At 41.5% G+C, this 144,179-nt stretch overlaps 1 protein-coding gene across 1 annotated transcript; it reads right to left on the bottom strand.

Moving 5' to 3' along the window:
- Window positions 1-49,113: 49,113 nt before the first annotated feature.
- On the bottom strand, window positions 49,114-139,752 carry LOC126416809 (uncharacterized). The gene is made up of 4 exons (XM_050084690.1): window positions 139,294-139,752; window positions 92,754-93,976; window positions 60,995-61,231; window positions 49,114-50,080 (listed from the first exon to the last, which is right to left on the bottom strand). Exons 2-4 carry the CDS (start codon window positions 93,918-93,920, stop codon window positions 49,733-49,735), a joined length of 1,752 nt encoding a protein of 583 aa, XP_049940647.1. The 5' UTR covers window positions 93,921-93,976; window positions 139,294-139,752; the 3' UTR covers window positions 49,114-49,732.
- Between the last annotated feature and the right edge of the window lie 4,427 nt (window positions 139,753-144,179).

Below are 144,179 nucleotides of genomic sequence, written 5' to 3'. Positions count from 1 at the left end.
ATACCCCATTACATGAAAATTTTAATCATCCACCTTTCCACAGTCAATCTTTACATTTAATTTGTTCATAAAGTAATTCCTCAAATTCCATTTAAAAGTAAGTCAGGTATCACTAAAACTTCATGCTCTACCTCATACTCCTCAGTCACAAGTGTCAGGTAAATGTGTCTAACATTTTGTCATTTTTTTCTTTAAATTCTCAAAATAACTTCCAATTAAGTGCAGATTTCACTCCCAGCATCCAGTAAAATAGTTTCTTTTAGGCCAAGAATGTTAATCATTATTACATGTTGACCCTTCTCACATAATTCTCTTTCATTTTCCTCCTTTACTTGCCCGCGAAAGGCAAAGGTCCCGAGTTCGAGTCTTGGTCGGGCACACAGTTTTAATCTGCCAGGAAGTTTCATATCAGCGCACACTGCACTGCAGAGTGAAAATCTCATTCTGGAAGTCCTTTTCAGTTTCCCCAGCCATCCAGTCAGACATCATTAAACTATTAATTTCTGCATAGGTATTTATACTCTTTTATTTTAATCCTGTTTTATTTCATCTCCTCTTTCCTTATTTTCAACATAATTCCTCCACTGATCTTCTTATACTTTCAACATACCTCTTCTTATACTTTCAACATACCTGTCCTCTTTATTGCTCAAAAAAGACTGATCTCATTTTCCTGTTCATTATCAGGCACTAGACACAAAGGAATTACTGACATTGACTTTGAGTGGGTATTGACTTAAATCAATGGGGAAAATTGAAAATTTGTGCCAGATTGGGAACTGAACCCATGTCTCCTGCTTGCTAGGAAGATGTGCTAACCACTGCATCATCCACCAGACAGAATGGTCATTGTAGCTACATGGACTATCCAAGCACACCTCCCAGCAGACCCAAATTCTCAACATTTCATCATTTCCTGTAAGTGTTAAAGCCTGTTGTGTATATGCCCTGGAGAGACCACCGAATGTCCTGTTTTAATTGTATATAAATCTGGTGTCTGTTCTTTTGGACATATCTGAAAGAACAGACACCACATATATATTAACTGCTAGACCTTTTCTTTATTTACTGTCTCCTGTCCTTCATTTTGACACCAGTGACAGAATCTACTTGATGATTCTCCCCACTTTTCTCTTAAATAACCAATTCTTCCCCATTATCAAGTGGTTCACTATCCTCACTACTAAATTCTATTTCAGCCTCCTAATTTCCTTTGCCATTGTTCTGTACACTTCATTCAAATCTTCCTATAATTACTTCTCCCATTCCTTCTGAATATTCATTAAGAACATTCCTTAACCCCTTATCTCTTCCACACAAACATTATAGATCATTTTACAGGAGGAAACATCTACACATTCTACTGAAAATATTAACATTACAATTAATACCTACTTCATTTAGATTGCAAATCATTACACTTTAATCCTCATTTTCTCTAGTGCTGGTCACTAATCTGTTTTCTTCATTCCTATCCATCTGCAGACAATCCCTCTCATTAAATATGAAGCCTCTTTCAAGCTTGTAGTATCTGTTTATTTTTCTGTTTTCATCTTTCCTGTTTGGAGATTGAACCTTCTTCAAACAAAACCTTCTTTCTTCTTTATTCCATCGATTACCATTATTAAAGTACCAGAGTTGATGAACTTTATCTTTATTCTCACTGTTTCCAATATAACTGCTTTTTATTTAACTAGTTTTGCTGTTACCTACTGTCTGCGCACACCAGTAATCACAACCAACATCAATTTGGCCCCTCACTATTCTGACATGATGTTTTGATCATCAGATCTATCACAAAATTATCTATTTGTGGTCTTCCAGGCCACCGTACAACTTCCTCCTCTTCCTGCTCCCCTTCCCCTTATCTACTACAATCATTCATACACAAAATTCTTTGTTTCAATTCCTTTGTTTCTTGTTGTTGTTGTCTTCAGTCCAAAGATTGTTTTGATGCAGCTCTCCTTGTTACTCTATCCTATGCAAGTCTCTTCATCTCTAAGTAACAACTGCAACCTACATCCTTCTCAATCTGCTTACTATTCTTCTCTTGGTCTCCTTCAATGAATTTTACTCCCCACACTTCCCTGCAGTAGTAAATTGGAGATCCATTGATGCCTCAGAATGTGTCCTACCAACCGATCCGTCCCTCTAGTCAGGCTGTACCACAAATTTCTCTTCTCCCCAATTGTATTCAGTACCTCCTCATTACTTATGTGATCTACCCATCTGAACTTCCTCATTCTTCTGTTGCACCGTATCTCAAAGGTTCTATTCTCATCTTGTCTAAACTACTTACCATCTATGTTTTGCTCCCATATGTGGCTACACTTCATACAAATACTTTTTGAAAGGACTTCCTGACACTTACATCTATACTGTTCACAAATTTCTCTTCTTCAGAAATGCTTTTCTTGCCATTACCAATCTACATTTTATATCCTCCCTACTTTGACCATCATTAGTTATTTTAGTTCCAAAATAACAAAACTCATCTACTACTCTAAGAGTCTTATTTTCAAATAAAAATCCCTCAGCATCACTTGATTTAATTTGTCTACATTCCATTATCCTCGTTTTGCTTCTGTTCATGTTCGTCTTACATCCTTCTTTCAAGACACTGTCCATTCTGTTCAACTGCTCTTCTAAGTCCTTTTCTGTCTCTGACAGAATTACAATGTCATTGGCAAACCTCAAAGTTTTGATTTCTTCTACCTAGACTTTAATTCCTACTCCAAATTTTTCTTTTGTTTCCTTTACTGCTTGCTCAATATACAGATTAAATAATGTTGGGGATAAGCTACAACACTCTCACTCCCTCCCAATCACTGCTTCCCTTTCATGCCCCTTGCCTTGCTTTTTCCTCCCTGCATTTTACCCCACCGCCTTTAGAATTTGAAAGAGAGCAGCCCAGTCAAACTTTTATAAAGCTTCCTCTAAGTTTACAAATAATATATGTAGGTTTAGCTTTCCTTAACCTTTCTCCCATAAGACATCATAGAGTTGCAGTTGCCTCATGTGCTCCTACATTTCACTGGAATCCAAAATGATATCCCCAAGATCATCATCCTCCAGTTTTTCCATTCTGCTGTAAAGGAGTCATGTTAATATTTAGCTACGCCATCCAGAATTATCATCAAAATTTCCATCCCTGTCTCAGTTCCAGCTGTCTACTTGCTCACCTTTTCTTACAAAGGGTTCCAAATTGGAATCTCCCCCCCCCCCCTCCCCCTGGCCCGCACACACTGATATATCCTCTCACATCCTAACATCCTACAGCAGTTTTCTATGTTTTTTCATCAACTAGTTTGCTTGGGGACTGGAATGTCAATATGCTCCAATTTGCTAAACAGACCTCCACAATACACTTTCATTTTTCTTATATCCTTAGGTCTATATGGAGGTACATCTAAAACTCAGAGAGTTCCATCTGTCTACTCTGTGAGTAAAATTTTAAAGAATTTTTCCAAAATTTTTTGCAAAATGCTATACCATACAACAGCTGCGGTAACCTAACTACACGTCTTGTATTTTGTATCACATTTACAATTAAATAATTCCTCTCATTTTAGTGCTAAATTAGACATTTGCAATTGTCTTCTTTGAAAACTAATTGATATATTCTGTAGATGCACTAGTTTAAAACCTTTCACTGCATAAAAATTTCACAGGCACCCATATTCATCTTCATACCTGCTGATGGTGTAACAACCAAAAACCAGTTTGTGAAATAGTAATTATTGGAGAATATTATGTCAGCATTGTGTGATTTTTCATTTATAACATATAAAACATTTTACCAAGAACCAATAGAAAAGTCATTTAATAAATGTATTAAGGGGAGTTGGAATGCCCTATCTCGCCAATGTTAAATTTGCTAACTTTGTGTACCTTTTTCTTTGGAACTATTATCTTCAGAACTTTGAAATTCTGGCAGAGGTTTTCAGCATATATTGTGAGCCCACTGAACTAGAACCAATGTTTTCTTTTTGTTGGTATAGTATTTATGAATTTTTTACCATTAAGCCATTTTTTATTGGAAAAAGTATAACATAAACTTCCCTAGTTCAGAGAATAAGCCAGTTCTTGTCATGATTCTAGTTCAGTGGCCTCTTTGAACTGTTTTGCAGCATTTCTGAAAATTTGAATGTTGTTGGTTGAGTGGTTTATGAGATAAAGGTACATGTAACACTAAAAATGTCAAATGCCAGAAAATGCGATTAAAGTAATTTATTATGAAAATTCACAAATACCTTTTATTCTATTATCAAAAGTGTCCAGCAGAGTAATCAGGGTCATCTTCTAGTTCTTCTTCTTCACCTAGAAGCTTTCTTCTCCTTGCTGCCCTTGCTTTTTTTGTATTAAATTCAGCTGCATACTGAGCCTTCCTTACTCGCACGCTGTCCAGAAGCTGAAGACCTCTGATGGTGTTGATACCAGGAGCAATGCCGAGCCTTGCCATGACCTTTAGCCTACCCATATGACCATCATTGAATGAAATAACAGCATCACTGACTCCCCATTTCAATGTTTTTATCCCAACAAATACATTCTTAGGTACACGAGTCCAAATGAGGTTGTTGAACGACTCGTTTTGATTCTGGGTACAACCATGAAGACATTTTCGCAGAAGATCAGGATGCCCCAAGTCTCTATATATTGGTTTAATTACTTCCATAACAGCCAATGGAATATAATTTTTATGGTGATAAGGATCCCCAGTAGCTTGAGATTTTCTATAATTGCACCATGACTGAGGACCATCTGGACAAGCAAAATGTTGAGGATTATCATCAGTTGATGATCGATGTAAATATGTGGCCCATACAGCTTGTCTCATTTCCTGCAAATTATTTGCATTATTTCTTATTGCCATACCATAGTATTGTTGTAATTCATTTATAATTTTATCTGACAGGCGACCTCTAATGGTTTTACCATCTGACAAAATTTTGTCCTTCAGATTCTGTTTCAGTTTCCTTAGACGAGTGCCCATTCGTTTCTGAACATGACCGACACATTCTAGTTTAGTTATTGTCTTATTGACATATGGCATGGATTCTGTAACACTTTTGTATGCCTTGGAGTCCCCATCTCCAAGGAATTTTGTGTAAAATACTCCCCGTTCTTTTTCTGATCTGCTAAACATTTTCACAGCAGCGGCAGCCTCCATGCCTCCACTCGTACCTTCATAATTCTTGCTACATATGTGAGCTGCTTCTATCTTACCAGATGCACAATGGTAACAATGTTTAGTGAGCACTTCATAGTCCAAAACTTTACCGCTGTCCACACTAGTAACAGTAGCAACAGCATTTTTGGATGTGTGACCCCTTTTCTGCCAGGTTCCATCAAAAGCAACAGGGATATCTGGGTTTCCTTCATTTATATATTTTGCTTCACTGGCAGCAGCTTTCATTGATAAATCTGCTACAGACTGAACAGCATCTCCTATCACTTCAGTGTAATTGTCAATTTTAGCAGGTGGAGGTGGAAGATTCATTATGGCACAAAATGTTTGAGCAGCAGTATGTCCTTTACCAATTGCTCTCATTGCATACATTAGCCTGATATTACTCTCAAACAAATTGCTACTGCATGTTTTAGAGCTCCAAAAACAGGTCTCATTTTCACAACTGGCACAAACTATAGCAATTTTGCAGGAAAGTCCTATAGATTTTGTTATGTTCATATCAAAAGAACCTCCACAAAGATTACAACACAAACATTTCTTCATAAACTCAGTAAAAACAGGAAAGTCGACTAAAACATATTGTTCATTAGAAGCTTCATCTGTAATTTCACTTGCACAGTTTGATAACTTCTTTTTTGATGCACTGGTGGGCGTGTCTCCTTCACACATCTCAGCTGTACAAACGTCAGAACTTTCACCAGCATCAACAGGTGCTGAAGCAGAATCACTTGAACAAACGTTATTTGTAAATCTATTACCGCGAAACTTTCGCTTTTTAAATAATGATGCACTCCTAGGCATCGTAGAAACTACGCACTCACCACTGAAAGTCAAAACAAGACAGATAACAAACTCCAAATGAGCGACAAACTAAACTCGAGGCTCAAAACAAACACTCACAGATCAAAAACTGAACAATAAACACAGCTAGTCGTAAAAACAATGGTACCTATGGAAGGATCAAAGATTCTACAACTGAAGAGTGAAATCCACAGCCTTCTATATGTAATGTTTTCGGAAATGCGAAGATTTAAATGTGTACAAATCACAAGATGGGTAACTTTGCTGGGCGCACATGTAATTTTGAAAAATTAAATAAAAATACTTCCAATTGGAATTTCTTAACAAATTTTGCACCATTTTAAGCAGAAAATTTCAAATTAAGTTATAAGGTTAAAAACTGAAAATGTGAATTTTTTCCATTTTCCGGCATTCCAACTCCCCTTAACTTGATATTATTAACAAATTTTTATAAATCAGACTGCTAATCACCATGTAGAAAAAAATTTTGAGCTAAACAATAATAATAGAAAAATTAATGGGAAAGAGAGACATTAAAGAGAGAGAGAGAGAGAGAGAGTAACTGGAAATAATGGGAGCAACAATTGTAACAACTGCAATGGGACCTGCTGTCAGATCCTGGGAAACTAATGTTACTCCACTTTGGGGTTGCACTAAGGCACAGGTGAATTACAAGCCACGTGGGAATCATTCAGTACCTATTGCTTTATGCCTATTAAGGTGGGTAAATAACCTAAAGAAGCAATACTCATAAACTCAGTAAGGAGGTGTTTTAGATTGGCCTTGGAAGCAACTAATTATGATAACCAAGAGCTGAAAATAATTTTGAAGTATTGCTAAGGAAATAGATAAAATAGAAAGCTGGTTGGAGGTGTTTTGATTGGCCACTGAAGTTGGGCATTGAAGCAACTAATAAAGATAAACATGAACTGAAAGTAATTTTGAAATTTTAGTTAAGGAAAGATATAAAATAGAAAGATGCAAAAAAGTCTAATGTAAAAGGGTTTGACACACTTAATGTTTGTTAAAGTCCAGTAAATATCAAAGAAATCAGGTGATTGAGGTTCATGGCATTTTGCTCAATAGAGAAAAATAAAGAGATAGTCTGGCAATCACTGCTAGAAAAAGTGAGCAGTGATAGTAATTCTGATATTAAGTCTGGCACAGTTGTAAATGGTTCAGGTGATGATGAAGGAAAAATATTTTAATTTGTATTTAATGATGAGAATAAGTTGTTAAGCAAAGATAATATTGTAGTTATTGAGGATTTTGAGAAAGAAAGAAAAAGAAGAATGACATTTTTAATCTGATAATTTTGAAGTTTATCACCTAACTGTAGAGCAGGAGGCTGGTTCTAGCTGTGAGGAGTACTTTTATTCTAGAAAAAAGTATTATCAAAGATTTGTTGCATGAGGAGAGTGTCATGGATAATATTAACAATCCTTGGCACACTACTGTCAGCATAGAGGTATCCATTAAAAACTTTACTGGATAGTGGTATTTCAAGTGTTACATGAAATTATTAAGAATAATGAGGGAGTAGATTGTGGTTGTCATAATTTTAGTAGGAGTAACATCTAAGATTCCAAAAATTATTGAGCAGGAAGTAGAGTCCAATTTTAGGCCAAATGAGTAAAGAGGGTAAAGAAAGACTGGCTACAAAAATAATGAAAAAACGAACAGCAGAAAAGGATAAAGAGATGTGAAGAGAAAGGGATACCTATAAGTTTTAAAGTTAGTAGCTTTGTGCACATTAAAACAAAGAAGGAATCAAGTAAAGGAGATCAGGATATTTTCACATACGTACCATGGTTTCTCTAAAGTAGCAAGAACACCATATGAATTAGTAAATCCTAGAACAAAAAGGTTGACAGGCCTGAAAACATGTTATAGAATTGAAGCCAGGTGTGTTAGCAAAGCGATGTTCAGTGATCAATAAGCAACAATGTGGAATAGAAGAATAGTTACAAAACTTGATAAGTGTCCAGTTCAGTGACATATGTGATGCTTTGGTACTGAAAAGTGACAGTAAATAAATGAGACAGCAATGGCATGTATTGAAACACAGGTGCAAGGCATTATACATATTAGGATGTAACATATGTTCAGGGTACTGTGATATGTGTAGGAAGCATACTACTCTGAGTTGGCAACCACACACTCCCTACTGGATGAGATTCTATTTCCTTTTTAAATCTCATACTTCCCATCTCTTCTATTCCAGTATTGTGTAATCAACAGAAAGAGGTCAAGTGGTGTAATAGGTATTTGGGTGATTTGAAATTCATAATGGTGCTGACAAGAGTTAACACAAAATTTAAGGATTTCAATGTAGTTAAAATTGATGTATATTTTAAAGGGTTGATATTTAATTAACAATGAAAACAATTTATTTAAGACTGAAAAAGTCAATACAGCATCCATACCTTCTGAATTTTACCATGTTAATAGAGTAGTTTGTCTTTTATGTAATGCGATTTGTGTGTACATTGTTGTTGTTATGGTCCTCAGCCCAGAGACTGGTTTGATGCAGCTCTCCATGCTACTCTATCCTGTGCAAGCTTCATCTTCCAGTACCTACTGCAAACTACATCATTCTGAATCTGCTTAGTGTATTCATCTCTTGGTCTCCCTCTACAATTTTTATCCTCCTTGCTGCCCTCGAATACTAAATTGGTGATCCCCTGATGTCTCAGAACATGTCCTACTAACTGATCCCTTCTTCTGGTCAAGTTGTGCCACAAATTTCTCTTCTCCCCAATTGTATTCAATACCTCCTCATTACTTATGTGATCTACCCATCTAATCTTCCTCATTCTTCTGTAGCACCGTATCTCAAAGCTTCTATTCTCTTCTTATCCAAACGATTTATCATCCATGTTTCACTTCCATCCATGGCTACACTCCATACAAATACTTTCAGAAATGACTTCCTGACATTTAAACCTATACTCAATGTCAACAAATTTCTCTTTTTCAGAAATGCTTTCCTTGCCATTGTCAGTCTACATTTTATATCCTCTCTACTTTGACCATCATTAGTTATTTTGCTCCCCAAATAGCAAAACTCATTTACTACTTTAAGCGTCTCATTTCCTATCTAATCCCCAAAGCATCACCTGATTTAATTTGACTACATTCCATTACCCTCATTTTGCTTTTGTTGATGTTCATCTTATATCCTCCTTTTAAGACACTGTCCATTCCATTCAACTGCTCTTGCAGATCCTTTGCTGTCTCTGACAGAATTACAATGTTATCGGTTAACCTCAAAGTTTTTATTTCTTCTCCATGGATTTTAATTCCTACTCCAAATTTTTCTTTTGTTTCCTTTATGGCCTGCTCAATATACAGATTGAATAGCATCGGGGAGAGGCTATAACCCCGTCTCACTCCCTTTCTAGCCACTGCTTCCCTTTCATGCCCCTCCACTCTTAAAACTGCCATCTAGTTTCTGTACAAATTGTAAATAGCCTTTTGCTCCCTGTATTTTATCCCTGCCATCTTCAGAATTTGAAAGAGAGTATTCCAGTCAACATTGTTAAAAGCTTTCTCTAAGTCTACAAATTCTAGAAACGTAGTTTTGTCTTTCCTTAATCTATCTTCTAAGATGAGTTGTAGGGCCAGTATTTCCTCACGTGTTCCAACATTTCCACAGAATCCCAACTGATCTTCCCTGAGGTCAGCTTCTACCAGTTTTTCCATTTGTCTGTAAAGAATTTGTGTTAGTATTTTGCAGCCGTGAGTTATTAAACTGATAGTTCAGTAATTTTCACATCTGTCAACACCTGCTTTCTTTGGTATTGGAATTATTATATTCTTCTTGAAGTCTGAGGGTATTTCACCTGTCTCATACATCTTGCTCACCAGATGGTAAAGTTTTGTCAGGGCTGGCTCTCCCAAGGCTATCTGTAGTTCTAATGGAATGTTGTCTACTCCCGGGGCCTTATTTTGACTTAGGTCTTTCAGCACTCTGACAAACTCTTCACACAGTATCATATCTCCCATTTCATCTTCATCTACATCCTCTTCCATTTCCATAATATTGTCCTCAAGTACTTCGCCCTTTTATAGACCCTCTATATACTCCTGCCACCTTATTGCTTTCCCTTATTTGCTTGGAACTGGGTTTCCATCTGAGTTCTTGATATTCATACAAGTGGTTCTCTTTTCTCCAAAGGTCTCTTTAATTTTCCTGTAGGCAGTATCTACCTTACTCCTAGAGAGATAAGCCTCTACATCCTCACATTTGTCCTCTAGCCATCCCTGCTTAGCCATTTTGCGCTTCCTGTCGATCTCATTTTTGAGACATTTGTATTCCGTTTTTCTGCTTCATTTACTGCATTTTTATATTTTCTCCTTTCATCAATTAAATTCAATTTATCTTCTGTTACCCATGGATTTCTACTAGCCCTCGTCTTTTTATCTACTTGATCCTCTGCTGCCTTCACTATTTCATCTCACAGAGCTACCCATTCTTCTTCTACTGTATTTCTTGCCCCCATTCTTGTCAATTGTTCCCTAAGACTCTCTGTGAGCCTCTCTGCATCCTCTAGATCTGTCAGTTTATCCAGGTCCCATCTCCTTAAATTCCCACCTTTTTGCAGTTTCTTCAGTTTTAATCTGCAGTTCTTGACCAATAGATCGTGGTCAGAGTCCACATCTGCCCCTGGAAATGTCTTACAATTTAAAATCTGGTTCCTAAATCTCTGTCTTACCATTATATAATTTATCAAAAAATGGTTCAAATGGCTCTGAGCACTATGAGACTTAACATCTATGGTCATCAGTCCCCTAGAGCTTAGAACTACTTAAACCTAACTAACCTAAGGACGTCACACAACACCTAGTCATCACGAGGCAGGGAAAATCCCTGACCCTGTATAATTTATCAGAAACCTTCTAGTGTCTCCAAGCCTCTTCTATGTATACAACCTTCTTTCATGATTCTTGAACCAAGTGTTAGCTACGATTAAGTTATGTTCTGTGCAAAATTCTACCAGACGGCTTCCTCTTTCATTCCTTACCCCCATTCCATATTCACCTACAACATTTCTTTCTGTTCCTTTTCCTACTACTGAATTCCATTCACCCATGACTATTAAATTTCCGTCTCCCTTCACTATCTGAATAATTTCTTTTATCTCATCATTCATTTCATCAATCTCTTCGTCATCTGCAGAGCTAGTTGGCATATAAACTTGTACTACTGTGCTAGGCATGGGCTTCATATCTATCTTGGCTACATTAATGCCTTCACTATGCTGTTTTAGTAGCTTAACCGCATTCCTATTTTTTTATTCATTATTAAGCCTACTCCTGCATTACCCCTATTTGATTTTGTGTTTATAACCCTGTATTCACCTGACCAGAAGTGTTGTTCTCCTGCCACTGAACTTCACTAATTCCCACTATATCCAACTTTGACCCATCCATTTCCCTCTTTAAATTTTCTAACCTACCTGCCCGATTAAGGGATCTGACATTCCACATTCCAATCCATAGAACGCCTGTTTTCTTTCTCCTAATAATGTCCTCCTGAGTAGTCCCTGCTCAGAGATCCAAATGGGGGACTATTTTACCTGTGGAATATTTTACCCAAGAGGATGCCATCATCATTTAACTATACAGTAAAGCTGCATGCCCTCAGGAAAAATTATGGCTGTAGTTTCCCCTTGCTTTCAGCTGTTTGCAGTACCATCACAGCAAGGCTGGTTGTGGTTGCACCTACGGCTATCTGTATTGCTGAGGCACGCAAGTATCCCCACCAATGGCAAGGTCCATGGTTCATGGAGGTTGGGGGTAGGGGGGTGGTGTACATAGTGAAATTACATAAAGGGATAACATGTTGAAGGTGGTGTGCAACAAATCTGATTATTACAAAAGTTTCAAACAGTAAATATAGTACAGAAATGGATTCAGTGATATAACAATAAAATTTTAGAGAGATAAATTCTGGAAGAACCTGAGCCTCAAGTAGGGCCTCATGTATTTCTGTATGTTAATGAACAAAGCAATAACATTGTGTTCCAGTTCAAAGCTGAATATTTTTTGTAAACCTTTAGATAAATAAATCGAAATTTCATTGTACAATTCATGGTAAGAATGTGCAGCAGAACTATAATAAATAATGATAACAACAAAAGAAACATGAAATAACTGAGGTGGTTTGAGCTTATAATTTGAAAGTTGTAAAGTTTACTGTAACGGGTTGTAAGATATGATGTGGGAAGTAATTCTTTAAATATCTTATAGTATTAACCCTGTAGAGAAGATGTAGGTGAGGATGCTCCAAATTAAATAACAGAGATCACAAATATCACAAATCTACACTTTGTTATTACATCAAAGAACATGTGTACACGACAGAAGCTTAGAACGAACTAATTCAATGATTTTTCTGCAGCAGACCCATAGTACAGGTCAGAGAGTTTCTTCATGTTGCATCATGTAATTGCTGCTAGGTTGCCACAACCCAATAACATCAAATTACAAGCAGCATTCACAGAGGAAAAATAAGTGAAAGTGTATGGCAGTGTTAACAGTGTGGTGTTGCTCTACATTTCAAAAACTTTCTACAGGTCTATCACACCAAACATTCATACTAGCTGACGTGTAAAGCTGATATACACTCCTGGAAATGGAAAAAAGAACACATTGACACCGGTGTGTCAGACCCACCACACTTGCCCCGGACACTGCGAGAGGGCTGTACAAGCAATGATCACACGCACGGCACAGCGGACACACCAGGAACCGCGGTGTTGGCCGTCGAATGGCGCTAGCTGCGCAGCATTTGTGCACCGCCGCCGTCAGTGTCAGCCAGTTTGCCGTGGCATACGGAGCTCCATCGCAGTCTTTAACACTGGTAGCATGCCGCGACAGCGTGGACGTGAACCGTATGTGCAGTTGACGGGCTTTGAGCGAGGGCGTATAGTGGGCATGCGGGAGGCGGGGTGGACGTACCGCCGAATTGCTCAACACGTGGGGTGTGAGGTCTCCACAGTACATCGATGTTGTCATCAGTGGTCGGCGGAAGGTGCACGTGCCCGTCGACCTGGGACCGGACCGCAGCGACGCACGGATGCACGCCAAGACCGTAGGATCCTACGCAGTGCCGTAGAGGACCTCACCGCCACTTCCCAGCAAATTAGGGACACTGTTGCTCCTGGGGTATCGGCGAGGACCATTCGCAACCGTCTCCATGAAGCTGGGCTACGGTCCCGCACACCGATAGGCCGTCTTCCGCTCACGCCCCTACATCGTGCAGCCCGCCTCCAGTGGTGTCGCGACAGGCGTGAATGGAGGGACGAATGGAGACGTGTCGTCTTCAGCGATGAGAGTCGCTTCTGCCTTGGTGCCAATGATGGTCGTATGCGTGTTTGGCGCCGTGCAGGTGAGCGCCACAATCAGGACTGCATACGACCGAGGCACACAGGGCCAACACCCGGCATCATGGTGTGGGGAGCGATCTCCTACACTGGCCGTACACCACTGGTGATCGTCGAGGGGACACTGAATAGTGCACGGTACATCCAAACCGTCATCGAACCCATCGTTCTACCATTCCTAGACCGGCAAGGGAACTTGCCGTTCCAACAGGACAATGCACGTCCGCATGTATCCCGTGCCACCCAACGTGCTCTAGAAGGTGTAAGTCAACTACCCTGGCCAGCAAGATCTCCGGATCTGTCCCCCATTGAGCATGTTTGGGACTGGATGATGCGTCGTCTCACGCGGTCTGCACGTCCAGCACGAACGCTGGTCCAACTGAGGCGCCAGGTGGAAATGGCATGGCAAGCCGTTCCACAGGACTACATCCAGCATCTCTACGATCGTCTCCATGGGAGAATAGCAGCCTGCATTGCTGCGAAAGGTGGATATACACTGTACTAGTGCCGACATTGTGCATGCTCTGTTGCCTGTGTCTATGTGCCTGTGGTTCTGTCAGTGTGATCATGTGATGTATCTGACCCCAGGAATGTGTCAATAAAGTTTCCCCTTCCTGGGACAATGAATTCACGGTGTTCTTATTTCAATTTCCAGGAGTGTATATTAAATCTGATTCCACAGTAACCAGTAGGGGATTTAAAAATGATGTCATTGGGTCAGTGATGGATGATAAGGTGTAATGAGGTATCATGGAGTATTTTAAAGTATTGTGTAGCAGCTGCATTGTTTTATGTAGCAAACTGGGGATTTTGAGAAGTAATAAGAAGTAAATAGGTTATCAATGTTTCGTAGCTAGTGACTGATCTATGGAAATGTCACTACAATGTTTGAGGATAAACAAAAAATAATATTGATAAGTAAAGAGACATTGAGTACCATTTACCTGTAACCCTTAACTTGTGAGGAGGGGGTGCTTGCGTTGGGACATAGCTTGTGATGTGAGGTCTACCAGACTGCTTTTCTTTAGTTTTTATATTTACAGAAATCTGATATTTTGATTGTGCAGTGTAGTATTTAGTTACTATCAGCTATTAATAAAATACTATATGTTGGCAAAACACTATGTATGTATGCTTTTTACAATTTGCTGTAATTTAACTTAAAAAATTGAGAGAATATTATTCATATTGGTTCCAACATTTGCACTAAGTGGATTACTAAAGATATTAAGTAATTGATTGTATAGGCTGTTTAGAGATGAATGGGTGCAATTGAACCATTGAAAGCTGGATAAGGGATGATGTACTATGTTCTTTACATGTTTACAATATTGCAAGTATTTATTACCAGTGATGAACAACAGTGATGTTCTGTAAAGCTGAAATTCCTAGTGTACACTGAGGTGACAAAAGAGATGAGATACCTCTTAATATTGTGATAGACCTCCTTTTGCCAAGTGTAGTGCAGCAACTTGACTTGTCATAGACTCAACAAATTGTTGCAAGCCCCCAGAAAAACATTAATCCTTGCTGCATCTATAGTGATTTATAATTGCAAAAGTGTTGCCAATGCATTTCAAGATTTTGTGCATGAACTGACCTGTTGATTATGTTCCATAAATGTTTGATGGGATTCATGTCGGATGACCTGGGTGGCCAAATCATATGCTTGAATTGTCTAGAATGTTCTTCAAGCTAGTCATGAACAGTTGTGTCCTGGTGACATGGTTCATTGTTATTCATAAAAATTTAATCACTGAATGGCTGCAAATGGTCTCCAAGAAGCTGAACATAACCACTTCCAGGAAATGATTGGTTCAGTTGGACCAAAGGAACCAAACAATGCCACAACCAGCTTACACAGTGCCTTGTTGACATCCTGGATCCATGCCTTCATGAGGTCTGCATCACACTCATACCCTGTCATCAGCTCTTACCAACTGAAACCAGCACTGATCTGACCAGGCCATGGTTTACCAGCCATCTAGGTTCCAAGGTTATGGGTCCAGGAGAGGCACTGCAAGTGATGTCATGCTGTTAGCAAAAGCACTTGGATTGGTCATCTGCTACCATAGCCCATCAGCACCAATTTTGCCACACTATGCTATTACATATATTAGTCATACATCCCACATCGTTTACTGTGGTTATTCCATGCAGCGCTTCTTGCATGTCAGCACTGACAACACTATGCAAATGCCACTGCTCTCAATTGTTATGAAAGCCATTAGCTACTGTGTTGTCCATGATTAAAGGCATTGTCTGAAAGCTGATATTCTCAGTACACTCTTGATACTATGGATCTCAGAATACTGAATTGACTAATAATTTCCAAAATGGATCTAGTACCAACTACCATTCAGCATTCAAAGTTTGTTAGTTCCTAACATGTGGTCATAATCATGTCAGAAACCTTTTCACATGAATCACCTGAAACAAATCACACCTCCACCAATGCACTGCCCTTTTACATCTTGTGCACACAGTACTACCTCCATACATGCACACAGCTATCATCTCAGTGTATGTGCTTCACTCTTTATACCTGGTAATCAACAAACAGATTTGTGTTTTTGCATCCTTTGTCTTGAAATAGAAAGTTCACAAGACCAATTTGACTCATTTTTCCCCATAATAAGCCTTACTATGTACATTGCTTACTGCAACATCTTCTCTTTCATCACCAGAAATTTCAGAATCTAAATTATCTTCACATACTTACATATACAAGTCTTTCTCTCACTTGTCAGCATTACTTGTGTAATTTAATCATCATTGTATTAACAGAATTGACTTAGACAAATGCTGCCATGCTTGGGCTCACTTCCAGTCAACATAACATAGCTTGTGAAGTGTGTTGCTCAGACCTCATGTGGTAGTAATAATACTGCACTTCTCACTCAATAACAGCTGGTGCTGAACTGAATTCTCAACAATGGCCAATGATATTAGTGCATAAGATAAACAGAAGTATGGTGCAGTAAACACAAAATAATATGCCAAAATAAAACTTTAGAATTATCAGTTGGCATGGGAGATGACACTTTAGAAGGTAAGGGTTAAGGTAATGTTGCTCTCAAATTATGAAACAGAGTGTTTCCTGTTCATCATATGTGAGGAGAGCAAGTAATAAAAACAGTTTATTTACCAGCAGCAAGGAACTCTGAGAAAGGGAGCTAAAAGTAAAATATATTTTGTAGGAGATCAGCTGTCACAATGAAGCATTGTGTTAATGGAATATCATAGCTAATACTTTCCAAATCAAGATACAGGAAACAGGCCACTGCTGGTTTAAATAAAATTTTCAAACCCCTTCAGCCCAAATTATTCAAGCAAGAATATAATATTGTATAAAATTTTGTCATGACCAATTTCCCTGTTCAAAAATTATTTTGAAATATTATTTGGAATAATATTTGATTGTTAATTAATTTATGTTCTTATGCATGTTGCTTGAGTACTTTCAATGTTATTGCATATGGTTATGCCAGTGCATTTACATGATATGACAGGCAGAACATATTGACAATATTGTAAAATATAGTTTTGTTGAATTAATTTTGTTTGCAATCTAGTTGTTTCATAGAGAGGGTTTTTTTTTATTTTTCTTATAAAAATGCTTCATAGACATCTCCCACTGAAGCTGTAATAGGATGTAAGCTTGTTCTCTCTGATTTTACAATGTAAAGAACATTTCTGCCTGAAAAGGAGGTTAGTGTTCAATTACTTTTTACACTGGAAAGATTCAAAATTATGTCTGTTTTAAAGAAAGTTATGTATTTATATTTTGAGTGGTGCCAGGTATGTATAAGTAAAGGATTAACAGTTTTCTGTGAAATTTATTATGGTTATCCAAGATTTTTTGTGTATTTAGGCCAAATAAGTTTAGGTAATGTATTTGAAAAATTTTCTCAGGATGTTTACTCAATGTAATTAAAAATTTGTAATAATTTATATTTTGACACCTGCATGTTAGCCTGTCTGGCTGTTAGTTTGTTTTGCATTGGAATATTCAGTGTATTACCAACATAATAATGTAGGATGTTTAATCCAACCATTAAAACAATGGAGACACTCCTCATCATCTCATTACTATCATAATTACAAAACCACAATTGCACCTTTTGTGTACACATATTTTTCAACTTTCCCATTCTCTAAATTATTTGTATTCTTATTGTTATAGGTATAATTTCTTCAGTTCCAAACACTGTGACAGAATTATTTCCACTTAAAGTTAATTAGTTCAGAGGATACTATGATTTGAGTTAACATATATTCATTAGGTACTATGCAGAAATATCTAAGAATCCACAACCCACTCAGTTCTATAGACTGATCGATTGTTCCTGACTCAGAGGAAGCAACTATTTCACTTTAAAATTTGATAGTTAAAAATTCATTAATTAATTAAAATCTGATTTGAAGACACTACCAATTATTGCACCATGTAATGCTTGTAAAATTTGTTTTGATAATATTGTAGGTCAAAATTTTCTGAACATTGTGATGTTCTTAGATTTCCCACATTTTGGATTTTAAAGGATATATAATAATTTAAACTTCTGTTAAGTAGATTATAAATGTTGTCTCTATTGGAAGCTGTGGAAAATTTATTGCACATGAAATTATGATAACAAAAAATTGTGCCTTGTGCTTTTGGAAAACACAACTATACAGATCATTTGGTGCATGAAATAGTCACCAAAATTCACTGTTTGGTTTTTCAATTTATCATTTCTTTGTAACTGACACAAAACCATGAAGTTGTGAGTTGGCACCAAAAGGTGAGGCTACAAACATTCAGGACTGAGGGCAGACAAGGCAGTCAGACATAGTATTCACCAGATCACACACTATGTTACTCACAATGATGAAACACTATTTTAGAAAGTGTAAAGTGTGTCGTGTAGTGGTAACACAGAAGTGATTGGGGACTGTGTTACTGTAATGACTATGGAAGTCAAGCAACCAGTACTGAACTATTACCATGGTGTATGTATTTATCCAAGCTTTGAGCATTCCTTAACATGTGTGTGCATTTTGTGACTCTGTTTTGTGAATCGTATTTGGTGTACAGAAGGAATCAAAGGTGAATAGGCAGATGGACAACCAGAACAACTGTGTTTGCAAATAAGACTATAAAAATCAAGTAAAAACTCCATTGGGTGTCTATTCACCTTACCTGACAGTGCATCTAGAGAAGTTGCCATCCATTTGGAGGCAGCCTCTACAGCCAAAGACTTGAGTGGAAAATAGCAGAGCAGGAGAGGAATGTGCTGGCAGATTGGAAGCCAGAAGCTGAGTGAGAAATAGAGAGAAAAAGTAAGGTCTTGGCCACTAACACCCAAGACCCCACTGATTCCTCCCTCACTCCTACTGGTTCAAGACTGCAACTGACAGTCTACATAGGTGTCCCACAATCAGCAATCCACTCCATGAGAACCATGCTTAGGCCAGTAGCATTTGCTAGAACTGTGGCCAGGCTGTGGTTTGTCTTCACACCAACCAATTAAAAGTAAAGAAATTAAGATTTTAAAAATCAAAATTTTAATACAATTTGTCCCTACTTCTTCCAAACAGGTGGCTGCTGCACAACTCTTTGCCCTTCTACAGCAGTGGAGCACTAATTTTTATGAAAGTGGTAACTGACTGCAATTTCCTTCCAACAGGCAATGATATGAAAGAGACCTCATGAGCCAAAGAAGGGTACTTTTCATTACATAATAATCAGGTGTGTTCAGAGGGGCTACTTTACAATTTTTCATCTAAATATTTCAATCTTTTCAGGGTGGTTGTAGTTGCAGAGGAATTTTGCTTGAAGGTCTTGTCTTAAAATAGATTTGGATGGACCAAGCTAATGGCAGAGTACTGTGATATGTGAGTAGTGGCTAGTTGGATGTGCAACCACTGGCTGCTATCACCTCATGAAATGGCAAATGCAGGAGCTACAACTTTCCATCTGGAGGGCATTACTGAGGGATGCAGGGGAGTGTTTAGACTATAAAGAGGGGGTTTGGTTCAAAAGGGGCTCTCATAAAGCTACTCAAATACTTTACCCTCTAATGATTGCCACTAAAGTAATAGGGTGAAACTAACAATTAATGTAACTTAATATAGTTCTAGATCTTATTGTAACAATTAGTGGCAACATGGTTAAATGCCAACTAAACTAGGAAATAACTTTTCATTAATGTCTATGAAAATTTATAATTGGCTATGTCCCCCTCCTTTTTTTAACAGCTTTTGTGATTGTTCACTTAAGCTTCCCACTGGTGGTGTCTCCTGAGATGCAAACTTGCATTTAATTCTTCTAGATAAAGAACAAATTACCCCCAGTATAACAGTAGTTAAGCTACAAACTACATTTTATATGATAGGTACGAGCTTTATATGTAGGGTCAACAATTCCCCATAGTGGAGCTCACTTTAGTCCACATGCAGCAGTGCATTAGAGGCATGCAGTCCTAATGCCTTAAAAGTGGTGCACTCACTGATTGAGATTCACTAGTAGCACTTTACTTTTTGTCTGTGCTTCCAGCCAAGAGTTTCTCAAGTAAATCTTACTTCTAAATATGGAATCTAATAGAGAGTCCACATCATATTCCCCTTGACTGCCCTTCACAGGTTGTAATTCTCTAGTGGCTGAGATTCAAGTATAGCTTGCTTACATGACCTATCGAGTCATCCATATATAGGTGCCATATGGCTGCTTGAAGAAAAACTAGAGCTAATGGGATGAATGCAGCTAGCTAATGTTATTTCAGTATGTATCTTTAATGGTGCCATTCATCAATATGCACAATAGTGTGATTTATACTGATTTGTCCATTTACATGTACAATGAGTTTGTCAAGCAATCTCAGCAGATGGTCATTGATAAGATCAGTTGTCATAAGAGTGCACCTCCAAATGCAGTTCTGCTAGATATAACTGTGGTGAGTGTAAGCTTACATTGAACTCATAGCCCAGGTGAATTGACAGAGTGAAAGTGGGTGGGATGATATCACTGTGGGAGCTGTTAAACAATAGTGGATACCAATCTGGGTAATGTTGTAGGTTTGAAGAACAAGCGTATGATCATAACAGGCTATGGCAATGGTTAACTTTACAAGCACAGAATATGACTGGCTATTACCAACAGCTGTAAGTTCTAGCTCTTGGTCGAGTGGAGACATATTCCCTGCAATAGAGTAAAAATGACTTCATGTCAACCAGTAGACAAACAAAAGTGCAGCTCAGCAAGATACTGACATGTTGAGAGCACAGGGGAGACAGTGCAAGATGGCACCCGACGTAAGGACATCACAATGGCTGTCGAGCAGCTCATAACAGTGCTGAGTAGTTCTAGCATAGTTGTATGTAAAGAACCCTGGATGTGTAGCACATCCAACAATATATCAGAGGTAGCAAATATTGAAATATTGAACAACACATATAATGTGTCAAAGGCAGCAAATAATAAATATCAGTCACCATGCAAAATATGTCACATTAATAGGATATTGATCACCACATCACATATGCACCAGGGAAGGTTTGAACAAAGGTCTCTTGAACAAATCAACTATAGTTAGCTGATTATGCCAACTTGTCTTATGGGTATGGAGATATACAAACAAATCCTCTACCAACTAGTGCTTGGACTTCACAAGCCTCTACAGGTTTTAGTAGAAGGTCACCCAAATGAGGCTTATGGTAATGGTGTGGCATAACAGTTGCTTCATTGGTGCACCATGGTATGTACATATGTATGTATGTATCCGGATCCCACTCCAGCTACTGCCGGGTCTGGGTGCTAATGAGTCCTCTCCATTTGGCACAGTCCTCCCACCACTTTTCTTCCTCCACTTGCTGCTAGGTCACACCTCTCCTTTCCACAGATATTCTCACTCCCATTTTCCACCATGTTCTTGGGCACCCTCGAGGTCTTTTTCCATCCATCTTTAGTTCTTCCATAATTCTGGGAAGTCTCTGCCCACGCATCCTCTTAACATGCCTGTAGCATCTTAATCTCTTTATTTTCTCAATTTCTTCTCTCATACTTTCTTGTTTAAGATCCTTTCTCATCTCTACATTCCTTACTCTGTCCATGCTTGTTTTTCCCTTTGCTCTGAGAAATTTCATTTCCCCTGCTTGCAGTCTGCTCCAGTCCCTTTCTGTCATGGTCCTTGTTTCTCCACCATAGGTGACAATAGGGAAGCAATAACTCTTTTACTTAAGCAGTTTTTCTTTTTCTGAACCTTCCTTATTCCAAATCAGATATTTTATTGTTTGGTAGAAATTGCATGCCTTCTGTAACCTCCTATTAATTTGGTTGGTTATTCTTCCATTACTCGATATTTCACTCCCTAAATAAGTGAAACTGTCTACCACTTAGAGGGGTTCTCCATTCAGAGTAATATTCCTGTTGATCCCTTTATTTCTTCAAAATACCATTACTTCACTCTTATCTTTATTTATTTTTAATCGATAACTTTTCATTATTTCCTTCCATGCATCAAGCTGTAACTGTACATCCACCTCTTTATCACCCCATATTACCATATCATCTGCAAAAATCATCTTTTTGTTTTTTATTTTACTATATGTTTACCTGCCCTATTCATTCCCTCCATCAAAACATTAAAAAGTGCAGGAGACAGAATACTTCCATGTTTAAGTCCTTGTCTTACTTAGAAATATTCATAGTTCCCTAATGGTGTTCTAATTCTACAATTGTATCCTCTGTACATTGTCTTTATTACATTAATTTATCCATCTTCTATACCTATCTTCTTCATCTCTTCCCAGAGTCTTTCCCTGTTAACTGAGTCATATGCCTTTTCTATGTCTATAAAAACCATTATCATCCTTTTGTTATACTCCTAACTTTTTTCCATCAGTTGACAGATAGAAAATATCAGGTCAATCATGCTTCTTCCATTCCTAAACCCTTGCTGTTCATTACTAAGCTCTTTTTCTATCTTTTCGCTTATTCGATTTAGTAAAGTTCTTTTAAAAATCTTGCCTTTATGACTCGTGAGGGTTATTCCTCTGTAGTTTTTACAAAGTCTTTTATTGCCTTTTTTGAAGATTCTTCTCCAATCATCAGGTATTGTACTATTTCTCCATAAACTTGACAGTACTCTATACAGCCACTGCATTTCCACTGGATCTACACCATGGTATTGCATAAAATAGTGAGTTCTTATATGTCATAATGTCTGACAAGGACCTTTCACCAGTGGCGCAGATTTTTTAAGGCAAGCTGGAGAGCAATTGATAGTATGGTTACTCAAAGGAGGCAGTCATTTGTGGAGTGAATGATCTCAGTAGGTCAGGGAAGTTGCATCATGACGTGCATTTAAAAGGGTCCAGCATGTGTCTCATGATTGGATGGCCATCCCAGGTCATGAAATTCTGATACAATAAAGCTGAATGGTCACAGTGTTTAATTGTTACCAAAACTCTATTCTTGAAGTACAGTAGTTTGTGGTTTGGCATTACGTAAAGGTAAATGATAACAAACATTGTGAAAATGCAATATGTTTGGTCCAATGTATGTGACTGTAGCTTGCCATGTTGTATATGTTATTGGCATGTATGTGTATAATGAGAATTGAGACTGGAGTGTGTAGCTGGGACAGAATAGCCATGGTAATCTTTTGAGAGTAATGAGTTGTGCTTTGCCTTGCAGACAGGAATGTGTAACGTTGGCACATTCCATAACACCTGGAGACAGGGTCCATTCACAAGTGCTGTCCACCAGTCTGCATGAGCAGTATCTTAGCATGTGCAGTGAATCAGGTAATACTGATCAATTAAGCTTTAACTGAGACAGCCAGACTTTACATACTACTGTGATAGAAGAGGTTTGGTATGAATAGAAATATAAGTGTTAATGCATTATGCAGATGTGGGCATAATTGCATCATTGTATGTTATACACCACATGTCAGTTTTTCCAGTCGGAGCTCCACCAGATTTATTCCTCTGCTTACAATCAATCAGGCTGTGCACAATCAAGTGTGTCTAAACAGCTAGCACACTTAACACAAGTTTGGAAAATGCAGGATGAAATGTAACAAAATTGTGAGAAGGAAAGTTGCTATTCACCATATAGCAGAGATGTTGACTTGCAGATAGGCACAATAAAAAGACTCTCACAAGAATGCAACTCACACACATGACTGCAGTCTCAGGCAACTGAAACCAAAACAAACTTGTAGCTAATACAGTCTCAATATAGGGCCATCAAGGTTACTATCAGAATCTGACTGTCAAAGTTAGAGACACAGGTTTACTGAGGGTATGTTGTGTACATAAGGGATGCACAATGATGAGACAGAGGACTAGTTGGTGTTGAAATGTGAAATGTGTAAAAGGGTTTAACATGAAAGACTGTAATAGTCATTCCAGTGCAAAGAGTTGGAAAAATAGGCATGGTGGACAGTTGTGTCTTCTCTCTATAGATCATGGGTATGTCCATCAATGTTGATAATAATGACGGGGTTAAAGCCGAAGTGGTGTGAGTCACGTTTTTAAAATTATTGACTTAAGTGCTGCAATACAATTTTGAAATATAGATCTGTTAAATGGAAGAATGGTGTAACTCACAGTTTTGTTCTTACCCCCATAGATGGCGTTAGCAGTTTCACTTGTGAATGAAATGGCCACTTTGTTTACAGGCATTGAGGTGCAAGTCTGACTTACGACATTATTCCTCTAAGTGCTTCTAAGGTGTGCTTTTGTACTGTGTAGTTTACGTGTTTTGGTGGAGATGGATCCTCAATTTGTTGAAGACACAAATAGTGATCCCAGTATATTGCAAAATGCAGGATCTAGTGATGATTATGATCCTTCAGAGAATGAAATGTTTGGTTCTTAAGATAAGTTTAACTCACGTAGTCTATCATTTGGCCAGTTACTTTAGCAACACATTATCATGTCTTTGAAGTTTAACAATGACTGGCCTATAAATGTAATTTCACTGAAAATAATAGCAAACATGGTGTGCGAGCTAAACGATGTAGCATAATTTCTGCAAAACAATTCATAAAAATAATAACAGTCTTGATACACAACCTCAAAACATTGTACCATAAGATTCGGAAGATAATTATGCATGTCTGTTTGGTTGCAGAGGAAGAAGTGGAAATAACACAACATGAATTACCAAATCGAAGTAGAAAGAGGCAAAAAAGGGGTGAGTATGAAGCAGGAAAGAAAGAAAAAAAGAAATTTGGTTCAGGCATATGAAACCAAGGAAGGGAGAAAGGTTCCTGAAAAGACGTTCTCAAACATAAATTGTAACTGCAGATTAAAACGTATAGATAAGATATCAGAAGTGGCACACAGAAGTTCATTCGAAACGTTTTGGAATTTAGGTTCTTTTTCCTGTCAGAGTGCTTTTCTATGTGGGTTAATTAAGCAAATAAGTCCTCAACACAGGCATCCTAGAGATGGGTCAAGACTGCCAAAGTCAACCAGCAATCAATTTTATATCCAAGTTGATGGAACTAGTGTTAAAGTATGCAAAAAATATTTCCTTCAAACATTCCAAATATCAGATGGGCAGATGACCAGAGCTGTACAAAAGTTGAAAATGGGAGAGCAACCATGATCAGACAAACGAGGAAGTGGGATACCCGTGAACAAAATCTCTGATGAAAGAATGGAAGAATGGAAGCATATTTCATCATTCCCCTCATACCAGTCTCATTATACAAGAGCTCAAAATCCAAACAGAAAATATTTATCCCCTGACCTTAATGTACGTCTTACGTATAGCTTATACAGAGAATACTGCAAAGAGAGAAAAATCTTAACTGTTAAAGAGCCCATTTACCGCAGATGTTTCAGTCATGACTTCAACTTGCACTTTCATGCTCCATGTAAAGATACCTGTGTGAAGTGTGACAAGTACAAAATACAGATGTCCACTTTAGAAGATGCAATAGAAAGTAAGAACATGGAAGTACAACACGAACTTCGTATTCGAAAGGCGGAGGCTGCTAGAACATCCATGATATTAGATAAAGAAAAGTCACAGAAAGATAAATTGTATTATGCCTTCACTTTTGACTTGCAGAAAGCTCTACCATTCCCCAAATTGACCACTTCTGTGGCCTATTATAAAAGAAACATGTACTTATACAATCTTGGCTGTCATGAGCTGTCAACTGATATTGGCTTTATGTACACATGGGATGAGACAATGGCCTCATGTGGGTCACAAGAAATGGGTTCTTGCATTCCAAGACATATTACTTGTTGTGTACATAGTTCCATGTAGTCAGTGCGTACACAACTTTCCCACTAGAGTGCACCCCGCTAAGCACACCAGCGCAGGCGCAGCGCTCACCCGTCTCCGCACTACAAGATGGCGTTGTCTTAAAGACGGACCAAATTCTGCTTCCGCCGTTCCACATATTAATATGTAATGCAGCCAATGAGATTGCTGCTAACCTAGAACCTTTTCTCCTCGCGGATCACACTCGCGCAGTGATACCTGAACGCGCGAGCTATTATAACAAGTGTACAGATCTCCGATCAGTCTGTCTGCATTAGTGTGCATTAGTCTGTAGTCAAGTTTCAGTCTGTGCCTAATAAGATTATCATATTCCTGTACATAGCCATGAAGATAAATGAATAGACACTTTGTCAAGTATCAGAGATATGTGAGAATAAGATTAACATACCAAGACCAAAGGAACTTCAGATTGTCAATTGTAAACAGCATCCAGAATCAAATTAAGTAATTTCTATGCTTTTTATTATTTTAATAAATGTGTGTGAAAATTAATCAAGTTCTGTTTAAAGTTGGTCACCGTCAATCTGCTACTCTAAGCGTGCAAGTGGCATTTCTATCGTCTGACCTAATGGCAGAAGATAAACACGCCATGATAAGACCAAGAGACATATTGCTGACACTCGCCTACTTCTTTAGAGCGACAAGTCAAATAATCTGATGGTGTGTGTACTGAAGGTCTTCCAGTACGCACTCCGCATTACTACAAGAGCTTCAGCTTCAAAACATGTTGTCATGTATAGTGACACTTGTACGGGGCAAAATAGGAATTTGAAATTTGCATTGTGTGTCATGAAATAGCTTCACACCAGTGTTAACATCAACATTATGGACCATAAATTTATGGTTAGTGGCCACTCCTATCTCCCTAATGATTCAGATTTTGGATCTATAGAATCCTATGCAAGAGGTAAAACAGTTTATGTTCCTGCTGATTGGTGCTCCATAATCGCAAAATCAAGAAGAAAGAAAGCTTTTATTGTTATGCAAATGTCACGTGAAGACTTCAAGTCTACAAAGAATCTTCAGCAAGCTATTACAAGGAGTAAACAAAATGTCGCTAGAAAACCAGTGTCGTGGCTTAATATGCAGTGGATTCGTTTACTGAAGAACGAACCTTTTATGCTCTATTACAAGGAGACTCTTAATCAGGATTTTCCATTCTCTGCTCTATGTCTAAAGCCAGCCAAACCAGGAAGGCCAGTTTCACTTGGATGTATTGCTATGGAAAACCTATACCATGGACCAAGACCTGTAACCAAGGAAAAGAAAAGGGACATGCTAGATCTTCTACCATACATTCCACCCATCAACCACGCTTACTTCCAGGGACTTACAACAGCTGAAGCAACAGTAGATGCTGCAGGTCCGCTGGATGTTGTTGATACTGAACGTGACTGAACATTGTCATAGCTAAGAAAGGATATTTTGTTTTACTGCTCTTAGTTATTTTGGAAATATATCATTTTTCATTAAAAATACCTTTCAGTTTTATTTAAATTTACTGCAAATACAAGATTGGTTAAAGGCAAGATGGTGTAAGTCATTTGGGCCCTTCAAAAGACACATAATTTTGTATTAAACCGTTTTCAATTATGAACACATTGAAACAATGACACCTTCCTGTGATGTAAAACACAAAAAAAGTGGTATTGATTTCTTGTAGAATTTATTATAATGCTTCTCACAAATCCTCAAAATGCATGAAACATGACTTACACCACTTTGGCTTTAGCCCCCTCTTGTGCAGCCATATGTGAGATGCATGGAACTAGTCCAGCATCCACGCTGTTGTTAAGATAAAAGTCAGCTGTGCACAGTAACAGCATGACAAGATGAGGCTACATCACTGGCAGTCATCTTGACCAGCAATGTATCACCACCTCCTCACTATCTCCACATGCTATTAAATACCCAGCATGGTTCATGCACCTGGCACCTTACGTCAATTTCCCAGACAACAGAGTTATATTTGTTTACATAACACCTCTTCCCAGAAATGCAATGAGAACTGTTGTGAATCACCACAAGGGTAACAATGGGTACAGCATGAATATGTTAATCTTGGTTAAAAGGGCATATGCATCACTAGATGGTGGTAAGAGCATGACACATGTGTGTCCTAACTACAGCAAGTACAACAAATTAATAAGGAGTGAAGGAGGTTAGTTCACATAAATGGCACAATTGTTATCAGGAGTACTTTCTGTCCGATTGGGAGTGTTGTAACCCATCACATTATAGGAGGTTGGAAACCGATCTTGGTATGCATCACACCATATAAATAGATTGCAACAAGAAGCATTTTGTGCCCAGAATGAATTTTCCCTTTGTAGTGGAGTGTGTACTGATATGAAACTTCCTCACAGATTAAAACAGTGCCACACAGGCACTCAAACCTAGTACCTTTGCCTTGTGCAAGCATGTAAACTGAGCTACCCAAACATGATTCATGACCCCTTCCTCACAACTTTGTTTTCGCTAGTACCTTATCTCTTAACTTCAAAACTGCATACAAGTTCTCCTGCAAAACTTGCAGGACTAACACTCCTGGAAGAAAGGATTTTGTGGAGATATGGTTTAGGCACAGGCTGGTGGATTGTTTCCAACAATGACTTTTTACTCTGCAGTGGACTGTATGCTGATATGAAACTTCCTGGCAGATTAAAGCTGTGTTCACTTGCCTACGAAAGGCAAAGATTCTAGCTTTGGATCCCTGTCTGGTATGCAGTTGTAATCTACCAGGAAGTTTCAAGCATTATGTGGTTCTAATTATAACAGTCTTCATGGAATTTCAGTCATGCAAGCCACTGCAAGACATGTATGAAAAGCTCTTTCTTCACCACCTATGTATCTGCAACAAATGAACACAGGTATTCTGATACAGAATGGCAGGAAAGCAATGTAGTGTTGGCGGGCATGTGCAGCCGTATGAAGCAAAACAGGCCATAGAATGGCATGCCAGCTGCTCATCCTTGAAAAGAGAAATCCAGGAAACTGACAGGATTGATACAACAGCAGGCAGCATAATAACAGAGGGTAAGAGCCAGTTCCATTGTAGCACACCAAATACAGAATCTAGCATGGTAATTGGTCACAACAGAATGAGCTGAGAAGTCTTGAATGATTATCATCCAAATTTCAGTCCCTCTGAAGACAAAATGTCAGTATGTTTTGCTGTCATCAAGGAGGATCACAACAGGAATCAGGGAATAAGTGGTTGTTGTGAATGGCCACATCCTGTTAAGTGCAAGTTGCTGATGGAGGGGGTTTAAATTGCTGCTAGTTAAGATAATATAATGCTTCTAGGCAATCAGTCTCAGTGCATAGGGGTGCTTGGAATGTAGGGCATACCTGAGTCTTGATATGGACAGCAGTTTCTTCATCTTTGGTGCTCCTCTAATGGTGCACATTTTATCCCTTGGTAGTTCTACAGACACAGCATGTGGGATTAGCACAGCACCCACAATAGGACTTTAATCTGTCAAAATGGACTATCACTGAACTATTGGCCATATGCATTTCAACATTGATGGGAGGAGTGAAACACATAATCTGATACAGCTCTTCATAGAGTGGAGAGAATTTCTTTGTCTTTCCCTTTTTAATTGTCAGGTTTTGCAACAGTACTCGGTCACCCAACCAATATAGGGGGGGAGTACTGCTCCTTTATTTCTTTTCTACATCTGCCTCTAAATTGCTTTGAAATTACTTTTCTGAACTTTCCTCCAGCTCATTTTAAGTTATTGTGCTAAGCCTTTTACTTCCTTCAGATCAACATTCAGGGGTAGCTTATCTATTCTGAAAGGTGAATGCCCAGTTGACTCAAGGATTCTCTATTGTAAGCAGACAAAATGTATGGACAGCCCCAGTCATTACATGTCTTATTCTCATAATAGGATAACACTTGAACAATTGCCTTGTGGACATGTTCAGTACAGTCAGGTTCTTCACCAGATATTTTGCTAAGGTATGATGGTGACAGTTGTTGTATGTTTCATTCAAAGATCTTTTCACAGATGCACGAATCTCTACTAACTTTTGCTTGTGGTCATTTGTATGTTCTCTTTTGAACCAAGAGTGCAACAGCCTCTGCTTCCTCAGCATTTTCTGAATTTCATTATTAAACCATGTTGGGTCTTTTCCATTCCAAATCCACTTATAGGCATATGACTCTCCAGACCACAATTTTCAGTCTGCTTAAACTTCACTCATAATTCCTCTATGTACATTTTACTGGAACTAAATGATATCATTTCACTGTATAAGTGAGATACTAACAACTGCTTATCTCCTCTTTTTATTGGAAGCACTGTTCTACCCTCCTTGACTGATTTATTAATTTTTGTAACTATAGTTGCTATACTAACATCGTGATTGCTAATCCCTGTTTCTATGTTGATGTTGTCAATAAGGTCTGGCCTATTTGTAGCTACAAGGTCCAAGATATTTCCATTGCCTGTGGGCTGGTGCACTGGTTTCTCAGGATGGTTTTGAGAAAACATATTCAAAAGTACTTTGCATGATTGTCTGTCTGTAATGCCCCTCCCCAATCAAGCCATAGACATCCCATAGTCAGTAGGTAAAAGTTGCCTCCAATTAGTAATGCATGATTTGTGATAGTGGTGAACATTTGTTTTCGTAATAAAAGAGAGTAAAGCAATGAGGATCACCACAATAATTAGTGGAAAACAAGTCACTAGTACCAACACAGTTTTGCAATTAAGTAGAATATGTTCATTGGAGAAATAGAATTTGTTCATTGAAGTAAGTCTCAATATACTTGATATTTTTAAGTGTAGCATGCAGATACACATGAAAATGAATCATATATCAATGTCTTATTATGAAATTTATTTTGTTTAATTTTAGATATGGTGTTGTTGCAGGGCTTACTACTTGATTTCAGTGTGAGCATATTTCCTTGTGGAAAAACGGATATGTTTTGCATGATGCAGGATAAGAATTTCTTATGTTTCTGTATAGGGTTTCTTTAAGGAAAATACCATACCACAGAAAAGTTAGTCATCTCACTGTATAAAGTGTGGTGTCTCTGGCACAGGGTGCCCTATCTTTAACTCTTATTTCTTTGACCTCCTTTTGTCCTATGTCTTCTCTCAGTGCACAACTTGCATTCTGCCATGTTTGTTCTTTCTGTCTCTGTGTTTAATAAATGTATATACAATACTTAGTGTGTGTTATTACTGACTAACCATACATGATAACCACAGTGGTGACCCCATCATCATCATCGTGTGATCATGAATTATTTTGTTCTTGTTTTCATCATTAACAAACTTCGTGTGCCAGCCCACATTGTTCTTACCACAATGGATCTACCAGTGTCTTCCTGTGCTAGTGCCATGCACCCTATTAATTGTGCTTGCAACTATGAGTGGTTAAGTGTACCTAATTCGCGTTTGGTTGAAGTTGAACAATTATTTATGCCCGGCCATGCTGGCGGCCAGATAACCTTAACAGGCTCAACATGGCCACCATCTAGCGTGGCAGCACAACACCGGTCACAACATGGACAGTGCATGCTGCCTAATGACATTATGGACTATCAACCAGTTAAAGACGTTGTGGTTTATCCGTCATCTACGCATTTACCTTCGGGTTGGTTTGACTTGCAGACGACGTTCCAGAACTGTGATTTGAACACTTCTATGCATGGGGTAGCAAATTCTTATATGCCAAGTGTCACAGGAATCCCCCCCCCCCCCCCCCACACGTAGTCTCGGCAATGCCGGTGGCCTTACCCAACCGGTTTCTGTGACCATTGCACTGTGGTTGCACCACGACTGCCTTCCATCCACTGTTGCAATGGCTTGTTGTCTTAGAGTAGCATTCACACTAGAATCAGACCGTGAATGTGAAATGAGTGATAGTTCAGACAAAGAAAATGTAGAATTAGAGGAAGCAGAACAAAGCATAGTAAAAGGTGTATCTGGAAAGCAGAATGAAGTCTTTTCCAAACATAATCCGACAGTAAATACTGAACTGAGAAATAAAGAGCCAACTGATGATACGATACAGTGGCAAAATTTGATTAGAGTCATGAAAGACTTCAAAATCAGAAAACCGAGAGAGCCATCTGACAATACGATACTGGGGCAAGAGTTGATGAGAGTTGTGAAAGAAGTAGAAATCCAAAAATCGAAAAAGCCCCCAGACAATGTGATTTGCCAGTAAATAACATACCTTGGAGCAATATGATGATCGAACAAGATTTTTTGTAGGAGGAACAGGAAAATGCAGAAAGTAGAACAATCAACAAACTATCATCCCAGTCGCAATTTAACGTATTAATCCCAAATTAGTGCTATTTCACAATCTTTCTTTGAACACATTTCCAATAAACCTGGGTTAGTTATAATGTCAGTGAATGGTGTGAAAATTGTTGGAGCAACTGGTGAATCCAGCAAGCCTATTTGAAGACAAGTGTTGGTGAAGTTTGAAATTAATGGATGAAAATTTGAACATGACTTCCTGGTCGTGCCTGAATTAAATTCTGAAGCGATTTTAGGAATTGATTAGTTAGATAAAGAAAAAGTATTCATTGATTGTGGTAGCATGATTGTAAAAATTAATAATAAATCTGGTATTTTGGAAGTTATATATGAGGAAAACGAAATTTCACAGGAACCAAAGTTGATTAATTGATATTAGGATTAGACATAGGAAATGATGGCTTGTCCAATTTATATGAAATATACCATGCGATTAATGATATGAATATAATAGAGGGAAACATTTCACTTGGGAAAAATATATTTAAAAACAAAGATGATGTAACTTACCAAACGAAAGTGTTGGTACATTGATAGACACACAAACAAACACAAACACACACACAAAATTCAAGCTTTCGCAACCAATGGCTGCTTCATCAGGACAGAGGGAAGGAGAGGGAAAGACAAAAGGATGTGGGTTTTAAGGGAGAGGGTAAGGAGTCATTCCAATCCCGGAAAGTAGATTGTCCAGAAAATTTAGATGATCTGTTGCAAAAGTTCCACAACATACAATATTTGACTAGCTTGGACCTTACGAGGGGTTTTGGCAAATCCCATTGCATAAAGAGTATCAAAAGTGTACTGCATTTCTATTTGCGGGAAAATGTTACCAATATATAGTTGTTCCTTTTGGTCTTAATACTTCCGTCTCAGTCTTCATTAGGGCATTAGATTTCATGTAATGGAGGGAACGAAGTGCCAGGTTGACAATATATGTGGACGACTTGTTGATCACCGTGGAAAATCGGAACAACATTGCAAATTGTTAAACAAAGCCCTTTCTGCTCTTCAAGCATGAGGAATGATGTTACTACTAACAAAGGGCGAGTTAGTAAAACAACAAATAAAATTCTTGGGACATATTATTACCACTTCTGGGATTGGAAAGGACCCAAAGAAGTCAAATGCTATTGAAAAATGCCCACCACCTAAGAACTGAAAGCAGTCAAAAGCGTATCTCAGTCTCTGTGGATTTTACTGCAAATTTGCGAAGGAGCAAGTGTTTAATAGTCCTCATTTAAATGGGTTGCTTAAGAAAAATAGTGTATTCATTTGGACAGAGGAATGCCAATGATATTTCAAAAATTTGAAAAATAAATTAATAAGGAACAATATTTTGCATCGCCCTGTTTTTAGTGAACCATTTCATATGAGTACTGATAGCAGTGGATATGGAATCCGCATACAAATTTTCCAACAGAACATGGACACAGTAGAACCAAAATGTAGGACAATGGCTTTCGCTAGTTGAACCCTTACTGAGTATGAAAGAAATTACACCATTCAGAAAAGGAATCTCTAGCTATCATATGGGGTTTGAAAAAGTTTCAAAATTATTTGTGGGGACATAAAACAATTATACATACTGATCACAAAGCACTGTCATTTCTTAAAGACTGCCGCTTATTTACTGGCAGATTAAGTCATTGGGCACTGTGCCTCCAGCAGTTTGACTTCGAAATTTTCTGAATTACAGGAAGCGACAACCATGTAGCAGATACTGTATCCAGACTACCAGAAGGAATAGACAGTGTGCCAGAGGAAAATAATGAAGATGGCACTTTTCATATGAGATTCATCAAAGAGGTTAAAGGGAAAAAGAAGATTGAGCAAGTTTGTAAAAATGTGCAATATTACCAAAATGAAGACAAAGTCTGGAAGTCAGTTAAAGTAAATTTTAATAATACCAAGTATCCTCAAAGTGGTAAATATTATAAGATCTTTAAAGATAGTTCTTAGGAGTGTGAATAGATAGGAGTGGGAAGTATGTTGGCCATCTCAATTTGAGACCACAGTAATTGACTATTTCCACCGCACCTTAGGACACTGTGGTCCGAAAAAGTGTATTGAAAAACTCTCTGATGCAATAGAAATAAATATCAGTGCAACAAAGAAAATAACAGATTGAATTAAATCATGTGATATTTGCCAGAGGGCAAAAGTTACAAATCAAACCAACCAAGGTTATATGCAGAAGAATGTACTGGAAGACACTTTTGACTTATTGTCAGTAGATTTGTATGGGCCTTTCCCAAAACTTCCAAAAATTGTACATTAATTGTAGTGATATTTGAAGTATTCTCGAAATTTATCAAACTCATTCCCATTAAGAAAGCTACAGCAAAATCAGTATTTTGAATACTGATATGTTGATTTCATTATGATAGGAAAGCCAAAGGCAGTAATATCAGACAATGGACCTCAGTTTATTTCAAAAATATGGAAGGAAGGGATGGAACAGAATGGAATCATAGTGAAATATATTTCGGCCTACCATCCTGCAAGTAACCCGGTTACTGGCACCACAATCATAAGGCATGGGCCAGGTTTATTGCAGACTTCAAAAGTGTAATGAATACCCTCCATCATGAAACTACAGGATTTACACCTGAGGAAATTCACTTAATTATAAGAGCAAATGTATAACTGAAGAAACCTTATGATTTCTACCCTATGTAGAACTCCAATTTGAAAGAGAAAAAAGACTGAAGAAGAATGAAAGAAACAGTGGGAGTCCATTCTAAAGGAACTTAAAGTGACCGAATTCAAAGTTGGTGATTTTTTTCTCATAGAAACACCCAAAAAATCCTAGTGAAATAAACCAGGAAATTTCTAATTTCAAATATATTTATAATGGTCCCTTTGAAGTGCAATGAATTCCACACACTAATGCCTATTATCTCATTTATCATTAAGTCAAAGAAGCCATTGGATGTTCATGACATTGTAGATTTAAAACCTTATGCCCACAGAAATGAGTAATGAGGAGCAAAAGTGAAAAAGAGCATATGTGTTTTCTTATTGTCTTCTTCATGATGTTGTATTGACAAGTGTCGTTATGTTTGAAAAACCTTGTTATCAGGCCACCGATGCATGTCTATAAGTTTCAGATTTGGTATAACTTAATGGGATATACATTACATGTAAAATCCAGGCTATGACTTATATAAGGACTGCAGTAATGCAATACTTCAGTATGATTAGAAGGAGTGCCAAATGTGTCCATAGGCAGATAAAGTTTTGATGTTGAAAATAACAAAGGATTGCCAAAACTGTCACTAGGCAGACAAGTGTTGTTGATGAAAATAATTTACGACTGCCAAAGATGTAAATAGGCAGACAAAGGGTGAAAAGTTTATATAGTGTATTGTGTTTTCTTAATGAACTGCATGTGTATTTCCAGCATACAACACATAATTTCTTAATGGTCATACAGTGACAAATTGGTTTAGATTAACCATGTCTAATGAAAACTGTGTATTTAAACAATATGTAAATCTCTGCATATATATTTTTTACAAGATGGACTCATGTATAGAATAGTATATATTTTCTGAATGCAACAGAATTTCAATTTTTTTGTTTTAATACTTGATGAAACAGTGTACTATATGAACAGTTATGTGGAGTATTTGTTGTGTAATGTAATTGCAAAAAATTCTTTTCTATTGCCCAACACAGTTTTTCCCTGTAGGGAAACCTCAATGAAACATGGGGCACGTGTAACACTTATTTCGATTAGTAGTAGGTTTATACTATGTAACTGTGTATCTGTAATTACGATGTGTGTGTTCTTTGTTAGTTAAAGTCCTTGATTTGAGATAGGAAATTTAGAGTGCTGTAATATATATATATATCGGTTCGTCTGTATTTGATATGGCTTACAAAATATATCCAGCGATATATATATATATATATATACACAGTCCATGGTCGCTGTCGCTCTACCTGTCTGAGAATTGTTCACGAACCAGTAATGCATGTTCCATAGATTCACTGCCCCATGGTTTGTGAAACCTGCTTCATCGGTAAACAGGTAGAACTGCAACGCATTCTCTGTTAATGCCCATTGACAGAATTGCACTCGATGATTAAAGTCATCACCATGTAATTGCTGATGTAGCGACACATGAAACGGGTGAAAGCGGTGACGATGCAGTATGCACATGACACTACTTTGACTCAGTCCACCGGCTCTCGCAATGTCCCGTGTACTCATGTGGGGATTCATGGCAACAGCAGCTAACACACCAACTGCACCCGCTTCTCCTGTGACGGGCCTGTTACGGACCCATTTGCGTGCTACGTCCATACCTGTTGCATACAGTTGGCGGTAGATGTTTTGCAATATGCGGCATGTTGGATGCTCTCTGTCTGGGTACCATTCTGCATACACCCTGTAGGCTTCAGCTGCATTTCGTTGACACTCGCCATAGATGAGTATCATCTCCGCCTTTTCAGAGTTTGAATACACCATGGTCACAGTTCCTACAACACTACACTATCACAGACATCTGGTAACATGGCGTACTACAGTTGGTCTGCGTTTGGAGACGAATGCAGAATAACAATAGCAGCAAGCGCTACATGTGGACACTGCGACAGCTAGACCAAACCACAACAGTGCACTGCAGCCACACTCATAAGCATGGTCGTCATCATAAACATGTCCCTGCAGATGCTGCTCGCGAACCGTGGCCCGTGTTTGTTACAACACACAACTGAACATCGGAGGTTTCAAGCGTCAACTTTGGGTTACAATATCTCCGGATGTAATTAACATTTTACAATGCAACAAATGGCACTGATTATGTATTTGTTTATATGTTCAGATGTGCTAACAAAACTAACAGGGTTCCATTTAAAAAAATGTAGGTTTGTGTTAAAAAACATACTTCCGTGCATTTTTTTACGGTTTGTATTAACCAATTACACTAGCCCCTCTCCTCATGTTCAGTCTGTGTAATCGATTTGTCAGTATTTGATGTGGTTTACGAAATATATCCAGTGGTAATGTTAGGTGACTCACCCTGTATATGGAGAAAGCTAAATGATGATTTTAAAATTATGAATTTTCATAATATGTGTACATTTACAAGAAAAACAATGTGTATTGGAAGCTGGTTCATACTTAGGGCAGGCAATTGTATTGTAAAATGTAAGAGATGTAGTGCAGTCCCTCCACAACAGTGGCATGGCGCATTGTAAAAGGTGGTTTTGGCGGTCAAACTGGGTGGCTCCTTGGTGCAAATGGTACGCAGTCAGTGGCTAGCCATTGCATGGTACACATTGACGGTGCCAAGGGAGGCAATTGGAAGCTGCTTTGTATGGAATTTTGCCTCAGATGTGGATTTGGTGTTGCTTGGTGCTCTTGGAAATAAGGAATGGCTCTAATACATTAAAAATCCATTGCCAAGAAGAAATTTTATAGAGCATTCAAACATCAAGAGCCGTGAGTACAGTTAGCCATCATGTCGCTTGCCACCACAACTTTGCCACTGCTCAACTAACTTCATGCGTACAGATATGTATCAGAGCATGGACCAGTTAATTTGTGAGAGTAATTTTAATAATAACCCAAATGCTATATATCTGTGTTTGGAACCATATCTTCTATCCTGATCATGAACCTATGCAGGGTTCCCTCCCAAGTGTTTATGAAACCAAGTATCCTGTTTCAAATGAACTAAAGGGTTCAAAAGTTATTATTTAGTTTTGGCAAATGTGCAAGGATTAGCAAAAGAGAAGTTAAAAACACAAAAGTGAAGTTAGTTAAAATTTTGCTAAAATATTCTGAGTCTAGTGCAAAGTATCGTTTTGCAAATATACAGTGCTAGATTGTGTAAATGTTACTGTCTGAAATACCTGCTTCACAGATGATGATGAAAGAGGCAAATAAGTTAAACTCATTTGAAACTTAAATTAGTCTTGATTACTATCATGAATGATTTTTTAAGTTAACTGAACTCAGTGTTGAATAATTTGTCTTCAAAAGTTAAATATAAACTATTCCAAGTGAAGTTAAGAATTAACATTGGTTGAATTAGTCTTTGCTGCTGTAAAAATAATAGGGCTTGAGTAGGGACACTATACTAGTTTATAGGCACCCATCATATTCTTCATATAATAGAAAGATAATTGGAATATTATTACTACTACAGAAATTTTATATATTTCTATAAATTGATGTATAAATAATGTAATTATAATTTTATTTATCTATGGTAGATGTTGTTAGCCTACTGGCCTACCTGCTGTGCTGGTACCACGCTACCATGCCACCCACAACTGCTGCACGCCTTGTGCCTACCCAAATGATTCCAATGGTCACGTTTAGGCTCCATGTCCTCCCATGTTCTTTCACAGTGCCTACTGTCCAATGCTGCACCTCTCACTTCAGCAACATGATGCCTGTATGCCACAGATATATAATCAGGCTTTCTCATTGACACCAGAGCCGGTGTTAGCATTAACTTGGCCAAGCATGCTGGCGCCACACTTTCACCTGCTCACCTCCCCTTGATCGCTGCCAATCATTCTCCTATTGCAGTCCATGGCTCCATCAAGATGTCACTTTGCCTATCACTGGTCCACACCTTTCCTTGGACTTTCACATTGCCGATGTGGATGAACCTGTGATCAGGTTAAATTTTCTATACCATTACGCACTTTCACCAGATCTGCAGGCCGCCATGCTCTGCCACGCATCTGGTTCTAGTGTTCTGTGCTCAAATGAGTTCAGTACAACTTTGCTCTCTGCCTCCTTGGCTATGCTTTCCTCATGTGCATCCCTGCTCGAGTGCATTACTACACGGCTCTCTGACCTGTCAGACGAGCACTCACAAATCAATGAACTCCGCACCCAGAATGATGCGTTATGCACCCGCATTGCCTGTGTTTCTGCTGAATTGTCAGAAGCACAAAGTAAGATATATCGCCTACCTGCAGAACCACAACGAGGTGACTCAACACTCGTCTCTACTGTGCCTTCTTCCCAATCTGCTCCTGTGTTGAGCATTCCTCCACCTGCTGTTGTTTCCTCACCACTGTGGATGAATCTACAAGATGCATCTCCATGCTGTGCTCCTGTACCGTATCTTCCATCACCGACCACAGCTGATGCACTGCCTATGCCACCCTGGTTCAGCAAGGTCAGTGAACCGACATTGCCTGGAAGCCCTTCCTGACTCCTCTTGCCGACCTCCCTTCGCAAGTGTCAGCCATCAGTAATGGCACTTAACATAGGATTCACACCACAGATGGCCCATCTGTATGTTATAAAGCCAGGAACCTTAACACTTCCAAACTTCTGCACACCAGGGAAATTGTTCAGGATCTGTTGGCTTCGGGCATGCTGTGCCCTTCCAATAGCAACTGGTCTTCACCTATTCATCTTGTTCCTAAAAAGGATGGCACCTTAAGCATGTGTGAGGACTATAGGTCCCTTAATGCTTGCACCATTATTGATAACTACCCAATTCTTCATATTCAGGAATTCTCGCAATTTTTCTCTGTTTTAGATTGTTCCAAGGCATACCATCAAATCCCTATGCATCCACTGGATAAGACAGCCATCATCACACCCTTCAGCCTATTTGAATACTGTTACATGCCTTACAGAGTGAAAAATGCTGCACAGATGTGGCAGCAGTTCATTGATTCCATTTTGCTACCTCTGCCATTTGCTTACACTCACTTAGATGATATACTGATATTTTCCTCCTCTGCTGAGGACTATCCAGTTCACCTCAATGTAGTCCATTCGGCCCTCGCTGCCAACAGTTTGGTGATCAATCTTGATAAATTTCAACTCTGTTCCATATCAGTTACCTTCCTAGGCCATACTGTCTCTGCCAATGGCCTCCGACCAACGAGTTCTTGTGTCAAAACCATACTTGATCTTCCTCTTCCTGAGGATTATGCTCAGCTCCATTGTTTCCTGAGTAAGCAAACTTTCACCACCACCATATTCCTCAAGCAGCCTCCCTCCAAGTGGCCCTCACCAACACCCTCTCTGGCAAAAACACCATAAGGAAACGGAAGTTGGACTGGACCAAACCCATGCTTGATGCCTTTGGTAACCTTAAAACTGCCTTCACCAAAGCCATTACACTCACCCACCCTGATCCTTCCATCTTAAACTGTCATTATGCACATCTCTGAACAATGCTGTAAAATTACATCTCAGTTGCACTTTCATTACAGCTAAATTTCCTTATTTTAATTTTCATTTCCATACCTGAAGAAAAGATTGTGTTGATGTAGATCCCAATGAAATGGTGAGACCAAAGATGAAACTGATGCCTTTTTCCCTCACAGTTTGACATACATTACTTTCATGAGGGTACTAAAGATTTGGGTAGTCACTGGACTGAATGTACTGGTATAGGAGTGTGATAAACTGGTAACAAAATCTCATGAATATTGTGTTTTTCTTTATCAAGGTGAGAGCATTGATATATGAACAGGGGCGGTGGAAAGGGGGGAGGGCTATGGGGGCTATAGCCCCCCCCCCCCTTAATGGAATACCATTTTACACTGGATGAAATGACTCCAGAAATCAGCAAATATATTACTTCAACAGATTCAATCTTTTTTTTTTTAATAATTATGTAGCAATATGGGTTGCAATGCATTTCAAACATGTTTTAACAAAAGAATAAGAGCGGCAAAGAGCTCACTATCTAATCCAATAACCATTTAACTTAAAATGGGCATCTTATTATTTATTAATATACACTGGATGTAAATTAATGTACTACTTATAATAATCAAGAAAGCTAAATATGCTGGAAATGCCTACCTACACTTAAATTTCTAATCCCAGACAAAAACTTGGAATCGCTGGACGTCTAGGTCAAATCGTATTATTTTCCCAGGCATGTACATTCTGTAGGCCCGTTGCAATGCTGGCAACGCCAGCTGGCACGTGCCACCTACTGACCAGTAGATATAAACTACACATGAGTTTTACAGGAATTTGTGAAAGCGCATTATAGAGACGTTCATGTTCAAACGCAGTATGCGTTTGTATTAAGGAATATGAATGTAAGTTAAGTCCATTTTAATACAGCTTAGTGAGTAGAAGGCAAATGATATTTAAAATATTCAGTTGTCTGGCAAGTGGGGCAATGTCATGGTATATATGATCACCAATTATTGGCAGCTTTTCATTGTCTCAATAAAGCATCATCATCATCATCATCATCATCATCATCATCATTTAAGACTGATTATGCCTTTCAGCGTTCAGTCTGGAGCATAGTCCCCCTTATTAAATTCCTCCATGATCCCCTATTCAGTGCTAACATTGGTGCCTCTTCTGATGTTAAACCTATTACTTCAAAATAATTCTTAACCGAATCCAGGTACCTTCTCCTTGGTCTGCCCTGACTCCTCCTACCCTCTACTGCTGAACCCATGAGTCACTTGGGTAACCTTGCTTCTCCCATGCGTGTAACATGACCCCACCATCTAAGCCTGTTTGCCCTGACTGCTACATCTATAGAGTTCATTCCCAGTTTTTCTTTGATTTCCTCATTGTGGACACCCTCCTGCCATTGTTCCCATCTATTAGTACCTGCAATCATCCTAGCTACTTTCATATCCATAACCTCAACCTTGTTGATAAGGTAACCTGAATCCACCCAGCTTTCACTCCCATACAACAAATTGGTCGAAAGCTTGAACGGTGCACAGATAACTTAGTCTTGGTACTGACTTCCTTCTTGCAGAAGAGAGTAGATCTTAGCTGAACGCTCACTGCATTAGCTTTGCTATACTTCGCTTCCAGTTCTTTCACTATGTTGCCATCCTGTGAGAATATGCATCCTAAGTACTTGAAACCGTCCACCTGTTCTAACTTTGTTCCTCCTATTTGGCACTCAATCCATTTATATCTCTTTCCCACTGACATTACTTTCGTTTTGGAGATGCTAATCTTCATACCATTGTCCTTACATTTCTGATCTAGCTCTGAAATATTACTTTTCAAACTTTCAATTGAATCTGCCATCACAACTAAGTCATCCGCATATGCAAGACTGCTTATTTTGTGTTCACATATCTTAATCTCACCCAGCCAGTCTATTGTTTTCAACATATGATCCATAATAATATGAACAACAGTGGAGACAGGTTGCAGCCTTGTCTTAACCCTGAAACTACTCTGAACCATGAACTCAATTTACCATCAACTCTAACTGCTGCCTGACTACCCATGTAAAAACCTTTAATTGCTTGCAAAAGTTTGCCTCCTATTCCATAATCTCGTAGAACAGACAATAACTTCCTTCTAGGAACCCGGTCATATGCCTTTTCTAGATCTATAAAGCATAGATACAATTCCCTGTTCCACTCATAACACTTCTCCATTATTTGCCGTAAGCTAAAGATCTGGTCCTGACAATCTCTAAGAGGCCTAAACCTACACTGATTTTCATCCAATTGGTCCTCAACTACTACTCGCACTTTCCTTTCAACAATACCTGAGAAGATTCTACCCACAACACTGATTAAAGAGATACCTCTGTAGTTGTTACAATCTTTTCTGTTTCCATGTTTAAAGATTGGTGTGATTACTGCTTTTGTCCAATCTGATGGAACCTGTCCCAACTCCCAGGCCATTTCAATTATCCTGTGGAGCCATTTAAGACCTGACATTCCACTTTATTTGATGAGTTCCAACTTAATTTCAGCCACCCAGCTGCTTTATTGCACTGCAACCTATTGACCATTTTCTCCACTTCCTCAAATGTGATCCTATTTCCATCATCATTCCTATTCCATTGCACCTCGAAATCTGAAACATTACTGATCGTATTTTCACCTACATTGAGCAACTCTTCAAAATATTCCCTCAATCTGCCCAAGGAATCCACAGGATTCACCAGCAGTTTTCCTGGCCTGTCCAAAATACTTGTCAACTGCTCAATAAAGAAGTAAGGAAAATACAGGGTGTTCCACATTGATCTTTACAACTTTGATCATAGTTATTTCAGAAACGTGTTAAAAGGTGAGGGTTCATTTATATATACATGAATTAAAGGGCAGCATATGATATTAAATTTTAAAAACCAACCAAAAATTGATATGATGACCAAAAAGTCCGAAAGAGAATGTAAATAAATAACTCAAACCCGGAAACTGAGTGTAAAATTCATATAACTGCTGCAACCGAGTGAAGATACTGAATGGACGAAAAGACAATCGACTGACCAATTGATTGTTAAAAACAGTCAGTTGTCCTTCCAACTCTTCCACGTACTGTCAGTGAACACTTGTTTTCCGAGTATTGTTATTGATATTACTGAAGTGCGTAACTGAGTAGTGTGACCAAATCATGCATCGTGAAGCACCAGTTTTTTTCTGAAATAGTAGTGTATTAGAGATTGGAGTGAGTGATTAAAGACATTGCTGCAATGAATCGCAAGCTAATGTATAATTTTGGAAAACTGAAGCATAGGGCCAAAAACTCTCGTAAGGAATCGGGAGCTTGAGTTACATAATTGGAACCGTCACAGGCTTGAGCATCTAGAGTCTACAATTTTGACAACACAAAACAATTGGTAAGGGACATATCTTCTTAATTTTAAATAATACTTCCTTCGAGATACTGAGATTTTTTACTAGTAGTTATTAGTTTAATTAAGTAAGATTAGCATTATTATGTTATTCAATAAGTAATGGTAAGAATACAACTGGTTGAAAACATAACAAGTGTGGTCAATTTTTAAAGACGCCATTCGTCTATAAGCAGGTAAAATATTTTCTGCACAAACCGGCATTATTTAACTAATTTGTACTGAAAAATAACACTTGATTGCTGTATTTTTTTTGTACTAAAGCTGGCCATATGTATTTTTAGTATTAATAATATTGACAAAATTTGTAAGATGTGAGATTGTGGTTGCTTATTCTATGACTGAGGACACAACTGTGTATGCTGTAGTGACATTTGTTTAACGTTGCAAACTTTTTACAGATATACAATCTTTTACACAGTTTACTATGTGACAATGTTAAGACAATTGTAAAGATGATGCATCTTGTATTCTGACATTTAACTAATCCTAAACACACCAATATTAAATTTTAACTAGAAGTTTCTTTACAAAATTATTCTTACGTTATGATGTTTGTTAGTACTATGATAAATCATCCGATTCCGGTTCAAAGTTCGGTACTATTTAGGATGACAGTCAAGTATACGGAGGATGGTTAGTTTTGTGACAAGCTGAGCAAAAGATTACCCAAAGTCACTCGAGTTTACAGTGGATGCAAGCTGTTGACCCAACAAGTTTACGCCTCTGCATTCGGTATTTGCCTTAGCTATGATGAACTGTAGTATGTATGGCCGCTCTCTTCGTCTGAAATTCCTGTAAAATCTTGTTGAACCTTTGCTGAATTTTCCAGCAGAAACTCTCCGTATGTTTCTCATTATGCGAGAAAACAAGTACTTATCCCTAGTCCTCGAATATGATGATATACACGCACATGCCTAGAGCAGCGTGCAGATTATAATGCTCTCACAGTTCTCTCAAGAACAATTAACTAACTGTCAGGTTCATTTCACTGCTGTTGGATCTAAACGATGCTACAGCTAATTTCTAGCTGGATGTCAGCTGCTGTGAACACAGTGTTCACACAAATTTCTCCTCTGCGTCATACAGAGCAGTAAGTGCCTCATTCTGCACTTGATGCCTGTTCAGAGAAGAGTCCTCGAAAATTTCTGTCTTGTCTTTCTCGTAACTGAACTGTCTCCCTACTTGGGTTCTTTCGTTCTCTGTGTCATGGCTTTTTTTGACCAACAGGGTCTGAGTCACCTGGTTGGTCAGTCATTGACTCCCACCTTGGGACGCGCCTTAAGTGCTTTCCGTGGTACCCCCTGTGGTGTAGCCTTCGCCTCTCCTCGTGATTGCTTCCAAACCAAAATGTTTCCTCTCGCTGCTTGTCTCACCTTCTGCTCATAGACATGCATTATATGATCAGTGTGTTAATACTGTCGATTGAGTGTCGTCCCTTTTGCATAACATACTTTCAGGCAAATTTGCTCATTACTGCCGAATTAAGATAGGTGTCATATTCACCTTCCCGTAGCAATATATAAAGCTCTTATGTAAGATGCTAAATTGACCTTCATATATTCTGTCACCTTACAAATTATTCAAAGCTTTCTCTCTCAACAATATCTACCAACTTTTAGTAATAGTCTATAAACGTGTGAGAGCACTTCAGAAGTTTCTAAAAGCTCTTCAGACTGCTAGAAGAAAGCTTATAGGCCTGCAGTAGGTAATGTGATGCGGAATCTTTCATGGTTTTCCTCTTATTAATCTGACTGCGACTGACTGATGGCACAGGGTGGAACCAACCAGTGACCTTCACTGAGATAGATCGCTAATGTCATATTGAATTTTGAAGCCTTTCTGTAGGAACATTTGCAAACATAACTTCCAGGCAAAGGCAATTAAAGTAAGAGAAACTTAGATTTTATGTATCTTTGGACTCATAAACACCGTTCATGGACTGGTTTCACAAACAGACAGGTGTGTAAACTGTATCTTGACAGTCCTGAATTGGTAGAAGGCGGGTGATGGCTGTCACTTGTTCCGTGCTGCCAGTAACATTAGGTAGCTGAAACACTGTCCGAAGAAGCTATTGTTGTCTGCTTTCTTACTCTTTGCTGCTTCACTGTTCTGAGTCTGTTAACCTTGTCATTACTGCATGGAATTGGTGCAGTCAATACCTTCATTAAGCATGTAAATACGCAAGACCATTTCAATACTGTTTACTGAGAGCGCCCATACAAATGTTTGTAGGGGGAGGGGGCAAGACCAAGGAATATGGGGTAATGATAATATTTTGGAAGACAAATGGTGACTTTTTAGTGGTCATAATAAACTAAAATTATTTAAATGTGTAAATTATGCTATATACTTTGGTGTTGAGCCACTTGTGTGTAATACTGACATTCAAAGCATATTTAATTCACAGGAGAAAGACCAGAAGGACTGAAACATATTATGACCCATACAATACAGGAAGAACTGTTAAAGGCACCTTACATGATGATGAGAAGCTTAAGTTTTTAAAGAATACTTGGATGCCTCCTTTTCTTTTCCTACTCAGTTGCAAGGGAAGCAAAACTGAAGATTTAAGCATGAGTGGACAAACCAGTACAACTGGCTTTCATACAGTAAAATGTTACATGGTGGATTTTGTACTGAATGTGTTCTGTTTTCTCATTCAGTTACTTATTACAGCTCCCAGGTACTTATTACAGCTTTCCATTTATCTAAATAAATGAAACCTTTAACTGGCTTGGTAAAAAACAGAAATAACTTGGAAGTGTCGTTGCTAATTGGAAACACTTCAGATGCAAAAACGTAATTATTCAAATAGTTTTCAGGCTTCTTTCTTCAGCAAAAATTTCTATGTTGCTAACATTTCGAGTGCTTACAAGGTTTGGTGTTTGCACTATTTTTTCTTTAATTAATTCTCTATCTAAGACATTTTTAATTTATTTTTATAGGTGTTGAAAACACTGGTAAAAGAACCATTGGTCAAATACAAAAAGATTACGGAAGATCTTCATCATCATGAAAACACAAAATATCACAAATTTTCCATGGAGAAGGCTATAGAGGTCACAAGCTCTATGGAATCAAGTAAAAAAAAAAGTATTGCCATCGTCCTCGATAGCAAGAAATCTTGAATTATTGAAGAAAACTGGAAATGTTTGAGGCCTGTCATAAAGACTTTAGTCCTATGTGCTAGAAATAACCTGCCTTTACAAGGACATTGTGATCATCATTTAATTCCACAGCTAAAAGAAGAAAAAACTGATGATCTTCTAGAGGGGAAAACACGGAGTGTTTTGGAGTCTTTTGGCTTTTTGTGTGGATGCTGGAGATGAATATTTAAAACATCATTTCAGTACATGTGGCCGAAACAGTTCTGTGATAAGTAACAGAGTCCAAAATGAAGTCATACATTGCATTGGTGATGCTATTCACTCCTCAATATCAAGGGATGTGAAAAAGGCTAAATTTTTTAGCATTATGTGTGATGAAACAACCGATGTCACCACTATGGAACAGATGACATTTTGTATTAGGTACATTGACAGAGACCTCTGTTACCAAAAAAGACTTTCTGGGTTTTACTGGGTTTTAAATAAACTACTGGCACTTCAACTCCAGAAGCCATCGATGAATAACTCAAGAGACTGGGGCTGAGCTATCAATATCTTTGTGGACAGGGCTATGTTGGTGGCTCAAATGTGGCTGAGAGACTTAAAGGAGTTCAAGCTCTTATTTTAAGTAAACAACCGTTGGCTATTTATACCCATTGTTTTAGCCACTCTTTGAACCTGTGCATTTCTAAGTCTTGTGATACTCCAATAGTTAGAAATATGATGGTAATTGTAGGATCAGTTTCAGCATTCTTGTCTGCTTCTGCAAACAGAAAAAGTTCCATAGAGGAAGCTATATCATGACTACCATTCACAGAGTCAAAGAAAACAAAGTTGAAGGCAATGTTTCCAACCAGATGGGTGGAAAGGCATGATATCCTTACTACTTTCAAGGAGCTATTTGTCCCGTTCGTGACCTTGCTTGATGAACTTTCAAGTAGTCATGAAACCAATGCAGAAATGGCTAGTAAAGCTTGTAAGTTTAGTTCAGCTGTCGGAAGAAGAGACTTTTTAGTAGCTTTAGCAACTGCAGCATATTGCTTCTCTGTAACTTTAAGACTAAGTGAACAGCTCCAAAGTCCTAAAATGGATTTAACAACTGTCTTAAATCACATCAATGATGTGCTTGAGGTGTTCAACAATATAAGGACGGATTCGGAAATACAGTTCAGAAGTATTTTTGAAGACGCTGATAAACTGGCAAAAGATATTGGGGGTGTAACAACAATGCCAAGAACTATTTCAACACAAACCAAAACAGACAACATTCCTGCTTCAAACGCCAAGGAATACTTCGGGTGAACAGTATTTTTACCTGTTGCGGATCATTTTATTACTGAGCTAGAAACAAGATTTCCCCAAGAGTTTCTTACCACATTACCACTTGAAGGTCTTACTCCTGGATACTGTTTAAAATACAGTGAGGTGTCCAAGAAATATGAACAGTTTTTGGAGAGTTCTTCGCTTTTAATGAAAGGAGAGCTGAAACTATCGAAGAAAAAGTGGGTTGATGAAAGTAAAAGACCTGAAACAGTAACTGAGGCATTAAAGAACTGTGACAATCAGTTTTTTCCAAATGTATATGTTTTACTTCAAATATTTTGGACTATTCCTTTCACCTCAAGCACTCCTGACCGAAGCTTCTCCACTTTGAGACAAATAACGACTTATTTGCGTAACACAATGGGGCAGGTGAGACTAAATGGATTGGCTCTTGCAAATATCCATAAAGATAGAGATATGGACATTGAAAATATCATTGACATATTCAGTAAAAAGAAACAGAGGTGAATGAGCATGACAAATTGGGCGGAAGATGGAAATATACAGTGAATTTTGTTACAGAATTTTTTTAATATTCATATCAAGTTCAAGTTTTTACATTCATGTCACCTTCTGTATCCAGGAAATTAATGAAAACTTATTTGTTGTGAGTTGACCTTTTTAATGGTTTATGTAATTTATAAAATGTCCCATGTGAAAATAAGTTTCTTTCCCTGAACTCCAAAACAGTTACCAAAAACTACTTCAACAACAAATTTTACTAATTATCCCCCCCCCCCCCCACTTGACCAACTTCTAGAACCGCCCCTGTATATGAATATGTTAAGTTGAAAAGAAAATCTCTCTCTCTCTCTCTCTCTCTCTCTCTCTCTCTCTCTCTCTCTCTCTCTCTCTTTCAGCATGAGAGCTTTTTGAATGTCATGAACTCATTGTATTCATCTTGTCATTTTCACAATATGGTGTTCAATTATATTGATGTAGGTTCCGTTTTGAAGTAACAGTTATGTAAATAATTTTGTGGTTTGTTTCTGCCACATAAAACAATTACTTCTCTTTTAATAACATTGTGGATTCATAAAGTTCTAAAATTTATTTCATTTTATTCAGTTCATTTCTGTACATTCATATTATTACAATAAGTATACAAAAACATAAACCAACGTTTCATTTCACTCAACAATATCTCTGTATATTATTACCTCTGTATTTTATAAATATCTTTTTGCTGACTGTAACAGCTCAAATCTGAAGTTACAGAGAAAAAGAGTGGTTAAAACTCTATATCAAATAAATTAACAGCATGCATCTATGAAATATAAACATTTGTTTGATTAAATTTCTAATTTTCATTAACTGATGTGTGAGAGAGGGGAAAAATGAGAAAACTGCCACCAGTTTCACATGCAGAATGTTGAAAGAAACAACTGTTACCATCAAAACAACTAAATAAACTGCCATTGATTTGACCAAAAGGCAAACTTAATAAACTTTATAACAGATGTTGCACATCCATTGCACACCTGGGTACAGCATACAGTATTTATTGAGTAATTGATATACAAGACAGAAAACTTACAAGAAATGAGTAGTTTGGAAAACTGGAAACTGTCACACTTTTAGAATAGAGATGAAGCTTTAAAATTAGGAATAATGGAGAGGAGATGAGAGGAGTGTTATAAATGTTTCCTATTACATTTTGACAAAGCTTAATTACTGAAAATATTTTATATGTAAGTAATATATTATTTTTATTTTTTAACATGTGGATTGTCAGTTTCTAAATCAAGGGTTTTTGGATTGATTCCATTTTATTACCCGCATGAGCTGTTCAAATGTCACTTCATGCTGAGGTTTAAAAATGTCAAGAGTTCTTGGATCTTTTCCATTTTGTGTGGTGACACAGATATTGTGAAATACAATCCCATCAAAGTAGGCATCTGGCAAACAGTCAATTTCTCTGGGAAAGGCAATCCCACAGGTGGCAGCAGCATCAAGCACATGCAGTACACAACGCATGAACAGTGATGCCAGGTAGACGGCCCGTTCATCAGGAGTTTTCACAATGTTTGCAGGCTGGCCAGTCGCAGGGAGGCCAGCAACAGCAGCAGCAGTGGCACAGAAGGCAGTGACCTGCAATATAATCATACTGAATCCTCCCCGCTTTTTGTAAATCAAATACTGGCTGTGACCACTTTATCTATATGTAATTTTTTGCTTCAGAAGTTAGTCATTTTGTCCACCTTAACCTAAATTTTCCATTTAGTAAAAGATACTTCCGATATAATGTAAGAGACTTTTAGCCACTACACCACACATGACAATGGAAAGTGTTACACCATGAGACATCAGTCTGTTTTATCCAACTCAGTGGACATGTAGTCACATAATATTAAATGATTACACTTTCATTCCATGCAGAACTGATGTTAATCATTATTGGTATGAGTAGCCTCCAAATGTTACCTTAAGTAATTTCTTGTCATGTCTGAACCACATGCAGTGTCAGTCATGAAGACTGCTGGCATGGAGCTGTATGTAAATGGGTATCTCCCCATTGTAACCCAGACCCATTCTATGGGTGACAAGTCAGAGGACTGAGTGAAACATTCAAGGATCTGTGTATTCCTCAAGGTGTGAACTGCATTATGGGGTCTAGCATTACTGTTATTACCACATACTGGTGAACATTCAGCAACCTCACAAGAGTTTCCAAATCAGCCCTGTTGTCATATTCACAATAATTCCCCACACCATTACTCCAGGAGTCTTAGAGGTATGCATCTCAAAAATTGCTGATCCCAGAAAATTTTTGCCAGGTCAGCTTTTGACACATTGGTACCAATGTTACCACTACAAATAGAAGCTAGTGTCATTGATTGATGCCTCAAATTGCCACTGAATCTCCAAGTTGACTGTCTCTACACCATGCAAGTCTTTGTTGTCTGTATTACAGTGCACAGATGTTCCCAATGGATTATGGTGATACTCTTAGTGTAACCTCTAATAGAACATTTCAGCTATTGCCTTCAGTCAATTCCAGAGACAGCCAAGAACTTTGCACATGGCTGGAATACTCGCTTGCATGCACCTCTCTGTCACCTGACTGCACACTTCCTCACTGCCGTGCCACATTGAATTGTAAGATGGTAAAACTGCGGAAGTCCCACAATATATGGTAATTCAGGCATATGAGGAACTTTTAACTGCTTGCATACATCTTGGTGTCATATTTCTTAACAATAGAGGTCACAAACTTCAGTATCCATGCCTGCGGACTTTGAGACAGAGGCAGAACTGGCATGGGTGCACAACAGAATAGTCTGGAAACCTGCCACAGAAGGCACAGGTGATATGTAGTATGGTTTGATCCACTGATAGAGGTGTTTACCTGCAGGTGGTAGTCAGCTGAGCAGGCCAGTCTTTATTCAGAGTTCAACTGCTGCAAACGTCACCTTGTACCTTGCACCTTGTGTCAAGTATTGATGCCGAGTGTTCAACCGCCGCCCATACCAGCCATATGCTAACTTTAGCCCCTTGCGGTGTCTCGACAAGGACTTCCTGCTTCCCACAGATTTACTTGCAAGGTGAGTTTTTGTTTCCTTTCATGAGGTTCTGTTAACCAGTTACTATCAAGCTAGCATCAGTCTGCGAAGTACCCACACTGATAGTGCACTGTAGTGGTATTGTGTTGTCACACCTGTACAGGTATTAAAGTGGTGATGAAGGATGTTCTTATGCATGTGATACCATTATTTTTAGTTTCCACTTTCCTCATGTTTATTTTGAACCACTACGGACCCAGCACTTCTGCCGATTTGCAGAGTCTCTTGTACATGTGTTGTCTTGAGTGTCCTAAATGTTCTCCCTCTTATGTAGACTAGCTAATTTGGGGCATGATTGTCCAGTTAGTGTCTGAATCTGAGGTTCAGACTTGGGTGTTAACCTCACCTGACCCTTTTTTTTAGCCATCGTTGTCTAGATTGCAGACCTGCATGAGCTGAAGAGTGTGGCAAAGGACACACTTTCTGATAGCTGGCAGATGACTCATTTAGGTGTGCATGGTAAACAGAGCTCAGTGCTCCATGGGGTACTCCACATGGACTCACCTCCTGCCATGTCACACTGTGCTGACACCATTCACGATTCTGATGCATTGGCATCACAGTCTCTGCCTGTGCTGAGCGCGGTGAGCTCATGTGTGTCAGTGTTATAAGTCCTGGCTGCAGCTGTTTTCAGGTCCACCTTTGTTTCTTCCTCTGCTTCATGGGTGAGCCACAGGTCTTGTCTCGATTGTCACATGTTGCATGTTCGCCAGTCTTGCCTTCACATGGAAGTCATGTATGTAGTATGCCATCATATAGGCCATTTGGTAGCATTGTGACAGCTGGTGAGCCACAAGTGAGTCACCAGAGTCCCTACAGTTTTTGCTAGGCTCTGGAGATGTCCATGATGCCCTGTGTGGGTCGCCCTGGTATATTTTGCTGACACTGGTTGTGGATGGGCGGCCTGTCAAATTTCATGTCGACACAGGAGCAACAGTCAGCCTCATTGATTGACAACCTACAGGCTCTTGGGTGGCATGGAGCTGCAACATGCGCTACATCAGGTTGTGTCTTACAGTAAATAGTGCATTGTTTTGCAAGTGCGACTCTCCATCTTATGTGAAATGGCAATTTTTGGAGGTCACTTTACTGTTGATTTAAAATATTTTTAGGAATCATTTTTTTCTGTTTTCTGTTTTTGGCTTTCCGATAATTGAAAGGGTGTCAATTCATTTGTTATCATGGTCTGGATTCCTTACTGTGGTTAGGACTCTGCCCCATTCCTTTTCCATGTGTGGCAAGGTACAGGCCAATCTGCACTGTTGGCAGTTTAAGGTGTCATTTCTCCCATTTCATTGAGTTAGTGGGCCACCCCTTTGGTGGTCATTAAGAGGGCCAATAGTGCTGTGTGTATATGCAGCAATTTTATACAGACTGTCTATGGGTGATGGACCCTATACGACAGAAACATTTTTAGAGTTCTTCAGTCGGTTTCCAGTGCCTCCCACAGAAAGGCCTCTGTTACAAACTGAAAAAACTACACTTTCCTCTCCTCAGAAGCGTATTATTTGGGACTTGTAATTAGCACAGATGGCCTTGTCCTGATGGGCAACCACATCAAAGCCATCGTCAATCTGCCCAAAAATCTGAAGGAGTTCCAGTCTTTTCTGGGTAAGATTTCATATAATGCTTAGTACATTCCCTAGGCAATGCACATATGTCATCCTCTTAACCGAATTCACCAGAAGGGCGTTACGTTTGGCTGGTCTGCCGACTGCCATGGGCTTTTCAGTCTCTCAAGCAATGTCTCTGTACTGCTTCCTATCTGGCTTCTTTAACGCCAGGTAAATCATAAAACCTGCCCTGCGACGTGTCCCAGTGTGACACTGGTGCAGTCCTGTACCATCAGAGTTTCATCACTAAAGATGAGTTCCTCACTAAACCCATCCTCTTCCATAGGCTGTTGCAACGGTGCCAAAATTTCAAAGCATCTGACCTCAACAGGGCTTGAAACAATTGCAAGTGGTAACGGTTCAGCTTTAGTCATTTCCGTAAGGTCTTCCACAAGATCGGTTATGGTTCGTTCAGCTCTGCTTGCTCTGTTCGTCGACTTCTGTGGGCTACGTGTGAAACTCGCCCGTACACTGTTGACTGTTTCTTCACTCACTACAAGCCGACCCATTGATTTACCATTGCAGAGGCATTCTGAAGCTTTAGACTACCCACACCATTGCGGAATGGAGTTGGCAGTTGGTGGATCTTTGTTGAATTTCGTTCTGAAGTATCATTGCACTGTTACGGCAGACCGATGTGAATGCATTTCATGCGCATTATATGCTTTCTCTGTGCTTGTGACTATCTTGCCTAACTGCAGACTGCTGAATCCCATGGCAGAAATCTGAAGTGTGACTGCAACAATACCAAACTTTTTGAGTTTTGCTATGCGAGTGTTGCGTTTTGTGACAGTATGCCAATGTGACAACAGCGAATTTATGAAATCATTTCAGTCATTTATAACAACCTTATACTTTAGTATCAGTTCGGTAAGGTTGGGCCTAGTTCTTCATGGTGTAACATATTCCATTTCTGTCAATGTACATTAGATTGCTTTGATACAGCCATCTCGTTACAGAGGTATCAAAAATATTACTTACACTTAATTTAACAGTTTTTTTGTATGATAGAAGTTTTCACATTTGCTTTCCCTATTTGAAGTTACGTTCAATAAGTGTTGCAACATTTTATTCTGAAAGCAGGTTGGTCTTATTCGGGATTCCAATACACCGTATTATTACCCTATATTTAAACATAATCTGCGTTCAATTAGATGGCCTCACGGCACCTTGCATAGTACCACTCCACGAAGGTCGGTCGGAGCGAGCGTCTTGCTGCATCATTGACCATCCCACTATCCATGTACTGCTTTCTAAGGAGTGGATCCTTCATTGGGACATACAGATGGAAATCTGATGGTGCGAGATCCGGGTTGGAGGGCGAATGAGCAAGAACAGTCCAATGAAGTTTAGTGAGCTTCCCTCAGACGCGCAGACTTGTGTGGCGATTGTGTTGTCACGGAGAAGGAGAAGTTCGTTGTCATTTTTCAGGCGACGAATATATTACAGGAGTCACAGATATGTGCGTCCGGCCGGCACGCGGGGGATCGAACACATTTGCGCGACCTTGTTGCCATGATGACAGACGCCTCGCACAACGACTCACCGTGCTTTTGCTCACTGCTAAGTCTCTGTAGACATTCTGCAAGCGTCTATGAATATCTGTAAAACTCTGGTTTTTCGCGTCTATGAATATCTGTAAAACTCTGGTTTTACTCCAAAAGAAACTCAATGAGAGCTCCCTGGACGGAATGAATCTCCTTAAAGACGCGATTTTGAGGCTACATATAGCGCATCCACCTACTGGAACTTCATGAAACAATAGGGGCTGAAGCGGTAATGTTCCAAGATGCCGCACAACGAATTCCGCACTTTTTTCTTCAACTGAAACTGTATGAGAAAATAATGTGTTGCATTACTTATTGAACGCCTTCGTATCCCTAGCATTACTAGCAATTATTGAGAGTCAGAACCATCTCTCATTTGCAGTGATACATTAAGTTCTTTGTGTGGTAGCTTCGAAGGACTAATCACGCAAAGGCTGACATGAAAGCGCCGTCCACCCTAATTTCCGAAAGTTTTTTTGAAAAATTATATGAAGCATTTGAAATATTGCACTCTACGCAGAAGTTCGAAATACCACGATACAGGTAGTTTTGTTTCAACTAGACGAAGTTTTAATTAATATTAGTTAATTAAAACATCCGCACACATGCACTGATAACTTACGAAGTACTTTGACCTGGAAAAACCCATATCCAGATTTGTAACCTTATGATTGAAACGCAATCTTTCGATATACAGAGTGGTCCATTGATAGTGACCGGGCCAAATATCTCACGAAATAAGAGTCAAACGAGAAAACTACAAAGAACGAAACTCGTCTGGCTTGAAGGGGGAAACCAGATGGTGCTATGGTTGGCCCGCTAGATGGCGCTGCCATAGGTCGAACGGATGTCAACAGCGTTTTTTTTTGTTTTTTTGTTTTTTAAATAGGAACCCCCATTTTTTATTACATATTCGTGTAGTAGTAAAGAAATATGACTGTTTTAGTTGGACCAATTTTTTCGCTTTGTGATAGATGGCGCTGTAATAGTCACAAACGTATAAGTACGTGGTATCACGTAACATTCCGCCAGTGCGGACGGTATTTGCTTCGTGATACATTACCCGTGTTAAAATGGACCGTTTACCAATTGCTGGAAAGGTCGATATCGTGTTGATGTATGGCTATTGTGATCAAAATGCCCAACGGGCGTGTGCTATGTACGCTGCTCGGTATCCTGGACGACATCATCCAAGTGTCCGGACCGTTCGCCGGATAGTTACGTTATTTAAGGAAACAGGAAGCGTTCAGCTACATGTGAAACGTCAATCACGACCTTCAACAAATGATGATGCCCAAGTAGATGTTTTAGCTGCTGTCGCGGCTAATCCGCACATCAGTAGCAGACAAATTGCGCGAGAATCGGGAATCTCAAAAACGTCGGTGTTGAGAATGCTACATCAACATCGATTGCAACCGTAATTGCATGGCGTCGTGTACAGTTCTCCTACTGGGCACAAGAGAAATCACGGGACGATGACAGATTTTTTGCACGCGTTCTATTTCGCGACGAAGCGTCATTCACCAACAGCGGTAACGTAAACTGGCATAATATGCAGTATTGGGCAACGGAAAATCCACGATGGCTGCGACAACTGGAACATCAGCGACCTTGGCGGGTTAATGTATGGTGCGGCATTATGGGAGGAAGGATAATTGGCCTCAATTTTATCGATGGCAATCTAAATGGTGCAATGTATGCCGATTTCCTACGTAATGTTCTACCGATTTTACTACAAGATGTTTCACTGCATGACAGAATGGCGATGTACTTCCAACATGGTGGATGTCCGGCACATAGCTCGCGTGCAGTTGAAGCGGTATTGAATAGCATATTTCATTACAGGTGGATTGATCGTCGAAGCACCGTACCATGGCCCGCACGTTCTCCGGATCTGACGTCCCCGGATCTCTTTCAGTAGGGTAAGTTGAAGGATATTTGCTATCGTGATTCACCGACAACGCCAGACAACATGCGTCAGCGCATTGTCAATGGATGTGCGAACATTAAGGAAGGGAAGACGAACTACTCGCTGCTGAGAGGAATGTCGTTACACGTATTGCCAAATGCATTGAGGTTTACGGACATCATTTTGAGCATTTATTGCATTAATATGGTAATTACAGGTAATCACGCTGTAACAGCATGCGTTCTCAGAAATGATAAGTTCACAAAGGTACATGTATCACACTAACAACCGAAATTAAATGTTCAAACGTTCCTACGTTCTGTATTTTAATTTAAAAAACCTACCTGTTACCAACTGTTCGTCTAAAATTGTGAGCCATATGTTTGTGACTATTACAACGCTATCTATTACAAAGCGAAGAAGTGGCCCAATTAAAACATTCATATTTCTTTACGTACTACACGAATATGTAATAAAAAATGGGGGTTCCTATTTAAAAAACGCAGTTGATATCCGTTTGACCTATAGCAGTGCGATCTAGCAGGCCAACCATAGCGCCATCTGGTTTCCCCCTTCAAGCCAGACGAGTTTCGTTCTTTGTAGTTTTTTCGTTTGACGCTTATTTCGCGAGATATTTGGCCCGGTCACTATCAATGGGCCACCCTGTATAGGTGAGTCATATAAGACATAACATTTCTCTTGCGTGAACAGTTCTAGATCTCAAAACAAGGCTTTCAGCAAATGATAGTATGCAGAGCGGCACATAACTGTTTCCTAGTCAATCTTCCTAAATCTAGTAACACTCGAGATACTGAAACAAGTGTTTTTTTTAATTTTTTAATAGGACATTCTACGTTTTTAGCGGTATTCGAAGGCTTTTGTTTTAAAGACGAGTACAGACACGTAAATGTTGGCTATGAGACTTTTCGCAGAGGTAGGCCTATTGAGAAATGTGAAAACTCAGAAACAAGTCAACTGTCATATAAACATCTCGAAGAGGGGCTCTCATGCCAGATTCTGCTGTTATATGCTGCAAGAAACATATTTCCTCTGAGCCCTACCTGTCACAACGCATACCAGGGTCATCTACAGTTGTTGTAAATGGAACTATATGCATCAGAAGCAACACGGCGAAACTAGCTCAAATGTGTGTGTATTGGCCTACCGGCTGGTTGGCTCTGAGCACTATGCGACTTAACTTCTGAAGTCATCAGTCGCCTTGAACTTAGAACTAATTAAACCTAACTAACCTAAGGACATCACACACATTCATGCCCGAGGCAGGATTCGAACCTGCGACCGTAGCGGTCACGCGGTTCCAGACTGAAGCGTATTGGCCTACCGCTGTTTACGTAAAAAGCTTCTGTGGAAACAAGTGAACAGTCGAAGAGCCTGAAGAGGAATACAACGACCCAAGTACAAATGCCAACATTAACAAGCGTTCTACGACTGTTCTTGTCGTTTAAACAGCCTTCGAATTCCGTTAAAATTGTGCAATAGTAAAGTTAAAATATAAAAGCTAGAAATAATATTAAAAATGCGATTGAGTATCTCGGTTAGTAAAAGTGTTAAGAGGCTAAACCAGCCAACAAAATTACGGCCCCTCTACGTACTATTCGCAATCCTGAACCGTTTATGAAATAAGAGGGGTTTTCGTTTTCTACGATTCAGCTACCTCTGCCGAAGACGTTTTATGCAACCCGGAATGTTATTTCTGGCCATTCAAACACGTGAGAGATGCATATTCTCTCGCTTACGCGCGTAAACTGTTATTCTTATAGAAAAACACTTTTGAAGGAAATTTAATGTAGTTAATTTTTGTACTGGAACATTGCTGTGGGGAACAGTTTTCGACATATCCAAGGAGACTTCCGAACGCACCTCCACCTCCACACTCATCCCTCATCAGTCAGGACGTCTAGTTGTTCGTGCCACTACCTCCTACAACTGTACAACATTTTCCGACTACACGAATTATTCCCGATATTCGACATTACTTGGTCTCTATTGATTGAACTATTATGGCACCAGTATAGTCGGCTATTTCGTTAACATTGTTGACTCAAACATGCCCTTGAGACTAATGAAAGATAACCGACTTTTGTAAACGTTACGTTAAAACTAATTACGTTGACAATTCGATCCAAACTTAAGGGCCACAAGCACAGTGGTTTCGAAATGAGAAGCTCTGACAAATATAACGTTGTTATTGTCTATCTTATGCTGTTAAAATTCATAAAATTGTTAGGCAAAATTTACACAACTGTCAATTTTACAATTTTTCAGTGCTCGACTAAGCCGGTGGCGTAATAAGGCCAGTAAATGAAGACCAAAAAAGGTCTAATGTGGGAAATAATTCGCGCAGTCCCAAATGTTTGTAAAGTGGTGCGAGTGAGTGTCATGAATAACGTTATTTGCTGTGTTCGACTGGAAGGAAGCCAAAATATATACTCGTATGAAGTATATACATGTTATATTCATGTAATGCTTTCTAACGATGAACATTAATATTTGTTACTCTTACATAAATTGGTGGATTGCATGACTACACTTTCGTTTAAGGCTACGCTTTGAAAATGGATGTGATAGTCCGAAACTAGTCGACACAAAGAGATGACTATTATCACAACTGTGAGGGATAACGGAAGAAAATAAAAATATTTCAAACTCGAGTTGCTGGTTCTACCCTCCATTATTTTCGAATTTCATAACTGTTATGTTAACCGGAGACATAGAAACTACGGAGAGGCTCCGTCTCCGCCGCAGCCGCAGTGGTCCGCAACCCCACGACCGATTACCGCAGTCCACTTCACCCCTCCGCCACCCCACAGCGAACCCAGGGTTACTGTGCGGTTCAGTCCCCAGTTCGCAGGGCGGATTCGTGCCAGGGACCGACGCTCCTTCCCGCCCGGAAAGCCGTGCGTTAGAAATGGTTCTAATGGCTCTGAGCACTAAGGGACATAACATCTGTGCTCATCAGTCACCTAGAACTTAGAACTACTTAGACCTAACTAACCTAAGGACATCACACACATCCATGCCCGAGGCACGATTCGAACCTGCGACCATAGCAGTCGCGCGGTTCCGGACTGAGCGCCTAGAACCGCTCGGCCACCGCGGCCGGCCCGTGCGTTAGACCGCACGGTCAGCCGGGTGGACTTCATAACTATACTAGAAATTTGCCGGTGGGGGCTGAAAGTGGGCGTGGGGATGCGTCTACAGGTCACTTTTGTACATTTTTCATGAACAACATGAAAATTGCTGCCTCTAGCGACAACATTCGCACTATAAAATCAAACTGCATTAAATATCCTACAAAGGGGTCCTTTTTTTTCCTGTAGGACAAATAGTTTGCGCGTAGCGAGCGAGAGAATATGAAAATCACGCTAGATAAAAACATCGGTAGGGCAAGCTGAATCACCTACAAAAACAAAAATCACTACGAAAAATGCCAAAATGAAAATTAGATAAAAAGTGGTTCATGCAGGGTGTCCCAGGAAGAATGGTCAGTATTCGGAAATGATAGGGATCTTGATACGAAGCAAAAAGTTCGGTAAACCTTAAGAGCTATGAGCACATCTTCAGTAGAAGAGATGTTTCACAGTAGCGGAGATACGAAATGCTCTATCTCTTAGGGTATGCAGTCCGCCCGGTTGGCGGTGCGGTCGAACGCAGGGCTTTCCGGGCGGGAAGGAGCGCCTGGTCCCGGCACGAATCCGCCCGGCGGATTTGTGTCGAGGTCCGGTGAATCGGCCAGACTGTGGATGATTTTTTGGCGGTTTTCCATCTGACTCGGCGAATGCGGGCTGGTTCCCCTTCTTCCACCTCAGTTACACTATGTCGACTATTGCTGCGCAAACAAGTTCTCCACGTACACGTACACCACCATTACTCTACCACGCCAACATAGGGGTTACACTCGTCTGGTGTGAGACGTTCCCTGGGGGGTCCACCGGCGACCGATCCGCACAATAACCCTGGGTTCGGTGTGGGGCGGCGGAGGGGCGAAGTGGACTGCGGTAGTCATCGTGGGGTTGTGGACCACTGCGGCTGCGGCGGGGACGGAGCCTCTCCGTCGTTTCTAGGTCCCCGGTTAACATACAATAGGGTATGCAGTTTAGAGCCCACGTTTACTAGACTTTTTTGCTTGGAATGGTGTCCTCCTGGGACACCCTGTATGAGCCACATTCTGTTTAATTTTGATTTGACATTTTTTGTAATGGTTTTCATTGCTGTTGGTTTTTGGCCCTTCCGTCCCCATGTCAACCCGATCTGATGAATATATTACAAACATGATTTCCAAGAGAACAGAACTGGCGATCAGTGAGGGACACCAAATTCTATTTAGAACAAAACATAGGTAGCTGTCACACCTCGTGGTCGTGCAGGACGCGTGCCTCGTGCTTAAGGAACAGCAGTGCCGCCGCAGGCACCACCAGGAACTGTGGGTCGAGCTCCTCCAGAAGAGACGGCTTTGCGTAGGGGGCCACCAGCCAGGTGAAGAAGCACCAGCGGCGCTGAGCGTCATCGCTGATCCACAGCTGCTGCAGCCCCGGGTGCTCTAAGCCGTCGGGTAGCCGCTTCTCCAGCTCCACCTCCTCTTTCCTCACCTTGACGGCAATGAGATGAGATATGTAACATCATACTCTGACTCAAACAACACGAGAAAACTAATCAAATGAAAATATGTGGTTACAACGGCCTTCTCAAGTGTCAGAACATCTATGGTGTACACATGCAATCTGAAGCGACAAATGAAAATCTGTACCAAGGGAGCGATTCCAACCCTGTTCTGCTGCTCACTAAGCAGTTGCACTAACCACTACACCCCAGCACTGTGACTGCACAAATGCACAGACTTCCCTAGCACGCCTCCCTCCACAATCCTAATTTCCCTTCACTCCCTTCTCAATCCAGATTCCCCTTCACTCCTCAGCCCACTGGCCGCTAGTGTAGTCCGTGCGGCTGTGCAAAGTCACAGTCTCAGGGTTAGCTCGTCTGCCTAGTGAGCAGAAGAGGCTCGGGTTCGAATCCTGGCTTAGGTACAAACTTTGATTTTTTGCTTCAGTCTGCATATACAGGGTGTTACAAAAAGGTACGTCCAAACTTTCAGGAAACAAAAATGGTTCAAATGGCTCTGAGCACTATGGGACTTAACATTTATGGTCATCAGTCCCCTGGAACTTAGAACTACTTAAACCTAACTAACTTAAGGACATCACACAGCACCCAGTCATCACGAGTTAGAGAAAATCCCTGACCCCGCCGGGAATCGAACCCGGGAACCCTGGCGTGGGAAGCGAGAACGCTACCGCACGACCACGAGCTGCGGACTTTCAGGAAACATTCCTCACACACAAAGAAAGAAAATATGTTATGTGGACATGTGTCTGGAAACGCTTACTTTTCATGTTAGAGCACATTTTATTACTTCTCTTCAAATCACATTAATCATGGAATGGAAACACACAGCAACAGAACGTACCAGCGTGACTTCAAACACTTTGTTACAGGAAATGTTCAAAATGTCCTCCGTTAGCGAGGATACATGCATCCACCCTCCGTCGCATGGAATCCCTGATGCGCTGATGCAGCCCTGGAGAATGGCGTATTGTATCACAGCCGTCCACAATACAAGCACGAAGAGTCTCTACATTTGGTCCCGGGGTTGCGCAGACAAGAGCTTTCAAATGACCTCATAAATGAAAGTGAAGAGGGTTGAGGTCAGGAGAGCGTGGAGGCCATGATTGCTCCATTGAGCGTAGGTGGAAGAGCATGGGGCCCAATCAAGACATCACCAACAATGCCTGCCCAAACGTTCACAGAAATGAGTCGCATGTCAACACAAGCGCCGAAGTCAACATTACCTTCTTTCAATTGGGCCAACTGGCGGTGAATCGAGGAAGTACAGTACATACTGACGAAACTAAAATGAGCTGTAACATGGAAATTAAGCGTTTCCGGACACATGTCCACATAACATCTTTTCTTTATTTGTGTGTGAGGAATGTTTCCTGAAATTTTGGCCGTACATTTTTGTAACACCCTGTATACAGTAGAACTAAGTTTAAAATTAGACCTGTCTCATCAAGTTGAGCCCTTATGGACAGATTCAATATACTCTACACCCATTCTAACTAGGAATCCCTTGAAACGTCCTGGCAGATTAAAACTGTGTGCCGGACCGAGACTCGAACTCGGGACCTTTGCCTTTCTCGGGCAAGTGCTCTACAATCTAAGCTACCCAAGCACGACTCACGATCCGTCCCCACAGCTTCAATCCGGCAGTACCTCGTCTCCTACCTTCCAAACTTCACAGAAGTTCTTCTGCGAACCTTGCAGAACTAGCACTCCTGGAAGAAAGGCTATTGCGGAGACATGGCTTAGTCACAGCCTGTGGGATGTTTCCAGAATCCTATTCTAGGAATTCCTTGAGTGCGAGGTCGCAAGTTCAATCTTTATTAAAGCTCATTTGAAAGTGTTGTGTTAACTATCATGGCAGGAAAAATATTAGCTGCTAATGACTCACCATGTGCATCAGGAGGGCGAAAATATAAGCATCCGGAAGATGCAGACATGAACCTTCTACGGGGTGTATGTATTACACTTCACAAAATGGAAATCGCCGACATTGAAGAAATTTTCAAAACAAACCATTACTTTGCACCATGAACAGAGAATGAAAAATGGCACGCCACAGTGATCACAAAAGTTTGGACCATAATTATCGATTGTGAACACCTTGGGAGTTAAAAACAGAGCAGCACATTCGGTTAGGAATGCATATAGAATCATATTGGTGTAACGGGGTGACGAGAACGTGATGGCATGCAACCGAATGCAAAACAGTCTGTCATGGAGCTTGTGAAACTGGCTGTCCTGTAAGGGTAACTGCAGATAGCATGATAGTATGTTAGTATGTTTTGTAGGTACGGGAGAATCAACCGCCGGCCGGAGTGGCCGAGCGGTTATAGGCGCTAAAGCCTGGAACCGCGCGACCGCTACGGCCGCAGGTTCGTATCCTGCCTCGGGCATGGATGTGTGTGATGTTCTTAGGTTAGTTAGGTTTAAGTAGTTCTAAGTTCTAGGGGACATCACACACTTCCATGCCCGAGGCAGGATTCGAACCTGCGACCGTAGCGGTCACGCGGTTCCAGAGTGAAGCGCCTAGCACCGCACGGCCACACCGGCCGGCTATCTTATGTCTTCCAATTCTGTAGCACTGTTTGAAATTTCCCAATTACCCACCGCTTCCCCTGAAATCACTGTAATCTATGTCGCTCGCAATTTGATGTACGTAACTTAGTAGGTCACTATCATGTAATCCTGAAAATTCTATCGAGCATCCTTGAATCATGTGAAGACCAATTTTTGTAACAAGTGCGCTTGTCTCCCTTGAAAATCCGTAGTTTTTCTTACGCACTAATCGTCATATTGTTGTGGACTTATTCGAAATCTGTTCATAATTATTTTTTTACCATGTTGCGAATGATGTTCCGTATAGGCAATTCTGTTTATTAAGCGCTCCTTGGACAACGAATGTCCTTTACTATAGATTAAGATTTTTCTGGGTATTATGCCGCGTTATTGCTAAAAACTAACAACAATAATAAACTAAAACCGACGTTTCAGCCGAATTGGAACGGCCTTCCTCAGGGCACGACTGGTTTTGCATGGGGATGGGTGCTTGTATTTATTACAGACTATCGATGTCTGACGTCACTGTTGTAAAACTTTTAATTGGCCCTGTAATATGATTGGCTAGTCATGACGTAAGGGAAGATGGAAGGAAAGAGGCTATTCGTGGATGTCCATGTCGTCAACGATTGGTACCTGTCCGCCAATCAGCGTTCGGCTCCTGGTCGGCAAGTTTTCCTCCTGGTGTGCGCGGAAGTGGACTGACAGTTGCTCTACAGCTGTTTGTGCAGATACGTCCGAGTCCCGCGTAGCTTCTGCCCCGCGACCGCTCGCGGCCCGTTGGACTGGGACGGCCGGCAGCCAGGACGCCGGGAGTTTGTAGCCATCTTCTCTGTTCATGTTGTCAGATTGCTTAATAATTTCGATCGCCTCCCGTATTTTGCGTTCTCGCATCCACGATTCTGGGCTTCCTAGAACCTGACTGATTGTCCACAGTCACGGTGGTGTTCCGCTATCGCCGTTTTGTTATGTTGTAATCGTACATAGCGTTCGTGTTCTGCTACTCGTAAGCTGACAGGTCTATCTGTTTCTCCTATGTAGGCAGCTCTGCACTCACATCGTAGTTCGTAAACACCTGCAGTGTTAAGATTGTTGTCTACATCCTTGGTGGAACCTATAATATCGTGGATCCTGTGACCGCTTCGAAAAATCGGTTTGAAACCTCGTCTGTGGACAACTTATCAGGTTGCACGAAGCCCGAGTAATGGCGAAAGAATCGTGGATGCGAGAACGCAAATTACGGGAGGCGATAGTAATTATTAAGCAGCCTGACTACATCAACAGAGAAGATGGCTACAAACTCCCGGCGTCCTGGCTGCCGGCCATCGCAGTCCAACGGGCCGCGAGCGGTCGCGGGGCAGAAGCTACACGAGACTCGGACGTATCTGCACAAACAGCTGTAGAGCAACTGTCAGTGCACTTCCGCGCACACCAGGAGGAAAACTTGCCGACCAGAAGCCGAACGCTGGTTGGCGGACAGCTACCAATTGTTGACGACATGAACATCCACGAATAGCTGGTTCAAAAATGGTTCAAATGGCTCTGAGCACTATGGGACTCAACTGCTGAGGTCATTAGTCCCCTAGAACTTAGAACTAGTTAAACCTAACTAACCTAAGGACATCACAAACATCCATGTCCGAGGCAGGATTCGAACCTGCGACCGTAGCGGTCTCGAGGTTCCGGAATGCAGCGCCAGAACCGCGCGGCCACTGCGGCCGGCTCCACGAATAGCCTCTTTCCTTCCGTCTTCCCTTACGTCATGACTAACCAATCACAGAGGGCCAATTAAAAGTTTTACCACAGTGACGTCAGACATCGATAGTCTGTAATAAATAGAAGCACCTATCCCTATGCAAAACCAGTCGTGCCCTGAGGAAGGCCGTTGCAATTCGGCTGAAACGTCGGTTTTAGTTTATTATTGTTAGTTTTTAGCAATGACGCGGCGTAATACCCAGAAGAATTTCAATCACTAGACACCGGCCGCGGAATCCTACGTTCTTGTGTCCTTTACTATGTTTAGCTGGAGATGGGATTTGTGGCTCCCTGTCCGACAAAGAAGATGAACTACATGGCTTGACATCTGTTTCAATATCACTTTCACTTTCGACGCACGGATCGTGATCTTTGTTCTGCTGATGTACATTGCCCGCACAGTCCAGCGTGCGAAACTCCTTAGGTTCCTTTCTGACGAAATGTCAACTTCGGCAACTGTTGAAGAAATTGTGCAATCTTTGCTTTGTTTATCGTTGCCATTGCTCTGCTGTGTATCAACACCACTAGCACTGAAGCAGTGTTGAATTACTCGCCAACTAAGGAGTTCAACTGGACTCTGCAGCTTCATGATGTTATGATGAATGGATAGCTCCAGTCCCGGGTTGCCAGCATGAGTCAACCTGAAGTCACGCGAAGAATGTTCGTGTGTTATATAACGGGGAAATGGGGCAGACGCAAGGCAGCACTGGCACTATCAGACACCGGCTGGCCAGCACGAATGAAGACAACATTCCTTGCCCGTTACGCGCAGCGAGGTGCGCGTAGGGAGGTAACTGCATTCTTTATCCGATGTCTTGAAAGAAGATATTCGATAAGAAAAATTTATTATTTCCCATCTCATAGCCTCATATGTCAACATCATGGTGAACTGATTAATATTTTATCAATGATCATACAGTGGTTGGGTTGGGTTGTTTGGGGGGAAGAAACCAAGCAGCGAGGTCATCGGTCTCATCGGATTTGGGAAGGAAGTCGGCCGTGCCCTTTCAAAGGAACCATCCCAGCATTTGCCTGGAGCGACGTAGGGAAATCACGGAAAACCTAAATCGGGATGGCCGGACGCGGGATTGAACCGTCGTCCTCCCGAATGCGAGTCCAGTCATACAGTGGTCAAAATAAATGTGGCGTATGCTTTATTGTCAGTACTGTACACAATACGAAACAAAATGGCTTAGTGCCATCAGTTACAGTCGCAATAAAACGAAAATAAAGAAGATAAACATATTTTTGCTTGTTAAACACAAACAAAAATACATAAAAAGTCCTTAAAAAAGGTTCAATTGCAGACACTACAGTTTCTTCTAACAGTCGTCTTCCATAATGCATGTCAGCCTTGTGGCCGAGCGGTTCTAGGCGGTTTTCAGTCTGGAACCGTGCGACCGCTACGGTCACAGGTTCGACTCCTGCCTCGGGCATGGATGTGTGTGGTGTCCTTAGGTTAGTTAGATTTAAGTAGTTGTAAGTTCTAGGGGACTGATGACCTCGGATGTTAAATCCCATAGTGCTCAGAGCCATTTGAACCATAATGCATTCTTTATGATCCAATTGGCCCTCTTCGTAACTGTATACACTTTTGAATGCGGTTAGACAAACTCCTTACCGAATTTTCCAGATAAGACTATAGGACATTGCTTCATTTCTCCACAGCGGCGTCGATGTGGTCTCTGGTGGAACAGAACGATTGCCAACCGCTCGTTTTAGCATAGCCCATGAATTTTCAGTTCAGCTGATATTTGGAGAATACGGGGGTCGCAAGACTGCGTCGAAGGGGCGTGCATTGCCGTCCATCATTTACGTTCAGTATGTTCACGAAACGGAGCCACAATACATGCAAAGGTGTGGTCCTGATACTCACACCAGTCATGTTCCCATGTATTGGCACAAGGCATGTCCTGCCCCCATGCACAATTCCACTCCAAAACGTGACTGAACCGCCTTAACAAGGGAGGCGGTCTACGATATAGTTGGGGAGTAAATTTGTCCTCGTTGCCTCCTCACATGAATATTAGTACTGACAGGATGGAGACTGATAGGGGTGTCATGAGAAAAGACCGTTGTGGACCATTGCTGCCTAGCCCATAAGAAATGGTTTTGTGCCCATGCGACATGAGTCCCTCTCCGAAGCCGATTTAGAGGAGGAGCCTTGAGAAGATTTTTGACTCGTAATCCCTGCTTATGGAGCATATTTCGTACCGTTTGTGTTGACACCTGCACTCCTTTAGCTGTCTGGAACTGCCGCCGTGAACGTATCCCATTTTCTAGAGGGTGTCTGCTTGCTGTTAGACGCAGATATCGGTCCCGCACACGTTTTTCTTCCGCGGCCGCGACTGTGGCGATCCTCAGTTGATCCTGTCGCTAGAAACTTGCTCCAGATTCTTGAGACATTACATGGTTCGCAGCGACATTTATTACGACGTCCACCTGTCTCATTCTCTGCCCCATTGAAGTAACAATACGGTGCCTCTGATCGTACGTTATTGCTGTCGAAACCATCTCTAAGCAACACAATTCTCCTGATGATGCAAAGCGTAAGTACTGCAGTGTCTACAGGTGACTCAGTTGCTGTAAGCACAGACACTGCCCAACTACATTACAAACAGACCGGTGTATTGGTATCATAATGTGTGTCTGGATCACAACGTTCTGTTTTAAAGTTTCAGCAATATACAACATTTATTTCGACCAGCGTAATTATTCTGATATTTCGAAATTAAGTAACACACCGCATGAAATACAAATAGTTTGCAATGACACTACCACTTTAAGTTTATCTTTTTATTAACTTGGGAGGAAATCTCTGTCTATTTCCAGTCTCGATGAAGCGAAATGTATATAGCGCTGTCAAAATTCCCGGTTGCACCTCATGGCAATGCAGTTCATCGATTTCCTGAGAAATTTCGAGATAGGCTAAATGTTAGATGCCGAATGGTATACAAAACCATCCAAACTAAACGGAAAGACGTAGATGTAAATTTCTGGCTATAAGCAGCAGACACCAGTAAAATCATTGCGGAAGTTAAAAGCCGTGCATAAAGCAGTTAGTGAAACAATAAAACTGATCCCGTACAAAATAACAACACAGCAACAACTGAAAGATGCGGAGCATGAAAAGCGAATCTGTTAAGTACTGCAAATGCAGTGTATCTATTTTGGTGAGTTCTGATGATGATTTTTGGTTTGTGCGGTGCTCAACTGCGCGGTCATCAGCACCCGTACAAGTCCCAATTGTTACACTAGGAATCCCTTGAAACGTCCTGGCAGATTAAAACTGTGTGCCGGACCGAGACTCGAACTCGGGACCTTTGCCTTTCTCGGGCAAGTGCTCTACAATCTAAGCTACCCAAGCACGACTCACGATCCGTCCCCACAGCTTCAATCCGGCAGTACCTCGTCTCCTACCTTCCAAACTTCACAGAAGTTCTTCTGCGAACCTTGCAGAACTAGCACTCCTGGAAGAAAGGCTATTGCGGAGACATGGCTTAGTCACAGCCTGTGGGATGTTTCCAGAATCCTATTCTAGGAATTCCTTGAGTGCGAGGTCGCAAGTTCAATCTTTATTAAAGCTCATTTGAAAGTGTTGTGTTAACTATCATGGCAGGAAAAATATTAGCTGCTAATGACTCACCATGTGCATCAGGAGGGCGAAAATATAAGCATCCGGAAGATGCAGACATGAACCTTCTACGGGGTGTATGTATTACACTTCACAAAATGGAAATCGCCGACATTGAAGAAATTTTCAAAACAAACCATTACTTTGCACCATGAACAGAGAATGAAAAATGGCACGCCACAGTGATCACAAAAGTTTGGACCATAATTATCGATTGTGAACACCTTGGGAGTTAAAAACAGAGCAGCACATTCGGTTAGGAATGCATATAGAATCATATTGGTGTAACGGGGTGACGAGAACGTGATGGCATGCAACCGAATGCAAAACAGTCTGTCATGGAGCTTGTGAAACTGGCTGTCCTGTAAGGGTAACTGCAGATAGCATGATAGTATGTTAGTATGTTTTGTAGGTACGGGAGAATCAACCGCCGGCCGGAGTGGCCGAGCGGTTATAGGCGCTAAAGCCTGGAACCGCGCGACCGCTACGGCCGCAGGTTCGTATCCTGCCTCGGGCATGGATGTGTGTGATGTTCTTAGGTTAGTTAGGTTTAAGTAGTTCTAAGTTCTAGGGGACATCACACACTTCCATGCCCGAGGCAGGATTCGAACCTGCGACCGTAGCGGTCACGCGGTTCCAGAGTGAAGCGCCTAGCACCGCACGGCCACACCGGCCGGCTATCTTATGTCTTCCAATTCTGTAGCACTGTTTGAAATTTCCCAATTACCCACCGCTTCCCCTGAAATCACTGTAATCTATGTCGCTCGCAATTTGATGTACGTAACTTAGTAGGTCACTATCATGTAATCCTGAAAATTCTATCGAGCATCCTTGAATCATGTGAAGACCAATTTTTGTAACAAGTGCGCTTGTCTCCCTTGAAAATCCGTAGTTTTTCTTACGCACTAATCGTCATATTGTTGTGGACTTATTCGAAATCTGTTCATAATTATTTTTTTACCATGTTGCGAATGATGTTCCGTATAGGCAATTCTGTTTATTAAGCGCTCCTTGGACAACGAATGTCCTTTACTATAGATTAAGATTTTTCTGGGTATTATGCCGCGTTATTGCTAAAAACTAACAACAATAATAAACTAAAACCGACGTTTCAGCCGAATTGGAACGGCCTTCCTCAGGGCACGACTGGTTTTGCATGGGGATGGGTGCTTGTATTTATTACAGACTATCGATGTCTGACGTCACTGTTGTAAAACTTTTAATTGGCCCTGTAATATGATTGGCTAGTCGTGACGTAAGGGAAGATGGAAGGAAAGAGGCTATTCGTGGATGTCCATGTCGTCAACGATTGGTACCTGTCCGCCAATCAGCGTTCGGCTCCTGGTCGGCAAGTTTTCCTCCTGGTGTGCGCGGAAGTGGACTGACAGTTGCTCTACAGCTGTTTGTGCAGATACGTCCGAGTCCCGCGTAGCTTCTGCCCCGCGACCGCTCGCGGCCCGTTGGACTGGGACGGCCGGCAGCCAGGACGCCGGGAGTTTGTAGCCATCTTCTCTGTTCATGTTGTCAGATTGCTTAATAATTTCGATCGCCTCCCGTATTTTGCGTTCTCGCATCCACGATTCTGGGCTTCCTAGAACCTGACTGATTGTCCACAGTCACGGTGGTGTTCCGCTATCGCCGTTTTGTTATGTTGTAATCGTACATAGCGTTCGTGTTCTGCTACTCGTAAGCTGACAGGTCTATCTGTTTCTCCTATGTAGGCAGCTCTGCACTCACATCGTAGTTCGTAAACACCTGCAGTGTTAAGATTGTTGTCTACATCCTTGGTGGAACCTATAATATCGTGGATCCTGTGACCGCTTCGAAAAATCGGTTTGAAACCTCGTCTGTGGACAACTTATCAGGTTGCACGAAGCCCGAGTAATGGCGAAAGAATCGTGGATGCGAGAACGCAAATTACGGGAGGCGATAGTAATTATTAAGCAGCCTGACTACATCAACAGAGAAGATGGCTACAAACTCCCGGCGTCCTGGCTGCCGGCCATCGCAGTCCAACGGGCCGCGAGCGGTCGCGGGGCAGAAGCTACACGAGACTCGGACGTATCTGCACAAACAGCTGTAGAGCAACTGTCAGTGCACTTCCGCGCACACCAGGAGGAAAACTTGCCGACCAGAAGCCGAACGCTGGTTGGCGGACAGCTACCAATTGTTGACGACATGAACATCCACGAATAGCTGGTTCAAAAATGGTTCAAATGGCTCTGAGCACTATGGGACTCAACTGCTGAGGTCATTAGTCCCCTAGAACTTAGAACTAGTTAAACCTAACTAACCTAAGGACATCACAAACATCCATGTCCGAGGCAGGATTCGAACCTGCGACCGTAGCGGTCTCGAGGTTCCGGAATGCAGCGCCAGAACCGCGCGGCCACTGCGGCCGGCTCCACGAATAGCCTCTTTCCTTCCGTCTTCCCTTACGTCATGACTAACCAATCACAGAGGGCCAATTAAAAGTTTTACCACAGTGACGTCAGACATCGATAGTCTGTAATAAATAGAAGCACCTATCCCTATGCAAAACCAGTCGTGCCCTGAGGAAGGCCGTTGCAATTCGGCTGAAACGTCGGTTTTAGTTTATTATTGTTAGTTTTTAGCAATGACGCGGCGTAATACCCAGAAGAATTTCAATCACTAGACACCGGCCGCGGAATCCTACGTTCTTGTGTCCTTTACTATGTTTAGCTGGAGATGGGATTTGTGGCTCCCTGTCCGACAAAGAAGATGAACTACATGGCTTGACATCTGTTTCAATATCACTTTCACTTTCGACGCACGGATCGTGATCTTTGTTCTGCTGATGTACATTGCCCGCACAGTCCAGCGTGCGAAACTCCTTAGGTTCCTTTCTGACGAAATGTCAACTTCGGCAACTGTTGAAGAAATTGTGCAATCTTTGCTTTGTTTATCGTTGCCATTGCTCTGCTGTGTATCAACACCACTAGCACTGAAGCAGTGTTGAATTACTCGCCAACTAAGGAGTTCAACTGGACTCTGCAGCTTCATGATGTTATGATGAATGGATAGCTCCAGTCCCGGGTTGCCAGCATGAGTCAACCTGAAGTCACGCGAAGAATGTTCGTGTGTTATATAACGGGGAAATGGGGCAGACGCAAGGCAGCACTGGCACTATCAGACACCGGCTGGCCAGCACGAATGAAGACAACATTCCTTGCCCGTTACGCGCAGCGAGGTGCGCGTAGGGAGGTAACTGCATTCTTTATCCGATGTCTTGAAAGAAGATATTCGATAAGAAAAATTTATTATTTCCCATCTCATAGCCTCATATGTCAACATCATGGTGAACTGATTAATATTTTGTCAATGATCATACAGTGGTTGGGTTGGGTTGTTTGGGGGGAAGAAACCAAGCAGCGAGGTCATCGGTCTCATCGGATTTGGGAAGGAAGTCGGCCGTGCCCTTTCAAAGGAACCATCCCAGCATTTGCCTGGAGCGACGTAGGGAAATCACGGAAAACCTAAATCGGGATGGCCGGACGCGGGATTGAACCGTCGTCCTCCCGAATGCGAGTCCAGTCATACAGTGGTCAAAATAAATGTGGCGTATGCTTTATTGTCAGTACTGTACACAATACGAAACAAAATGGCTTAGTGCCATCAGTTACAGTCGCAATAAAACGAAAATAAAGAAGATAAACATATTTTTGCTTGTTAAACACAAACAAAAATACATAAAAAGTCCTTAAAAAAGGTTCAATTGCAGACACTACAGTTTCTTCTAACAGTCGTCTTCCATAATGCATGTCAGCCTTGTGGCCGAGCGGTTCTAGGCGGTTTTCAGTCTGGAACCGTGCGACCGCTACGGTCACAGGTTCGACTCCTGCCTCGGGCATGGATGTGTGTGGTGTCCTTAGGTTAGTTAGATTTAAGTAGTTGTAAGTTCTAGGGGACTGATGACCTCGGATGTTAAATCCCATAGTGCTCAGAGCCATTTGAACCATAATGCATTCTTTATGATCCAATTGGCCCTCTTCGTAACTGTATACACTTTTGAATGCGGTTAGACAAACTCCTTACCGAATTTTCCAGATAAGACTATAGGACATTGCTTCATTTCTCCACAGCGGCGTCGATGTGGTCTCTGGTGGAACAGAACGATTGCCAACCGCTCGTTTTAGCATAGCCCATGAATTTTCAGTTCAGCTGATATTTGGAGAATACGGGGGTCGCAAGACTGCGTCGAAGGGGCGTGCATTGCCGTCCATCATTTACGTTCAGTATGTTCACGAAACGGAGCCACAATACATGCAAAGGTGTGGTCCTGATACTCACACCAGTCATGTTCCCATGTATTGGCACAAGGCATGTCCTGCCCCCATGCACAATTCCACTCCAAAACGTGACTGAACCGCCTTAACAAGGGAGGCGGTCTACGATATAGTTGGGGAGTAAATTTGTCCTCGTTGCCTCCTCACATGAATATTAGTACTGACAGGATGGAGACTGATAGGGGTGTCATGAGAAAAGACCGTTGTGGACCATTGCTGCCTAGCCCATAAGAAATGGTTTTGTGCCCATGCGACATGAGTCCCTCTCCGAAGCCGATTTAGAGGAGGAGCCTTGAGAAGATTTTTGACTCGTAATCCCTGCTTATGGAGCATATTTCGTACCGTTTGTGTTGACACCTGCACTCCTTTAGCTGTCTGGAACTGCCGCCGTGAACGTATCCCATTTTCTAGAGGGTGTCTGCTTGCTGTTAGACGCAGATATCGGTCCCGCACACGTTTTTCTTCCGCGGCCGCGACTGTGGCGATCCTCAGTTGATCCTGTCGCTAGAAACTTGCTCCAGATTCTTGAGACATTACATGGTTCGCAGCGACATTTATTACGACGTCCACCTGTCTCATTCTCTGCCCCATTGAAGTAACAATACGGTGCCTCTGATCGTACGTTATTGCTGTCGAAACCATCTCTAAGCAACACAATTCTCCTGATGATGCAAAGCGTAAGTACTGCAGTGTCTACAGGTGACTCAGTTGCTGTAGGCACAGACACTGCCCAACTACATTACAAACAGACCGGTGTATTGGTATCATAATGTGTGTCTGGATCACAACGTTCTGTTTTAAAGTTTCAGCAATATACAACATTTATTTCGACCAGCGTAATTATTCTGATATTTCGAAATTAAGTAACACACCGCATGAAATACAAATAGTTTGCAATGACACTACCACTTTAAGTTTATCTTTTTATTAACTTGGGAGGAAATCTCTGTCTATTTCCAGTCTCGATGAAGCGAAATGTATATAGCGCTGTCAAAATTCCCGGTTGCACCTCATGGCAATGCAGTTCATCGATTTCCTGAGAAATTTCGAGATAGGCTAAATGTTAGATGCCGAATGGTATACAAAACCATCCAAACTAAACGGAAAGACGTAGATGTAAATTTCTGGCTATAAGCAGCAGACACCAGTAAAATCATTGCGGAAGTTAAAAGCCGTGCATAAAGCAGTTAGTGAAACAATAAAACTGATCCCGTACAAAATAACAACACAGCAACAACTGAAAGATGCGGAGCATGAAAAGCGAATCTGTTAAGTACTGCAAATGCAGTGTATCTATTTTGGTGAGGTCTGATGATGATTTTTGGTTTGTGCGGTGCTCAACTGCGCGGTCATCAGCACCCGTACAAGTCCCAATTGTTACACTGTACAATTTTTTCACAGTACGCTCTAGCCACTGCCACAAATGATGATGAAACGATGAGGACAACACAAAAACAAAGTCCCCGGGCAGAGAAAATCCCCAACACGGCTGGGAATCGAACCCGGGACCCCGTGATCCAGAGGCAGCAATGCTAGCCACTTTTTTTTCCCTTTTCTTTTTTCATTTTGTTCCGTACTGATCGTAGTGTTTGGCCTGGGCGGATGTCAGAAGACATCCGTTCAAGTTGATCGTTGATTCATTTACTCAGTTTTTGTATTACACAGGGCAAGCAGCCCTCTGACCGAACACGCTGAGCTAGCGAGCTCTGGTTCCGCCTCTCTGGTCATGTTAACACACAAAACATATGATTATGGTCAACAGAAAACCCTCGCGTTGTGCTTGAAATGCCACTGGATAGTCAGAAAACTGAAATGTTGGTAGCAGTACAAGACGGCGCATTATTGGACCTTCATTTTTGGAAAAAAACCGTGAAATGCGAATCTTATTGTTTAATGATCCACAATTTCCTGACCAGTTAAAGGAAGACAAAACTAACTACCCATACATTCAACACGTTGCCGCTTCTGTTAACACAGTTAATACCACTAACCGTCATCTGGAAATGTTTCTGGCAAATGGGTCACTCAAAGGACCTGTGGCCCCGTTGATCGTTGGATCTTATTCCACCAAACTTTTTTCTTTGGGGAACGCAAATATGTTTAGCGTATCACAATCGCCCACGCACGCTTTGTGAATTAAAGCTGAAATAGCAACATACTTGAGAAGCATATCACAATCAGATCCACAGAAAGTATTTTCTAATGAAATTAAAAAAGTTCATGCTTGTATAACAGACCATGGGTATCGTTTCGGACATAAGCTGCAATTGCACAGCAACTTTCTGAACACCCTGTAGAAATATTCAGATTTTTCAATGAAATGCTTGATGGTCATAGATACTTGGTGAGAAGAGAAACTTTTGTTGTTACAAACCAACATCAGTGAAGAAATAACATATTTATTTTTATACTCACGATGCACTTTTTCATAAATAACTTCGGAGGACTCCAATAACCTCATACTCTTTTCAATAATGAACAGCTGGAATGCAGACCTACCAAATGATGCTCTTGTTATCCTTCAATGACCTAAGAAATTCGGAAAATATTCAAAGGATATTCGTACTGTCTACGTTCTTATCCTTGTATTGTGGCGCTTTAAGGTGGAGGTGGGTTTGCGACATGCAATTTGTTTTCTTGAGGTTGGAGGCACATATAGATCTCCTCCCAAGCAGCTAAATTCATTACGTTGGCTACATTTCATAAGCATCGGTGTATAATATAAAGGAACAAAAAATAAACTCATGAGACTTATTTCCCATTGTCACCTATTCGAATTTGGTGAGGTGGGTTAACCACTAAACATGCAGTATAGCTCCGCACAGGGGTGTTGCGGGTGACTAAGGGATTTTGCCTGTTCCGCCCCTCCCAGAATCTCCCACACATAGTGTCAAGTTATACTCTGCATACAGTAATTTCGAAATATCACAGTAACTGCGGCTAGTAAGAAAAAAATACTGTCCACCATGAAGCTGGAATTAGAGGCTGTAACTGCAGGATAATGTTCTCTATCATTTTTCCAAATAGTTTCTTTAATGCATCGAGAAAACGTTGCATAGCAGCTCGGGTGCACACATTACTTTCAACTCGTTCTGGTACTGCTACACCACGATTGGTGGGTTAGGACCGATGACCTCTTAGTTTGGTCCCTTCCCCACTTTTATACCAACCAACAAAACAACCAACCAAACAAAACAACCAACCAAACAAAACAACCAACCAAACAAAACAACCAACCAAACAAAACAACCAACCAAACAAAACAACCAACCAAACAAAACAACCAACCAAACAAAACAACCAACCAAACAAAACAACCAACCAAACAAAACAACCAACCAACCAACCAACCAACTGGTGGGTTATCTAGCGTTCTGTGTGTGCATCTATAGGTGCCTACACTTGTTTTTGCACTTTGAGTCAGAATGGAGACTACTAGCTTTCATTCTGTTCTCGATTAAGAAGGGCTTGGGTAGGGCGACTGATGAGAATGACTGAATTGATAGAAATCAAATGCCTTGGACGGAACTGACTCTTTTCCAGTTGCTACCAACTTCAGTCAGCAGACAATATACAATACACCATTTATTGGCTGCACCTGGGTGTGAATCTTATTCGCTATTGCAGAAAGTAGAACTGGTTTCAGTATTCGGCGGATGGGGTAGTTCGATCAGTCATCGTGAAGTCGTCCTAAATGAATCGTGACCAGTCCTGCTAGCGGAGCCGCTCCAAACGATACACTGAAGCTCCAAAGAAACTGGTACAAGCATGCGTGTTAAAATACAGAGATATGTAAATACGCAGAATATGGCGCTGCGGTCGGCAACCCCTACATGAGACGACAAGCGTTTGGCGCAGTTGTTAGATCGGTTACTGCTGCTACAATGGCAGGTTATCAACATTTAAGTGAGTGTGAACGTGGTGTTACGATCGGCGCCCGAGCGATGGGACAGCATCTCCGGGGTAGTAATGAAGTGCGGATATTCCCTTACGACCATTTTCACGGATGTACCGTGAATATCAGGAATCCGGGAAAACAAGAAATCTCTGACATCGCTGCAGCCGGAAAAAGATCCTGCAAGAACGGGATCAACGACGACTAAAGATAATCGTTCAGTGGGACAGAAGTGCAACCCTCCTGTAAATTGCTTCAGATTTAAATGCTGGGTCATGAACAAGTGTCAGCATGTGAACCATTCAATGAAACATCATAGACATGGGCTTTCAGAGCCAAAGGCCCACTCGTATATCCTTGATGACTGCACGACACAAAGCTTTACGCCTCGCCTGAGTCCATCAACATCGACATTGGACTGTTGATGACTGGAAAAATGTTGCCCGGTCGGACGAGTTTCAAACTGTATCGAGCACTTGCCCGCGAAAGGCAAAGGTCCCGAGTTCGAGTCTCGGTCGGGCACACAGTTTTAATCTGCCAGGAAGTTTTGTGAGATATACACAATTTAGATACGGTGTCTTTGTAAGCTGGAACAGCGCCCACTCTTATGCCCACAAAAGGTGACAGTTACGGGGAAGGTCAGGCAGCGAAGTGACGACAAGTGAAGAGCAAGAGGGACAAAAGCGTGAGTCAGTTTTTGGTCAGAAATGAGCTTTCCGATGCACAGTGGTGAAAACGTTCTACTGACAGGCCGAAAAGTTAAACAGACATGTCAGGAGTCTTACGACTTGCAAGTCTTCGTGTACTGCATAGAAGCCTCGAGTCAGCCCAAAGGCTGAAAGAAGTGGGTTATCACCCATTCTGCGGAAGAAAACAATCTAATCCCGACTCTTAACGAAGTGCCATTGTTTGTAAGAAAACAGTCTCAATTGGGTTTGACTATAAAACTTTTCTATATGCTGCTTTACTCTCATTTGTAATTGATCCGTCTTACTAAATTACGTTCCACTTGCGGAATAGTGGGCATCGCTTAGCCTTTATATCTCCTATATTTTGCTATTGACTCAGTAGACCTCTGCTCAAAATGGTTCAAATGGCTCTGAGCACTATGAGTCTTAACATTTAAGGTCGTCAGTCCCCTTTTTTTTTTGGTCATCAGTCTACTGACTGGTTTGATGCGGCCCGCCACGAATTCCTTTCCTGTGCTAACCTCTTCATCTCAGAGTAGCACTTGCAACCTACGTCCTCAATTATTTGCTTGACGTATTCCAATCCCTGTCTTCCTCTACAGTTTTTGCCCTCTACAGCTCCCTCTAGTACCATGGAAGTCATTCCCTCATGTCTTAGCAGATGTCGTAACATCCTGTCCGTTCTCCTTATCAGTGTTTTCCACATATTCCTTTCCTCTCCGATTCTGCATAGAACTTCCTCATTCCTTATCAGTCCACCTAATTTTCAATATTCGTCTATAGCACCACATCTCAAATGCTTCGATTCTCTTCTGTTCCGGTTTTCCCACAGTCCATGTTTCACTACCATACAATGCTGTACTCCAGACGTACATCCTCAGAAATTTCTTCCTCAAATTAAGGCCGGTATTTGATATTAGCAGACCTCTCTTGGCCAGAAATGCCTTTTTTGCCATAGCGAGTCTGCTTTTGATGTCCTCCTTGCTCCGTCAGTCATTGGTTATTTTACTGCCTAGGTAGCAGAATTCCTTAACTTCATTGACTTCGTGACAATCAATCCTGATGTTAAGTTTCTCGCTGTTCTCATTTCTACTGCTTTTCATTACCTTCGTCTTTCTCCGATTTACTCTCAAACCATACTGTGTACTCATTAGACTGTTCATTCCGTTCAGCAGATCATTTAATTCTTCTTCACTTTCACTCAGGATAGCTATGTCATCAGCGAATCGTATCATTGATATCCTTTCATCTTGTATTTTAATTCCACTCCTGAACCTTCCTTTTATTTCCATCATTGCTTCCTCGATGTACAGATTGAAGAGTAGGGGCGAAAGGCTACAGCCTTGTCTTACACCCTTCTTAATACGAGCACTTCGTTCTTGATCGTCCACTCGTATTATTCCCTCTTGGTTGCTGTACGTATTGTATATGACCCGTCTCTCCCTATAGCTTACCCCTACTTTTTTCAGAATCTCGAATAGCTTGCACCATTTTATGTTGTCGAACGCTTTTTCCAGGTCGACAAATCCTATGAAAGTGTCTTGATTTTTCTTTAGCCTTGCTTCCATTATTAGCCGTAACGTCAGAATTGCCTCTCTCTTCCCTTTACTTTTCCTAAAGCCAAACTGATCGTCACCTAGCGCATTCTCGATTTTCTTTTCCATTCTTCTGTATATTATTCTTGTATGCAGCTTCGATGCATGAGCTGTTAAGCTGATTGTGCGATAATTCTCGCACTTGTCAGCTCTTGCCGTCTTTGGAATTGTGTGGATGATGCTTTTCCGAAAGTCAGATTGTATATCGCCAGACTCATATATTCTACACACCAACGTGAATAGTCGTTTTGTTGCCACTTCCCCCAATAATTTTAGAAATTCTGATGGAATGTTATCTATCCCTTCTGCCTTATTTGACCGTAAGTCCTCCAAAGCTCTTTTTTTATTTATTTATTTATTTATTTATTTATTTATTGTTCCGTGGGACCACATTTAGGAGAAGTCTCCATGGTCATGGAACGAGTCAATACATGAAATTATAACACGATTGTAGAAACAGATAAAATGAAACAAGTCGTTAGTTTAAATAAAGAAAATCAAGAATGTAACACTGGAATTTGTTTAATTTTTTATCTCTTCCAGTAGCTCCTCGACAGAATAGAAGGAGTGAGCCATGAGGAAACTCTTCAGTTTAGACTTAAAAGTGTTTGGGCTACTGCTAAGATTTTTGAGTTCTTGTGGTAGCTTATTGAAAATGGATGCAGCAGAATACTGCACTCCTTTCTGCACAAGAGTCAAGGAAGTGCATTCCACATGCAGATTTGATTTCTGCCTAGTATTAACTGAGTGAAAGCTGCTAACTCTTGGGAATAAGCTAATATTGCTAACAACAAACGACATTAAAGAAAATACATACTGTGAGGGCAATGTCAAAATTCCCAGACTATTGAATAGCGGTCGACAAGAGGTTTTCGAACTTACACCACACATAGCTCGAACAGCCCGTTTTTGAGCCAAAAATACCCTTTTTGAAGCAGAAGAATTACCCCAAAAAATAATACCATATGACATAAGCGTATGAAAATATGCGAAGTATACTACTTTTCGTGTTGAAATGTCACTTATTTCAGATACTGTTCTAATGGTAAATAAAGCGGCATTTAGTTTCTGAACAAGATCCTGAACATGGGCTTTCCACAACAGCTTACTATCTATCCGTACGCCTAGGAACTTGAACTGTTCCGTGTCGCTTATAACATGCCCATTCTGTCTGATTAAAATGTCAGTTCTTGTTGAATTGTGGGTTAGAAACTGTAAAAGCTGAGTCTTACTGTGATTTAGCATCAAATTATTTTCCACAAGCCACGAACTTACTTCATGAACTACATTATTTGATAATGTTTCAATATTACACACAAGATCCTTCACTACCAAGGTGGTGTCATCAGCAAACAGAAATATTTTTGAATCACCTGTAATACTAGAAGGCATATCATTTACATAAATAAGGAACAGCAGTGGCCCCAGCACCGACCCTTGGGGAACGCCCCATTTAACAGTGCCCCATTGGGACTGAACATCATTACCACTCTCAATATTGCGGAGGATTACCTTCTGCTTTCTGTTCTTAAAGTAGGAGGCGAACCAATTGTAAGCTACTCCCCTTACTCCATAATGTTCCAACTTCTGCAGTAATATTTTGTGGTCAACACAGTCAAAAGCCTTCGTTAAATCAAAGAAAACACCTAACGTTCTCAACCTTTTATTTAATCCGTCCAAAACCTCACAGAGAAAAGAGAATATAGCATTTTCAGTTGTTAAGCCATTTCTAAAACCAAACTGTACATTTGACAGCAAATTATGTGAATTTAAATGCTGCAGTAACCTTGTATATACAAGCCTCTCGATAACTTTAGCAAACACCGATGGCATAGAAATAGGTCTATAATTGTCAACATTATCCCTGTCTCCCTTTTTATAAAGTGGCTTCACTACCGAGTACTTTAATCGGTCAGGAAACCGACCACTGCTAAAGGAAAAGTTACAGATATGGCTAAGTACTGAGCTAATATACGTGGAACAATACTTCAGTATTCTGCTAGATACCCCGTCATATCCATGAGAGTTCTTGGTCTTTAGTGATTTAATTATTAACTCAATCTCCCTCTTGTCAGTATCATGAAGGAGCATTTCAGGTAACAGTCTCGGAACACTTTTTTCTAAGAGCGCTATATGATTCCCTGTTGGGACTAGGTTTCTATTTAGTTCACCTGCTATATTCAGAAAGTGATTATTAAGTACTGTACATATATGCGACTTATCAGCAACACGGACATCCCCACTACGCACTGATTCTATATCCTCGACCTGTCTCTGCAGACCAGCCACTTCCTTTACGACTGACCATATGGTTTTAATTTTATCCTGAGACTTAGCTATTCTATCTGCATACCACATACTTTTTGCCTTCCTAATAACTTTTTTAAGCACCTTACAATACTGTTTGTAATGGGCTGCTGCATTTAGATTTTGACTGTTTCTAACGTTTTGATATAATTGCCACTTTGTTCTACAAGATATTCTTATCCCTTTAGTCAGCCACCCAGGCTGCCTGTTTGTGCTAGTACCCTGTTTTAAACGTTCTAACGGAAAGCAACTTTCAAAGAGCACGAGAAAAGTCTTGAGGAAAGCATTATATTTATCGTCTACTGTATCAGCACTATAAACATCTTGCCAATCTTGTTCCTTGATAAGGTTTACAAAAGTCTGTACAGCAACTGGATCAGCTTTCCTAAAAAGTTGGTAACTATATTTAACATGTGTTGAAGCACAAAAATCTTTTAGACTTAAAATTTGTGCATCATGATCTGAAAGGCCATTCACTTTTTTGCTAACAGAATGCCCTTCTAATAATGACGAATGAACAAAAATATTGTCTATGGTTGTTCTACTGTTCCCTTGTACTCTCGTTGGAAAGAATACGGTTTGCATAAGATTATATGAATTAAGGAGGTCTACCAGCATCCTTTTCCTTGCACAATCACTTATACAATTAATATTGAAGTCACCACATATAACTAACTTTTTGTATTTCCTATAAAGTGAACCAAGAAATTCCGATTCTAATACTGGATCCCCTATCTCTTCTAAATCGACTCCTGTTTCTTCTTCTATCACATCAGACAAATCTTCACCATCATAGAGGCTTTCAGTGTATTCTTTCCATCTATCTGCTCTCTCCTCTGCATTTAACAGTGGAATCCTCGTTGCACTCTTAATGTTACCACCGATGCTTTTAATGTCACCAAAGGTTGTTTTGACTTTCCTGTATGCTGAGCCTGTCCTTCTGACAATCATATCTTTTTCGATGTCTTCACATTTTTCCTGCAGCCATTTCGTCTTAGCTTCCCTGCACTTCCTATTTATTTCATTCCTCAGCGACTTGTATTTCTGTATTCCTGATTTTCCCGGAACATGTTTGTGTTTCCTCCTTTCATCAATCAACTGAAGTATTTCTTCTGTTACCCATGGTTTCTTCGCAGATACCTTCTTTGTACCTATGTTTTCCTTCCCAACTTCTGTGATGGCCCTTTTTAGAGATGTCCATTCCTCTTCAACTGTACTGCCTACTGCGCCATTCCTTATTGCTGTATCTATAGCGTTATAGAACTTCAAACGTATCTCGTCATTCCTTAGTACTTCCGTATCCCACTTCTTTGCGTATTGATTCTTCCTGACTAATGTCTTTAATTTCAGCCTACTCTTCATCACTACTATATTGTGATCTGAGTCTATATCTGCTCCTGGGTACGCCTCACAATCCAGTATCTGATTTCGGAATCTCTGTCTGACCATGATCTGGTATCTACCCAATATATCATCGAAGACGTTGGGTGTAAGTGCGACTCTGAGATGAAGTTATCACAGGTACAGGAGAGGAAATCGTGGGAAGAAGCATCAGACAAGTCAGAAGGAAAAAAAAGGAGAGAAAGAAGAAGCTGGTCGGTAGATCCTGTTAAACAGCGAGTTGCTCAGCGCATGCGACTAACGAGCTGCCTCCCGCCAACTCTTAATCTGAGAATATGAGTAGATCCGATACCAGGCAAACAGAAATAACGAGACACCCATATGTAGCGAAGGATTGACCATTAGGAGTCACTTGAGGATGAGCCAGCATTATAAAAAGGAGGTGGGGAGTACTGTATTGTCAGTAACTTCAGAATGGGTCGCTCTGAAGAGGTCAGTGACGTCGAATATGAACTAGTCATTGGATTTCACCCGAGAAACAAATCCATCATTTCAATTCTCCTACAGCTGCCCAAGACGAACTGTTGTTGATGTGGCTGTGTAGTGGAAACGCTAAGGAACAATCAAAGCTAAACCGGGACGAGGCAGACTTGGACCATCAAGCATTGCAGAGAGCGGTTGTAAAAGATCACATGAAGTTGGCAGAAGAAACGACACGTGAGTTATAAAGTTCTACCAGAAATCAAGACAGCGGAATGACTGTGTAGGGAACTAAAGGGAATGGCTTAAAATGGTCGAGCAGCCCCTCATGAGCCACACATTTCTTTGGGTAATGTTAAGTTACACTTAAGGTGGTGTGAAGACCGTCACAACTGAATAGTGGAAAATTGGAAACGATTCGGGATTATGAATCACGATATACCCTGCGGCAAAGGTTTGGGTTTGGCCAAAGTGTTTTTTTTTTTTTTTTTTTTTTTTTTTTTTTTATCTGTAATGTGTAGACCAACAGCTAAGTGTGTCATGTATCCACGACATAAAGACTCGTAACTTCCTGGCAGATTAAAACTGAGACTCGGGACATTTGCCTTTCGCGGGCAAGTGCTCTACCAACTGAGCTACCCAAGCACGACTCACGACCCGTCCTCACAGCTTAAATCTTATCCGCATGCCTGTAACGGATCGTGCACCCACGTCTCGATCCCTGAATCAACAGATGGGAACGTTTGCAAGACAACAACCATCTGCACCAACAGTTCGACGACGTTTGCAGCACCATGGACTATCAGCTCAGAGACCATGGCTGCGGTTACCCTTGACGCTGCATCACAGACAGGAGAGCCTGCGATGGTGCACTCAACGACGAACCTGGGTGCACAACTGACAAAACGTCGTTTTTTCGGATGAATCCATGTTCTGTTTACAGCATCATGATGGTCCCATCCTTGTTTGGCGTCATCGCGGTGAACGCACATTGGGAGCGTGTATTCGTCATCTCCATACTGGCGTATCAACCGGCGTGATGGTATGGGTTGCCATTGGTTACACGTCTCGGTCACCTCTTGTACGCATTGACGGCGCTCTCAACAGTGGACTTTACATTTCAGATGTGTTACGACCCGTGGCTCTAACCTTCATTGGATCCCTGCGAAACCCTACATTTCAGCAGGATAATGCACGACCGCATGTTCCATGTCCTGTATGGGCCTTTCTGGATACAGAAAATGATCGACTGCTGCCCTGGCCAGCACATTCTCCAGATCTCTCACCAACCGAATACGTCTGGTCAATGGTGGCCGAGCAACTGGCTCGTCGCAATCCGCCAGTCACTACTCTTGATGAACAGTGGTTCGTGTTGAAGCTGCATGGGCAGCTGTACCGGCACACGCCATCCAAGCTCTGTTTGAATCAATGCCCCGGCGTATCGAGGCCATTATTACGGCAAGAGGTGGTTGTTCTGGGTACTGATTTCTCAGTATCTATGCACCCAAATTGCGTGAAAATGTAATCACATGCCAGTTCTAATATAATATATTTGTCCAATGAATACCCGTTTATCATCTGCATTTTTCCTTGGTGTAGCGATTTTAATGGCCAGTAGTGTAAATAGTGTTAGTCAGACCTCTGGATTCCATGAATCTCCTGCTGCAAGAGCTCTGCCGAATCTCTAAATCTACATCTCTCTTAGATGCCCTGTGAGAGTGTCTCGCGCTGATCCAAGTCATCAAGTTGCCTTCACTTGGAATTTGTCTTTCTGCATTTGCTCCTCATCGCTCGGAAATTATAGACTGACTTTAAACCCCCCTATTTTCCCTCTAACCTGTGTCAGTACACGACAGGTGGTTTTATGATATGGGGGTGTTTTTCGTAGTTTTGATGTGATTCCCTTTTTCGCCTAAGAAAATGCTAAATGAGAAAGGATTTCACCACATTTTGCAGAATTTTGCAGTGCTTCCCGTAGAGGTACAGTTCGGAGGCGATGATTCCATAAGCATGATAATGCAATCTGTATTAAAGCAGGTTCTGTGTGGTCATAGCTTGTGGACAGTAATATTCGTGAATTGGACTGGACAGCCCAGAGACCCTATCGAAAGCAAATGGAAAACGTTTGGGATGAGCTAGAACGTCGACTTCGCTCCAGACTCCAGACCACAGCGTCCAGCATCAGTACATTCTCCAGTTTCGGCTGTTGAGGAAGAACTGACCACCACGCCTCCATAGACATTGAGACATCTCACTGCAAGGGCTCCCAGCAGCGTTCAAACCTTCGAGAAGACGAAGGTGCCTAGATCCTTTTGATCAGATAGTGTATTTAAAATACGTCAAAGTAAAGATCAGATAAGCGGTGACCAAAACCAAGCGACATTTACCTTGCGACACGGTCGTGCACAGCAGTTGGAGGGCCGTCTGTTCTCCAAAGCCATTTAAAACAATGTCACAAAGATACGCAATCGACGAGAGGCTAAAAGACAAGGAGTGATCCGCCTAGGAAAAGAAAATTATGTCCATGAATGATCCTGAAAATAATTTCTATGTACACGTCCCAAAAAGTTCTGACACGAACGGATCATATATACTGTAGTTTTGAACGGGGAGTGTCTGTACTAACGATGCAGTGATATTCTGCAGAATGATTATAGGCAGACCTGAAGCCACAACATAGTCACGTCACATTTGGAATAAAGTGGTCGGGGCCTCCACCTTCACCAAATGGTTAAAATGCCCCGAGGTTTCGATCACGCACTCTTTGACCATTTACAAGTGGAATGAGTGCTGATTCAATGATAAGCCCTGATACATTCTGACCACCGGAAGTGACGTCTCTGGTACTGGCAGGTTCGCCATATACGGGCGTACGTTGATTTCGCATTCTGTGCTGCCCCTTAAAACTCGCGATAGCTGGATCCCATGCCACGTTGAGCTGTAGAGTGTCGTGAACGACGTCGCACTCGTGGCTACTGGAGTATACAGCGGGGTACCAGCAATCTGCCAGCAGTTACTCCACTTGACAATAGCCAAGGGGCACTTGGTCGAAAGCTCGTTGGCATTTTAAGCGCTTGACACAGCTGGAAGCCTGAGAACATTTTATTCAACGTTACAGTTTTAACTCTCTGCATCCTTACGTTCGTACTCTATTACAATTACTGTAGACTGTTCGTTCAATGCCGAACGCACGCGAAGGAGGGAAGAATGAAACTGAGTACACCAAGATTACAGTTAATGCAGTGTTTGTATTTCACAGTGTCTTTGTAGTTTGAAGCAAACTTTTACGTCTGAAGGAACAGACACTGCTGAAGATCTATAGTATTAAATATATGAAATGTATTCGCACTTTGCGAATACTGTTATACATCAGCCGTACTATTTACTAGAAACACACAAAATATTGTTCCGGAGCAGGGCTCGAACCGGATTTCCTGCTTATCGGGAGCAGTCGCCTGCACCACTTCGACTATCCTACACTTTTCCAGGACTGATCCAAACTTAAACTTTATGCTCGCACAATTCGTGGTTCCCGCACAGGGAGACATATTATACTCCATTAAACATTGGGCATGCAGCCACGCAAATAAAATTTATTCCATTGATATTTCGGCCGCATGCCCGAAATTTAATGGACTATTCATTACGCCGCGAAAAGTGATAACCGGTTTCAGCCATACAATGATCATCTTCAGATTCTAAAGGCGGCAAACACTGAACACAGTTTCATGCATTGTCAAACTAGCTATATGACTGTCTCATAAGAATGTGATTGCGTTTATAAATAACCAAAAAAATTTTACAGCAAAGGATGTGGAAGAGCAGTTGAACAGAATGGACAGTGTCTTGAAAGGAAGATATAAGATTAAGAGCAACAAGAGCGGATAATGGACTGCAGTTGAATTAAATCAGGTGATGCGGAGGGAATAAGATTAATAAGATTCGGAAATGGGACACTTAACGTAGTAGATGAGTTTTGCTGTTTGGGGAGCAAAATAACTGATGATGGTCGAAGTAGTAGTTGTTGTGGTCTTCATTCCTGAGACTGGTTTGATGCAGCTCTCCATGCTACTCTATCCTGTGCAGGCTTATTCATCTATCAGTACCTACTGCACCCTACATCCTTCTGAACCTGCTTAGTGTATTCATCTCTTCGTCTCCCTCTACGATTTTTACCCTCCGCGCTGCCCTCCAATACTAAATTGGTGACCCCTTGATGCCTCAGAACATGTCCTACCAACCGATCCCTTCTTCTAGTCAATTTGTGCCACAAACTCCTCTTCTCCACAATCCTATTCAGTACCTCCTCATTAGTTATGTGTGCTACCCATATAATCTTCAGCATTCTTCTGTAGCACCACATTTCGAAAGCTTCTATTCTCTTCTTGTCCAAACTATTTATCGTACGTGTTTCACTTCCATACAAGGCCACACTCCATAGAAAAACTTTCAGAAACGACTTCCTGTCCGATGTTAACAAATTTCTCTTTTCAGAAACGCTTTCCTTGCCATTTCCAGTCTACATTTTATATCCTCTCTACTTCGACCTCATCAGTTATTTTGCTCCCCAAATTGGAAAACTCCTTTACTACTTCAAGTGTCTCATTTCCTAATCTAATTCCCTCAGCATCAGCCGACTTAATTCCACTACATTCCATTATCCTTGTTTTGCTTTTGTTGATGTTCATCTTATACCCTCCTTTCAAGACACTGTCCATTCCCTTCAACTGCTCTTCAAAGTCCTTTGCTGTCTCCGACAGAATTACAATGTCATCGGCGAACCTTAAAGTTTTTATTTTTTCTCCATGGATTTTAACACCTACTCCAAATTTTTCTTTTGTTTCCTTTACTGCTTGCTCGATATACAGATTGAACAATATCGGGGAAAGGCTACAACCCTGTCTCACTCCCTTCCCAACCACTGCTTCCCTTTCATGTCCCTCGAATCTTGTAACTGCCATCTGGTTTCTGTACAAATTGTAAATAGCCATTCGCTCTTTGTATTTTACCCCTGTCACCTTCAGAATTTGAAAGAGAGTATTCCAGTCAACATTGTTAAAAGCTTTCTCTAAAGTCTACAAATGCTAGAAACGTAGGTTTGCCTTTTCTTAATCTAGCTTCTAAAATAAGTCGTAGAGTCAGTATTGCCTCACGTGTTCCCATATTTCTACGGAATCCAAACTGATCTTCCCCGAGGTCAGCTTCTACCAGCTTTTCCATTAGTCTGTACAGAATTCGCGTTAGTATTTTGCAGCCGTGACTTATTAAACTGATAGTTCGGTAATTTTCACATCTGTCACTGCCTGCTTTCTTTGGGATTGGAATTATTATATTCTTCTTGAAGTCTGAGGGTATTTCGCCTGTCTCATACATCTTGCTCACCAGATGGTAGATTTTTGTCAGAACTGGCTCTCCCAAGGCCGTCAGTAGTTCTAATGGAATGTTGTCTACTCCCGGGGCTTTGTTTCGACTTAGGTCTTTCAGTGCTCTATCAAACTCTTCACGCAGTATCATATCTCTCATTTCATCTTCATCTACATCCTCTTCCATTTCTATTACATTGCCCTCAAGTAAATCGCCGTTGTATAGACCCTCTATATATTCCTTCCCCCTTTCTGCTTTCCCTTCGTTGCTTAGAACTGGATTTCCATCTGAGATCTCGATATTCATACAAGTGGTTCCCTTTTCTCCAAAGGTCTCTTTAATTTTCCTATAGGCAACATCTATTTTACCCCTAGTGAGATAAGCCATCCCTGCTTAGCCATTTTGCACTTTCTGTCGATCTCATTTTTGAGACGTTTGTATTCCTATTTGCCTGCTTCATTTACTGCATTTTTATATTTTCTCCTTTCATCAATTAAAGTCAATATTTCTTCTGTCATCCAAGGATTTATGCTAGCCCTCGTCTTTTTACCTACTTGAGCCTCTGCTGCCTTCACTATTTCATTCCTCAAAGCTACCCATTCTTCTTCTACTGTATTTCTTTCCCCCATTACTGTCAATTGTTCCCCTATGCTCTCCCTGAAACTCTCTACAACCTTTGGTTCTTTCAGTTTATCCAGGTCCCATCTCCTTAAAATCCCACCTTTTTGCAGTTTCTTCAGTTTTAATCTACAGTTCATAACCAGTAGATTGTGGTCGGAGTCCAATTTAACACCTGGCTCCTAAATTTCTGTCTTACCATTATACAATCTATCTGAAACCTTAGAGTATCTCCAGGGTTCTTCCATGTATACAACCTTCTTTCATGATTCTTAAACCAAGTGTTAGCTATGATTAAGTTATACTCTGCGCAAAATTCTACCAGGCGGCTTCCTCTTTCATTTCTTAGCCCCAATCCATATTCACCTACTATGTTTCCTTCTCTCCCTTTTCCTACTCTTGAATTCCAGTCACCCATGACTATTAAATTTTCGTCTCCCTTCACTACCTGAATAATTTATTTTATCTCATCATACATTTCATCGACTACTTCATCATCTGCAGAGCTAGTTGGCATATAAATTTGTACTACTGTAGTAGGCGTGGGCTTCGTGTCTACCTTGGCCACAATAATGCGTTCACTATGCTGTTTGTAGTAGCTTACCCGCACTCCTATTTTTTTATTCATTTTTAAACCTACTCCTGCATTACCCCTATTTGATTTTGTATTTATAACCCTGTATTCACCTGACCAAAAGTCTTGTTCCTCCTGCCACCGAACTTCACTAATTCCCACTATATCCAACTTTAACCTATCCATTTCCCTTTTTAAATTTTCTAACCTACATGCCCGATTAAGGGATCTGACATTCCACGCTCCGATCCGTAGAATGCCAGTTTTTTTTCTCCTGATAACGACGTCCTCCTGAGTAGTCCCCGCCCGGAGATACGAATAGGGGACTATTTTACCTCCGGAATATTTTACCCAAGAGGACGCCATCATCATTTATCCATGCAGTAGAGCTGCATGCCCTCGGGAAAAATTACGGCCATAGTTTCCCCTTGCTTTCAGCCGTTCGCAGTACCAGCACAGCAAGGCCGCTTTGGTTAGTGTTACAAGGCCAGATCAGTCAATCATGCAGACTGTTGCCCCTGCAACTACTGAAAAGGCTGCTGCCCCTCTTCAGGCACCACACGTTTGTCTGGCCTCTCAACAGATACCCCTCCGTTGTGGTTGCACCTACGGTACGGCTATCTGTATCGCTGAGGCATGCAAGCCTCCCCACCAACGGCAAGGTCTATGGTTCATGGGGGGGGGGGGGGGGAGAATGGTCGAAGTAGAGGGGATATGAAGTGCAGACTGGCAATGGCAATAAAAGTGTTTCTGAAGAAGAGAAAGTATTTGTATGGCGCGTAGCCATGTATGGAAGTGAAACATGGACAATATGTAGTTTAGACAAGAAGAAAATCGAAGCTTTCGAAATGTGGTACTACAGAAGATTGCTGAAGATTAGATGGGTAGATCACGTAACTAATGAGGAAGAACTGAACAGAAATGGGGAGAAGAGGAATTTGTGGCGCAACTTCATTAGAAGAAGGAATCGGTTGGTAGGACACGTTCTGAGGCATCAAGGGAACATAAATTTAATATTGGAGGGAAGTGCGGAGGGTAAAAATCGTGGAAGGAGACCAAGGCATTAATACACTAAACAGATTCAGAAGGATGTAGGTTGCGGTAGTTGGTAGTTACTCGGAGATGAAAAAGCTTGCACAGGATAGAGTAGCATGGAGAACTGCATCAAACCAGTCTCTGGACTGAAGACCACAACAACTACAACTATCACTCGTGTTATAGAGGATTTCTCAAACAGCGAACCCTGTATTCATGAAGCTGGCAGAAAAAAAATACAGGGTGCGAACCGGTAACTTAAACAGAAACAAGACGGTAATTATAACGGTCGCTAAAGGTAGGCAGTAGTTGAGAAATGAGTGAAACAGCACTACTGCCTAGCCCCCCCCCCCCCAACCACATTAACCAATTTGTTGATCGAGAAAGCAGTAAGGATACTAATGAGAGAACTTGGGAAGGTAATTAATGTTCATGGACTTGAAATAAAAATATTGGGATTCGACGATGCCATTTAGATGAGGCCACAGATAATAAAGACATTGGAATATCAGTTGAGGGAATGGACAATGTCTTCAAAAGTGTCTGTCAGATGAATGAAAACAAAAGTGGAACAGTGGCAGTGGCGGGTAACTCAATTAAAGCAGGCGATTTAGAGGGAATTAAATTAGAAAACTATACAGTAAAAGTAGTAGATGTGTTAGCTATCTGGGCAGCAAAATAGCTCACCACGGCCGAAGTAAAGAGGACATAAAACGCAGATTGGAACAGAGCTTTTTTCATTTCCAATATAAAACAATTTGTTTGGAGTATAGCTTCAGGGGAAACGAACGTGGACAAGTAGTAGACAGATGATTGCTGAGGATCAGGTGGATCAGGTGGATCAGGTAACTTATCAAGAGAGATTGAAATGATTTGGAGAGAAAGGTGCCTTGTATCACAACCTGAGTAAAATAAGCTTGTTGCATTTCTGCTTCAGAAAACTGATGTCCAAGTACTGACCTTAAAATCGTATAAAGTATGAAGAGGGCTAGTCTGGAAGGGGCATTGTTGGTCCTGAAGATGGACTGGTTTGACCGAAACAGGTCATGAAAATAAATTGTTTGAGCTATACTTCGCTGCAGTGCCTTGTCTGGTGACGCAAAATTCAAGCGGCAGGAGGGGACCAGGCGACGCAGACATCAAGTGGTACTCTCTTCCTCTCTTTTTTGTGATATTTGTTTTGGGCGGAACTGTCGACAGCGTGAGAACATTGCATATTGTGTACGAGCCTGCAACCCCACTCCAAACCACCGGCATCTGTCAGTCACGAAGTTACTTTAATCGAAGTATAGCCTTCGTTTTGGTTAGAAATATTTTGCAAACACACAGCAAGGTACAAACCTTCCCCGTTTCGGTGAGAAGATACTCGGTCACGCGGCACAGGCCACAGTCGCTCTCCCACAGTAGAACTGTGTACATCCTGGCCCGCATTGGTCGCAGGACGAGGCCCGTAGGTGGGAAGTCCTGTTTGGTCTCTGACAAGTCCTCCAGCACTTCACCGATCCGGAACACCTGGCGCTTCATCACGGACAGCAGCGTCCCCGGAATTTCGCCCGAGCCGTGCTTGTCTTCAACATGCGCGACCAGCTTTTCCCAGCTGGTCGGTTCGTAACTGTAGCTGCGAATGCCCGCCTCCACCATGGGCAGGGCGTCCCTCCATTTGCCGTGGAAGACAATTTTACACATGTTCACGACATCGCATGGGTCCTCGTCTTTCATCATTTCTGCCACTTGCTCGATATTAGTAGTCTTTTCAGGGTAGCGCTTCTTCAGATTGCCATGTGCCGTGAATAGAAGGTCCGCCCTGACAAAGTCATTACCGACGAAAGTTGCGAATGTTGGCATGTGCTCTTGCTCTATGCCTAGGTGAGTTGCGATGTCAACTGGTCGAAACTGGTACGTCTTCAGCTTACCATCTTTCTCGAGATTCCTGAAGGTTAGCACACTCGATACACCCTTCATTGCAAAGAAGTCCGAGTCGTTTGTGAGCACTCCGATGCAGTGTTTAGTGCCCGATACATATTTGGCAATGTCATGCTTACAGTTGCCCTTGGACAGATAGACTCTGCAGCCGAGATCCTTGAATATGACTCTGGCGGCCGGGATGACTGCTTCCGGTAACGTTCTCAGATTGCTGTCAGTTCGCATAATTCCTAAACGCAGACTGCCGAACAGGTTGCTGACAAACATCGTCTTATCTTTCTTTTTGTCCGTCCATGTGTGTATCTCATCTTCTACTGGGACGCCGTGAAAGAAAAACACGAGATGAATGCCGTTGTCACGGAACCGTTGCACAAAATTCGCGCAATAGTCTCGAAATTTCTTGTACTGGCCTCCACGAAGAAAATCTAGCGGCTCGTATATATGCCACATGCATGCAGATCCATCGACGGCGATCACAGGATCTTCTCCGCTTTTCTTCTTAAATTCTTCAGCGATTTTTTGTAGATCCACGACCTTATAGAATTTACCTTTTACGACGAAGCCGAAGAGTCCAGAAATGCCCATTCTTCTCTCGTTATTGGCAAGAGTTTTTCAGCAATATTGGGACGATTTTCTATCTCCTGCAAAGAGAAAATTAATTTGTTAATATTAGTGCAAAGATAAGTCTCGAAATTTTTGTAAATTTTATATGTATTCTATGTGGCCAAACGTCTCCGGATAATCCTTCGAACTAGGGTAAGGCTGGACAGCACAGGCTACACAGGATATCTCAAACTCAGAGGATCGAAACTAGAGATGTTACGGAGAATCCCAAACTGAGTATTTGGACACACGGAAGCCCACTGCTGGAAATAAATATTTAATTTTGTTATCTAGATTAACATCTTACAACACAGAGCAACATCTTAGACTCATAGCAAATGTTCGATGTGTCGAACGTCAGTGTGCGCACTTCGATTCGACAGATGAAACATCTTCACTCTCTCAAGTATCCATGTTTAACTCTTAATAAGGAAAAAAGTACTTAGGACCCTGTCAACCAGTTCCTTTTCAGCAATGACGTATATTAACTACACTGCACTAGCCAAGGAACAGAAACTCCTCTTCCTGTTCAGCAAAGAGAATATCTTTTGTTCAAGTGATCACGAATATTAATATTTGAAATGGGATAGGAAACACTCCTGGTGAATCTTCCTCCTCTAGTTGGAAACAAAACGTTATGGAAATTCATCTCGAATAAATACAACGTAATGTGCATCACTCACACATGGTGGAGGAACATTTGGTTCGTATCTTACAAAGTGACCATATCCTCAAACCATCCGGTGTAATCTCACTTCATAATATTAATAAGTTAACAACGAAAATTGAAACACCGATTTTTGATACTACTGATACAAGGAGACCAATGAATCTTATATACTGGTAATTCGAAAGGTACTTTGCCGTAAAGTGTACAAAAATAATATCGAGTGTACGTAGCTGTTAACACAGGTAAATGGAAGTAGACATACACACATGAGAAAAGTTTTCCTCTGTCTCTCACAAAGTTACCAACTTCTACCCCCCCACCCCACCCGTACTGATCAGGTGCTATGGAGAAGCAACACACGGAAGTAACTGCGTAAGAGGGCGTGAACATAATATTTTCGCAGTCTGAGGAGAAAGCTGATGGCTGAAGAGATCTCGCCGCAACGAAAAACGCCTTTGTTTTAATGATTGTCATTTCAACTCGTGTATCATATCCGCCACACACTCTTCCCTATTTAGTGATAATACAATACCAGCTGCCCTTCCTTGAACTTTTTAGATGTCCTCCGTCAGTCCTACCAGGCAAGATTCCCATACCGCGCAGCAATTCCAGGAGAGAACTGACGAGCTTATTGTAGGTAGTATGTTCACTAGATCTGGTAGCATCTAATTGTTATGCCAATAAACCGCAGTCTTTGTTTTGTCTTCCCCACAACATCTTCTGTGCGACTGTTGCAGTTTAAAGTGTTTGTAATAGTTGTCCCCGGGTATTTACCTGCATCGACAGTCGTTAGATTTCTGTGATTTATCGTGTAACCGAAATTTACTAGATTCATCTTGTTGCCCATGTGGATTACTCGATACTTTTCATTATTTAGAGCCAACTGCCATTTTTCGCACCATACAAATATCACGCCTAAATCATTTTTCAGTTAACCTTCATTTTCTGACGACTTTAATAGAAGGTAAACCGTAGCATCATCTGCAGACAATCTAAAAGGGCTGTGCAGATTGCGACTAAATCACTTATACATATGAACAGCAGAGGATCTATAAAACTGCCTGCAGATGCCACGTATTACTTTAGTTTTACTCGGTGACTTTACGCCAATGCTACGTACTGTACCTTTCAGTCGCACATCTGAGATGGTACTGCATAAGCACGCGGTTCGATTAGAAGGCGCTTGTCAGGAACGACATCAAATACCTTCTGGAAATACAGAAATAATTTGAGATCATCTGTCGATGGCACTCATTATTTCAAGAGGATGGAGTTTGTAGGCGTGTTTCTACATCTGATAGATGATGTCTATTTAAAATCGCGGCAGTCACTAATTGTGCTGTGCAAGAAACGTGTTTTCTGAATCCGTGCCTACTATGTCTCAATAGATCGTCTTCATCGAGGTAATTCGTAACGTTTGATCAACGTATACGTTCCAAAATTCTACTGCAAATCGACGTCACTGATATTGGTCTGTAATTCAACGGATTTCTCCTGTTTCCTGAGTATTGGACTGACCTATGCACCCTTTCAGTTTTTACGTAGGGATCTTTATTCGAGCGAGCGGTTGTATTTGCTAAGTTTGGGGCTGTTATATCAGTATACTCCGAAATGAACCTAGTTGTTGCATAGTATGGACTGGAAGACTTGCCTATATTAGGCGATTTTAGTTGCTTCGCTACACCCAGACATCGACTTCCCAGTTTCTTATGCTAGCAGCTATTCTGAATTCGAATTCTGCAATATTTACTTCGTCTTCATTGGTGAAGGACTTTCGGAAAACGGTGCAGTAACTCCGCTGTATAGGGACTGACATTGCAAGCGTAACCACTGCTATCGCACAGTGAAAATAGTGATCGCGTATTGCCGCTGGTGTACTTCACATACGACCAGAATCTCTTTCGATTTTCTGCAGATTTTCTAGACAGAGCTTGCTTGTTCAAACTATTAGTGTTAAAAGCATTCCTACTAAAGTCCGCGCTAAATTTCCAACTTCTGTAAAATATCACGAGTCTTGCTGATTTTGCTTTCTTTTAAATATGATATGCTTGTCTTTGTTCGTTCTGCAACAGTGTTCTGACCTGTTTTGAGTACCGTAGGAGATCTGTATCAGCGTAGTTACATGCACGCGATTCTTACGAATTTGGTACGTAGGACATTCGCAACTAAGAGCCATGATAATTAATTTAAAGAGATCCGCATCAGTTGTACTAACATTTATGTAAACCACCACCGGATTCGAAATTTAGGGCACTGAACTGACAGGTCATTGGGAAGAGATTTCGGAGCACTTCTAGGACCCTAAGGAAGGCAATATTCGTAGGAACATAGTTGGACCCGGTATTAAACTGAAAATTAAAACACAATCAATGATCTGATTTGATCTACTATAAATGGTTTTTGAAAGCCTGCGACTGTAGCTACAATAGGTTTGTTTATAAATAAATAAATCTTCTGCTACCAGTCACGATTTTTCTTTATTTTACTATTCGCACGACGCGTTTCGCGAAATAATTCCCATTTTCAAGTGCGCTTTTTTGGTGTGTATGAAGCCATTTCTTTTGATGTTGTCAGTGTGTGTGAGTCTGCTTCATTTTAGCGATTTTTAGTTGGGTATCAATTCTTTTTGTGAGGTTAGTGGCTAAAATTTAGAACAATTTGTACATAGTTTTCTAATGGTCCATTTGTGTAGAGTCTCACACACACCTAACAACACACAGAACTTGTTGTACACTTTACACATCGAAAATATCTATATAAACAAAACAGTTACAAAGATCTTCTTACAGATAGTTCACAGAGGTAACATTATAGGTCTTCCACAGATTATGATATGTTTTTGTACAGAGGTTATTTATCTTAACAATTTGGCTCATGAATTACTTATATTGATTTTACAATTGTGCTTATTTCTATGTTTTACTATTTTTATTTAAGTATATTATCGAAACATCTGACGAAATTCACTGATTCGCTTTCCAGTTTTTCATTTAATATTTTATCTTCATATTTTCTGTAATGTAAATATATCTCCAGTTCAAGAAAATCCATTGTATGTCCTTTATTTAGTCGGTGGATTTGCTTCGATGGGTAGGGGTCTTCTAATTGGCCAACTCATTACAGACTTTGATTTGTGTCTTCTCAGTGACAGTTCCCCTATCCACTTCAGTGCTGCCCATGGCACCGATACTGTTATCAATCTCAGGACCACCTGTCTGCTCTTGTGGCTTCCCTACGTTGGTCATCCCATGATCTTTGTGACAGTAACCACTTACCGGTGATTCTATTGTTCCCCTGCCCGCACGTTGGGCATTCAGCAGGGCCCCTTGATGCTTGTATACATCTGCTGTACACTTTGACACCGCTCTCTCGAATTGCAGTCATGCAGGGTGTCTCTGCCACAATTTTTCATGCTGCTGGCACTGCTATCCCCCTATCCACTTGTCTCATGTCGTCGACCGGTATCGTGGTGTACAAAGAATGCAGCAATCTCTGTCCAGGACCGCCGATGGGCGCTGCAGCGATTTAAACGAGCAGGCCATTGTGACCGAGCGGTTCTAGGCGCTTCAGCCCGGAACCGCAAGACCGCTACGGTCGCAGGTTCGAATCCTGTCCTTAGGTTAGTTACGTTTAAGTAGTTCTAAGTGTAGGGGACTGATGACCTCAGATGTTAAGTTTCATAGTGCTTAGACCCATTTGATTTAACCGACACCTTTCACAGACCACCCTCCTCGCTTTTAAGCATAGTATAGGGGAATGTACCCGTGGTCTAGGGGCAGCGTCTTTGATTCATAATTAAAAAGTCTTCGGTCCCGGGTTCGATCACCGCCACTGCCTAAATTTTGATAAATAATCAGCATTGGCGGCCGAACACTTCCGGCATAATAAATCAGATTCATTCTGCTAACGGTCTTGTCAAAGAGGGCGGAGGAGCGGATAGAGGTTCAGGGCACTCTCTTGTCCTAGGGGTGGGAAAATGCCCCTAAAGGCGGAAGAATCAGCAATCATCAACGACATGAGGATGCAGAAGGCAATGGAAACCACTGCATTGAAGACACGTAACGTGTATCCACAGGACATGTGGCCTGTATTTGAAGAAGTGTCATGATGATCTCTCCATTGGCAAAAGATTCCGGAATAGTCCCCCATTCGGATCTCCGGGAGGGGACTGTCAAGGGGGAGGTTACCATGAGAAAAAGATTGAATAATCAACGAAAGGATAACGTTCTACGAGTCGGGGCGTGGAATGTCAGAAGCTTGAACGTGGTAGGGAAACTAGAAAATCTGAAAAGGGAAATGCAAAGGCTCAATCTAGATATAGTAGGGGTCAGTGAAGTGAAGTGGAAGGAAGACAAGGATTTCTGGTCAGATGAGAATCGGGTAATATCAACAGCAGCAGAAAATGGTATAACAGGTGTAGGATTCGTTATGAATAGGAAGGTAGGGCAGAGGGTGTGTTACTGTGAACAGTTCAGTGACCGGGTTGTTCTAAACACAATCGACAGCAGACCAACACCGACAACGATAGTTCAGGTATACATGCCGACGTCGCAAGCTGAAGATGAACAGATAGAGAAAGTGTATGGGGATATTGAAAGGGTAATGCAGTATGTAAAGGGGGAAAAAAATCTAATAGTCATGGGCGACTGGAATGCAGTTGTAGGGGAAGGAGTAGAAGAAAAGGTTACAGGAGAATATGGGCTTGGGACAAGGAATGAAAGAGGAGAAAGACTAATTGAGTTCTGTAACAAGTTTCAGCTAGTAATAGCGAATACCCTGTTCAAGAATCACAAGAGGAGGAGGTATACTTGGAAAAGGCCGGGAGATACGGGAAGATTTCAATTAGATTACATCATAGTCAGACAGAGATTCCGAAATCAGATACTGGATTGTAAGGCGTACCCAGGAGCAGATATAGACTCAGATCACAATATAGTAGTGATGAAGAGTAGGCTGAAGTTCAAGACATTAGTCAGGAAGAATCAATACGCAAAGAAGTGGGATACGGAAGTACTAAAGACTGACGAGATACGTTTGAAGTTCTATAACGCTATAGATACAGCAATAAGGAATGGCGCAGTAGGCAGTACAGTTGAAGAGGAATGGACATCTCTAAAAAGGGCCATCACAGAAGTTGGGAAGGAAAATATAGGTACAAAGAAGGTAGCTGCGAAGAAACCATTGGTAAAAGAAGAAATACTTCAGTTGATTGATGAAAGGAGGAAACACAAACATGTTCCGGGAAAATCAGGAATACAGAAATACAAGTCGATGAGGAATGAAATAAATAGGAAGTGCAGGGAAGCTAAGACGAAATGGATGCAGGAAAAATGTGAAGACATCGAAAAAGATATGATTGTCGGAAGGACAGACTCAGCATACAGGAAAGTCAAAACAACCTTTGGTGACATTAAAAGCAACGGTGGTAACATTAAGAGTGCAACGGGAATGCAGAGGAGAGAGCAGATAGGTGGAAAGAATACATTGAAAGCCTCTATGAGGGTGAAGATTTGTCTGATGTGATAGAAGAAGAAACAGGAGTCGATTTAGAAGAGATAAGGGATCCAGTGTTAGAATCGGAATTTAAAAGAGCTTTGGAGGACTTACGGTCAAATAAGGCAGAAGGGATAGATAACATTCCATCAGAATTTCTAAAATTATTGGGGAAGTGGCAACAAAACGACTATTCACGTTGGTGTGTGGAATATGTGAGTCTGGCGATTTACCATCCGACTTTCGGAAAAGCATCATCCACACAAATCCAAAGACGGCAAGAGCTGACAAGTGCGAGAATTATCGCACAATCAGCTTAACAGCTAATGCATCGAAGCTGCTTACAAGAATAATATACAGAAGAATGGAAAAGAAAATCGAGAATGCGCTAGGTGACGATCAGTTTGGCTTTAGGAAAAGTAAAGGGAAGAGAGAGGCAATTCTGACGTTACGGCTAATAATGGAAGCAAGGCTAAAGAAAAATCAAGACACTTTCGTAGGATTTGTCGACCTGGAAAAAGCGTTCGACAATATAAAATGGTGCAAGCTGTTCGAGATTCTGAAAAAAGTAGGGGTAAGCTATAGGGAGAGACGGGTCATATACAATATGTACAACAACCAAGAGGGAATAATACGAGTGGACGATCAAGAACGAAGTGCTCGTATTAAGAAGGGTGTAAGACAAGGCTGTAACCTTTCGCCCCTACTCTTCAATCTGTACATCGAGGAAGCAATGATGGAAATAAAAGAAAGGTTCAGGAGTGGAATTAAAATACAAGCTGACAGGATATCAATGATACTATTCGCTGATGACATTGCTATCCTGAATGAAAGTGAAGAAGAATTAAATGATCTGCTGAACGGAATGAACAGTCTAATGAGTACACAGTATAGTTTGAGAGTAAATCGGAGAAAGACGAAGGTAATGAAAAGTAGTAACATCAGGATTGATGGTGACGAAGTCAGTGAAGGTAAGGAATTCTGCTACCTAGGCAGTAAAATAACCAATGACGGACGGAGCAAGGAGGACATCAAAAGCAGACTCGCTATGGCAAAAAAGGCATTTCTGGCCAAGAGAAGTCTACTAATATCAAATACCGGCCTTAATTTGAGGAAGAAATTTCTGAGGATGTACGTCTGGAGTACAGCATTGTATGGTAGTGAAACATGGACTGTGGGAAAACCGGAACAGAAGAGAATCGAAGCATTTGAGATGTGGTGCTATAGACGAATATTGAAAATTAGGTGGACTGATAAGATAAGGAATGAGGAAGTTCTATGCAGAATCGGAGAGGAAAGGAATATGTGGAAAACACTGATAAGGAGAACGGACAGGATGTTACGACATCTGCTAAGACATGAGGGAATGACTTCCATGGTACTAGAGGGAGCTGTAGAGGGCAAAAACTGTAGAGGAAGAAAGAGATTGGAATACGTCAAGCAAATAATTGAGGACGTAGGTTGCAAGTGCTACTCTGAGATGAAGAGGTTAGCACATAAAAGGAATTCGTGGCGAGCCGCATCAAACCAGTCAGTAGACTAATAATCCAAAAAGAAAAAAAAAAAGGAATGCTGGGGTGCGCTGTGTTTCCTCCCTGGGGATGTATGGCCCTTCGTCGCGGGTTTGGTCCAAGCTACGTAGCCTTCTGGGCCGCCAGCGACAATCAACTGTCCAGAGTACTCTGTGCACTGAAGCACTGGTCCTTGCAGAACACCTCGTTACACACTTTGTTACATAATCGGTGTCCTTTTCCTATCCTGCTGCCTTTCTCTGATAAAAACGCAGAGTTGAACAGACCCCCCTCTATTTCAACCCCCACCACGCTGAACGCTATAATGAACACATCACTGAATGGGCGTTCTTGCAGTCCCTTTTTTCTTCACACGGCACAGCACCAGGCCTAGATTTCATCCACAACCAGATGATCCAACACTTGGACTTTAGCCAGTGGCAACATTTTCGTCTCCAACCGCATTTCGCCCACGCGTGCCTTCCCATCACAATAGCGGGCAGTGTATTAATCCCCGCCGTTCCGTATAACCCTCCTGAACCCACCGATTCCATGTTGGATCTCGACCAACGCGAGCATCAATGTCGCGATACGATAAACCACAATCGCGATAGGCCACAATCCGACCTTTATCAAAGTCGGAAACGTGATGGTACGCATTTCTCCTCCTTACAAGAGGAATCACAACAACGTTTCACCAGGCAACGCCTGTCAACTGCTGTTTGTGTATGAGAAATCGGTTGGAAACTTTGTAGGTGTCGCCACCGGCGCCAGCCTTGTATGAATGCTCTGATAAAGCTAATAATTTGCGTATGACAGCATCTTCTTCCTGTTGGTCAAATTTCACGTCTGTAGCACGTCATCTTCATGGTGTAGCAATATTAATGACCAGTAGTGCAGATGATCTGAAAATGGCAATTAAAATTTGTCGAAGGTAGTCGTCTAATTTCTGCGATCTAGGCAAATAAACCTTCTCTAAAAAGAAGACGATATTTTTAGTACTTCTATGAACCTGAAAGAGTAAATAATAGCAGTGTAATTTGGTTATTGTATAGCGATAAAAATTGACGAAAGCTAAAATAGTTTCTTTTTTTGGTATGTACAATTTAAAACCAATTTTTTGGAACGAAAATACCAGCAGTGTCTTAGTGGGGCCGCAGCTTTCATTAGGAGCGCCGCACTGCAGGAAATTTTCCGTATGGCAGCGCCGGAAGGAGGTTACGCCTGCAGCTGTTTTCAAGGCTAGTGCGATAATCCAGACTGCTCACGCCAGCGGCGTCAGCGGGGCCTGGAGAAGAGATAGCGATGGAAGCCGACACACTCGCACTTGGCGCTGCACTCGCCGAGAATCCCAGTCTGTCTACTATAGTTCCTATTGATGTTGTTGTTGCTGTGGTCTTCAGTCCTGACACTGGTTTGATGCAGCTCTCCATGCTACTCTATCCTGTGCAAGCTTCTTCATCTCCCAGTACCTTCTGAATTTGCTTAGTGTATTCGTCTCTTGGTCTCCCTTTACGATTTTTACCCTCCACGCTGCCCTCCAATACTAAACTGGTGATTCCTTGATGCCTCAGAACATGTCCTGCCAACCGATCCCTTCTTCTAGTCAAGTTGTGCCAAAAACTTCTCCCCAATCCTATTCAATACTTCCTCATTAGTTATGTGATCTACCCATCTAATCTTCAGCATTCTTCTGTAGCACCACATTCCGAAAGCTTCTATTCTCTTCTTGTCTAAACTATTTATCGTCTATGTTTCACTTCCATACATGGCTACACTCCATACAAATACTTTCAGAACTGCATCACCCGGCTTAATTCGACTGCATTCCATTATCCTTGTTTTGCTTTTGTTGATGTTCATCTTATATCCTCCTTTCAAGACACTATCCATTCCGTTCAACTGCTCTTCCAAGTCCTTTGCTGTCTGACAGAATTACAATGTCATCGGCGAACCTTAAAGTTTTTATTTTTTCTCCATGGATTTTAATACCTACTCCGAACTTTTCTTTTGTTTCCTTCACTGCTTGCTCAATATAGAGATTCAATAACATCGGGGAAAGGCTACAACCCTGTCTCACTCCCTTCCCAACAACTGCTTCCCTTTCATGTCCCTCGACTCTTATAACTGCCATCTGGTTTCTGTACAAATTGTAAATAGCCTTTCGCTCCCTGTATTTTACCCCTGCCACCTTTAGAATTTGAAAGAGAGTATTCCAGTCAACATTGTCAAAAGATTTCTCTAAGTCTACAAATACTAGAAACGTAGGTTTGCCTTTCCTTAATCTAGCTTCTAAGATAAGTCGTAGGGTCAGTATTGCCTCACGTGTTCCAACATTTCTGCAGAATCCAAACTGATCTTCCCCGAGGTCGGCTTCTACCAGTTTTTCCATTCGTCTGTAAAGAATTCGCGTTAGTATTTTGCAGCTGTTAATTTTAAATTGATAGTTCGGTAATTTTCACATCTGTCAACACCTGCTTTCTTTGGGATTGGAATTATTATATTCCTCTTGAAGTCTGAGGGTATTTCGCCTGTCTCATACATCTTGCTCACCAGATGGTTGAGTTTTGTCAGGACTGGCTCTCCCAAGGCTGTCAGTAGTTCTAATGGAATGTTGTCTGCTCCCGGAGCTTTGTTTCGACTCAGGTCTTTCAGTGCTCTGTCTAACTCTTCACGGAGTATCATATCTCCCATTTCATCTTCATCTACATCCTCTTCCATTTCCATAATATTGTCCTTAAGTACATCGCCCCTATATAGACCCTCTATATACTCCTTCCACCTTTCTGCTTTCCCTTCTTTGCTTAGAACTGGGTTCCCATCTGAGCTCTTGATATTCATACAAGTGGTTCTCTTTCCTCCAAAGGTCTCTTTGATAAACTAATAAAATCTCAGAATTACCACACACGTCGACCAGTCATTACACGCAACCTGATTAAAATTATCCGGAATTCACCACCGACATGTACATCTACATGGATACTTTGCAAATCACATTTAAGTGCCTACAAGAGGGTTCATCGAACCACCTCCACATTTCTCTATTATTCCCATCTCATATAGCGTACGGAAAGGACGAACACCTATATCTTTCCGTACGAGCTCTGTTTCCCCTATTTTATAATGGTGATCGTTTCTCTCTGTGTAGGTCGTCATCAACAAAATATTTTCGCATTCGGAGGAGAAAGCTAGTGTTTGGAATTTCGTGAGAAGATTTCGCCGCACCGAAAACGCCTTTGTTTTAATGATGTCCACCCATAATCCTGTATCGCTTTAGCGACACTCTATCCCCTCTTTCGCGGTAATACAAAACGTGCTGCCCTTCTTTGAAATTTTCAGTGTACTCCGTCAATCCTGTCTGGCAAGGATCCCACTCCGCGCCACAGTATTCTCAAAGAGCACGGACAGGCCTAGTGTAGGCAGTCTCTTTAGTAGATCTATTACTTTTCTAAGCGTCCTGCCAATAAAACGTAGTCAATGGTTAGCCTTCCCCACAATATTTACAATGTGTTCTTTCCAACTTAAGTTGTTAGTATTTGTAATTCACCGAGCGAGGTGGCGCAGTGGTTAGCACACTGGACTCGCATTGGGGAGGACGATGGTTCAATCCTGCATCCGGCCAACCTGATGTAGGTTTTCCGTGATTTCCCTAAATCGCTCCAGGCAAATTCCGGGATGGTTCCTCAGAAAGGGCACGGCCGACTTCCTTCCCCGTCCTTCCCTCATCCGACGAGACCGATGACCTCGCAGTTTGGTCTCTTCCCACAAACAACACAACCCCAACTTTTAATTCCTAGGTATTGGTTCAAATGGCTCTCAGCACTATGGGGCTTAAGATCTGAGGTCATCAGTCCCCTAGAACTTAGAACTACTTAAACCTAACTAACGTAAGGGCATCACACACATCCATGCCGAAGGCAGGATTCGAATCTGCGACCGTAGCAGTGGCGCGGTTCCGGACTGAAGCGTCTAGAACCGCTCGGTCACCAATGTCAGCTACTAGATATTTAGTTGAATATAAGGCCTTTCGATTTGACTGATTTATCGTGTTACTGAAGTTTAACGGATTACTTTTAGCACTCATGTTGATAACTTCACACTTTCCTTTATTTAAGGTCAACGGCTAATTTTCACATCATGCAGATTTCTTTTCTAAATCGTTTCGCAATTTATTTTGATCTTCTGACGACTTTATTAGTCGATAAACGACAGCGTCATCTGCAAACAGCCTTAGATGCCTGCCCATATTACCGACCGTTGCGGCCGAGCGGTTCTAGGCGCTTCAGTCTGGAAGCGCGCGACCGCTACGGTCGCAGGTTCGAATCCTGCCTCCGGCATGGATGTGTGTGATTTCCTTAGGTTAGTTAGGTTTAAGTAGTTCTAAGTTCTAGGGGACTGATGACCACAGATGTTAAATCCCATAGTGCTCAGAGCCATTTGAACCATTTTCAGCCTGCCCATATTGTTTCCCAAATCGTTTATATAGATAAGGAACAGCGAAGGGCCTATAACACTACCTTGGGGAACGCCAGAAATCACTTCTGTTTTATTCGATGACTTTCCGCCAGTTACTACGAACTGTGATCCCTCTGACAGGAAATCACGAAAAATGTACAAATGGGTGTGAAATCTTATGGGATTTAACTGCGAAGGTCATCAGTCCCTAAGCTTACACACTACTGAACCTAAATTATCCTAAGGACAAACGCACACAACCATGCCCGAGGGAGGACTCGAACCTCCGCCGGGACCAGCCGCACAGACCATGACTGCAGTACCCAAGACCGCTCGGCTAATCCCGCGCGGCAATCACGAGTCCAGTCACATAACTGAGATGATATCGCATAAGCACGCAATTCCACCTACAAACCGTTTGTGTGGTACAGTGTCAAAAGCCTTGAGGTAATCCAGAAATACGGAATCAGTCTGAAATCCCGTGTCAGTAGCATTCGACACTTCAAGCGAGTAAAGAACTAGTTGTATTTCACAAGAACGATGTTTTCTAAATCCATGTTGATTGTGTATCAATAGACCGTTTTCTTCGAGGTAATTCATAATGTTCGATCACCAAGTGTCACGAGTGTCGATATCGCCAGTAGAAAGAAGGCGGGGAGAATTGTCAGAAGTGAAGTAGCAGGATATGTCAGAAAAAAAAGACTGAGCACTATGGGACTCAACATCTGAGGTCATCAGTCCCCTAGAACTTAGAACTACTTAAACCTAACCAACCTAAGGACATCACACACATCCATGCCCGAGGCAGGATTTGAACCTGCGACCGTAGCAGTCGCGCGGTTCCAGACTGAAGCGCCTAGAGCCGCTCGGCCACTTCGGCCGACGATACGTCAGACAGAAGACGTCAATAACTTCGAAAGTGAACTAGTCATTGTACGTCCCCTGAGTAACAAATCCACCAGGGACATTTCAACTCTTCTATAAATACACAATTTTACTGTCTGTGATGTGAGTGAAGTAAAAACGCGAAGGAACAGCCACAACTAAACGGAGACCAGGCACACCTCATTTACTGACGGAGAGGCACCGTCGAGCATCGCTGAGAGTGGTTGTAAAAAATCGCATGAAATCAGCAAACGAAATTACCCTTTAAGTTTCGAAGTTCTACCAGTAGTCCAGACAGCACCATGCCTCTGCGTAGGCAGTTCAAAAGAAGCTGAGTAACTCCTCATAAGCCACACTGTTGAGTAGAAAATGTCTACCGACGACTGAGGTGGTGTAAAGACCTACGCCACTGGACAGTTGATAACTGGAAACGAGTAATTTGGAATAATGAATCGCACTGTACCCTGTGGTAGTCGACTGCAAGGGTTTAGGTTTAGCAAATGTTGGCAGAAGCTTAATAGCCTCCAACTGAAAGCGAACAATGAAGTACAGCGGAGGTGGTGTTTCGGTGTGCGGTGTTTTACGTGATTAGCGTATGATCCCCTTATTGCTCTTAAGAATACACTAAATGCGAAATTATATGATCAGATTTTACACCACTGTGTGTTAGATGCAGAAGGGGTACAATTCGGAGACTGAGATTGAGTCGGGATGCCAATGCGCCCTGCCATAAAAAATGGTTCAAATGGCTCTGAGCACTATGGGACTTAACATCGGAGGTCATCAGTTCCCTAGAACTTAGATCTACTTAAACCTAACTAACCTAAGGACATCACACACATCCATACCCGAGGCAGGATTCGAACCTACGACCGTAGCGGTCGCGCGGTTCCTAACTGTAGCGCCTAGAACCGCTCGGCCACTCCGGCCGGCATCGCAGCCTCAAAGATCACTATTGTCGTTAGGCGATGTCAAGGAAGTGTTCAGCTGAGACATCACCACATCAGTAGAAGCGATGTTCGTTGTGCACGGAATATATCGGGCACACCTAACAATCCGTCAGCGAGCTGTGACATACTGGCTGCAGAGGGGTGGACCAGATAAAGTAATGGAAATTACGGGGCATGGTGGTGGTGGTGGTAAGTTCCTATGGGATCAAACTACTGAGGCTATCGGTCCCTAGGCTTACACACTACTTAATCTAAAAACTAACTTACGCTAAGGACAACACACGCATCCATACCCGGGAGGATTCGAAACTCCGACCGGTGTGGAGCGAAGGCGGGGCGGCGGGGGGGGGGGGGGGGGGCGAGGCATGGGGAGGCATCCATGCATGGTAAGGCGCCTAAGACCGCGTGGTTTAAGGGACATGATTTTAGCAACAAACGCCAATTAAATGCGACTTATCATTAGTGGACAACCTGTGTCAAAGGCTGTGGAGCTTTTTGCAGACATCCGGGAGTGGTTGAATACGCACACTGCAGACCCCAGTCGAGACATATTGAACTTTCCAATAGGCCCCAGCCACTACCTAAATCAGATTTATCGAATGCGCCTCGGTCAGTATACAGAGTGTTCTTGTGAAGGACCAAGAACGTCTGTGCGTAAGTTCTACACTGTACACTACACCTGCAGAGTTGACAAAGTAATTTCACGCCATACCTACAAAGAGACCCACACAAATGCCAAGACCTGAAGAGAGCCACTGACATTACAACACGTGCACTGTATGCCGAAACATAGAAGCAAGACCGTACAGCGGAACCAGAAAGGCAATTACACGAGAGATGAACCTGACCATTGGAAGTATCCGACACTGAACAGAATGAAAACAATGACGCTGACAATGACAGTTTATAATTAATGAGAGATACAGTGGAAGCAAAATGGCGCACACAATACCGACAAATTGACAACTAACAGATACCTGCCGGCTCAGGAGATTCCAAGAAATAACATATCTAGACCACTAGCGGAAAAATGCTCCTATCGGAGCACAAAAAAGGGGAATACGCTCCTTTTTATTAAAACACTGATTGAAAAGTGTGGTCCCAGCTGCCTCGTTCTAACTTGCTCAACACCCTTAAAAATTTTCGCAGAAATTTTGGCATGCCAACATATTCGCACTCTTTTTAACATGCAATTCATCTGTCATACCTACAATCTGCCCTAACTGTAACTCCCTCACATTATCTAGTCCATAGCTGCACTCCAAATTGCCCATTAATCACTCAATCATTCGGCCCAACTCACTGTCATTCTCTCTTTGTGGCTGTCCAGCTGTCACTGTCTGCTTCGTTCTGTTCGACTACTACTGTTTCCTCACTGTCAGTGTCTTCAGCCGGCCGCTGTGGCCGAGCGGTTCTAGGCGCTTCAGTCCGGAACAGCGCAACTGCTACGGTCGCAGGTTCGAATCCTGCCTCGGGCATGGATGTGTGTGATGTCCTAAGGTTAGTTAGCTTTAAGTAGTTCTAAGTCTAGGGGACTGATGACCTCAGATGTTAAGTCCCATAGTGCTTAGAGCAATTTGAACCATTTGTCAGTGTCTCCATGTTGTTCTCTCTTACTGCTACTATCTCATTCATTCCTTCCCACTGCTGCTGTCTCTTCTCACTGTTAGTTAACTTTTTATATCTGGAATCCACAGTCATGTAGGACTTTACAAAATACATCATATTTACGCCAGTGACTGTAACACTTTATTTATTTAACGATTGCAATTTCAGCCTTAGGCCATTATCAAGTGAAGATGTTGACATGGCCTGAAGCCATAACATCTTCACTTGATAATGGCCTAAGGCCGAAATTGCAATCGTGAAATAATTAAAGCGTTACAGTCACTAGCGTAAATATGATGTCTTTTATAATCTTCTCACTGACATTATCTCACTCTTTAATGTTGTCATTCTCATAGACTGTCTCGTTATCACTGGCTCGCACCCACTTCCACTTACTCCTTTTCTTTATTCCTCTTTCACTGGCACTGTCTCCTTCACTAATTTACTAGCACTTACTCTCCCTATGCCTACTTTTCTCCTTACTTGCCATCGTCTCCTTCGCTCTTTCTATACCACAACCAGTTTCTGCTACCTTCCTGTATTGATTACTTCTCTGTCTCTTACCTGCTGGCGCTGTCTCCTTCTCTCTCAACATAAAAAGCATATGTTCACATGCATAAATTCTTGCGAAAATTTTTAAAGGTGCTGAGGAAGGTAGAATGAGGCAGATGGTACCCCACTTTTCAGTCACAGTCTTTAGTAAAGAGAAACATATTCGCCGAAGGGCTATGCAAAAAACTTGACCCTAGATAGCACCAGAGGTATGAGCACCGGAAAATCTCGTTTGTATGCGCGGCGTTTTGGATCATGTTGGTATGCATGCAGTCGCAAGATACAAGGATTTAGAGTAAATTTGAACAGTAATTAGAACAGAATAGCACAGAAGAAAGACAAAAGGCAGCAATTCAATTTTCTTTCGGAAATACCTCCCTACAGTCAGTCACTAGGGTTAGAAATCAGTATGCCACGCAGAGGCGACTGGTTCGAAGTTTACTACTGACGTTCTCGCATTTATAATGGCACTTGTTCTCGGGAATCCTCACATTATATTCCATTTCCTTTTTTCCATTCCTAATCAAATAATCTTTAGCTAAATTCATCTTATTTTCAGTCTAAAGTTATTTTCAAGTTTTTATTTAATGGTAAAATCTTAACTACACAGGATGAATCACCTCAAACTTGCACAGCAAATATTGCGAAAACTTAAAGTGCTATTATGTTCGGTTTTCACAGAAGCGAATGATAGTCAGGGTCTCGTATTGTTAACCAATAAACAGATAACAAAAATATTATAAAGTGTATTTTTTGTCCAGATATACACTTTTTTAAATGGAACAATGTTTATTGATATTCTCAAACTAAAACTAGAGTAAACTAGAATGTCACCTGTGATTTTGTTTTGCAAGATTCTAACTCGAGTTTTTACGAGACATCATGCTTTGAGAAGTTCTCACACCGATACTTGTACAATACCTATGGTAGCACACACTAAAGAACAACGCAAGTGCATACACTACTTACTTGAATTCCGACCAGTAACGAGACAATTGACCACCACAGCTTGTGTTCAAAATGACCACCGGCAGCGGCAATACACGCTTTCAGTCTGGTATGGCACGACTGCTGCACACCTGCTAGCATTTCAGCGCAGATGTCCAACCATGCTGCAGTAATACGTAGTGGCCTTGCACTGGGTGTTGTTGGTATGTCCTTTTAGAGAGCGTCTTTCAGCTTTCCCCACAGAAAAAAGTCTACAGGCATCATACAGGGTGTTTCAAAAATGACCGGTATATTTGAAACGGCAATAAAAACTAAACGAGCAGCGATAGAAATACACCGTTTGTTGCAATATGCTTGGGACAACAGTACATTTTCAGGCAGACAAACTTTCGAAATTACAGTAGTTACAATTTTCAACAACAGATGGCACTGCGGTCTGGGAAACTCTATAGTACGATATTTTCCACATATCCACCATGCGTAGCAATAATATGGCTTAGTCTCTGAATGAAATTACCCGAAACCTTTGACAACGTGTCTGGCGGAATGGCTTCACATGCAGATGAGATGTACTGCTTCAGCTATTCAATTGTTTCTGGATTCTGGCGGTACACCTGGTCTTTCAAGTGTCCCCACAGAAAGAAGTCACAGGGGTTCATGTCTGGCGAATAGGGAGGCCAATCCACGCCGCCTCCTGTATGTTTCGGATAGCCCAAAGCAATCACACGATCATCGAAATATTCATTCAGGAAATTAAAGACGTCGGCCGTGCGATGTGGCCGGGCACCATTTTGCATAAACCACGAGGTGTTCGCAGTGTCGTCTAAGGCAGTTTGTACCGCCACAAATTCACGAAGAATGTCCAGATAGCGTGATGCTGTAATCGTTTCGGATCTGAAAAATGGGCCAATGATTCCTTTGGAAGAAATGGCGGCCCAGACCAGTACTTCTTGAGGATGCAGGGACGATGGGACTGCAACATGGGGCCTTTTCGGTTCCCCATATGCGCCAGTCCTGTTTATTGACGAAGCCGTCCAGGTAAAAATAAGCTTCGTCAGTAAACCAAATGCTGCCCACATGCATATCGCCGTCATCAATCGTGTGCACTATATCGTTAGCGAATTTCTCTCGTGCAGCAATGGTAGCGGCGCTGAGGGGTTGCCGCGTTTGAATTTTGTATGGATAGAGGTGTAAACTCTGGCGCATGAGACGATACGTGGACGTTGGCGTCATTTGGACCGCAGCTGCAACACGGCGAACGGAAACCCGAGGCCGCTGTTGGATCACCCGCTGCACTAGCTGCGCGTTGCCCTCTGTGGTTGTCGTACGCGGTCGCCCTACCTTTCCAGCACCTTCATCCGTCACGTTCCCAGTCCGTTGAAATTTTTCAAACAGATCCTTTATTGTATCGCTTTTCGGTCCTTTGGTTACATTAAACCTCCGTTGAAAACTTCGTCTTGTTGCAACAACACTGTGTTCTAGGCGGTGGAATTCCAACACCAGAAAAATCTTCTGTTCTAAGGAATAAACCATGTTGTCTAGAGCACACTTGCACATTGTGAACAGCACACACTTACAGCAGAAAGACGACATACAGAATGGCGCACCCACAGACTGCGTTGTCTTCTATATCTTTCACATCACTTGCAGCGCCATCTGTTGTTGAAAATTGTAACTACTGTAATTTCGAAAGTTTGTCCGCCTGAAAATGTACCGTTGTCCCAAGCATATTGCAACAAACGGTGTATTTCTATCGCTGCTCGTTTAGGTTTTATTGCCGTTTCAAATATACCGGTCATTTTTGAAACACCCTGTATATAGGGTACGGGCTGGCCACGGTACAGGTCCTGTGCGTCCAGTCCAATGATTTGGAAGTAATTCGCGAAGAAATGCTGTAGTATTTCGTTCACTTTGGGATGGAGAACCATCATGTTGGTACATGAATGTATTGTAGCATCCGTGGAAGATGGTCTGTTAGGAGGCTGAGATACTTTTCCTCGTTTAGAGTTCCGTCTATGAAACACGAGCCTATGAGCTTATGGTTCATTATCCCACACCCCATTTTTACAATCTATGGACTCTGACGTTCCACTTGACGAATCCAACGAGGATTATGAACAGACCAATAGCGCGTATTTCGGCGTTTTACCTCGCCATGGTTGGTAAATGTAGCGTCAACACTAAACAAGATACATGATACATCTGCCTTAATGCCCATGTACAGAAGTTAACACGATTGTCATAATCGTTTCCAAGCAGCTTTTGATGGCGAGAGAAGTGATATGGGTGGAACCTGAACTGAAGAAGAATAATTAGGACACTTGCCTGACTCATGCCGCTTCCTCGCGCTCGCGCGGTAGATAAAGTTCGGATCAACTGCAAAAACAGCAAGAAAATTAATTTCTCCTTCTTATGTCATCACTTGTTCCCTTCAATTACATTCTCTAGGTGTTACACTACCACTTGCACGTAACTATTTGAAGAAATTAATAAATAATTGCCGAGAACGTTGACGTCTATTGAGATATCTTGTAACATACATCGTACACGAACTTACTGCATTCTTCCTACGCTCTCTTTACATTGATAAATCCCGTTGTCCACTCACGACCTACTTCTTGGACTATCCCACTATTGGGTCACAATGCACTCAAGGAACACACAAGCATACTGTAACTTAACATATCAACAGCAACGACAAAGGTTGAATAGCACAAACAAGTGTTGGTGTGGAAAGTTTTCACAATATGATATCTTGTAAAAGTCTCGCTCTAGAATCCTGCAACAAACACCACTGACGTTCTAATTTACTCTGTTTTTAGTCTGTCAATACCAACAGGCATTTTTCCCTTTAAAAAAGGTGCTTTATGCACATGTATGTATTAATACAATCTGTTTATGGCTAACAATACGAGCCCGTGAGTACCCATCCATTCTGTAAAAACCGCACATCACTAGCACTTTCCATTTCCGCAGTATTTGCGGCGCACATCTTGGTGATTCACCCTGTTCAAAAATGTGTGCGAAATCTTATGGGACTTAATTGCTAAGGTCATCAGTCCCTAAGCTTACACACTACTTAACTTAAATTATCCTAAGGACAAACACACACACCCATGCCCGAGGGAGGACTCGAACCTCCGCCGGGACCAGCCGCACAGTCCATGACTGCAGCGCCCTAGACCGGTCGGCTAATCCCGCGCAGCGATTCACCCTGTACAATAGGATATAACAAAAACGTGTTTAGCACAGATCGTAAAACTATAATGAAAAGAAATTGTCCACTTAGTTGCCTAGGTGATGAACAACCAACAGAGGCAAGGAGGGGCGATGGGAATCGTGGTGGAGAGAATCGAGGCATAGCACAACCAGTAAACCTGCCCAAGAGGGAGCAGAGGGTGAGTGACGACCTGAAGCTCCAAAAAGAATAGAATAGGAGGGGTGAGCAGAGGTAGAGTGGACAGAGATGGCATAAGAAATCAAGAGCTGGGACCATCTATCCAAAAGGGAATAGATCCCAGCATCATCCAGAAGACTATCGACAGAGCTAGTGCAAAAGGGACCAGTGGCTAAACAGATACCATGATGATGATCCACGGCCAAGAGAAACAGTTTGCAAGGGGCAAGCCACAGTCCAGACGAGACAGAAATAATGCTTGATAGAAGGTGGAGAAGGCTAGAATGATCCACACCCCAGGAGGTGCGGGAAAGGCAGCAGACATTGATTTCATGAAAACAGCCAACCTTCAGAAGGCAGATATGGAGGAACCAATTAAGATTTTTGTCAAAATGAAGACCCAAGGAATAGAACCAAGGGCCACGGTAGACCTTTGTTTCAGGATGGACCGCAGTACTGAGAAAGAAATCCATCACATGCATCACCCGCGACTTTATTTGTCCTCAGTCTTCTGACTGGTTTGTGCGGCCCGCCACGAAATGCTCTCCTGTGCTAACCTCTTCATCTCAGAGTTGGAGTTGCAACCTACGTACTCAATTATTTGCTGGGTGCATTCCTGTCTCTGACTTCCTCTACAGTTTTTGCCCTCTACAGCTCCCTCTAGCACCTTGGAAGTCATTCCCTCATGTCTTAACAGATGTCCTATGATCCTGTCCCTTTTCCGTATCAGTGTTTTCCACATGTTCTTTTCCTCTCCGATTCTGCGCAGAACCTCCTCATTTCTTACCTAAACAGTCCACCTAATTTTCAACACTCGTCTGTAGCACCACATCTCGTGTTCTTTGATTCTGTTCTGTTCCAGTTTTCCCATTGTCCATGTTTGACTACTATACAACGCTGTACCCCAGACGTACATTCTCAGAAATTTCTTCCTCAAATTAAAGCCGATATTTGATATTAGTAGACTTCTCTTGGCCAGGAATTCCGTTTTTGGTATTGCTAGTCTGCTTTTGATGTCCTCCTTGCTCTCTCCGTCATTGGTTATTTCACTGCCTAGGTGGCAGAATTCCTTAACTTCATCACTTCCTGACTACCCTGATGTTAAGTTTCTCGCTGTTCTCGTTTATTCTACCTCTCATTACCTTCGTTTTTCTTCGATTTACTCTCAATTCATACTCTGTACTCGGACTGTTCATTCCGTTCAGCAGATCGTGTAACTGTTCTTCACTTTCACTTGAGATAGCAATGTCATCAGCGAATCATATCATTGATATCCTTTCGGCTTGAATTTTAATTCCATTTCTGGACCTTTCTTTTATTTCCATCATTGATTCTTCGATGTACAGTTTGAACAGTAGGGGCGAAAGGCTACAGCCTTGTCTTACACCCTTTTTAATCCGAGCACTTCGTTCTTGTCGGCCACTCTTATTATTCTCTCTTGGCTGTTGTACGTATTGAATATGACCCGTCTTCAACGTACTCACTGCTTCCACTATGGTATGAGGGCGTTCATGCACTAACAAAGACTGTATAGACAAAAGTGCAAATGACACTGGAAGCCCTCAAAGTGCCGAGGAGGTTACAATGGAAACCACAGAATCCATGAACTTTTGGTGAGTGAGCATCAGTGAAATGAGATTCCTAGAGATTGACACAAGATCTTGAGTAAAAGGAAAAAGGATTGCAACTCTAGGAGATGACGGTAATATCCATCACAGTTCCAGTGAATAAGTATGGAATGGGGATCCAAATAAGAGACAAACAGACTGGACACAATCATGCCACACTCACCATTAGTTGGATGGCATCCATAAACAAGAGGTCAGACTTAGGTTGGAAGCATCCCCAGGGGCACCATGGGGGCCTTGTCCTCTGACTTACGTTTCTTCTTCTCTCTTTCATAGGACCAGGGGGGCCAGAGCATGGAGGGGAAACAGGTTTCTGCAAGATCTGGAACTGAAAGATAGTGGGAAACCTTGGGGCGAACAGACTATGGGTCCCACAGCTGAGTTATTGCAGCAGACCTATGACCTGGGAGACGCTGCAGGGAGGGGCACGATGAGGGAACCCCATCAGTGGCAGGTGCCAAAGAAGGGGATCACGTATCTGCAGGGGAGGGGGAGTGGCGCCTGAAAGGGAGGCTTTGGGAAGAGGAGGGGGAGGGGAGAGCGGGGTGAGACAGCGGTAAGAAGGAGGGGGGGGGGGAGGGAACGATGTATCAGAGGTGGAGTTAGATGTCATGAACAAAGGGTGAACTCAATCATACATCTGATGAGGCTCAGTGTAGGATAAACAATCAAGGGACTTGTACTACTGTATATTCTTTTCCTTCGTATGAACCAATCTGGCGACCATGGAGGGTGATTGTCACGACAATTAACAGACATTTGGGGACACTCAAGGGTGGCGGAACAAAGGGCTCCCCTCGTGGAGTGGGTGTACACATCTACCGTACAGAGGGTCCACTGTATGGCAAGAAGACTTGTGCCTGAAACACAAGCAACGAAAACACCTCTTGGGTGGTGGGACATAAAGCTTCAAGTCACACTAATAACAAGTAACTTTGACTGTCTCCAAGAGGGTATCTCCTGCAGACGCCTGAATAAAGGCGTCGGTATTGGTGCAATTGCCCTTACTACCTTTATGAACACACGGAACAGAATAAACAGCGTGTTGTTTCAGAGTGGCCTGGGGTTCCTCATCAGCTTGAAGGATGAAGTGCCTATGAAAAATTAGCCCTGAACAATACTCAAAGACTTGTGAGACGTAGTGGACACCACGAAGTCGCCAAGACGATCACTAGCACCAAGGGCGGCAGAAGAAGTTTTGATCAATAGCTAACCTGACCGCATCTTACTGTCAACTCCCTCAGATTTAGTGGTAAGATGACCCAGTGGATAGCCCGCCAAAAATGGAACTCAGAATAGGCTTTAAAACATGAAGAAAGTGGACTGACCTGTGAAAAAACAACCAAATTAGAAACAGTGAACGGTCCAAGTGCAATTTGGCAATATCGATCTAATTCAAATACCTGCGGCGTCGTGGTTATGCAGTCACAGTGTTGGACTACAAAGCTTCCATGTTCAAATCTCCCTCATGCAATTTTTTCAACAAAATTATGAACTCTCTGTCCGGTCACTGACGAGTCTGTTCGCAGTATTCAGATTTGTCTGTGTCGTCGTGTAATGTCCGATTACAACAGCGAGGTGCGAGATTTACGTACATCCTATTTGTTCTACGCAAGTACAACATGTTATGAGTCTTGCGTTACGTTTTGGAAGTTTGCCTCTTGAATTCCTTTGTTGTAAAATAGTTCATACCCATCTATTAGATGTTTTCGTTTCTGTAAGAAGTCTGTGTGTCACCTCGCTTGCTCTCACTTTTCGTCACAGTTACTTGCGATTGTAATATATTCTTACCACAACACTCATTCGTAACCAATGTATGCTATGACAACAGCCAAGACAACTGAAGGAGAACAGACATGTCAATGATCAGACGGAAACTTCATAATTTTGTGAAGAAAAAAAAAATGGGGCACGAGGGAGATTTTAACACCGACCTCCCTCCTTTGAGTCCAGCATATTGACCACATAAGCAGAACCCCATGGTTCTTGCCATTCGGTCATTGTTGCACATCTTCAGTTTGGACCATTCACTGTTTCTATTTTGCTTCTTTTTTCGCAGGTCAGTACACCTTCCTATTTTCATGCTTGATCTGTATTCAGTTTTTGATGGGCTATCCACTGGGTCATCTTACCACTGAATCTGAAAGGGGTGCGATGGGGAGTTTCCCTTGTGAGGGATTCCACTTCGCCAAACTTGTCTTAGATATTCTCCACAAACAATAATGACTTGTTGGCGATGAACATACCCCCATCAGTCCTAAAGGAGACCAGGTAGCGGGGAAAGTGTTTCTCCCCAAGACATCCTTCCCAGAATGTAGTCAGGGAATGGAAGATCAGAATATCGTAAGAAGCAGCATTAAATAACCCATCACCAACCAAAGAGACCGCCTTCGATGAACGGACAGTCTTCTGGAGCTTAATACATTTCATACACAAAGCATCTGTCCTGACACCATCCACTCCAGTCTAGGGCTATCCCCATGGGCGCCACTCAGCCACAGCAAGGGCCATCTGGCATGGCGGCCATTGCTGGGAGCTCTGCTGCCCCAGAATGACAAGAATCCAATACTAGGTATACATGGGAAGGTAGCAGCTCAGATATCGTAAGAGTGGCCCCTGTGTTATTAGGGGGCTCAGCAAAATGGGCACATAACAACCCCACCACATGCACTGGTTATACATGCTGCAGACCTAGCAGGGGGTGGGGCTATGGTTTGGAAGTTAGAGGGGAAGAAGGGGGCGTAGGTGCTAGGGAGGGAGTTTCTCCCCAAACGGCTCCTCTAAGAAAGGAAAGTTAGAAGTGAGAGTCATCCCCATACGGGGACCAAAAAGGAAGGATGAAAGGGAAGAGGCAAGGGGAACAAACTACTAGAAACCAGGTGGATAGCCCGGTCGACGTAAGTAAGAACAGCGAGAGAAGGGTAGGAGGCTATGGAGGGAATGAACAAAGACAGGGAGGAAAGGGTACAGGCAATAAACTGCAGCCTTGGAGGGAAGAATAGGCCGTATTACTTCGAGTACCCGTGTGAAACACGCGGGAACTCAGAAAAGGCGCGTGAGCCCCCTTGGAGTAAAGTGATCAACGTTAATGTTTAACGTCTACATTGTATTCGATTTTCTGATGACATAGTAGTCTTAGCAGATGTTTAAGGAATATGAACTGTGTTTTCAAAAACCAAAAAACTGAAAATAAAAACAAAACTAAAATGATGGTGATAGATAAATCGAAAAGGCAATTAAGGGCAAACATTGGGATAATAAATACAATACTAATGCTCCTTGCTAAATTCTATGACAAATGACAACAGAAGTAAAATGGGTATTAAAGAAGCAGTAGCCGACCGTGTGGCAATACGGAACGGCGCTGCTACTAAGGTCGCAGGTTCGAATCCTGCCTCGGGCATGGGTGTGTGTGATGTCCTTAGGTTAGTTAGGTTTAAGTTGTTCCAAGTTCTAGGGGACTGATGACCTCAGATGTTAAGTCCCATAGTGCTTTTTTTGAACCACTTTTTTGGGACGGCAGACGCTCTATCCATCTGAGCCACCGGGGACACAGGGAGTTATCCCTTGCACGCTTCCCGTGAGACCCACATTCCCAACTGTCCACAATATAAATACGTAATGTACCTAATAGGCATTTGCCCATCCAGTCACTACCCGCGCACGCTAAGGTGATGATTCCCATAAGAGTTCGGGCAAACTGTGAGCATTCGCACAGTCGAAGGTCAATTTCTACCTTAAGAAGACAACGCTTATAAATCACGCTGACGATAACAAGCTGCGTGGTATCCCCACGATGGTTAACTGCGAGAACTGGCTAAGACAACAACGTTGGTTCTTTAGCTACTTGCTGGTGTCTTCTATCATATTAAAGTTCCGTTTACGACCGAATTGTTAGCGTTAGTCCTCAACTGTGTGTGACGTCTTGATTTTCTTGTCTTGGTTTGTAGTGGGGCTGTTCTGAGTTATTGCTGGGAATGGTTCCGACAACAGCTGTGTTTGATAAGGGTTGGGCTGATTTGGGGGAGGAGACCAAACTGCGAGGTCATCTGTTTGCTAGGTCATCTGTCTCATAGGATTGGGGAAGGAAGTCGGCTGTGCCCTTTAAAAGGAACCATCCCGTCATTTGCCGGAAGCAATTTAGAGAAAAAACAGAAAACCTAAATCAGGATGGCCGGACACGGGATTGAGCTGTCGTCCTCCAGAATGCGAGTCCAGTGTGCTAACCATTGCGCCACCTCGCTCGCTGTGTTTGATAACCTTCTTGTTGCTAAGGAGAACTACAAAAGCCTGTCCACCTTAGTAAAGTGGTGGAAACGAAAGTTACGGAGTAGCTGCTACCGTTCCTAGGTGCTGCGTTCGATTCTCCTCGCCCTCTTGTCGTGCGGAGAGGCCGTTGTGAAATGTTGTACAGATTGCCTCCGGCGGCAACATCGATAGCAAACGTTTCATTACTTGCAACGGAGTGTTAGCTCATGGACAGTCGTAGTAGGCTGACGGAAAGAATCGTTACTCAGCAGTGATACTATTCTTGGCTATGGCGATTCTGGATGGTCCGTATCTGGTTGTTTCTATTGTTGTAACCCAGGAGGGGGAGGTACTTGTGGTCTGTCGCGTGGGTACAGTGTGTTTTCAAAAAAACTGAAGCGTGAACTGTGGAAAGTTGAGTGGTCCGTGTGCTGCGTTGCGTGGTCACAGTGTCCTGGCATTGCAGGGCGTTGTATGGTAAGGGCCTTCATCGTATTGTTTTCTTGAATTGGCTCCAGACTTTTTTTATAAAGTGTGTACGTCGCCTTTGGGAGTGGTTGTATTACAGAGTGTGTTCTTGAAATAGCGCGCTTCGCTTTTGTATATTAGTAAAGAGGTGCACCATCGCAGTTAGTAAATTTTAAGTAACAGTGCTTGACCGCAGCTGATGAGCTGGGTGCGGTCGCGCGGGCTTATTTAACATCATTCTGCGCAGCGCCTTAAATGTCCGCACGGTTACAGCCTGGCCAGTGTTCGGCCTCGCTTGCTTAGCTACGCCCCGTTAAGGTTACGCTATTGGATTGCGGTTGTGAGCCTGTGTAAATATGGCGCGTCCGGGTGAAGTAGCTTATTGCTTGAATGTAGAAGTCGTTGAACTTGGCCAGTATTAAATTTAAGGCAGTAAGTTTTAAAAGTCTTGTTGCTAACCCCTGTTACCTTATTCTGTTTGAATATAGTAATCGTGCGCTTGATCAGTCTTAGGTTTAAGTTATAAGAAGCTTGATGCTAACGCTTGACTCTGCTTTGCCTGCGTTTATGGATTTGATGGTTGTTCTGCGATATTTATATTCATCGTGGGACTAAGTAGTTGATCTTCGGGCATGGGCCACGCCCATGAGAGCTAAAATGGGCCAATAAAAAAAAAATTTAACTGCTCATTTGAAGCTTAAAAAGCCCATTGTCACTTCCTGGACGAAGGTAGTAATTGTGGTCTAAGTTTCAGGGTACCTGCCGCAGTGTTTTACACGTTTGGCCTCGATACAAGTCTCATCACCCGATTTTGAGGGAGGTCTTCCTGAGGGTTAGCCAAGATCCAGAGCTCCATCAGATCCGAGACGGCGTTCGCTTTCTGTCATCGTACAGCGGCGACAGGTGTTGAAGATCCGGGAGGACTTGATTTTAATTGTTGGAAACCATTTACAGAAATTAAAAACATTGATTCCATTCCAGGCTGGACGCTTAATAATCTAACCACCCAGTCCCAAGGTATCGAGAACACTACAGAAACAAGAAATGAATTTATCACGATATTTATTTGGAGCATTTTAAGCAGTAAATGTGAAGTATGGACTTCGCGAAAACAGGAAAGGAAAAATCTGAAGCATTCAAGATGTGGATCTGAGTAGTAGCCACAAATGTATCCGGGACTGAAAGAAAAGCCAATGAATAAATACTACAGGAAATCAAATTAAATCGGCTTTTGTTAATATGACACAGAGAAGAAGAACTATATTAACTGGTTACCTAATTAGACATAACAGCCTCTTAAAAAGAACTTTCTGGGAAAAAATTTAAGAGAGATCCAAAATATCCAATTACGAGCACAAAGTTTTATCCATGGAACGAAATAAAACAGCTACAACTAAATGGTACAGATACCGAGGGAAAGAAAGAGGGATAAACAAAGCGATGCCTTAGTGCATGCTGACAAAGCTCTTGATACGAAGAAACTTAGGGTTTAACATCACGACGACATCGACGTCATTAGTGCGCAATCTTCGGATATGAGAGCAGGTATTTATTGACCTGCTGAATGTCAACGGAGTATTTTGCAGAACACAAAGTGTGAGTGAACCTTAACCGAAATTCAAGCAGAATTCAACGTTCTCAGCACCCCTCGATATGCTGATTACGTTAAGTACTCAAGCTTTTTAAAGTATAAGTTTTTAGATTTGTTTTGAAACCGTTCATTTTGCTTTGATCCCCTTCAGCAATCTGGAACATCCGGAGTAACAGATGCATATGAGAAGTATCGGAAAGTATTTTATCTTTCATTTCGGTGGCGCCAGTGAGCTCGTGGCAAAACTCGTTTTTTGTCCGGCTGCTTAGGGACCGCATATTTCTAGGATCTGTCACCGACAAGGCATTGGAGCTGCAATTGTGGATTCAGGTTAAGAAAATCGTTTCTCGATCTTCACACAACACTGCCGGAAGACAAGAATAGATGAAGCTAAGATTCAAACATAGCTTACCACCTAACTGACTGTAGACCGGAAAAAATAATTTTGAAAAGATCACTATTTGCACAATAGCAGTATGTCAGTTCACCAGAAACAACCACTTTCGGGCGGACAATAGAACAGTCTCAGTTGTAAAATGACATCATCTGAAATACATGTGCCAAATCATGACGACTTGTATCAGCGCTAAAAATCAAGTGCATGAAAACCATAGATTGCAGAAAAGCTTCCAATTCTCACACCTTTGACGGTTTCGTTGCCTGACCAAACCTACAGCTACTGTGACTATTATTTTACAAAAGAAATACGCTGCCTGACAAAAAAAGCGAAGCATCTGAAAGGAGAAAAAGAAATGAAATTGCACGTAAAGGGTTAAAGAGTATGTGACATTGTTCTGCGATTCCAAAAGAGAGACAAATTTACGAAAAACTTGGCAGTGTCAGCACACTTATCAGTGTGCCTTGCACGCTCTCTGGCCTGCATGCTTGCACTGATTTGCTTAAGATGGATCGCAATTATTCGCTGAACACAATGCGACGCCATTCACCAGCACTCCATGGTTCCCGCCCACTGAACCCCTCCAGACGTCGCCTTAAAATGGGACGGTAATTTTCTAGTTCGGCTCCTGACAGTCTTCCTGGAATGGCGCTGACGACACAGAAAGTTGCAAGGAGACCATTACTTGCTCTCGGAAGGCACCCGCAGATGTGAAAGGGGTTACGATGTGTGTGATGCACAACACCGCGATCCTCCATTCATATGGTCAAACTTGGTCGACTGGAATCTTGAAAAATAAGCATTCCCTCCCCCCCCCCCCTCCCCACACACACACACACACACACACACACACACACACACACACACACACACACACACACACACGCCAAAGTTTGCAGGCCAACATCGGGCTACTGCCATAATAGCATACTGCACAATTCGACCAGTCGCTCAAATGAAGTTCCACGATGAGCCTCCACTCAAACACTGACAGCTGCCGATAATGGTGTCGCACGAATATGCGGTACCTCCGTGTCCTTCACAGTCACCGCTCGACGTCTGACGCCGTTACACCGCCTTATATCGCAAACCAGGGTAGGTAACGCTAGACAGAAACGACGCTAATCCACTCTGGTGGCCGTTGTATCTATTACGGTAGTGAATTGCAACTCTATAATCATTTACATAACCATCGACGGTATGTACATGTTCTAAGTTACACTGATATTCTATCATGTCATCTGTGTGCTTCAACCATTTTTGCTAGGCAGCGTATTCAAAAGTTGCAAACGATCGCCTTCATATGCTAGCGTACAAATTAATTCTCCTACTTAAAAAAAAAGAAGATAATATCAGTTAATGTTATAAAAAAACAGCTTACGTGTTGCTGAGTCGCTGTTGATCAATTAATAATTGGTCAATGAGACGCTTGATTCTGCTTGTTTCTGAGAATCCTTTTCAGATTCGGTTTGGTGTTGACCAATGTATATTACAATACGTCAAGATTCAATTTCAGACAGATCCTCGCTCATGTCTTTAGTGTTACCACAGCAGAAGGTTTACTGACAGATTTAAATCGTTGCAAATCAATCGCTATTTTTCAGACCTCTTCTGATAATGAAAACTCGGGACCAACGTTTCGCCCAAATCTTGTCTTCTGGGTTCTAACGAAATCGATCTTCACTGTGGTGTCTTTATAGAGTTTACGAAAATGCAATTTTCCCCGAATTTTGGTGTCTGAGTGTTGACGAAAAATGCAGGCATTTAATTCTCGATTCCCAAAATCAGGAAAATAAATGACAGTAAAAGTTGTTAATGACAAGCGCTTCCTAGGGACATGAACAGAAGAACAAATGTTCTAGTAGGTCTTTTGGTAAGCAAAATAATTTTCAAAACAAATTTCGTGCGTTTCAAACAGCAAGTTTACAGTCAGTTGGTAGTCTTGTTATAGCTTCTAAAAGGTCAGACAAACTTGACCAACATGGTAGCTTACTTGCTTGGTTTTAATAAGTTACGTTTTGGAACGGTAATGTTCAAATATTTTATACTTGACTGAAATTTTATTAAGCATGGTTTAGGACCAGCCTTTTACCATGTTGGTATAGCCAAAATTTTACTGAAGTCTCTTATGTGAGCTGGTATCAGTTTATGCAGACGATGCCATCCATCCATATTCTGTACGCTGACGTAATAGTTTATCATGTCTGATCTGATCTGGAGATGGTTGTATGAACATCCGAAAAGTAGTTATCAAATTTTAAGATTTTATCTCATTTGCAGTCAGACAGTTACAAAAATATAGTAAAGAAAGAATTTTCTGACAGAAGGTGACAATTATTGAACTATATGAAATAAAATCGTCATAACTTCTGAACGGTTTGCCTTAGGACGTTCAAACAGCACTGCTGGCCGCGGGGCATGATGGGAATTAGTATTTTGTTTAGCGACGAAGCGCCTCGTGATGACTAGGTGTTGTGTGATGTCCTTAGGTTAGTTAGGTTTAAGTAGTGCTGAGTCTAGGGAACTGATGACCTCAGATGTTAAGTCCCATAGTGCTTAGAGCCATTTGAACCATTTTAGCGACGAAGCCCACTTTCATTTGGATAGGTTCTTCAATAAACAAAACTGGCACATTTGGGAGACTGGGAATCCCCATTTCGCGATGGAGAAGTCTCTTGACCCTCATTGGGTGAGAGTGTGGTGTGCAATGTCCAGTCACGGAGTAATCGGTGCAATATTCCTTGATGGCGCTGTGACTGCCGAACGGTACATGAAGATTTTGGGCCGGCCGCTGTGACCGAGAGGGTTTAGGCGCTTCAGTCCGGAACCGCACTGCTGCTACGGTCGCAGGTTCGAATCGTGCCTCGGGCATCGGTGTGTGTGCTGTCCTTAGGTTGGTTAGGTTTAAGTAGTTCTAAGTCTAGGGAACTGATGACCTCAGATGTTAAGTCCCATAGTGCTTAGAGCAATTTGAAGATTTTGGATGATGATTTCATCCCCATTATCCAAAGTGATACTGATTTCGACAAGATGTGGTCCATGCAAGACGGAGCTTGACCCCATCGAAGCAGGACAGTGTTTGATGTCCTTGAGGGGCACTTTGGGGACCCCATTCTGGCTCTGAGGTCCCCAGAGGCCATTGGCATGGGCCTCGATTGGTCGCCATATTCTCCGGATCTGAACACATACGGCTCATTTTTCTGCGGCTACATTAAGGACAAGGTGTACAGCAATAACCCCAAAACCGTTGCTGAGCTGAAAACGGCCATTCAGGAGGTCATCGACAACATCGATGTTCCGACACTTCAGCGGGTCATACAGAATTTCGCTGTTCATCTGCACCACATCATCATCAATGATGGCAGGCATATAGAACATGTCATTACCTGAATTCTAATATATGTGGTGACGTTTACATGTTGAATAAAGCGAGTGCACTCCGTAGTTTGTAACTAATTTACTTTTTTTCGTATAGTTCAATAATTGTCGCCATTTGTTTGCCTGATTCGAGGTCTTGTACTGAAGTGAAACGTGGGGTATAAACAATCAAAAGAAGAACAGAACAAGATTTTGAAGTGTGGCGCTACAGAAGAACGCTGGAGATTAGATGGGTTGGTAGAGTAACTAGTGTGGAGGTACTGAATCTAATCGGGAAAAAAAGATATTTATAGCAGAGCTTGACTAGAAGAAGAGAACGGTTGATAGGATCCATTCTAGGGCATCAAGGAATCGTTAATTTGGTGACAGAGAAACGTGGAGGTAAAAAAAGGAACCAAAGAATGAATACGTTAAGCGTACTGTTGTAGGTATTCGGAGATGACGTTTCGGCAGGATAGACCAGGAGTCGGCAAGTAGTGGGGTCCGGATTCGATGTAAAATTGTTAAGGAAGTCCAGAAAAAAACTAATAATTAAAAGGTACTGTTTTTTATTTTGTTTTCAAGTCGAGTTAGTTTCCAAAAAAGGGTAAACCAAGTAAAACAAGTAGTTCTCAGATAATATTGTAATATATTCAATGTGAGAAATTACATCGACGGTCTTGAGCCAGTTCTTTAAAATTCAGTGTACGAGGGGTGCAGCAAATGAGAAGTATGTCTTCGAGGTATATGTGTTCTTCGAAAAATTGATTTTCGAGAACGACGATTCGCATATATGTGTCGAACCAAACATAGTGGCCAGATTGATGGCTACTTTCTTACAATTTTCGTATTTTTCTGAAACATGTTTACCCAAAAATTCTTCAGTGGATACAGTTTTATACATTTGGAAAGAAATATTCTTGCAAGTCGATTATCTCCACTTGAAGTGAAGACTTTGAAACGCTGAACAACTTAGCTGCGCCGGCCGAAGTGGCCGTGCGGTTAAAGGCGCTGCAGTCTGGAACCGCAAGACCGCTACGGTCGCAGGTTCGAATCCTGCCTCGGGCATGGATGTTTGTGATGTCCTTAGGTTAGTTAGGTTTAACTAGTTCTAAGTTCTAGGGGACTAATGACCTCAGCAGTTGAGTCCCATAGTGCTCAAAGCCATTTGAACCAGCTTAGCTGCCACATCAGTCCATTCTGCCGATGCATAAACTTCATAAGGAAATTTTAGGAATTGAGACAGCTTTCCAATTTCTGCAGAGTCTTGAAATCTTGTAGCAAATTAGTCCCTTAGATCGGGCAGAAATCTTACAAACACTGCAATGTCTTCTTCAGAGTTCTCTTTTTTTATTCTCAACAACTGTTAGGAAATGAATAAAATTCGTGCCTTGCAATATCTTTTTCAAAAATATCCAGCTTAGGACGAAAAGCAGACACGTTTTGTATCATATCACATATTAATTTCCCATTCCCTTGTAACTCTATGTTGAGCGCATTTAAATATTTCAGAATATCCTTCAGAAAAGCCACAGCAAGCATATTGCGCTCGTTCGTTATGAACTCTCGGCGTTTCTTTGCTTACTGCGATCCAAGATTTGCAAGGAGGAGGTTACTTCTTCCTTTGTTACCCAGAAACGTTCAACAACTTGAGCTTTACTTAACCAACGAACATTGTTCTATTGCAATAAGTCAGAATACGCTGCATCACATTCTGAAAGAAACTTCTTGGACTTTCGGTGTTGAAGAGAAGAATGAGATCTCATAAAATTAATCAACTGCACCAAGCTGTCCATTACTTCTTTCAGTGTAGCACTGACTTTGCCACAAAAGGCAGCCTGATGAATTATACACTGATACGATATAAGTCCTGGATTCTGATCCCTGACTTTCTTTACTACACCTTTTTCTTTGCCAATCATCGCTGGGGCGCCGTCAGTTGAAAGCGACACTATTTTATCATAACGAATGTTGGAATTATTAATAAATTCGTCAATAGCTTTGACTAAATCTTCTCCTCGAGTGTTACCTTTCAAAGGCAATGTTGCGAGCAATTCTTCCCTGAATATCTTATTTTCAATGTCGAAAAATCTCACGAAAATAGATATTTGTTTATCATCAACAATGTCACATGATTCTTCAAGTGCAATAGAGTAGCATAGAGGGTTTTCCAAAAGTTGAAGCAGAGTGCTTTTAAGATCAGTAGCTAAAATTTCCGTTCTTCTTGTATTACTTCTTGCCGACATTGGAATACTTTGAATTGCAGCGACAACAACCTTTTTTTCTTGGAAAAGTGCCGAGGCTACTTCCAACATACATTCTTTCATTATTTCAGAATCTGAAAATGGTTTTTGGTGTTTACTAAGTGTCCAGCACACATTGTAAAATAAATGAATAATTGCTCTGCGGCCTGCGTGCGATTGACGAAACGAAGTAGAGACCGACCGCCCACTGCGGTCTCTCTGACTAAAACGACAGGTTCGGACTTGTTTAACAAATGAACGAGTGAGCAGAGACGCGTGGTGGGAGGCGCTACTCGCCGAGAAAAATAGAATGAAATGGATCGACTAGACTAAATGATTTGCTCATCTACTCGACTAAATTTTTGTTTTTAAGACACGTTCAGTTACTCAGTACTCGACTAAATTACTAGCCTAGTGCGAACGAGGCGCCAGGATACTTAGTTGGACGTCGGACTGTATTTAAGAAGATTTGGTGGTCCGAGGCTCGACCTTCCACGGTCCGCCTGTTGCCGATCTCTGGAATAGACTAATGTGGAAAACTCCATCAGGTTAGTCTCCGGGCAGAAGACGACGGAAACAACAACAACAAAAGCACGAGACATCGATGTAAAAGAAACTGTGTAGACGAAATGAGAATTACGCAGAAACTTTGTGGATGCACATCGCTAAAGCATTAAATTCATGATAAAGTCCAAAACTAACTTTCTTCCCGCTGCTTATGTCTAACGTCTGACAACGATGACGATATTATAAATATCGAACTAAAGAAATAGTGATTGCAGATGTTACATTTCACAAATAGTTACAGACATGACTAATGCGTAATCTGAATAAATTTCTATTTTTAGTTCTCACAAAATTTCCTTTTACCCCCGGGCGTGCATCCACTCGGTAGAGCACAGATCACTGGTACGAGCTAACCACAAATAGTTAGCGCGATCGCTGCAGTGGCAAAGTTGGCGTCCGGCCCACATCGGAGTCGGGAAGTGGGGAGGGCACTGTGGAGAGGCAGGGGCGAAGGGGAAGGGCAAGGGCAAGGTCGAATAAATCAGCTAGCTGGGGCCGACTATGAATGAGTCTAGCGATACTGGTAGCGGATTTCACGTTGTGGGATGTTATTCCTACTTTTAGTCCTTGCGACTCCAGACTGTAACATTAACCACGCCTTTACTGGTGACATCAAACAGTGGCTGCTGCACCTGTATACGGAACTCATGAACAAGCACTGTTATTGACATTTCTTTTTCTTTCGTCTAAGAATCATTGACTGGTAACACGTTTTGTACACCACCGGCGATTTGGAAACGTAATGTCACACGGAAGACTGTCAACGATCTTTTCTTCGCAGATATCTTTCCCTTCAGTGCACGGAAAAGCTGCGTAGATATTTGTACTGAACCAAACATACATACATACATTTTTATAAGATGCAGAGATATCATAAAAGTACTATAGTACACTGCCAAAGATTTTTTATAACGCCTTCGGTAAAATATTTGACAAAGAGCTTTTACAGTATAATACGAACCAAAGGGTTACTGATAAAATTGGTCAGTCAGATAGCGGTGTGGAATGCAGCACAGACGATGTGCAAACAGTGAACTTCAAGCGGGCCTGGTATCTGTGTAAGATTCATACATATACTAAAACTCTGTCACTCCACTATTTCTATTAGCAACATATGCTGTATTTTCACATAACAAGCAAGCAGGATTGCAGTGAATAACACAGCATTCGCTTAATAAATAAAAAGTGTGATGTATAGTTTGTTTAGTAAGATAACGAGACTGTATTTTCTGAAATAACATTTCAGTTTACATGGTTACTTTAAACTTGTGATACAAAAAGGGATGATTACTTTTTTATATCAAAATTGATCTCTCAGCTTCGTACCACCTATGACTCAATTAGTATGAATTGCAATTCAGCGCCCACGTCGTACACATCTACAGAAATAAAAGTAAAAACATCCTGAATATTTCCTGTAACTTAAATCTCTAGATGCGAAAATCGGATACGTGGGGCAATATGTTCGTTTTGGTACCGTTCTAATTTTCGACCTCTTCTTAGACTTCACGTTCAACTTGCTTTATCGTGCCATATTAAAACTTGGAAGCAGGCAATTCTTTCAATGTCTTTTTGTGAAATATCAGAAAAGTGATGTTTCACGTACCCCCAATCGTCCCACCATCAACGGAGACAGGCGTTCTTGTCTCCATTGCGTTTTTCAAATCAACACGGACAACACACTCATGTATGACCGTCCAATTCTTTCACCCTTTTGTAATATCTTTCTTAGGAGCCAAGAATCCTAAATTGTTCTAGGAGCGTTGAGCGAACGTGAATTTCGTGAACACGAATACCTGATTAATCAGTATCAGCGAGTTGACGCAGCATTTAGCGCTAAGAAAACTACAGAAAAAGTGTTGTACAGGGCGCACTATTTTCTGTTATGTTGTTGATGGTTTCTATAACTTTGTGTCTTGTAGCTAAAATAAGAAGGATAGCCGTTTAAAATTCAAAGCTGTCAGTTTTAATGATAAACATATATTGACTGTATTTACAAGTTCTCCATACGTGAAATCATCTGTTGAGCGCATTAAAGTCGATGTGTTGACTTGAAACTTACTGGAAGATGAAAACTGTGCACCAAACCTTTGCACTTTGCCCTGAAAGGCAAAGGTCCCAGGTTCGCGTCTCGGTGTGGAACACAGTTGTAACCTGCCAGCAATTTTCAGATCAGCGTACATTCCACTAGGATTTGCTAAATTGTTGCGGCTGTTGGTAAGCACACTGTGTTCGTGTTCTTATAGCGCAAAAATATTTCCATTGTGAAAATACAGAAGAAAACTACACTGTTTTTTATTTCTGACCTGACAAATACCTAAACCAGTTACTTCGTTTAATAAAGCTTTTATCAATGTTTCTGAATCTCGACTTTCCGATATTTTCTTTCTAAGCTTCCGTAAGTAATTGTGTAGTTGGTACATTTGCAACGTGCTGTAGCCAAAAAATCTGTAGGCATCTTTCCACTTCGTCTCGTATCTTACATACGGAGTCTATCAGTATTAATCCCGACACTCTTTTTAATAATTTTCGGTGTTAGTTGAGTGATTACGCGTCGAAAGTACACAAAATCGTGCGGTTCAGTATGAAGACAGCTCTTAAAACAGGTATGCGTCCTTATGTGATTGTCAGATGTTAATAAACAAATATTGTGAAAATAAATAATTCGAGCAATGGGGCAATGAAACTTCATTCTTAATTATTTGGACAAGTATGAGCATCATATGAGTTCTCTGGTAGAAGCGCGGGTTGTGTGCGTAATAATACGGCCTGTTTCTCCTTGTCTTCTCATTTTTTTCCCTCGTCTCGGCGCGTGGTCTACAAGGCCGCAGTGGGTAGGATCACAGACAGAGATATTGCTAGTTTGCTGAATATCCCAGACAGTAAGTTTGGGTGTAACACAAGGAGGTCGCAGGCGGATAGCAATGTAAAATACGACCTTCAAAAAGGAATCCAAGGAAGGATTAATCTTAATTCTCGATTAAGAGCAAATAAAACTACAAAGCAGCGGTTGCAAACATGTTATAAGCAAGTTAATCACCTGTATGAAGGGTTATCAAAGAAGAACGTTGTGACGTAAGAGTGCCAAGAAAAAGTCATACGTGAGCTAAGATAACCAGGCAAAGGGCTCCAGTTCAGAAGGAGCCATGTCAACCAAGGCAGGAGTACAGGGGTGTTGTTAATATTTGCTGATGAGAGCAAATGCAAACTTTCCTTAAAGACAGGAGAACTATGGTGTGACTATAGCCACGTGGCGAGAACCAAGATACACATTTGCAATCAAGCATTGGGATACAGGACAGTATTTCATCGTGTGGTGCGTGAGAGATTGTTTTATTAACGGCGCATCAAACAAGGAGAGCTTTGTCACAACATACTGACGCCAAATATGCACAGGAGTGTAAAAAAGTTGGGAATTAGATCTACATACAAATTTGTCAAAGACAGCTACATGAAACAAACAATTTCTTGTAAATTAGTGGCTTTTGTCCCCATTACGGAGACATCATCTCAATCGGCAGTCCTTAATCCATAGATATTATGGGACGATCTTGGTAGCAAGTTATAGCTTTAACCAGCTCGAAAGAATACCTGTAAAAGAAGTTAATGAAAGGATACGAACCAACAGAGGGCGAGTTCACCGCAAAAGTCGTTGGTAACATACAAGAGCGTTTGAAAGCGCCAATAAAGCAGAAGGGATATCACATGTATTTAATTCAAGTGTTACTCCTGTATTCAAGAATAATTATTGTAATCGAAGATTGAAGACACTATAATGTTGGGCTGTGAAATAGTGAAATGTTCAAAAATGGTTCAAATGACTGAGCACTGTCGTCATTAGTCCCCTTGGACTTAGAACTACTTAAACCTAAATAACCTAAGGACATCACACACATCCATGCCAGAGGCAGGATTCGAACCTGCGACCGTAGCGGTCACGCGGTTCAAGACTGAAGCGCTTACAACCGCACGTCCACACCGGCCGGATAGTGAAATGTTATTTCAGAAAATACGGTCTCGTTATCTTACTGAACAAACTATACATCACACTTTTTATTTATTAAGCGAATGCTGTGTTGTTCACTGCAGTCCTGCTTGCTTGTTATATGAAAATACAGCATATGTTGCTAATAGAAATAGTGGAGTGACAGAGTTTTAATATATGTATGAATCTTACACAGATACCAGGCCCGCTTGAAGTTCACTATTTGCACATCGTCTGTGCTGCATTCCACACCGCTATCTGACTGACCAATTTTATCAGTAACCCTTTGGTTCGTATTATACTGTAAAAGCTCTTTGTCAAATATTTTACCGAAGGCGTTATGAAAAATCTTTGGCAGTGTACTATAGTACTTTTATGATATCTCTGCATCTTATAAAAATGTATGTATGTATCTATGTTCAACATCTCAACTACTGAACCGCTTTAAACCGAACTGATCCCTTGCGACCCGGAAAGAATAATCTACTCTCGAAGGGGTTGTGGCGGTGAAAACGAAACGTAACGATTCGCTCGAAAATAAACCATGGATATATTTATCCAGCATTTGATGAGGAGAGCACTTCACGACTTCCACAATCTTTAATTAAAGTGATAACCATTTCTAAATTTTTTCTCGCTTACATGCTTAACAAAAAGTACTTGACACGTTAACTCATTTGTAAAGTAATTACAAGCTCGAAACTTGGTTTATACATGGAAGGTCGATCCTCTAAAAAATCGGGGGTTTATGGTTACTAAATAGATGGAAAGAAGCACAGTGGGTTTTACGACCACCGGTGACATTGAAGCATAACTCAAAAGCACATCAGCAATTTCAACCAAATTTGTTAGGTACATTATCTATTATTATTTATATAAAGACATTGCGGGAATAAGATTCCCGACTGCTGCTAGGAACGAGGCTGTGTACGTGAAGGGTTGACGTAAAAATGTTCAAAAACGAGCTTTGATTTTATTTCTTTTATTTGATTGACATGGAATAGTTTTAAAAGTATCAAGTACAATTTGTCTTGCGCATTTCCGCGTGTCAACCAGATACCAGTACGGAATGAGTACTTTAGAGAGCCAATAATTTTATCAATCTATTTTGGGACCTAAGATCAGACCACACAGCGGAATACCACAGACAAATTTAACATCCCCTCTAGAGTCATATGGTTTAATACAGCAGAGAAACACACACATGCATGCGGTACACGTCATATAAACATGTGTTCAACATCTACTAACAAGGGAACCTCCCCATCGCACCCCCCTCAGATTTAGTTATAAGTTGGCACAGTCGAGAGGCCTTGAAAAACGGAACACAAATCAATCGAGAAAACAGGAAGAAGTTGTATGGAACTATGAAAAAGATAAGCAAAATGTACAAACTGAGTAGTCCATGCGCAAGATAAGTAACATCAAGGAGTTTGTGTGCTCAGGAGAGCCGTGGTCCCGTGGTTAGCGTGAGCAGCTGCGGAACGACAGGTCCTTGGTTCAAGTCTTCCCTTGAGTGAAAAGTTTAATTTTTTATTTTCAGACAATTATTATCTGTCCGTCCGTTATGTTTTCATCACATTTTTGGGAGTGATTATCACATCCACAAGAAAACCTAAATCGGGCAAGGTAAAAGAAACTTTTTACCCATTCGCCAAGTGTACAAGTTAGGTGGGTTAACAACATATTCCTGTCATGTGACGCACATGCCGTCACCACTGTCGTATGGAATATATCAGACGTGTTTTGCTGTGGAAGAATCGGTTGACCTATGACCTTACGATCAAATTTTTTCAGTTGCCATTGGAGAGGCACGTCCTTTCGTCTACTAATCGCACGGGTTTGCGGTGCGGTCGCAAAACACAGACACTAAACTTATTACAGTGAATAGAGACGTCAATGAACGAACGGACAGATCATAACTTTGCGAAAGTAAACTTTTCACTCGAGGGAGAACTTGAACCACGGACCTCTCGTTCCGCAGCCGCTCACGCTAACCACGGGACCACGGCGCTCCTTAGCTCACACTGTCCTTGATGTTGCCTATGTTGCGCATGGACTATTCAGTTTGTATATTTTGCTTATTTTTTTCATAGTTTCACGCAACTTCATCCTGTTTTCTCGATTGATCTGTGTTCCGTTTTTCAAGGCCTATCCACTATGCCAACTTATAACTAAATCTGGGGGGGGGGGGGGGGGGGGGTGCGATGGGGAGGTTCCCTTGTAAGCGCCTGTATCTATTTCAACCAAATGTGGTACAAATATTGCTTAAAGTCTGGAAAGGAATACTGTGCAGGTAAAAACGACCTACCTCCCACAGGAGTGATAGTGAAAAGGGGGCGAGGAATAGAGAACGGGAGGGTGGAGGTAGACAGAGAGAGGGGTAATGAGGAGATGGACGGAATGAGGGGCGAAGGAGGAGATGGATTAATGAAAATATTTCTCTCGAAGCTCACTAGGAAACAACACAATGATTTAAATTTCGGCGCTACAAATACATTGCCTCTCTTAGTGGCTACGCGAAACAAACGCGTTGCCAACCTATGAGCAATAGATAAGCACCACAGTGGCTGCAGCTTGCCCTGATCTTTAGCCCAGCATCAACGAAGAAAGACTTCTCTTACGTAGCCTCGTAGATAACATTACATTGTCAAAGTTCTTCTGGAATGAATAAATACCCGAGTAATGCCGTGTTTCACAGCTTTTTTTTTTATATAAAACTTACAGCTTGGTAACAGTATTTATCAAAGATCTGTCGAAGAACTTTGACAATGTAATGTTATCTCCGAGACGACGTAAGAGACGTCTTTGTTCGTTGACGCTGGGCTACAAGGTCAGGTTAAGCGGCAGCCATGGTGGTGCTTATCTATTGCTCATAGGTTGGCAAAGCGTCGGTTTCGCGTAGGCAATAACAGAGGCAGTGCATCTGTGGCGCCGAAATTTAAATCATTGAGTTGTTTCCTAGTGACTTTCGAGAGAAATAGTTTGTTACTATTGTTTATACGTCTTGTGGTGACTGCAGTTTAATTATAAGGAATTAGCCCAGTCGCTTTTATTTATAAAGCATCGTCTGTGGTTGTTGGTGTTGAAGTCAGATCAAGACGGTTAATCAACAGTAACAGATTTTTAACAGCTGCTGCGAAGAATGTCCACGCAAACAACGAGACATTTTGTGATTATGGACTAATCTAAAGTGGGCTGACGTTAGTATATATCTCGGATTAATTGCAGGGACATGAAAATGTACCGAATGTGGTAGTGAAATGGATACTCAATCGAACTGCGCGAGCATACTTGGCAAGCAGATGAATGTTTTTTAATTAAAAATCATGAGGGAAGGCAAGAAGATCCATGTTTATTCATAACAGAGTCGCACTTTCGGTATATTAATGAACATTGCTCCACGCACCTCCTCCCACGATTTAATTAGAAACATTGATCCACCTACCACCTTCCATTTAATTTAATTAAAAGACAATGATCCACTTTCTAAGTGTGCTCACACAGATCGATTCCATACCAACACATAGCAGAGAACTATTTCACACCAGCGAGGTGGCGCAGTGGTTAGACACTGGACTCGCATTCCGGAGGACGACGGTTCAATCACGCGTCCGGCCATCCTGATTTAGGTTTTCCGTGATTTCCCTAAATCATTCCAGGCAAATGCCGGGATGGTTCCTCTGAAAGGGCACAGCCGACTTTCTTCCCCATCCTTCCCTAATCCGATGAGACCGATGACCACGCTGTCTGGTCTCCTTCCCCAAAACAACGAACTATTTCACAGCTTTTTCGAATACATCAAGTGTTGCGATGCTGTCCTCGGTTTGCAGATATTAGCGCAGTTCAAATAGCTGCGATTCAAACAAGGAGCAATTTAATTTATAATCCTTGTTTGTAGCAATGCTTCACTCTTTCTCCCGTATGTATTACTTCTAAACTGGTCGTCTGCCTGCTGCTTTGTCATTGGCTGCTTAACACAAACAGCTGACACCTTTTGCTCCCAACATACCTTAAGGGAAGGGTTGACAACATTTCTCCACGAAACGCATAAGCCACTCGCCCTATTCTAGACTTATCCACAAGCTGTCACCTGCTGAAAATTTACCAACAAAATATTACAGTTTCACATTGCACAACACACATTTCATTTCCTGAGGAGTCTGAGAACTATACAGTTTAGAAATACTTGGCAGCAAGTTTCTTACCTGTACTCTGACGAAAGATTGCTTTCTGATGTCAACAACTTCTCAAATCCTAAAGCACCCGAGTACAACAACGTTTCTCGCTTCCTGTATTTATTTAACTTGTTAAATTCTGTCTGTATCCAAAGATTCACAGTTGTTTGTACTAACATTAATAAGACTCTCGCGCCCTATATCTCATCGCATAACGAAAATTTTCAAGTGGCTAAAATACCATGTTAAAATGCATGTCTCTTTCCATAATTATTCACATGTATACTGCTCGACTCACTCATGAGAGCAAGGGTAGGCCATATTACTTTGAACAAGACGTGCGTATTAAGGACTGTACTACTCAAATTAATATTTACATCGAGAAAATCCTCCCTAACTTGCTTGTGAAGTGCACAGACATTTGCAAAAATTTATGCAGAGGTGGAGAGGAGAGAAGGACACATTGTAACATTGTAAATTTTTTTTTACGTAAATGATTCGGTCAGTTATCATCTTCAAGACGTGTTATGCCACAAGGAATAAACTGTATAGGTAACACAAATTCTTATTATACCTCAGATATTGTTATCCACTCACTTCTACAAGAATGTGAATTCTTTAATAAATGAAAACTCTGTACTCCAGTTTCCAAGAGGGAGGCGAAAGTGCCCCCTCTTGGCACTGCCCCCACAACACCTTGCGGACGCCAATGGTGAAGCAGGTAAGCTTTAAAGGCAAATTCGTTGTTGAAAAAGGATTAAGACTGGAATACTGTCAGCCACTACTGCTCTTTAACATATGAATAACGCTGTAGAGAAGAATATGATGTACTAAAAGTATTAGAATAGAGATAAAGTACAAGGGAAACAGATGCCAACTAAAGGAGCACAGAATACATAGCACTTTTTGCCCAAAAAAAAATAACACTCTAAATAAACGTGGAAATTTTAATTTGAGTCTACAGATAAGAAAATTCACGAAACATTATTGAGCATAAAACAACGAAGAGTAGAAAACAGCATGCGACATGTGTGAAGACGAAACAGAAGAGTGGAATGACTTTCTAAGAAGCAAGTCTACATCACAAAGTTTATGCACAGAATATATGAAGACTGAGTTTGGACAAAGCTTTCTTCAAATAATGAGCGTTGTCATCAAGTATTTACATGGAACAAAGGGGGCCTAATGGGGATACCGTACAAGTAGAACATAGCGTTTTAAACAAGTGAAGGATCGATTGCAGGGAAAGCCAGTCAAATTATTCGAAATTTGGTTCTGCAGAATTATTCGAAAGTTGGCGCTGCAGAATGTTATGTATTATACAGAAAGATAAAACATGAAATTAAGAGGCATCAAAAATAATAGCGATGATTAGAAGCTAGTGCTGAATTTTAATCATATCATGGAAGAAGTTAATGGGCTATATGCTTAAACAACCACTGGTAAGACCAACATTACAATAAATGGCTGGTGCAAAGAAATGCGGTAGCAGACAAAACTAAAAGTATATAAAATGCTGAATTTCACTTATACTGATGTAAAAGACTTCTAAAGATGAAAAGATTACGAGGTAACAATGGGGCAAATGTGGTAGAATGGACGTGTGAGGAAATAATTATACGAAAACAGATTATCGGAAAAAGTGACAAGTTACTGGCACATCTGCAAAGGCATCCAGAAGCCTGAAATAAAAACGTGCTACACAGAGGAAAGGTTAAAGAACCAGAGTAACGTATTATGACACATAAAAAAATTTTAAAATTTTTTTGTTGCTTTAGAAATTAATAGATAAAACATTTTGCACTAGAAAGATAAAATACAGAACCAACAGACACGGAAAACAACAGCAGAGTAAAGCAATATGGAAAAAATATTACCGAAAGATGAGGCATTTCAGTAAGACTTTGGTCAGGATATTTTCAGAAATGAATATTACACTGCGAGGAAAAAGTAAGAAGAAAATTCGTAGTGGCATAGACAGAGTGAAGTTTGTGAAGGTACATTAGAAGTATGTTGTATGTATTATGTACACAGATAAGAATTATTAGCACAAAATAGGAAGTCATAGAGGTAATAACAGTTGTCGCCCAGGCTGACGGCTTGGAAGCAAAGAAGGAGGCAACAAGCATCGTCAAATTCAGGCATTAACAGTAAACATAGTACATAACAGCACAGTTTTCGCACACTTTTTGAACATACCGACCTGTAGCACTTTTATTGTTACCTGTATTAGACGCTACAACGACACTCTCAAGATCTTCCAGAATACGTAACAGCACTTCCGCGGAGCGAAACTGTACGCCGTTACTCTCAGTTGCAGAAGAACACTAATCGTGGAACAGCTTATGCCGTTCTGTATCAACAGCACTTCTCCCTTGTAAATTAACACATTCGTAGACCACAATGTAGGACACAGTTATATAGTCACTTCAACTCACTGACGTAAACACGGCATTCCCCCGTTTATCTAATACAAGTACGTAGACAGCAACGAGCCTCTCCCGGTTGCAGGGCAGCCACTCCCCACAACACGTACTGGTTATTTGGTGATATTGTGAACTTGTTCTGGCTCCAGCGTCTGAAATAGTATGCAGATAAACAAACAGCGGCCGTCAGAAGCAGAATAAGCGACGCCGCCGGTTGTCTCGTGACTATTGAGCTGTGCTTTCATTTCGTCCGCGACAGTGTTTTGTCGACACGCGCCGCGGCTGCGTATGTTTGCAGCACTGACATACGCCTGCCCTTGGCGCTAGCTAGTCACGGGAGATGCACTTGATTGCTATGAGTCAGTCCCTGAATGACGCAATACTTGCCTTCCGCAGTGCTGCTCTAGTACTTACTAGAGCACGTGACACTGTCTTTCGTTCGACACGACGCTCACTGGATCAATAAAGCCAACGCCTATTTGAAATTCACCGACCTAACGCAATACAATTCGTAGTCATCATACACGATATTCTTAAATTCCTGGATCGAAGGCAGTATAGGTTCAGTGCCCCACCCTCGAAACACCCATAATCACGCGATCTGTCGCCAGATCGCGTGATCTATTCGTAGGTCGCACGTGTATTTGCAAATCGCAGCGACGGATCATTGATCACTTGTACTTCCGAAGCGATTTGGAGAATCACTGTGCAATAGGACTACGTCAGCAGTCTGTGGCCTGTTTTTTTTTTTAGGTGTTTAGCGTGGTTGTGTAATTTCATTTCACTATGCCCACGTGGAGTAAGGAGTTTACGTTAGAATTTGTAGGGTTCTTCAGGAAGTTCAAACCGCTCTGAAAAGTGAAGTTGAAGGAGGAATTGACATTTATATTAAGAAGTATTACAAAAAGAAATCAGTATTCGTAGATTTTGTAGCTTGTGTTCCAGGAGCAGAAACTCATAAAAATTTCACAGTAATAAACACGATACACCGGACTCCATATGGGATTTCAGAGTTATTCATGAAACAACTTGGCATAGAATTAAACTTTTTAACTTCTAAACAGAATGACGCGATAATACTAGGAGATATGTTTTTGAATGTGTTTATTCTAGGACTATACTGAAGACCGTCCGCATTTCATAATTATAATCTAATTCTTCCACTCACAGTTTATGACTAGAGTTGCTGAGAACTAGCTGTGCTGCTATTAACAGCATTTTATATGCATCGAGACCACAAAACCACTGTGAAAACATTTGTACTTAAACTACGAGATTAAAAAATGAAAATCAAATTCTGCATCTCACTATGTGTATACGAAATACAGACTGGAAATCATTGAACTAACCTGGCATTAAGGAAAAAAAGAGCGTTTCCTGTAACAAAGCCATAGGATACATAGAAAAATATTGTCCTAAACATTAGGCGTGGTAGTTATACAGAAGTAGAATCAGAACATAAGCAACTTAAGCATAGAGGTTTATGAATGGTGATAGAGGTAAACAATTATATGAAGTGTATTGCGAAATTCTAACAAAAATCATCAGGGCATTTTCAAGAAATAGTATATCCCTCCAGCAATAACATAAAAATTAGTTATTTCTTAGCTTTTTGTCTTTGTCTTATTTACATTTTAATTAATGATTACTATTTTCGAACGTATTCGTTCATTTTCAAACCGTAAAATACAATTGTTTATATACTCATCTGTTCAGTGTCTTGTCATGCACAGAGGTAATGAGGTGACTGCTGCGTTTCCACTAGCACCTCACAAAAATGCACAGCTTCTGCCCAGAAGTATCCTCAAAAAAAGTTAAACGTATAACGTATAACGATTAGAAGGAACGTAGTAACGAGATACACACTAAAGAAGCAAAAAAAAAAAAAAAAAAAAAAAAAAAAAAGCCACCACGAAGGGATTATTCCAAAGGGCCAGAAATCGGTATATGTGATGTACATGGATAGACAAACAAATGAGTACAATTTCAGAAAAAATGGATGATTTACTCAAGAGAATCAAATTCACAAACTGAGCAAGTCATTAACGCGTTGGTCCACCTCCGCTCCTTCTGCAATCACTTATTCAGCATAGCACTGATTCAGAGAGTTGGTGGATGTTCCCCTTTGGGATATAGTGCCACGTTATAGTGCCAATTAGATCATCAAAATTTCTATATAGTTCGAGGGTCCTGCACTTAATGACCCAAATTTTCTCAATTGGGGGAGATCCGGCGACCTTGCTGGTCAAGGTGGGCTCTGACGAGCAGGAAGACAAAGAGCAGAAACTCTCGCCATGTGGAGGCGGGAATTATCTTGCTAAAAAATGAAAACCCTGAAATGTCGTTAACTGGAGTAGGTCTTCCTTGATGAGTCCCACACTTCGAACTGATCCCCAGTAACCAGTGAAGACGTGTCTGGAGACAGACTGGACGCCGGCCGGTGTGACCGAGTGGTTCTAGGAGCTTCAGTCTGGAACCGCGTTACCGCTACGGTCGCAGGTTCGAATCCTGCCTCGGACATGCATGTGTGTGATGTCCTTAGGTTAGTTAGGTTTAAGTAGTTCTTAGTGGACTGATGACCTCAGATGTTAAGTCCGATAGTGCTCAGAGCCATTTGAACCATTTTGAACCACTTCCTGGACGACGGTGGGATATCAACCTGAGGGTCGCCCACCATCAGACGTGATGGCCTAGGGTGCCATTTCATTTCACAGCAGGACCACTGGCTGTCGTCCGCGGCGCCCTTACAACACAGAGGCACGTCGAAGATATTCATTTTTGAGGTCCTCCATCGCAAGTCAACCTGGGATTACATTTCAGCAAAATAATTCCCGCTCTCACACGACGACAGTTTCTACTGTGTGTGTTCGTGCTTGCCAAATCCTACGCCGGCCGGGGTGGCCGAGCGGTTCGAGGCGCTACAGTCGCGCGACTGCTACGATCGCAGGTTCGAATCCTGCCTCGGGCATGGATGTGTGTGATGTCCTTAGGTTAGTTAGGTTTAAGTAGTTCTAAGTTCTAGGGGAGTGATGACCTCAGATGTTAAGGCCCGTAGTGCTCAGAGCCATTTGAACCATTTTGAACCAAATTCTACGTTGGCCAGCAAGGTATGGGCCCATAGATTACAGGTGGTGAGGCCTGCCTCACTTGTCAGAATAGTGAACGTAATGTACCGCTGAGATTAAGAGACATCTGCTGTAGATCCCGAGCGATGTAATGTGTGTAATTCTGGGAACATTCCCGAACGACCTAGAAATAAGGCGACCACAGTAGAAGTACATGATATTCTTGGAATTGAGGCCACTATCAAAAAAATAATATAAAATCACATTTAACGACAGTGGCAAAATGAATGGGACACTTCCGTCACAGACGGGAAGACATATGAATCTTTGATATCATAGATAGACCAAGAATGAGATTCCTTAACATGAAGGACATATTGATGCAGTACCTGTCTGTTCACTGTATATGAGCTACATATCTCAAAACCATCAGAACACAGATGAAAGACAGTTGCTCGTGCAGAAGTGTGGATGCACTCCGGAGAAGGACGAAGATGCAGTGAATAAAGACTAAGAATGAAATTTCTTAACATGAAGAGCGGATTGATGCAGTACTGACCAGCCATCGTGTACGGGCTACGTATGTGTACCATATCAAAACACATATGAATGGATAGTTGCTGCTACGGAAGTGTGAGTGCACACAGGAGAAGAACGAAGATGCAGAGATAATGGTAGTCTAGCTTTAAGGACAGCTGGATTCCAAAGCAGCAGTGAGGAGGGAGTTGGCTTGATGCATCTCGGACAACAGCGCAGTCGTACTATTCAGAAAGGTCAAGGAAGATTTCTGCATTTTCATTTACATGTGGCGCTGGACTACACGCCACTACGCGTCAGCACTGTACCACTGCTTCAAGTCAGCATTCGGTACGAATGGAGATGAGCCATATGCGGTCGGCGTCTGCAGCAGGAATCGGTCTTCGAGACTGACTGTCGCGTTAGCGCAGGTGACTACGGATACATGGTGCCTCAGAAGTTAACAGAGAATTGGGGAAATGACTGACGTGTTGGTGTGTGTGAACCCATCTTATGGGACTTAACTGCTAAGGTCATCAGTCCCTAAGCTTACACACTACCTAACCTAATTTATCCTAAGGACAAACACACACACACCCATGCCCGAGGGAGGACTCGAACCTACGCCGTGATCAGCCGCACAGTTCATGACTGCTGCGCTTGAGACCGCTCGGCTAATCCCGCGCGGCTGACGTGTTGGATTACGCTCAAGAATCTCTCACACCTTTGACTGGTGACCGAAGTAGTTTGAGGGCGGATCGTGTAGCGGAAACGGTCTTCTATATTTCAGAAGTATTAGTCCCGCAAGGAAACGATTGTCCGAAATGAACACACCAAATGTATACCGAACCTGAAATGGCAGAAGCGTTAGTACTAATAGTATTAACAGTAAGTGGGAGTCAATACTACTTTTTTTCTTTTGCTGTTCCTATCTTGTAGCATTAGTTATTCTTTGTAGTGTTTGTAAGTAGCAAACTAATAATAATAATTATATACGCCTTTTAGTGTTCACAAGTATATGGGGTATATGGCCCATATAATAGGTTGCAAATGAAAAGACTAAATAAACTTTTTTAAAAAATTTAAAATTATTGACTAGCAGG

Source organism: Schistocerca serialis, chromosome 8 (genome assembly GCF_023864345.2).
Source record: "Schistocerca serialis cubense isolate TAMUIC-IGC-003099 chromosome 8, iqSchSeri2.2, whole genome shotgun sequence".
NCBI lineage: Eukaryota > Metazoa > Arthropoda > Insecta > Orthoptera > Acrididae > Schistocerca > Schistocerca serialis.
The sequence above is the reverse complement of the archived record's forward strand: the minus strand, read 5'-3'. Positions and strand labels throughout refer to the sequence as shown.

Excerpts from the sequence above, each read along its gene's own strand:
- LOC126416809 (XM_050084690.1), bottom strand. The coding sequence starts at position 93,920 with ATGGGCATTTCTGGACTCTTCGGCTTCGTCGTAAAAGGTAAATTCTAT. Across the intron at positions 61,232-92,753 it reads TTCTCACCGAAACGGGGAAG|GTGAGGAAAGAGGAGGTGGA; the intron begins GTTTGTACCTTG and ends ATTGCCGTCAAG. Across the intron at positions 50,081-60,994 it reads GCGTCCTGCACGACCACGAG|GTCACTGCCTTCTGTGCCAC; the intron begins GTGTGACAGCTA and ends ATTATATTGCAG.